Genomic DNA, 144,179 nt, shown 5'->3' on the forward strand with positions numbered 1-144,179 from the left:
AAGTGTCTAATGTCTCAGACCACCAGGGAAGTAAAAGAGTTGGTTAAACCAATAAATAAGAAAAACCCTATGCAAAAATCTTGTCCTGATTTTATGCTTTGCTTTGACTTCCTTTACTTGTAATTTTGCCCAAGGCCAAGGCATCCCCAATTCAGAGTGGGTTAGAGGAGTCTTAACAAAGCAGAGGCAGGGCAGCCTCTTATTTTTATTTATTTACTAGAGGACTGGTGCATGAAATGCCTGCACTGGGGGGGGGGGGGAGGGTCCCTCAGCCTAGCCTGTGCCCTCTCACAGTCCAGGACCCCTCGGGGCCTAAGCCAGCAGTCAGATATCCCTCTTGTAATCCGGGATCCCTTGCTCCTTACCACCTGCCTGCTCGTTCCTTACAGCTGCACTTGCCAGCTCTGAGCCCGGCTTCTGGCTGAGCGGCACCCCTCCGTTGAGCATCTGCCCCCTGGTGGTCAGTGCACCTCATAGTGACCGGTTGTTCTTGTCATTCCGCTGTAATGGTCGCTTAGGCTTTTATTATATAGATTTCATTTTATTTTTATTAATCCTCACCCAAGGATATTTCCCCATTGATTTTGTTGTTATTATTTTGTTAATCCTCACCCGAGGATATTTACTTCATTGACTTTTAGAGAGAGTGGCAGGGAGTGGGAGAGACACAGAGAGAGAAACTTTGATTGCCTCCCACACATGCCTCCCCACAGGGCTGGGGATCGAGGCTACAACCGAATCCATGTCATGGAATGGAATTGAGCCCTTTCAGTCCAAGGACCAATGCTCTAACCACAGAACCAAACCATCCAGACCAGGCCAGCCTTTCAAAAGCAAAATATCTGAGGGACTTAATTTTTATGCACATAAATGCCTCATGTTTACTGAGTCCCTAATCTGACCCAGAGCTAAGGTGGCCTCTTGACCTTTTCAAGATAAACAAGGTGGGGGCCTGTTTGCCTGGCTAGTGACTCCCCCTCACCTTCCCTTCCTGGTAACTCTTGAAATGAAAGATGGGTGTGTTGGACCCTTGCTTCTTAAGGAACATCTGTTATCAATTTTGTTTCCTATCTATAATATGGGGAGAATGATATTGGTATTGCTAATTATCAAGGCAATAGAAAATAAATTAATCCTTTTAAAGACTTTGGCTTTGACCGGAGAAAACCAATGCTTTCTAGGTAGATAATGTTGGCTATAATATTGACAGTGATAATGTTGAAAATGATATTGACAATAATAATGTTGACAAGTTCCTTGTGTCAGTCAGGGTTTGATCAGAGAAGCAGAAACACTAGGGAAAATAGATATATCTCCCTATCTTTCATCTATCTACAGAGTGATTCTGCCTACTTATAAATAACTGAAATGTCATTTCCTATGGTGGGTTGTCTAATAACTCATTTAGTATTGTTAGACTATAACTGGTTTGTATTAAGTTGCCAAAGGCAGTTGATGAAATGGCTCGGTGTCAAATTAATTTTGTTTCTGAGTAGAGTAATTCACAAGGATATGAGCCACAAACTTGTACTCCACGTATCCCCAAACTGAGTATTCTCACAGGATCACCTTAGCAACTGTAAATAATGATGTAATGGTGAAATGCCAGCAACAAGAAAGGTGAAGCATGCCACAAAAAGTTCCCCTAGCATCATGTTTGCCGATGACTTTATTCTTACTTTAAATCCATATTGGAAAAAACAGCTGTCAAGGTAGAACAATGTGATTTGAATTGAAAGCATGTGAAAAAGAATTCAGATTCTCCTCTGGGCAAATGCCATCATTAAAAGTAATAATGGTCCTAACCAGTTTGGCTCAGTGGATAGAACGTCGGCCTGTGGACTAAAGGGTCCCATGTTCGATTCCGGTCAAGGGCATGTACCTTGATTGCGGGCACATCCCCAGTGGGGGGTGAGCAGGAGGCAGATGATCGATGTTTCTCTCTCATTGATGCTTTTAACTCTCTATCCCTCTCCCTTCCTCTCTGTAAAAAATCAATTTAAAAAATTTAAAAAAATAAATAAAAGGAATCATGTAGGTTTATTAGCCTGTAGGAAGAAACATGCCCAGGTAACTTATGGACAATGGGAACCAAACATAAAGATGAATGACAGTGAGCACTCGACCACCAAAAATCGTGTGTACCAGGGAGAGTATGGAGAAGTGCAGTCATGCTGACCACCCACTTCTCGACACATGTCCTGCAGGGAATAAAGGAAATGATGTGCACTTTGACTGTCACCTCTCTCCTCACTCCACCCGCTCCTGCTGAGAAATAAAGAGGAGTGGGAAGTAGCCAGAGGAGAGAGAGTGATAATGCTGAGGCAGGGGTCTCCAGAGATTTTCCGGAAGAGCAGGAGTGCTGTTCAAAATATTTGGCAGTGAGTACTGTAATGTAAATTATCATGTGAAGTAGAATTAAATTAATTACCACCACCTGTTTTATAAGATCTTAGAAAGGAAGATTACTTAAGTAAATAAAGTGGTGTTGTTTTGTTACTAAGATACGTAGAAAAGATTGCCTTTCCTGTGCCAAACAGTGCAACTGATAGCCTAGAGCCAGAAAAATTGCCAAGCACCTGAAATAGACCAAGGCTGGTTGCCAAAGCCTCCTGAATAGCGGGCGGATGTGCGTGGACATCCATGCTTCTTTCATTCCACAGTTAAGAATGGTGTCTGCCCTACATAGATTTTTGATAGATACTACTCATCAATTTATGCAATCTTCTTTGTGTTTTTTGAGTGTCCTAAACATTTTTTTTAACATGAGGGGATAATAAATTTTATCTAATACTAGAGGCCCGGTGCACGACATTTGTGCACTGGGGGCGGGGGGTGGAGGGGTGGAGTCCCTCAGCCCGGCCTGCACCCTCTCGCAGTCCAGGAGCCCTTGGGGGATGTCTGATTGATGGCTTAGGCCCACTCCCCATGGGCCTAAGCCGTCAACCGGACATCCTTAATGCTGCCACAAAGGTGGGAGAGGCTCCTGCCACCGCTGCTGTGTGTGCTTGCCAGCTTTTGGCTGAGTGGTGCTCCCCCTGTGGGAGCGCAATGACCACCAGGGGGCAGCTCCTGTGTTGAGCATCTGCCCCCTGGTGGTCAGTGTGTGTCATAGCGACCCGTCGTTCCACCATCCGGTCGATTTGCATATTAGTCTTTTATTATATAGGATTTTTCTGAATCAAATGAGAAGACCATATGGCTTTTCTCCTCTCAGCTGTTAATGTGGTAAATTACACTTATTCTGATGTTAAATCTCCCGAATTCCTGGGAAAGAGAAAATTAGGGCAAGATATATTTTCTTTTTTATGCTTGTCTGGATTCAGTTTGTTAGTGTTGTTTAGGATTTTTGTATCAATGTTTTACCGCTTAGATTGTAATTATTTTTATCATGCCATTTTTATCTAGTGTTTGCATCAAGGCTATATTAATTTCATGAGATGCTGCCAGAGGAGTAATTCTGCATTTTCCATCTTTTAGAAAATTGGAACAATTTTTTGAAAGTTATTTAAGATTTGCTCATAAAATTGACTAGGCCTGCTATTTTCTTTATGGGAAAATTTTTTTAAATTCATTTTTTAAATGTATTGATTTTAGAGAGAGAGAGAAAGGGGAGGGGAGAGAGAGAGAGAGAGAGAGAGAGAGAGAGAGAGAGAGAGAGAAAACACATCGATTTGTTGTTCCACTTATTTATGGACTCATTGGTTGCTTTTCTATGCGCCCTGAACCAGGATTGAATCCAAAACCTTGGTGTATCAGGATGATGCTCTAACCAACTGAGCTACTGGCCTGGGCTATGGGAAGATTTTTAACTACTGATCAAATTTCTTTAATAATTGCAGGACCATTCAGGCATTCTTTTTCTTCTTGAGTCAAGCTAAATATGTCAAAAATTTCCAGGAATTTATTTCACGTAAGTTCTCAATTCATAATATTTTCTTTTCCTTTTATTTATTTTTTAAAAATATATTTTATTGATTTTTCACAGAGAGGAAGGGAGAGAGAGATAGAGAGCCAAAAACGTCAGTGAGAAACATTGATCAGCTGCCTCCTGCACATCTCCCTACTGGGGATGTGCCCACAACCCAGGTACATGCCCTTGACCAGAATCGAACCCGGGACCCTTCAGTCCGCAGGCCGACGCTCTATCCACTGAGCCAAACCGGCTTCGGCTTTCTTTTCCTTTTAATATCTGATGTTTGTGCAGTTGTGTCTGTCTTCTATTCCTGTTATTCTTTATTTGTGCCTTTTCCTCTTTTTTCTTGATAAATCTCACTAAAGATTTGGTTATTATATGTATTAAAAACCATTTTTTTTTTCAGGATTTGCTCTTGATTGTAACTTCGTGTTCCTTTTCTTTAACGTGTATTCATGTCTTTATTATGTCTGTCCTTTTTCTTTAATGAGTTTATTCTCTTGTTCTTGTCCTAACTGCTAATTGGACAGTCAGCTTGTTTTCAATGTTATAATTTTAAACACAAGTGTTTAGGCTATGTGTTTTTTTCATATGTAAGTAGGTAAAGGTATATATTTTTCACCTTTGCAACATCCTACAAGTTATGATATGAAGAGATTTATTATTGTTCAGTTCTGAGCATTTAAAAATTTCTGTTATGATTTTGTTAATCTTCAATTTCCAAAAATAGATTTTGAAATTTTATATTTTGATGTTGGTCTCTGATTTCATTGCACTGTGATAAGAGAACATAATCTGTATGGAACCTTTTCAGGGGCCCCCTCCTGCCTTCAGAGCAAATATAATCTCCCCAGCGCTGTTTCTATGCCCTTCTATTACCAGCTCCACCCGACCTTTAAACCGGCATCGCCTGCTCATCCCTTTCATGCATCCCCCAGTCCAGCCTGCGCTTCTCAAACCTCTCCCTCCCCTTCCTCTGTTGGTCCCTCTGATGAGCATGTCCATCATCTGTTCTGGATTATCCTTCCTTCAAAGTCTGGTTCAAATGCTGACCCGTCCGTTTGCCTCCTCAGCTAGACATGCTCTTTCTCCTGGCACTAAGCAGTGTGTGTATGCGCACACACACACACACACACACACAGGGCACAGACACTCACACAGACACACACACACAGACACAGCACAGACATACAGCACAGAGATAGCACAGACATACCCACAGACACCCCCCCCACACACACACATACAGACAGACACAGACACACAGACAGACACACACACAGACACACACAGCACAGGCATAGCCAGACACACAGCACAGACACACACACAGACACACACAGCAGAGACACACATAATACAGACACAGCACAGACACACATAATACAGACACAGCACAGACATACCCACAGATACCCCCCCACACACACACACATACAGACAGACACAGACACACAGACACAGACACACACACAGACACACACAGCACAGGCATAGCCAGACACACAGCACAGACACACACACAGACACACACAGCAGAGACACACATAATACAGACACAGCACAGACACACCCACAGACACCCCCCACACACACCCACACACTCACACACACACAGCACAGACACACACAGCACAGATACACCCACAGACATACATAAATATACAGACAGACACACACACAGCACACATACAGCACAGACTCACCCACAGTACAGACACACCCACAGTATAGACACACCCACAGCACACACACACCCACATGGATACAGACACACACACACACAGCCTCCCTCAGGTACTAATTGCTCTGTATTTGGTCTCTGAGCTCCTCTCCCCTTTCCCTGCTGCTCTCACACTGCTTGTCAGGCCAGGCTCCGTGGCATCTTTGCAGCCTATCCCCGTTCCCTCATCCGGCCCCACCTTGAATCTCTCCAGCTGCAGGTGGAATGTGCCGGAGGGTCCTGCGCGTGTTGAGGGGAGCAGGACGGAGCCGCCCTGGGAGACGAGTGGTCAGACCGCCCGGGCTCGGCCAGCAGCCCGCGGCCTTTCTGCGCGGAGGCTGGGGCTGACACGGGGATAGCCAGTGGGTGGCTTCCGTGGGCTTCATCCTTTCACATTTTTATTATTTCATTCCCCCCATTACATTTTATCCCCTCCATGCCCTCTTCCCAGCGGATTTAAGTCTAAGAGCTAAGAGGCTCCTAAAGGAGAGAATGCGTCCAGAACGGGGAAGAGGTGGGGCCGGGTGCTGCTGAGCGGTCACAGCGTCGCTGGTTACGCAGGGGCTGAAGCTGGGACGGAGAAACAAGGTCCCCCCAGGAGGGGACCCACAGAACTGCGCACGCACCCCTTCTTCCTGAGAGGCCACGGAAAACATGACAGACTCTCACGCGGGAGCTCTGTGAGCGAAGCGCGGGTGTGACGGGCCGGACTCCTGGGCCATTTCCTCCTGGAGGCCGGTGGTCACGCCGCCCGGAAAGGGAGGCGAGGGGAGGGCTTGCTGTGCTTCTCGGGTGTGGCTCCGGAGACTTGGTTTTAAGGCCGATGTGGACAAGGATGCTTTTTGTAAAGCCAGGACACCCAAGCGCAAATAGAGACCTTAGTCCCCAAAGCCTCCCCGCTGATGCCCTCGCTGCTCATTCTACCCCAGGGAGCTGGTCTGCCACTGGCCTGTGGTGCCCAGAGCACCCACCGAGTCTGCAAATAGAGCGTCCATCGGGCTCGCCCCTGGCCCGGCGCTTCCTGCTGCGTGCACAGGGGCTGGCACAGGCCCCGAGTACCCAGGACCGAAGCCCTATCAGTCACTCACATCTCAGCCGGCAGGAGGTGATCAGATCGTCCCTGGAAGGAATGTTGGCTGGGCGGGGGAGGCAGGATGCCAAGGGGACCGTGCCCGATGAGTGTGAGAGAGGACACCACCCAGGAGGAAAGGGGCGGGGGCGGGCGGGTGGAGCACCGACACGCTGTCCTGGGGCAGCCCGCGGAGTGCGGATGGCGACGCTGTCAGTGCGCGTGGTAGGAGACACGTGTGGCTGGCGGGACCTGCCCCGTGCACAGCAGCTCGGTGCCCACCTCCGGAGCACCCACCCATCAGCCGCAGGGCCCTGCTCTCCACAGAGGGTGGGCGGCCAGGCCTACGCAGGCTGGAGGGCAGCCAGACGTGTGTTTTCCCAGCACAATGCCTGGGCCAACTTCTAAATCTGCCAACTGCAACTTGAAGACTATACATTTTTGAGATCTTGTCCCACCCTGATTTATTAACGCCTCCTCCCACACTGGGCTCTTGCAGTCCACAGCGTTAGGGGAACGCACCCTGATGTTTGCCTACAGAAGTAGGTACGCTCACGGTTAAAAGCCCTCCTGGGAGAAGAAAGAAAATAAGAGAAGAGAGAGGCAACATTTAGAACCATTCCCATCAACTTCATGGTCTATCTTTGTAAAAAATAACTTTAAAAATATATGTTCTTATTGATCTCATAGAGGAAGAGAGAGAGAGAGAGAGAGAGAGGAGAGAGAGAGAGAGAGAGAGAGAGAGAGAGAGAGAGAGAAACATCAATGATGAGAGAGAATCATTGATTGGCTGCCTCTTGCACGCCCCACACTGGGATTGAGCCCTCCACCTGGGCCTGGGCCCTGACCAGGAATTGAACTGTGACCTCTTGGTTCATAGGTCGACGCTCAACCCCTGAGCCACACTGGCCAGGCCAGGGCCTAACTCCCGTGGCGATCTGGAGTGTAATTTTGTTTGTTTGTTTTTCTCTTACTTTGATCGTGAGCTCTTTGAGGCAAGAGCTGCCTGAGTCTCAGTGACCTGTGGATCCCCAGGTCCCAGCTAGCACTTTACCTGACACAAAAACAGGTGTTCTGTCAGGTCGCGTAAAGGAGGGATTAACCAGAGGTGTCTCTCGCTGAGGCTCCAGCCCCTGCCCGTGGACAAGTGGTGGGCGACAGACGGGAACAGGTAGCTGCGTCCACTGCAGTGTGTGCCTCGGGCCCGGGCCCTGGACAGAAAGCCCGCACGCAGGCCTGTGGCCTTTCACATCACGGCCACAGAAACACTCTCAGTTCGAGTCCTTAACCATTCACACGCTGGGCCGGGCATCTGACATCTTAATCCTTTGGGCTTCGCTGATTCCCAGTGTATTTGCACAAGAGGACTTGCCTCGGCACTGCCTCGCAGCGAAACAAGTTCGGACTTCTGTGCAGAGGAAGTTCGTTGCCGCAATGATGGATTTATGGCTTTTTTTTTTTTTTGAGGAGCATCATTTCTTTCCCACACCTTCCAAACCTTCCAAACCTTCCAAACCCTGAGAAGATGAGTGGTGTGATATGAGGTCTTGTGCAATTGTTTGCTAAGGATCGCTCACCATGTGGATGGTGAGGAGGTGCCTCAGATAAGTCTGTACTGGACACCGGGCCTGTGACACGTACGGGGGCTCTGTCATTGAACATCTGACGGGGGGAGGCTCAGAGGTGCCCCGGTGCCATGGAAATGGGCATGCACTTGGCGTCAGATGGTTCTCACTGGACTCGCACCCTCAGCAGCCCCTGCCGTGGGGGGCAGAGCCACACAACCGCTAGGAGCCTTGATTTTCCCTCTTTAAAATCAGATGAGTGCCTCGAAGGGCATTGTGGGAACCAGAGCAAAGTGCATAGGGTGCCAGAGAAGTCTGGCAAACACTATTTTATTTTATGGCTGGTGAGAAGCAATCTCGATCTTCCTTCTCCCATGTCAAGGTGAAGTCTACATGTCGACCTCTCTTTTCTTTTCCCTTCCCCACTGGTCAGGGAATCCTGGCGACCGTTTTCCTCCGGGTCTGAATTAACGATCACCCCCAGCCACCAAGCACGGTGGGTGCTCCCTCTCATTCCACTTGACTCGGTCTTTCAAAAGTTGAGTGCACATCACCGGGTGGGAGCCTTGTCTAAGGTCCTGTTGCTGCCCCAACATACGACGGACTCACATGCGGTGCTTCACACGGGCTTAAAGACACAGAACAAAAGGACCTCATGTCGGATGATGGCATGAGACATGCGCTTTCCAACTCTGCTGGAGTTTCTCCTGGTCATTCACGCTTGGTTGTCATTTATCCACACAAAACCCAGACTGGCATTCAAATCAGCCCCACCGTCCGGAACTGCCACGCCGACATGCATGGCGAGTGCCGGTCTCTGTGTGTGGTGACAAAGAAAACAACCAGAAACCAGAGATGCTGTGTGATCACAGACTGACGGCGAAGCTGGGAATGAGCCACAGGAATAACCGGGAGGCAGGCTGGTGAAGGATCACAACGAAAACGCTGACGACTTCCGCTCTGGTTTTGATAAACAAAATAGAAGCAACAACCTGGAGCTGAAGAAATCATGTGAGAACGGTCATGTCTGTCAGGACAATAGTGACGCTCAAGTGGACTAAGAATTGACTGGAAAGGAAGAGGACTTCGGAGAGCTTACGGGGATGTTTTTGAGATGGCCAGGCTCAGGACAGATGACTGACTTTTAGGTCAGGTTTTTGGAGTCTTTAAGCCTAAAAGTGGTGACACCTTTCATGTTTTTTATCAGACGAATGGAGAGCGGACCCTCCGTGGGAACCAGGAGGGAGATTTCTGGGACAGAAGGCTGTAGGGCTCTGCTCCGTGCGGACGCTCCGGGGCCGGCGCACAGCCGGGGGTGAGAGGCGCGGTGCTCCTCCGTCTCATCCGGCGGCAGTTCACTTAAGGACCTTCCCTCTCTGCAAACGGCACACATCTGCTCACGTTTTGGGTTGTCACGACGGAGGGCTGGCTCACCTTCAGGTTGTCAGCTTCAGCCGGAGCAGATGTGCGAGGAACCCCGGGGGGGGGGGGCGGGGGGGGGCCGGACAGCAGCGCGGGGCGCCAGAACGCGGCCCGCGGGGCGCAGGTGTCCTCGTGGCCTCCAGGGGCGCTGCGATCCACGCGGAGGCCCGAGGCGTCCAGGGGGAGCGGGTCACACACAGGTGGGATTCCGAGCAGGGAGACCCCAGGCGGGTCCCCATGGCGGGAACGGGGTCGGAATCGGGGGTGGGGGTGGTGGTGGTGGGGGGAAGCGAGGCCAGGCGTCGCGCACGGGGCTCCTCGCGCGCTCAGAGACCTGCCTTTCAGAGCAGCTGGCGCGGCAGCAGGAGCGCAGGCTCTAAGGCTGATAAAGGCCCTCCCGGGGCAGGGGGCGGGGAGGGCGGGGGCAGCCGGAGGAAAGACCACGACGTGCGGATGGAGGTGCAGGGGGCTGTCCCCTGTCCCCGACGCTGAAACCAGCGGCATTTATTTAAGGGGACAAGGGGCATTTGTGGGTGTGGCAGCAACTGGACGCAACGAACCATTTCCGAGCCAGAAAACGAGCGATTAGACAATGGAAGGGACTTCCGCGGCCACATCGACCGCGCGGCAATCGCCCCGCGGGATTGGGGCTATCGGGCACCTGGAGCCGGGGCTGCGCCACCGCCACCCCAGCAGCCCCGCCGCCCCGCCGCCGGCAGGGGGCGCCCGCGCGCGACTAAAAGGCGCGGTCGGTGGCGGGCGGCCTCAGTGCGGAGCTGGGCGGCCGGGACGCGGGCGGGGAGAGATCGGCGCGGGCAGGGGCGCGGCGGGCACAGCGCAGAGCGCACAAACCGGCACGAGCGGCGGGACCCGACGGTGGCGCCTCCTCAGCCGTGACTCCGGCCCAGCGCCCCCCGACCAGCCGCCGCCCCCCGCCCAGCCGCCGCCCCCCGCCCAGCCCGCCGCGCAGCCCGGGCTCCCCATGGCGCCCGAGGCCGGGGCGCCCCCGTGCGCGCGGCGCCTGCTGCCCTGGGCGGCGCTGCTGCTCCTGGCGGCGCTGGTGCCAGCGGTCTCCGCGGCGGGAGCTCCAGGTACGCGCAGCCGGGGCTGGGCTGCCCGGCTCTGTGCGCCTCCTCCCGCTTCTCTGTCCGCCTCCACACACCGCCCGCCCGCCTGTCGCGCTGGGGCCGCCGCCTCGCTCCGTGTTGGCTGCGTGTCGTGTCACTAACCTGTGCGTCCTCCTCGCTCACGGGCCAGGGCGCAAAGGGGCGGATGGGGACGCGGGATCTGGGCACTCGGAGTCCCGCGCGCAGGAGGAGGGAGCGGGGACGCCGTCGGCGCCAGGGGCCCTCGGTTTCATCCTTGACCTCGAAGTTTCCGCGCCCAGGAGTCGGGAGACTGGAGCTAACTTCCCGGGGAGACTCAGCAAGCGTGCAGTGGGGGGAGAAGGCCACTTCTTGGAGTTGCCGCGGGGGCATCCTCTCCCCTCCGTCCACCTGCCCCGAGGCGGGGTGCCTGTTGGTGGCGGAGAGGCGGCACTGACCGCCCCAGAAGCGCGCGGGGAAAGGCGCGCTGCCGCGGGCGGTGGGGACCCGGGCGCCGGAGGGAAGCCGCACGTCCCGGCGGGAACCAGGGAGCTGCGAGGGGACCCTGGTCTCGGGCGCAGGGAGCGGGCCGGGGACAGTCGGTTCCGGAGAAGCGCACCCTTCCCCGGAGGCTGAGGCTGGGGACGGGGTGGTGGCTGTTCTCTGTGGGACTGAAACGTGAGCGGCGCCGCTCCGAGAACGCCAGCGCGCTCTGTCCGCGCTCCTGCCCGTCTCCCTCGGAGAGACCCGTTTGCGGCGGGGGTTCGGGTTTTCTCCCTGCGCCTTTGGTGGCCCTGGTTCCCACCTCCTGGGCAGGCATTTTCACGCTTGAAGCCCTGCGGCGTTTATTCGTGCCATCGGTTTGCAGGAATCCAAGAAATCGACTTTTTTGTCGACACTGCTCCCTCCCAGCTGGGCTCTGAAAATTCAGATTCCAGCGCGGGCTCCTTGTTAAAGGATGCTACTTAGGGCCTCTGTTGCCCATGGCTACAGGGGAAAGGGAGACGGTGGGGGGTCACCGCCTTCTGGTTCTTCTCGGAGGGCGCATCCTGCACAATGCTCGCTGCCGGTTTGCGCCAGGGGCTGGGGCACCAAACGCCACTTTCCCCATAAAAGACAGTCCAGTTGTAGTTGCTCTTCTCCTCTCTGTTGGCCTCTCTGGGAAAGCAGTCGCTGAGTCTGTTGCTCAGTATCTACGAATAAAACTAAAGCCTTTCGACTTCTCCTACAACCCATGCTTTTCTCTCTGTCCTAAGCAAACCTTTTCTGAATGTTGAAAGAGTTTTTGTTCCAGAAGGCGGACTGCAATGGAGCCGATGCCAAACGGGCTTCGTGATGGCTCCAGCTTTGTCCCTGTTAGATTCCCCTGCCACCTGCCTAGGGCTCTGCCAGGGTGTGTCTGAGGTGGGGGCTGCCCCGGCATCTCCTCCCCTGGCCCTCCGCCCTGCATGGCTGAGCTGTGAAATGCTGGAGCTGGAACCCTTGCTGGCACTTCTCTCTCGCGTGTTGACGTGGAATTTGCAGTAAAATGATGACCAGACTAGAAATGGACAAAGGGGGACAGGCACGCTCTGAAATAGGTATTTACTGCACTTACTGAAAGGACTGAAGGAAGAAGCAGACGCACCCTGTGGTGAGCTCCCGGGCTGGGAAAGAGATCAGGGGGCACATAATTTGTTTCATCTGTTGCTCTGGAAGGCGTCCTGTCTGCATTCTGAGTCTGAAGGCAAGGCCATGGCCACGGTGCTCCCTCTCTGGCCGAATCAGTGCATCGCCCAGCAAGCTGCTGGAGCCGGGCGCCCCCCCTGCCCCCCAAATCCTTTGGGGCCAGAATCCCTCCAATGAAACCACGTTAGCAGTGGTAGACCCCACAGCTCCAAGGACTTTCCTTAAAATACAAGTGGTTTGCAGGGAGCACTGAGGATCTAAATAAGCCCTTCAACTTGGTGGTCAATTAAAACATAAAACAAGCAAGTGACACCCCCCCCCCCCACACACACACACACCACGCTGGTGCTTGCCAGGAGACCTTTTTCTGAAAACATATGGAGATACACACATTCACATACATGTATAGTGGTTTTCTTAGGGTAGCAGTGGGCGATTTTAATTTTTTCTTTAAAGCTTAAAAACCCTTTTAGGGAACCTGCAAGATCAAAACTATTTTCAAAGTGGTGTTAAGACACGTCTGCCTTCTCCCCTGCGCTGCTCTGCAGGGAAGGCGCACGGGCTTGGTGGGTAAAACCGCGGGTGCTTTAGTGCGAATCTAGGCATTGGCACCATAATGAACTAGTAGTCACTGCATTTTCTGCCTCTGACGTTAAGAAAAGATGTGCCAGTTCCGGTTAAGAATGTCCTTGGTGCCACAGTAAAAATTGTGAATTTGACCAAACCTCTATCCTTGACGTTCTGTGTGAAGAAGCAGGAAAGGCACACAGAGCACTTCCGCTGACACCCCCAGGACGAGCACTTGTGCGACGGTTTGAGCTGTGAACGGAACTGGCTGCTTTTCCCCAAGAACACCACACTCTCCAGAAAGAACGACTGCAGACAATCCAGCTATTCTGACCTGGGTATTCGGCAGACGGCCCCTTAAAAATGAACAAAGCGGGGCCGGCCACTGCTAGGAAAATCATTGCTGGGAGGTCCTGCCAGGGGCAGCATTTGAGCTTTCAAGTGAAAATTAGAATTTTGCCATCTCCAACATCATACATTTAGAAGCTTTTTAATACTTAAAACCCTTTCTCACAAGACCAGTGGCGGCATGAATGGGTGTGCTGTTTAAACACTGTGTTATAACACGTCAGCTTGTAGCTGGTCTGCATGACCGAGCGAACCTGTGAATCCGAGTGACCGGTGCAAGGTGTTACCAAGTCTTGCCTGTCTGAACAGTCCGTCCGAAATTCGAGCGAGCCCAATGGACTTTTAACGTGACAAAATGTCAACATTTTCTTTACATGGTTTCAGAGTCTACAATGCAGCTAACCTCGAGGAAACTTCTACTTGATGAGTTTTGGGGTGGTATCAAAGATTTTCCAGAATTACCCATAAGGCTGTTACAGAGTTTGATCTCTGTGAGGCTAGATTTTTTTCAGATACTTCCATGGAAACAGCATGCTGCCGAGACTGAGGGATAGTGGACAGGAGGTCCTGCCGTCTTCTATTAAAGAGATTTGCCAAAATACAAAGCAGTGCCACTCTTCTCACTATTTCTTTTTGTTTAAGAAAACAGTTATTTTTTTTTTTTCATAAAATAGTTGGGGTTTTTTTTTTTTCTGCAAAATGCTTTATTGTTTCCATTTGGTCCAATGCATGGGAGAGGGCTCCAGGGTGGTTAAAATAATGGCCAGTGGTTTTGGGAAGAGTTTCAAGCAAAAGCCAGACACCAGGGGAAGGCAGAGCGGCCCCTCAACGGCCTCTGGGCTCCACAGGCTCCTGGTCGTGCTTGAGGGGGAGCCTTTCAAAGAGATACTCGCCCAGCCCAGCCTGGGGGCCGGCAGCCTGTGGCGGTGAGTCAGGTGTCACCCATCTCCTTGATGAGTTTCACCTCCTCACCCCGGAAGTGGTTCTTCAGGAAGTCACAGAGATAAGGACCTGCAGCTCCCAAAGGGCCTGGGTCAGGTTCCTTTCCAAGGCCAAGGCCGTCTCCATGGTGCCCCGAGTTTTGCCCACTCATCGTGGGGAGGCGTCAGCGTGTCCTGGAAGACAGTGTGGCCACCGTGCTGGTTTTGCATCTTTAAGAGACCTGGGTGCCCTCGCTGGGAAGCAGTGGCCCCGCCACATCATCCTGGCGGGTGGAATTAGAAGCCCAGAGAGAGGTGGGTGTGGGAGGCCCGCGGATGCAGGCTGGCCAGGCGGTTGACGGCAGCCTCCACCTCGGAGGAAGAATTCTGACAAGTTTGGGAGCTCATGGTGGTTCAGCAATGAGAAGTTAAGGTAAAAAAACAAACAAAAAAACCAAAAACGGTGTTGGCTGGTCTCTGAGGCTGAAGATGGCTGCGATGGTTCCGAAGGTGGGAAAGACGGTGGAGGGTGGCCGGAGGCTGGAAGAAGGGGCCCGTCCCTGGGCCTGTCCGGTCCAAACACTGTTGAAGCAGGAGACAGAGCTGGGACCGCCGAGGGCACTCCTAACACAGTATTTTCAGGTCAACATGTCATGGTTTACTCTTGCTATTTTAAAAAGAAATCAACACAGAGTTTAACCTCTTCCTAGTTTTAATTTCTGGTCAGTAGTTATCGGTAGATAAAACCCACATGGACAACTTCTGTAAGATCCGCATTCGTTTGAGTAGAAGGGATCTGGAGAACGGAAAGTTGGATACCCACTGGTTTATAGGAGGGAAGTCGCCTCAGCATCAGACACAGGGCTGGAGCCTGGGCTGTCATTCACCCGCTGGTGGCCTCAGGCAGTGAGTCAGTCTCCACTGGCCCAAGAATGTCCCGGGCCAGCCTGCCTCCAGCTCTGTAGCGTGTCCCTCCTCCGGCTGTTCTTCTCTTCGAGAGCAGTGGTGAGCACACCCTTCCCTTGTACCTGTGCCCTGGAGCCCACACATGTGAAAGGCCTGTTTTACTCACCAGCTGAGCACACGGTTCATTACTGTGCAATTAGAGGTTGCAACAGGATTGGAGAGACACCATTCATGTCCCTGGAAAGACATCACCGGACAGTTCCAGAGCATTATCGATCTGTCCTACCAAGACCATTCATGTCTTTATTTAAGTCATAAAGGCCCATTCCCTGAACACAGGCAGGGGAGTGGCAGGTTGCATTAGTTTCTATTGCTGTTGTAACGAATTACCACAAACTTAGGGGCTTAACATCAAACAAATGTATTCTCTTAGAAGTTCGGAGTGTCTCATGGGCTAACATCAAAGGCTGTGCTCCTTCTGCAGGTTCCAAGGCAGAATCCAGCCCCTCTCCCAGCTTCTAGAGGTGCCCATGTGCCTCCACTCTGAGCCCCGTTGGCAATCACTCCCCTTATATCCATAGGGTTCCCACTTTCCTGTCTGCTCTTCCGCTTACAAAACCCTGGTGTTTGCATTGGACCCAGGGACAATCTCCCCACCTTCAGACCTTTCATTTAATCACATCTGCTAAGTCCCTTTGCCCCCGGGAGCTCACGTGTTCACAGGTTACAGAGATGAGGCCTTGCCATCTTTGGGGGCCATTGTGCTGTGGCAGGGTGAGGGTGGGTTTCAAGGGGAACCCCACCCTGTGCTGGTTGGGGAGCAGACTTCTTTTCACCGATCCTTGTGGAAATTGGGGATTTCTTGAGCTAAAATTAAACATCTCATCAGGAGCTTTTATTTTAGTTAGAAAATATAGAGAGGATATTTAAAGGTATACAAATATAGGCGATAAAATAATATATGTGTCTAAGTACTTACTTGTTAATAGAACACTTATGTTAGGACACACCAGAAACGGAGCGTGGGTGCCTTAGGGGAGGACGGGGTAGCTGGGGTGGGGCACGTGTTGCTTCCTTATTTCTTTTCCTAATTTAGTAGACATGCTAGAGCATTTGGAACAGGGAGGTATTGGTTATACATATGAGCAGACATTCTCTTTTCCTTTTAGGAAGTGATCCTTGTTTTAGTTACAGGAAATATGAATTAATTCAAATTTGGGGAGTTGTGTTATTACTAAGGAATATTCCCCAGTATGGGACAGAGGGTTAAAACTTAGAAGTTTTGAATGTGGTGTTTTTGTGCCACTGAGTGTTAGGTGACGTCACGTGGAAGACAGATTTTCTACCACATTTTCTCCTGCTTCCTTTCTTCTCAGCTCCGACCCGGCGGCGCTTGCGCCCCTCGGCCCTCAGAGGGCGCTCCTGGCCTTCCGGCGGCCTTCCCACTGCCCGCTGACCCCAGGAGCTGTGGCTTTCTGGATTTCAGAGAATTAGGTCAAACGTTCACTTATCTGCTTTGGTTTTCCCCTCGTGTCTGTCCTGTTTTCCAGTGTTGCTACTTATTATTCATTTCCTGCTGACCACTGGTGAGAAAGAATTCGAAGCCTAAACCTAGCGCTGGTCAGCAGCCCGTTAGCAGGTTCCTGCCAAAGCTGCAGCCACTGGACTGAGGAGGGACCAGGGCCACCCGAGGGGTGTAACTGCCTCTGGGCATGAATGACAGTTTTGAGCGAGTTTTGATTAATCGGTCTCATGACGTATCCCCCCTCCACCCTCCGTGGATTCTTTTGTATCTGGGAGAGTGACGCAGATTCTGAGGCAGGTTTATAACTAGCAAAACCCCCGAGAGCTGCACGGACCACCCACATTCCCTGCTGGGTCTCCTGGACGGAGCTGGGTCTTGACAGCGGCCGGGCATCAGTCAGAGCAGGAAGGCAAGGAAGGGCATTTCAGGGGGAGGAACCACCATGCTGCATGTGCAAAGGCACAGACGCCAGAAGCTGCGTGACATGTTTGAGGAAACAGGAGTGTTCGGGTGGCTCCTGCAAGGTGGCCCCGGGGTTACAGTGGCATTCAGGATTGGGGGGTCAGCAACCACCAGCCCAGGAAGGTCCTGGAGTTTGGCCATAATCCAAAGCGAGCGTGGCCATTGGGGGAGCGTCCGCCCCCGGGTGGGAGCGCATGGCAGCTGAGCGGAGGAGGGCGCTGGAGGCAGGCCAGAGGGGGCGGGTGGTGCCTCCGGCATGGCTGCGGGCTCTGCCCTATCTTCTTATTCATCTGGACTTTGGGGATTTCTTCATTACAATATAGACACGCTGACGGTCCTCACCTTCAGCCCTCTCTGAAATGGCTCATGGGTTCTAGAAAAGCCCATTTGGAGCGGGTTCCAGGGTGCTGGGAGTGCCATGCACTCGAGGTGGGCACATGGGCAGACTTTACAGTTAAAGAGAACTGAACAGTTGGTACCAGGGGGTCTGTGGACCGCATTCCACATGGTTTATAGGGGGAAGATCTGTGTAATTGTAGGAGTTGCTAGAACTCCACGCGCTGTCATTGGCTTAAAGAGGAAAGCAGTCGATACAACGGATGCAGATTTTTACAGCTAGAGAGTGATACTAGCTGTAGTGACGGTCAGCTAAGCACCGACTCCTTTCAGGGTTCAGAAGCCATTTCGTCGCGACAGGTGGCTGGGTAGAACCCACAGACCCAGACGGGGACGAGGCTGTGCTGTTCTCGGAAGGGTGGGCAGTGGGTCCCCTGGCGCCAGCGCTGCTGCTGGAACTAGTTAGCATCGTAGTGAACAGTGTGACCAGGGTGTGTATCTGTGGCTCCTAATTTGAGATGACGCCAAGCAGGGCTGGAGAAGAAATTCCATGGACAGTCAGTCAATTGTGGCCAGAACCCCTGGGGCTGGGCAGGGTGAGGGAGGCCAGGGGCCCGAATGGTCGGGTGTGGCCTCCCAGGAGCGTGAGAGAAGGGCCCTCCTCCGGGCCTGGCGTGGGCAGCGGGGCGGCGGGGCCCTGTGAGCCGCTGGCTTACTGCGTTTACTGTGGCTCAGTGTCAAGGAAGCCTGGCCTGGCCATTTATCAGGCGTCCACCGTGGTGCACGCCTTTCTCCCGGGCATGCGGCCAGTGCTTTTAACGTCCCCATAGCTATAGAAGACTACTAATATTTTAAAAAATGGTTTAAAAGTTTATGAGATAGTTGAAGATTCACATGTAATTGTAAGAAATCACGCAGCAGTCCCACGCGCCTCCCACCGGTTCTCCCCGTGTCTTCTGTAAGAGGGCTGGTCCTGGTGGATTAAGGGCAACCCTAATCAAGCATGACGTCATCTTAACTTGATGACACCTTAAAAAACCCCATTCCCAGGTCCCGGGAGCATATCCTTGTGGGGGGGGACACAGTTCACCCATCACAGGTGGAATGCCGGCCAGCATGCTCCCCGTGCGTGGGTGAAGGAATTCACACGGCTCCCGGCGCTGGGGCGAATCCCCGGGTGGGACTGCATGGGCTGCGCTGTCAGCCCCGAGTTCCAGAGTCCAGCGGGCCGCTCATCCAGCGGGCCGTCCGCAGCTCAGGCCTGGCGAGGGCCTTCATCCATAAAGTGAGCGATTGTCATCAACTCAGAGCTTCTGTGGGCGGCCCACTGCCCCGCTGGAGGCACGGGCCACACACACTTAACAAAGACACTGGGGCCAAAGTGGCCGGAAATAACCGCATCGCTGTGGCCAGTGTTCAGCCCTGAACGCTTCACACGATGGACGGACGTAGAATTCCAAGATCAGCGAGAGAACCCACACATTTGTCTGAGGACTTTGCCTGGAGGGCGCACTTTGATGTTGACTCAATCGACGCCTCTTTTTCTCCTTTTCAGTAAAATGTCTGCCTTTCTTTTACACAGAGTTCCTCCTCCAGCTGAGGCTTCTGGTGGTGTAATGGGCAGCCTTGTTCTCCCACAGAGGCCTGACTCTCTGACTTTCTGACACTGGGGAAGCCGCCATGCTGCCTCCGGCTGGCAGATGCCCTGGCCCTGCTGTTTTAAATGCCACTTTCTGCTCTGCCCCCCAATCCCTCCTGTTATTTTCTGATGGATGGGGAACTGAAGCATCTGCCGGCGGCTTCTGTTTCATACCTGCCCCACCGCGACACTTGTCTGGCCTGTTTTCTCAGGCTGTTTCTCAGGGAGCTTTCTGGGTAAGATGAGTGGCGAGTTTAACGACAGTAATGCCCAAGTGTTTAGCATAGTTAGACAATGACTTTCACATTTTGGGAAAAGGAATGCATTTTTAGGGAGTTGTTTTTGGCGGGCAGTTTATAAGTAGGCTGAGGTTAAGCCGGACCAGCAGGCCATGGTAGTTCTTTAAGAAACGATTTCTCAGCTGCGAGTTGAATTTGAAAAATGTGCAAAAGATCCCACAAAAACCTGGAAAGGACTGGCTTCCGTGTGCAGGTCTCTGGCGCTCAACAGCACGAGTCCTGCGTTCCCTGCCCATCGGAGGCATTTTCTCTGCAGGGCCCCTTGTTTTCTCATCGCTGTTACAATTAAATATATCGATGGAGTTCCTCCAACTTCATTTCCCTAGACCATTCGGGAAGCTCGTGACTTAGATGGGAAACATCCTTGTTTTTTCTCTGGAACAGTAGCTTTCGCTTACATTGGTTCCTGAATAAAATGGCCAAGAGCTTAAAAACCTTAAATCCTAATGATCAGGTTCCGCCAGCTCTGCTGGTGAAATTCACTCTAATTTCTGGCTGCATCCTTCTCTGGACAGATGTACTTACTCAAGTCCATGGCATAGCGACAAAGAAAGCACGGACATTGTCAAAACCAAATCCCTTACAAACAGCACACAGAAAGAAATTCAAGTTAAAACAAAGCAGCTTGCACTTAGAAATCAAGAAGAAAGGTGACTTGATTTTATGGATTCAAAGATGATGCCACCAGGTGGCAATGGACAGAGCTGCCGAGAACACACTGTCTGAGTAATGGTGGCTGAACAGGTCAGGGGATGGCTTATCTCACCTGCCAATAAGCCAGGGAGCAGAAGCTCTCAGGGACCCCGGACCTTCCCATTTCCCACTCCTGCATCCCAGGCCAGGTCATCCTTCTCAGACTCGTCAGTTCTTGTCCCAAGACGCTGCTGCACCTCCAGGTGTCATGCTGACATCCCAGAGTGGGGAAGAGAAGGAAGATACAAAAGGCCAAAAGCACATGACAGCAGATCCTGACCCCTTTATCATGCTTTCCTGGTAGTGGCGGCAGCAGTCACTTCCTCATAGGTGTCATTGGCTGGAATTGATCACATGACCACCCCTAGCTGCAAGGGATGCGGAGGGTACTTCTATTGTAGAAGAAGGGAAGGGGAGAAGTAGCAACTGGGGATAGCTCTGGGGTACCCAACCCACAGTGTCTGCCATGGCAGTGTCTGAGTTCAAAGCAAGCTGCCAAACTGTCATAAATCAGCTGGTGAACTTGACCAAAGAGGCTAATAGAAACTTTAATTGTCTTAGAAAACATCTTGAGGAGGAAGGCAGATTCCTTTTTAGAGTAACCTTTGGGCCTGAGAATTTGATTTTAGTTTTTCCACTGTTATTTTGAAACAGAATTTCTTACCGCTTCATTTTATTGCCCATTTTTGTGTTTCTCTGCTTTGCGGATCTTTCTCATGTTAGGGGGTAGGAGGAGATTGAAAAGATAATGAAGGGGAATCATGTGAGGCAAACTGTATTAACAAATATTTGGTCTTTCTCGCTTCACCTGTTTTCCCCGCATACAAATAACCTGGAATCTAGAACATTCTAGGCAAACTCTGTCCATAAGGAGCCATTACCCTTCAGGTAACAATATAGCATTTGAACCACAGCCTTTGTTTACCAGCATCCCAGGATGGTGGCTGCATCGAGGGCGCCTTGGGTGGGAGGTTGGGGCCAACGCCTGAGGAGAAGGGTAAAGGAGAGAAAGTGCTGCCGGGCAGCGTCAGGGCTCTGTCCTTGGGAGGTTCCCACGTGCCTACCGCAGTGCCTGGTGACCTGGGCAGGGCCGGCCGCGAGCAGCACCAGGCAGAGCCATACTGAAGCCAGTGCGAGGCCCACCTCTTTCTGTGACACGTGGCCACCTGAGACTCCCCAAGGTGGAGACACTCACAGAGACCGATGAGGGTGGTGGCGGCGCTGGCAGTCTGGCAAGAATAGACATGGATTCAGACACGCTCTACTTAACGACTGGGAGATTTTGATGGCTCTACCATTTGGCTTCTTTGAGCTGATGGGGAAAAACGTGATCACCATTGTATTCAGTGGCTATCTAGTGCCCTTATAAGCACATTGGCATGTATGCATGCTAATGTGGCCTTTTAGTGAGAATAAGTGATGCTTTGTTGTTGTTAAAATACTGGAAAAGGCCTGAGAGTGGGAAACAACCATGGAACTCAGGTTTTGAGGAGGCCACGGCAGAGGTGGGCAGGAGGACACGTCGAGCCCAGCTGGCATCGCTGTTCATTAGGAAGCGCTGAGGGCAGTGAGGGACTGGTACCCAGCCACACACAGCAGCCTGGGACATTTGGAATCTTCTAGGCTCTCACTGCACTGGCTTACCCCCTCACCAGGTCAACAGGACAGCACACTGGGCATGGGGGTAGAATCCAGTCAGTCACGTGACACGGGGCGATGGATTGGGTTTTGAGGACTGTGGACTAGGGTGAAGTCTGGAGAGCCCTGTGCCCCCCGGCTTCCCAAGGGACCGGGCCAGCTGGCCTTGGTGTTTCTCTCTGACAGGAGGACAGTGCTGTGGGGCCTCCCGTGGTGGGTCACTGGCCCTGTTTGCAAAGCTCTTTCAGCTCCCTGGAGTGGTTTTTAAGTGTAAAGACTCCAAAGACCTAGATTTTGGTTTCATTCTTTATACTGTTACCCCTAGAGAGCCACGCCAACTGTGGAAAACTCCCACTGAGCCCCGGGCATGCTGGGAAAGGCCAGCGGAAGGAGCCAAGCACTATCTCAGGACTCAGCGTGCCCCCCACAAAAGCCCTCCAGGTGGAAAAGCAGCCCACCCCTCACAGCTGTACATTTCACTGGGGCCAGGCTATTCCACCAGGTTGCAAAACAACCTCTACTTTCTGCTTCTTTCTTTCTTTCTTTCTTTCTTTCTTTCTTTCTTTCTTTCTTTCTTTCTTTCTTTTTCTTTCTTTCTTTCTCTCTCTCTCTCTCTCTCTCTCTCTCTCTCTCTCTCTCTCTCTCTTCCTTCCTTCCTTCCTTCCTTCCTTCCTTCCTTTCTTTCGAGGGGGGGCAGAATGGACATAATTATTTGGCAAATACAATCCCAACATCCATTTGAAAAATTATTTAAAATGCAGTCATTTCAGTGTTTTGCCCACACGCTGCCAACCTTCTGGCTGCTCCTACATTTTGGACTTATCCTGAGCTGTCTGGTGTCTTATGGACAATGGCTGGATTTTCCCACCTCTCCTCGGAATCCTTCTCAAAGTTGAAGGTCACGTTGATGCCTATCCCTGAGCTGTCCTGCAATGTTAGCACATCCCGACCTTTCCTGGCCGACTGACTGGATTTTTGGTCAAACACTCACGGTTTCACTGAGATTTGTGTTTTCTTCATTTCAGGGTCTGGGAAGTATTTGGCGGTTTCCAGTGGAAAGTAAAACTAGACTTTCAAACAAAGATGAAGCAGGGAGACTTACATAAACACGAGGGTTTGTTGCATTAAAGAGCAATCCTTGGAATACTTAAATGATTTTTGAATTTTTGGGGTTTTAAGGGTCTAGCTTATTTCAAAAGCCCTTAGCATTCCTTCGGGGTTTTCTTCTTAACCGAGGCTGACTTTTCCTGCTCCCGAGCGAGGGTCAGGCTGGGTGGGCTGCTCGGCGCTCGGCTGGGAATGGCAGCCGTCCCCGCTGGGCTGGCTCGTGCCTTTGGCTCTTCGGGTGTGTCTGCACTGGCAGCCTTTTGGGACCAAACGTATTGGCTGCTGGGGCTGCTTCAAAATGTTATTTTCGACTTTCATAGAAGATCTTGATTAATAGTCTCTTTGTCCGTTAGGGTATGACTTTGAGTGGCAAAAACCCAAGTGGAACTAATCTAAATCCCAGAATGTCTTGGCTTGGAGCTGGGTGTTGGGAAGCGCAGGGGTTGAGTGGGCCCGGGGATGCCTTGAACCAGGGCTTTGCTGGTAGATGAAGCTAGGATGTGCCCTGCACACAGCACAAACTGACTCTACTTCGCCTCAGCCAGAGAAGACCCATTGAACTGCCCAGATGGGGTCTGGGCTCCCTAAGCAAACTCAGTCTCCACCACCTTTCACTGGACTTGGTGCTGAATCTTCAGGATTCCCAGGAGTTAAATAACTGAATCCAAAGCCTCTCACTCGCCTAAATTCTTACAGCCCGAGATGCTAAAATCTCTGTGGACGTTAGCTTCTTTAGATTGAAATGAAGGCATAAGACTGAGTAGGCTTCACCCTCGGACTTTAAATATACCTGGGAATTTTGTCATGGGAGGGGCTTCTGTTGAAATTAGGACGTTGCTATGTGGCTGGGATTGTATTATTGGATTTCTCTGTGCTGTGATCTCAACTCCTTTGCTGAAACTCTGGTGGGCTGCTGTGGACGGCATGAGCTGGGCAAAATTTGGGATTGGAATGGGACAGGCCAGGAATGGATTTTCTGCCTAGATGTCAACTTGGCTTTGGAATTAGCTAAAGAATGAGTCTTCCTCATTTTTGAAACTGGGGGGCGGGGAGGGGAACCCCACCCATAACCTCAGGAAGATACTTGGCGGGTCAGTGCTTAAGACTGGGAGGCCCCAGAAGAAGAGGCAGGTGGTCCTGGTCCTCGCTCTGAAGGGAAGCCACGACATGACCTCAGGTTGATGGTCATGCCCAGTGGTGTCAGGGCACAGCCTGCTGGGATATTAGGAAACTTGCATCTGTCCTCATCCCTTAGTCTGTCCCCTCCATGAGGTATTTGTCAAAGGTGCCAAAAACCGAAATCATGCCTCTTGATGGAGTGCACATGCCTTGATATGTCTTCACTCATCTGCTTGATCTTTCTGGTCCTTGGAGGTATTTGGGTTGGAGACCCTCCATTGACCTCATTAGTCTAAATCCTCCTAACATTTTTTTTTCTTGAATCCATCGGCATTTTACGTGAGTACCGGATATGTGGGCATACTGGGTGCCAAGAGAGATGCCAGAATGTAAAGATGAGGGAGAGGCAGGTGATGTATGTGCCCCTGTCTACCATGATGCATGGACCATGAAGATATTGGTCAGGCCAGGCTGGCCCTGGGGACCTAGCTCTGGACTCAGGCTTCTGAGAGCGCTGTCAGCCTTGGAGGACCCCTTGAGGCCACTCTGCAGAAGCTGAGGACCCTCAGAGGACAGATGTTGCAGAGCCATTGGAATCTTGGTTTCAATCCTAGAGTAGACACAGACCCATACTTTGACCTTGAACCCAAGTGGCCTGCGTGGATAAGACCTGGAGTTTGGAGCTGGGTCAGAGGGAAAACTAGGCGCTGGCTGTGCCCTCATGTTCCGTTCTCCAGAAAACCAGCAGAGGCCTCATGGGAGCCATGGCATGCAGCTGTCTCGCTTGGCAGTTGCCAGGTATCTGAAAGGTCACCAGAATATCATCTTGCCACTCGGCACCTGGCAAAATATTGGTGAATGTGGATAAAGGTCACCTGTATGAAGCATAGCAATGCCTCTGTCATGGGATGAAATGGCCTGAGCCACAGCAGACCCAGTGGTTTCCTCCTTCTGTCTGGAGCACCTCGGCATCTGTCCCCATCAAAGACAGCCTTGGGAGGGGGGGAGGGGGAAGGACATGGACAGGAAATTCTTTTTACTTCACCCCAAATCCCTTTGCTGCAGCTGCAGCTCATTTCCTCACTTTCCATCCCGTGGAGGTGAAAACACCGCTTGCCAGGGCCCTAACCTGTCTTGTGGGCTGTGAGGGATCGCCAGTGATCTCTCTATTGGACCTTTAACTCCTGTGGCCCTGACTGGGTTTGTCCTCTTTATCTGTAGAGTGGCTGTTCATGGGAACAGAGCTTTGCAGAATGCTGAAAGATGAGAATGCCGAACACAGAAGGTCGTGGGCGTTGTTTGTCCAGCCGAGAGGGTGGCCTGTTGTAAGTTTCTGAGGACACTTGAGCATAGCAAGGAACCATGTTGTTCACCTTTAGCTCCCAGAGTGTGATCCCGTAACACAGAACCCAGCACGCATCCCACAGCCCCTGAAACCAACTTCATCTCCTTGTGCCTTCACTTCACATTTAAGGGATGAGGTCACGAGGCCTACACAGTATGACTGGGAGTAGAACATACTGTCATGTTTCTAGCCCCAAGAATAAGCTTTTGGATCCAAGTTCATGCACATTGGTCCTTCCTCTTCTCGTCCAGTCCTTTCTGAGTAAGGCAACGATGACAGTCACTAGGAAGCATCAATCATGATATCAACCTGAAATATCAAAGTCAGTGTGAATCCGGGGAATGAAAAACCTGCTGCACAAGTCACTGTGGTGTCTTTTTACTTGGCCCAGTTTGTGTGTGTTGGGGTTATGGCGAGAGGAGGTGTCGGGGTTTATTGGCCTAAGGACCTCAGAGAACCTCACATTCAGAACGGATCTTACAAGGAGACTGACCCCAAGCTTTCCCTGAAGGTACAATTTCAGGGTCCCCCAAAGGTCTCTGTGTTCAAAACCAGCCTTCACCGGGCCACCGTGTGAGGCCGCAAACGCTCCTGATGGGAAGTCATGCCTCGGGCTAAGGTTTCGCTGTAAAGATGCAGACATCCCTGAGAGGGCATGAGTCATGGACGCCATGTATTCCAGAGAGGGGGGGCGAGGGCACCAGCACGGGGAGGTGACTAGGGGTGGGGGCAGGAGTGCCCCCAAGAGAGGAGAGTGGCGTGGGGAGGTGGGGTAGATGGGGGAGGAAGTGGTTCACACAGCCATGGAGGGTTCCCAGTTGGTTCCAGGAGGGCAGTGGCTTCCTAGCTTAACTCACATTCAGGGAATGCAGTCACTGGTCCTTGATGAGCAGGGGCCGTCGGGAGGTGGGAGCCGTGGGAGCTGGGCAGGGCAGCAGTGGCTTGGCTCCTGTCTGGTGCCACGTGTGGCTCTGGGCCGTTCTCACCTCCCTGCTCAGGCCCTGCTCTCCTCACCTGCAGCACGAGGGAGTCAACAGCTCCTCGCAGGTCGCCCGTGTTGTGAGCACCTCCTGCCATGGAAGGCGGAGTGGGTGGCAAGTGGTAGGCATGCAGTAAGACCCCTTTTCCTGTCCATTTCACGTGCCCATTTTTAAATACTAGGTGTAGTTTTACACCATCCGGCTTTTTGAAAGTATGTTCGAATGCTGGTGCAGGCACATATTGAATTGAGATGCTGCTTGATGGTACTTGACCACTGGCCAGAGGAGAACAGCCTGGGCCGGTTGCTCAGTAGTTAGAGTGTCGGCGCAAGGACTGAAGGGTCTGGGGTTTGATTCCTGTCAAGGGCAAGTACCTCGGTTGTGAGCTTGATTCCTGGCCCAGTCGGGGTGCACGTGGGAGGCAACCAGTCGATGTGTCTCTCTCACATCGATGTTTCTCTATCTCTTCCCCCTCTCTCCCTCTCCTCCAGTCTCTCTAAAAAAAAATTAATGGAAAAAATATCCTCGGGTGAGGATTAAAAAACATAAAAAAATAAAAAGAGGAGAACAAACAAACTCATTGTGGACACACATGGAGATCTGGCGGGTAAGCAGGACGAACTGACAGTCATTAGGTTTTGGCGGCTGCTCCTTGCCCTCCGCCTATGTTCATGTTATTGCAGCTCTGAGATTCGGCATCTCTCCTGACGCCGGGCTGATGCAACCATTACAGCGTGCGTTCTCGTGTGAGTTAGAAATTCTATGTCATGTCCCAGGGTGGATGCAAAGCATTGCCGGGGAGACCCCTGCGTGCATGAATAGGGTGTTCTTCTGTCCGATGTCAGTGATAAGAGTGGATGGTTTTCAGGCCCAGGCCGCTGTGCGTGGATTGGATCACACTTGCCCAGTAGAGAACGTGGGGAGACGGGGGGGGGTCTCTCACTGCAGAGTGTGGGCCACAGTTTCTTAGGGAGATTGGAAACTGAACCGTAAAGGAAAGCGCTCTTCGCGCATTCATTCGTTTCCTTCCTTGGGAGAATCGCTTTGTGGTTTCTGAGACTTGCTTTGTCTCCACTGTCTTTGGGTGGGTGTGGAGCCCGGGATTCCTGGAGCGATTCCTGCTGTTCCGGGAAACAGGGATTGATGGCAACTAGAAAAGTTAGTCGGCAGGTGGCAGAGAAGGTGGAGTTTGTAGGGAAGCCTCAGGGGAGACACAGGGAACCGAGGAAGGGGAAGCCCTGTTCTCCAGCAGAAAACCCTGCAGGTCCTCATGGGCCAGGAAGGGTTCATGATAGCGAATGGCGAGTAGCCATGACTGCTCACCTTCCAAGCCCAGAAACCACTGCCCTGCTGTCCTCCTCGTCTCCCCTCACCGCCCAGAAACCACTGCCCTGCTGTCCTCCTCATCTCCCCTCACCACCCAGAAACCACTGCCCTGCTGTCCTCCTCGTCTCCCTAGCCGTGTCCTCGTCTGGCCTCTCCCATCACGGTCTGCAGGGGCCTCACCGCTGAGGCCGGGGCGGGACTGCTTACGGGTTGCACCCGCAGCCCGACATCGCGCTTTCGGCTCCAATGTGGCACTTTCTGTCCCTGATGCTTTGAAATCATTTTCATAACTTTTTTTTTTTATTCCTTGAGTTTCTCTGGCAGGGAGGCCACAGGAGTTCTCTCCTTTCCTAAATGTTTTTCTCTAGAGGCGGTCGGGCAGTTGTGGGAAGAGTACATGATGGGTATAGAATCAGCCATACTTACCCTGTGCAGGATTTCCATCCGGTATTAAAACCACATACTAACCACTCTGTGTGTCATCACCAAATGCTCTCCCTCCCCTTTCTCCTTCCATGAGTGTCCAAATTCATTTTTTCTTAAGTTTAAAGGGTTCTGGCTTTTTTTTCCTTTTTTTTTTTTACTCCCTCTCCACCCTCTGAGAATGCCTTGCATCCTTGAATAATCAGTTTCAGATCCCAGTTTGCTCCAAATTGGACTGTTGTGTGAATTGCTAGCATATATTTATGTTATGTGGCATTGCAACATCAGTTACATATTGTTTCATTTTGGCTAATTTTTAAAAATTAAGAAAAAAATTTTTTAGAACCTCACAACTGAAGATCAAAGTGTAATGTCCTTCTTAATAACTTGGTTTTCTTCTGTGACAAAACAGGAAACACTTAAATTCGCTGCCTGCAGATAAACCAGAGGCGCGCCTGCCTCTTCAGGTGGCGGCTCTTTTGTTGTGTTTGCAGAAGCCAGCGCCTCTGCTGCCTCGTTTCAGATACGGTGCACGTTCTTCCCGGTCGGGAGCGCTCCAGGTCATTCTCCTCAGAGGCGATGCACGGGCTGTGTAACGGCACCGTGCAGTGTACTTATTAACGATAAGAAGTCACTACATACATGAACGCCTCTGGGGAAGATGTCAAATGACCAATTCGTTATTCTAGCACCAGCGAGGCAACATCAGCAAGCGGAGAAGGCTTAGGGTTTCTTTCGGTTTGTTTCACTCTGGTTTAAACTTACCACCCACAGTCATCCAAAACGCTTCAGAGCTTGTGGGTTTGGTATGTTTGCGTTGCTGTCATACTGTAACGATGTCCAAACACGCCCGCGCTTAAAGTCTAAAGGATCAGAGTAAAAGCCACTCGCTGTCTTGCTAACAATGTCAGAGAACAGTGGAAAAGTGCCTTTCCCCCGCCTGCCATTCCCATCAGTTGATAGTTGCGCTGTCTGCATAGCTGACCACCCACTGAAACCACGGCACGTGAAACTGCTGTCCACTAAGATGGGCCTGAAAGTCACGTGGGACCCACCCAAAGATGCCACCAGTAGGCCCGTGGAGCATTACAACCTTGCCTACGGGAAGTCACTGAAAAGCCTTAAGTACATCAAGGTGAACGCGGAGACGCAGTCCTTCCTTATTGAGGATGTGGGTAAGTGGCCCTCCGCTCCTGTTCCCATCAGCACTGACTGCACCTCGCTCCCCGTTCCGCTCTAAGGTGACTGTGAGCCAGGGTGTGGCCAGGCTCACGTGGCTCCTTGGGAACGGGAAGCCAGGGGCGTGAATCTGTTGCGTCAAGGCCTTCATCCTGCCATGGGCCTTCCCGCCCCACACTTGAACTCTAGCGTTCCTGGGCCTCTCTCCCAATTGATGCCGGAAACAATTTTTAGTTTTCTGAATGTGTTGTTTTTTTTGTTTGTTTGTTTTTTGTTTTGTTTGTTTTTTGTCTCATGGACACTTGACTACTAGACAACTAATCTGGAGATTTCTCAGTTATGAACCATTTTATAATTAGGGATTTCTCAGGTGACACGTCCTATAAAGGTGTGTATGCTTAGCCACATCTGTTCAAAGGTGTTACATTTCTCCCCATGCAATTCATTCTGGAAGTTCGGAGCATTTTAAATTTTGCCCAAATGCATTGTGCGAGTGCAGGTGCAGACGGTCTTGAACGTGAGCTTTGGGTTGCCTCCTGTGGGTCCTCTGTCTTCTGCCCTTTTGATCCCAGGAGCCTGCAGCTCCATGTACGCTCCAGTCATCTCATGGCCCAACCCTAAGATGCAGCATGAGGAAGTCGGCATGTGTGACATCCAGGTGCCCCCGAGCCACAGGAGCGTTTTGCCGCCTTCCTTCAGAGGATCGGAATCCGCAGTGCTCCCAGTTTCCTGGCCACAGCCTGCCACACGTCCCTTCCCCGCTCTGAGTTACAGCATTAGGCTTTCTGGGCATCGGGGCAGAAGGTGCATAGAAGGGAGGCAGGGGGTCAGATTCCTCCCTCACGGTTCCATACATTTCTCTGAACCTCTCCCACATCCCGCCGGCCCCACAGAGTCCAGCTGTGGGTTAAGTGGAGGTTCTATTGGACCAAAGGCCAGTGCAGGCTCACATTTGCGTGCTCAGAGCTTGGGCTGTTCGCTGGCCGCAGAGAAGAAAAACATGCCAGCGGAGAGGAGTTCACTGAGAGGCAGTGTCTCTCAAGCAACTCCGATGAGTTAACTCAACGGAAGCAGAGACGTGGATCAAATGTCTTTGAAATCCAAATAAGCTCAGGACGAAGAGAGAGAAGTGCCTGGCAGAGCATAATTTTACATTCAGTCCGAACCTGAAGCATTTCCCAGTTAGTCTGGCAGGTTGTGCCAAACCCGAAATGCCACCAGACCCTGCCATGGTCAGAAAGAAGCCATACCAGTCCCGACAGCAGGTGTCCCCAACAGTACGGCCTTGTGGCTGTATGCTGGGGCTCTGGCTGGAGCACTGAAGCCGTTAGCGGAACGCTCCTCACTCTGAGGAATGCACATACCACGATGGCCTTTGATGGAACTAACTCTAACCTCTCCAATGTCCATCCCCTCCAATGCCTGCCGGCTTCCAGCTCTTCAAGGGCTGGCACCTCCACTTCCCTTTCTTAAGATAGTAATTCATCTTGAGGAAAAGCAGCAGCAATAGAGTTTTGCTTTCAAGGCGGCAAGTTCAAGGCACTCATGTCCTAACCTGGTGTCTGGGTTCCCTTCCGCATCCCAACAACTCCAGCAGCTCAGCCAAAGCCACCACTGCTGTTTGACCTTGACCCCTAGATCCAAGTCAGAAAGTGAAGCCCAATTATTTCAAGATTAGCATTTCCAAGATTCCAGGAAGTATTTTTTTCTAGGTATTTGTTGGAAGAGTCAAAGACCACATGCAGACACAGCAAGGGGACTGTTTAAATATATTTTTATTGATTTCAGAGAGGAAGGGAGAGGGAGAGAGAGATAGAAACATCAGTGATGAGAGCGAGCCATTGATCAGTTGCCTCCTGCACGCCCTCTACTGGAGATCGAACCTGCAACCCAAGCATGTGCCCTTGACCAGAATCGAACCTGGGACCCTACAGTCTGCAGGCCAACGCTCTATCCACTGAGCAAAACCAGCTAGGGCAGTCAGTGGTTGGCAAACTGCGGCTCGCGAGCCACATGCGGCTCTTTGGCCCCTTGAGTGTGGCTCTTCCACAAAATACCACGTGCGGGCGCACATGTACAGTGCGATTGAAACTTCATGGCCCATGCGCAGAAATCAGTATTTTGTGGAAGAGCCACACTCAAGGGCCCAAAGAGCCGCATGTGGCTCACAAGCCGCAGTTTGCCGACCACTGAGCTAGGGCAAGGGGACTGTTTAGTTATGAGAAGGAACATATTTCATGCAGCTTTCTTGACTGCAGTGAAGGTTCCCCAGGTGCTAAATTTTATGAGTTATGTTGACATTTCCTAATTATTTTTTGAAGCTTTCCATTTGGGGCTTTCATGAGGAAATACTGTTTGTAGTTACGGACACGGTAGGTTGAAACATGGATTTAGTGGACAGTGTGTTCCTACTTCCTACATTGATGTCACGTTAAAAGGCTTAAAAGCTTTCTTGTTGACTGCTCACAAATCCAGGTTTATTTCACATGCCATGTACTTTGTAATAAATTAATGTTGTGTTCTCTGGCCAGGTGTACTTCAGTTGCAGGGGAGGAATGTTAGTATTTTGATTAAAAATAGAGAAAGCTATAGGTAGACTTGTCACTAAACTCAAATATTTATATTTGGTTGTAACTGGTATAAGGAAGACAGCGAATCAAACTGTCGTTCTTGGAGATTTGAAACGGGGCTTGATACGAACCGTGTGTTTCAGAGCCGGGGGTAGTGTACTTTGTGCTGGTTACTGCAGAAAACCACAGTGGAGTGAGCCGGCCCGTGTACAGAGCGGAAAGCCTGCCTGGTAAGTCTCACCTAGAGCTGGAGGCTGTGTTTCTGTTACTGAGATCGGGAGAAACGTCCCTCCCTGCTTCTTCATGTCAATACAAGTTTAGAATTATTAAAGAGTTCCTGAATTTTTAGATTTGTAGAACAAGCTGACAGACTAAAAACTAAGAGAGATTTATCCCTCCTTTCATAGTCAGTTAATGTAGGTTGTTAGCGTTTTGTCCTAAACTTTTGAGTGCTCACTAGAATAAGCCATGTGCAAAAGACTAAAAGGATGTGTTGTCCGTAGAGCTTAGGTGCTGAGTCACTAAAATGGCCCGAGGCGATCCCTTTCACGCCGTTGAAAAGGCCACTTAGAGAACGTTAGGGATGCTCCGACCAGTTAGGGATGCTCCGGACAGTTAGGGATGCTCCGACCAGTTAGGGATGCTCCAGACAGTTTGGGATGCTCCGGACAGTTAGGGATGCTCCGGACAGTTAGGGATGCTCCGGACAGTTAGGGATGCTCCGAACAGTTGGGGATGCTCCTAACAGTTGGGGATGCTCCGAACAGTTGGGGATGCTCCGGACAGTTAGGGATGCTCCGGACAGTTAGGGATGCTCCGACCAGTTAGGGATGCTCCGAACAGTTGGGGATGCTCCTAACAGTTGGGGATGCTCCGAACAGTTGGGGATGCTCCGAACAGTTGGGGATGCTCCGAACAGTTGGGGATTCTCCGAACAGTTAGGGATGCTCCGGACAGTTAGGGATGCTCCGGACAGTTAGGGATGCTCCGGACAGTTAGGGATGCTCCGAACAGTTAGGGATGCTCTAAATGTGGAAGCTCCTCTGGTTCTCGTTTCTAACTATCAGGTTGCATTTTCCTAATTTAGGAGGTGAATGGATCCAGATTGATGGTTCCCCCATTAAGGGTCCAGGACCATTTAATGAAACCGTCACAGGTACTATTTGCTCATCTGGTTCATGTCTTCACTGAAGCACCGTCTCGCAAGAGGGTCGTGCTTCTGTCACACACATGTGCTCACAAACCTTCATCCAGTCCCCATCGCTGAACTAACGCACACGCCGCACAGTGTTGGTCGGTCTGCCGTGCACCCAGTGGACCGGCCGCAGCCAGTGTCGCTCATTCTCACTGTTCCCTCGTGTCCTGGTGTGGGGAGGTGTCTGTGTCTACAGCTGGGGGTACCCTGTGCTATTAACAGGCAAATGTGGTGGTGGAGATGGCAGTCCTGGCCTGATGGGGATGTTTGCAGCTCTGTGACCCGTGGGTGGCATGAGCAGACGGGACCCACCAAACAGTGGCTTTTATTGGCTAATATGCTGCATCAAGTATTCCTTTTCGTAAAACCATGGGCTGGTTGGTGACATGTTAGATGACCTGCCTTCCATCTCTGCTCCATGTTTGTATATGTATGTTTTGTCATCTGGATGTTGATGTTGTCTAATCATGTGGTTTTACTTGTTGAGAGAAGTGTTAACATTTCTGTGTATTCTTTGAATATATTTAATTAATGATGCAAAACGCATGCAGTTATTTTCAAGTATGTTGGCTACTGTCTTGAGGCCACAGGTTGTGTCTTATTTTCATAAACCATGTATTTAAATACATCAATCTTATGCTATTGAGAGGAAGGTGAGTATATTCAAACCAATGATTCTAATCTGCTTCTCAGTTAAGATTTGGCAGGTGTGGGCAGCATTCAGTCTTTTTACATGGAAAAGGAGGGCGGAATAAAACATTAGGAAAGGAAACAGGCTGTGGAGGAGAGGTGATACGTTCTTCAAATATGCCGGACGGAAGGTGAGCGTGGGGCGTTGTGCTGGGGATGCCTGTAGCGGCCGCAGAGGAGGGAATGAACGTTGGAAGAGAGAAGTCAGAGGCAGACATGGCTTTAGGAGGCACGCTGGAGTGAGTTGAAGGAGAGAGGGTACATGAGAGGGCGAGGGTTAGGAGAGATGAGCAGAAGGCGAGGAGCAGAGCTTGGAAGGCAGTGGTAGTGAGACAGTCAGAAGGTAGCACACCGCGGCTGTGTGTAAATGGGCCAGCCTATTTCAGAAGTTGTCTACCCTGAAGACACACAGGGAAACATTCGCACAGACGCACACAGCTCCCTTCGAGATGCACAGCCACCTCCCTTTGTTCTGTCCCCAGGGAAGAGGTGTCCAGGTCCTGTCACGTATTTGATCCCATTATTGACCCTCCTGCAGGCTTCTCTTCTGAAGTTGCTTTAGCTTTTTCCTGTCCCTGGATCTGAGCTAATCTGTTACGCACAGAGACAGGCAATGAGGTGCGGGGCCAGGAGGCCCCACTCTGCTTCCCACGGGCAAGGCCACGGGCTGCCAGTTCGCCTGTCTTCGCCCAGCTCTTCCCTGGGAAGTTGTAGCCTCATCGGGATCATATGCAGTTTTACTACCACTGCGTCAGGGCATCCTCAGCTAATCCTGGGGCCAGGCCATGGGGCTGCCGAGTGCCCAATTACCAATCAGATGGTGTCCTCTTTTCACAGAGTTTAATTAAGGCCTTCGGCCAATGGGGAATGAATATTGTCTGTGGCATTATTTCCTTGTGCAATTTTAAGTTTTATTAAGTATGCAATTTGCAGAGCCAAACTCAGTTTCCGGTCCATGGCCTGGATGGTGAGCCCCTCAAGGGCCGGTCTCTTGGATCCACTCTTCTCCGCCTCCCGGGCCTGGGACAGCTCATGCACGCGCTCAGTACGTGCTCAGCGGAAAGGCGTTGGAGGCTGCTTCTACCGAGGGTGCCCCACAGGGCAAGTGTGTGTGGGCCGGAGCCGGGTGCTGAGCGAGGCAGGGCCGGGTCAGAGGTCAGGGTCACCTGTCGGCCAGCTGCTGATGCTGGGGTGGTCCCGGGCAGGCCAGGTTGTCCGCCACTGAGCGGTGCTCTCCTTCATCTGGGCCCTAATTTTTGCCTCTGGTGAGGAATGGTGCTGACTGCAGCCGAGGACTGGAACGCCTCAAGGCTGGCTGGGCTGTGAAGATGACCCGTTTACACAGTCAGGTCTGCCGGCGCCAAGTCCTGGCCACGGGCTCTGTCTGCGGGTGCGGAAGTGGGTATGGTGGCAGTGGCAGCCCGGCCCATGCAGTGGGAGTCTGCAGGGCTTTACTGTGATCCTGGTATAGCCACACTCAAGCGCTGGATGGCTGAGCTCTGAGTGGGGGTGGGGGTTCCCTCACATCGGTGTCCAGATGGAGTCCTGATCCAAGTCTCCAGACCGGTGGTTTTGGTGTTCTGGGCCCTTCCTCAGGGCCCCATCTCATTATCTCAGTCTTGACACGGCACTTGACGTATCTGTCATGGCTACAGTGAGCCCATGCTGGACTGTCAAAGGCGTCCAGTAAGTCCGCTCTGCTCTTGCTCCCCACAGTCAGGCAGCCGGGCCATCACACGGCTGACCAGGCTCTTCCTCAGATGGTCTGGCCTTGGGACCCTGCAGCATGACCACCTGTCAGGGGACGAGCAATGTTGGATCTGAGGGGACACGTGAACGACCTCCCCTGAGGAGCTCCAGGCCCCGGGGAACTTAGCCGACATTTCCTGTAAGTGGGGACCCATGGCACGGAAGTCTTGGATGGTGACTCCAGGTGCCACAGACCAGATCCTTTGCCAGAGACATCCGTGAGGCACCGGGGGACCTCCTTCCAGAGCAGGCACATGCCATGCCACAGCACAGCGGGGGCTCTGCACAGGAGCGGCGCGGGGGGACTGCACACCCGGCTCCAGCCGAGGGCCCGCCTGTCCGGCTCCCAAGTTCTCCCTTAGCCTCACCTTCTCTGTCTATAAATGGGGTGTCATGATGTTACTGTGAAGGTGTTTGTCACCTGCCTGATGGCTGGTAGGGATCCAATAAGTTATGAAGGTGGGTGACATTCTGACGGACACTATTCCAAAGTAAAGAAATGAGATCCCCTTCCTTATTGGTAGATAGCTGGCCCGCTCAAATGTCACACAAGCACTCGGTAAACAGTGAAAGTGTCAGGGTGGCCTATTGGAGAGGAAAACGTGCTCAAGAGAGACGTCAGCGTGAGCATTACAGGTGCTGGGCGTGGGAGGGACTTCTGAGAGTCACAAAGGTCTCAAGAACTCGCCCGGGAAGGAGCCCTTGGCAGACAGAGGTGGGAGGCATTTGCTAACCCACCTTGGCAGCTGTCAGTCAGCTCTGGGCCTGGGCTCATGTCCGGGGCAGGGAATTCAGACTCTGAGTGGGGACAGCAAAGCACATGTCCTGTGTTCTGGCTGTGATCGATCACCTTCACCCTCTCCAACTCAGACCCCCTCCCGCTCCCCTCTTCCTCCTCTGTGATTCATGCCGAGCGCACTAAACTCTGGAATGGCGCCGGCCTGACAGGTGGGAGCCCAGGGCTTGGCTTCAAGCCGTCCAGGCGATCGCGATGCACGCTGCAGTGTGAGGACCGCCGCTCAGCCTCGGGGTGGCGCCCCCTGCCCTACAGCCAGTGTCCTGGTGGCCCTGAGCCTTGATGTTGGGGATGGTGGGGACACTGCCTGGGGCTGAGGATGGCGAGCAGAAGGCCAGTGAGCACGTGGGCCTACCTTTTCAGGGGGTGAGGATCCAGGCCCTCTTTGCACAGCTTGGAGGTCAGTGCAGTGGGTTGTCAAGGGCGTGAGAGGGTCAAACTGCTTACTCTTCAAAGCTGTGGACCGCATGACACCTCACACTCTGCTGGAGAACGAGAAGGCCCTGTCAGCCGAGACCGGGCCCAGGAGGTGGCCGAGTACTCATCTTCACGCCAACAAAGAGTAGGAAGGCACTCGCTAGAGCGACCGATCACTGCCGGGTGTTGATGAAGACAGTGCACAGTGCTCTCGGTGTACGGTGCACAGAAGCTGTCTGGGTTCAGACAAGCTCCTATTTGAGGTTTTACTGTAAGAACCTGTGACACTAAGTATCTCTTTCTCTCATGCTTGGTTCTTTGAAATACATGTATTTGGTGTCCCTTGTGTGCAAGGCATTGTGGTAGAATCTGTAATGGGACCCCGGGTTCCATTCTCGGGGGGCTGCCCACACATCCAGTGAATCTGATGAGGGGTTTCGTTCTCTATCACAATCGCAACCACAATTAGCAATGAATGTGTGCTTCACATATGCTTTATGCGACTTAAATTACAAACACAAAACGCCACACACCACTCTCCAAGGGAGGTAATGAGGGTCAGTGGGAGCCTCACAGTCCCGCAGGCAGGGGGCCACAGACTGGGACCCGACTTGAGAGCCTGTGGAAGCCCAAACCAGAAGCTGCCAAGTTTAACGGGCACCGAATTGTAAACCTAAATGGACAAAGCATCGTGTTGAAATTGGGATTTTTTTTCAATCAACAGGTTTTGATTCTGTACAGTTTGAGAGTACTTGCCAGTTTGTGTAGCTGATGACACAGCCTAGGAGACGTGGGTGTCTGGCTCTCTGAAGTCTAATCTCAACGGCCCTTGTTTCCTCTGCTGACCGTCCGAGTGGACGGCTGTAATTAACGGGATCACCCGGTTCTGAGTGAGGTCCACCTGGTGATGTGGCGAGCGCGGTGGAGGTCCCGTGTCCTGTCACGTCACATCCACTCGGCAGTCCACTCGGGAGAACGGGATTGCTCCCGGCAGTTCTGACTTTTGTTTTCAAGATAAAAGACTCACTGGGATTTATTAGAAAATTTCAGGAGCCTCTGCGAGGCTATTCCATTTGGCTTAGACAAACACTTAAAAAATCTCAGCACCAGTGAATTCGAACCATCTGCATAGTTTTTCTTAGTGTGCACATCTGCTTGACAGAGGGTTACCAGGTGCTGTAACAGATCCATGAAACAGGTCTGATGGTACGAATAGCCCAGGATGCGGAAGGGACTTTTTCTCTTGAACTATGTGAATGAGCACATGTGTCATTCCCAGAATCGCTTGGTGGTCCTTGGTTTTTATAGAAGTCACACCTTGGAAATGAGGGTCACCTCGGAACCTGAGCACAAAGCTGAGATCAGTTCACAGACCCCAGTGAAAGTGGCCACCCTCCCAGGTGGCCCATTGGCTACACGATTAGACTCAGAACCAAAAACCTTCCTAAGTCCTACTTGGTAGAGTGGGGAAATGTTTGCAGGACCACTCCATGGCACGCTCTGAGGAGCTTCAGGAACGGGAAGCCCAGGGACTGGCCAGGTAACCCCAGCTAATGTCCAAAGGGGTGTTCCCTTTGGCGGATGCGGAACACTGGAACAGGGTGTACCGCTTTCAGAAGAGCCATCTCCCATGGCTACTGATGTACTTATTGCGTCACTGGAATTCATACTGACCCGTGGCATTAGGTTGTGTTCTTACATCGTAGCCTCCTGGGAATTTTCCAGTCTAATAGAATTAGGCAGCACTGATGATGGGGTTAATATTTATGGTGGAGGAAGAATGCCGGGGAAGTCCCTGGCTTACATAACTAGAGATTCTCTCAGTGGCCTAATGGGATCCCCAAATACGATTAGGAGGTGGTCCACTGTCAGCCACGGACAATGTAGTCGTCACGTGGTCTGTGGTCCTTATTCCCAAACTTATCAGTTCTTCATCAATGTAAAAGCAAAGCTTTAAACACTAAGTACTGGCCCCCAGAGTGTGTTGCTTTGAGAAGGCTAACAATGAGTGTTTCTTGAGCTTGATCATTTTAGCAAGAGGATTTCTCAAAATTTAGAAGAAGGAACAGCGGAGACTGAGATGGCAGCAACGGCGGGGCAGGCCCCAGGTTTGTCTGGAGGGCAGATTAGACATGTCAGAAGAATTAAGATCAGAACCAGAAGCCAGTTACTATGTGGGCCGGAGTGATTCACCGCAAAGGCCAGGAAAGCCCTTCCCAGCTTTACAACGAGGCTTCCTGCAGGGCAGTCATAGCAGCACCTACTGTGTGCTCACTGTATTGTTATGCTGACCTCTAGCTCTCACCAGAGAATATATAGTTTTGGACTTAAAGGGGCAAAAGGAAGTAGATGAAAAAGAGCATTTGTAGAACACACAACACTTCTGGACGGCAGTCTCACGTATGGTATGTTTTCATTTGAAGTCCTCAGGCCTCTCGGCCCGAAATATGGAAGGAGCATGTGCACCCAGGGTCGGTGCCCTTGGGGGGACAATGTTCTTTCTGGAATTGGTTACCAAAATGGATGTTTTAAATCCAGCTATCCAGCTGCTTAACTGCTGTGGCTTAGTCTGTGGACAGACTTCACGTACCCGCTGGTGGACTCCGAGGGTATACTGTTTAATAGTTTCTGTGTCATGTCTTCTTTAAGAAAAGGAAGTGCCAAACAAGCCCTTGCGTGTCCGAGTCCGATCCTCAGACAACCGGCTGTCCGTTGCGTGGAAGGCGCCACGCCTGTCTGGAGCCAAGAGTCCACGCAGATCCCGGGGTTTCCTTTTGGGCTACGGGGAAAGTGGCCGGAAGATGAATTACGTTCCACTGGCACGAGATGAGCGAACGCATGAGATCAAAAAGCTGGGTGAGTTGAATGGTAACTGGTGCTCAGTATTTGATGCTCTTTCCCATCATTTCGTACTTAGCAGCTCATTCATGACCGACATCATAGTGCAGTTGTAATGTTTATTTTCCAGGTATTATAGTTATTCAGCATCATGTTCTCTGTCCTGCCTTCCACCTGTGCCTCCATCCCTTTAACCTGCAGTCAGCGCAGGACACGCCGCCTTTGCGTGCTCACCTGGCAGCTGCTTCCTGACCCTGCAGCACAAGCCCTGGAGTTGGGCCATTTTCCTGGACACGGGATGGGCGCTCATGCTTTCTGCCTTTTGGCTCTGCTTTCACCCATTTGCTCCTTAAGCTCTGCCTTAGATCCTAGGACCCTGGACCTGGGTCCCATGAGATGAAATGTGGGGCCGCTGATGAAGCCTGCAGACTGGCCTGCTGTCCTCCCTCCTCGCAAACTCTCACTGGGGGGAGGAAGCACTGGCCGTGGACGCTAAGGGGACAGTTGCTGTGACCAGGAGAGGTTCTGTGCATCATTCCAGGCTGGGTCAAGGCCTGGCCTTTGCTGGCCTTGGTGGTTGACAGGCCTGGACATCAATGTGAGAGACACGTCAATCGACTGCCTTCTGTACTCGCCCCGACTGGCGACTGACCCTGCAACCCAGGCATGTACTGAGCCTCTGGGTGCACAGTGCGATACTCAGCCAACCGAGCCACTCTGGTCGGACTCTGGTGGTTCCTGATCCATGCTGGGCCACCGCCCTCCAGGCTTAGCCATTTATCAGGAGATAAATGCAGCGTTCTTCCTTTGATGACTTGGTGGGTTCCACTGTCACTGGCACCAAGAAATTAAGGGATCTGAAGTGAGTCCTCCACCAGGGCATTGACCTGGCACTGTGGCTGCTCTTGTCTCCTCTCCCTTCTGTTTGATGACAGCTGAAGACAGAGTCACTCTTGTCTCTATTTAGAAAGAAAAGGAAATTGGGGGACTTAAGTGGGCATTATGCAATCCCATCCTTTTCAAAACCTTATTCATCTTTCTTTGATGCTGATGAGATAGAAACCCATTTTCCAGGAATTACAGGTGAAAATCACCTCCACGTATCCTACCATAATAGTGTTCTTCTTGAGTGTAGTTCCTACCATGCTCGGGCTCATATTTAATTGTCCGGAAGAGGAGGGGGAGGGGCCGAGGACAGAGAGATGTGTCTGGGAAACCAGCCGCAGACCCTCACTGCCTGTGCCTCATCCACAGCCTCCGAGTCGGTGTACGTGGTCTCCCTGCAGTCCCTGAACTCGCGGGGCCAGAGTCAGCCGGTCTACAGGGCCGCCCTCACGAAACGGAAGATTTCAGGTATGTTTCTAAGGACGCATCCAGTCAGCCACGGTCCAGTGTGAGTGCAGGGTTGTTTCCAAACGATGCTGGCCGGGCGACCAATTCCATGGGTTTTCTTGAGGGGAAAGGAAACAGCAGGGTGGCTTGGCCACATTTTAGATTCAAGTGTGTTTCTTTTCTACTCAGAGGGTAAGGTACTCTTGTGATGAAATATATTTCTCTGTGTATACTGAATGTCTTTACTGTGCCTTAGATTTGCCATAATAAGAGCAGCCAAACATTTATTCCATTTAAGGGCACAGTGTGACCCACATGGAAATATCCCCTGGTGATAGACTGTGAACAGAGAGAGAGGAGTGAATGGGGTAGCGTGCAAGAATGCAGTGAAACGTTATTTCCACTAAACCTGAGTAACAACGCAGTGACAGAAGGTGTAGCAATGGTGTGCTGCTAGCCCAGTGAGGGCGAACCTATGACACGGGTGTCAGAGGTGACACGCGAACTCATTTTTTTGGTTGATTTTTCTTTGTTAAATGGCATGTAAGTTTATAAAATAAATATCAAAAATGTAAGTCTTTGTTTTACTATGGTTGCAAAGATCAAAAAATTTCTATAGGTGACACGGCACCAGAGTTAAGTTAGGGTTTTTCAAAATGCTGACACGCCCAGCTCAAAAGGTTCGCCATCACTGTGCTAGCCTGATCTAAGATATTTTTTCCACATTTGTCCACAGATTTTTTTTTATAGTACTCTTGTGTTAACAAATTACATATACCTTTTCTGGTTCCTGGGTCTTACTTAAAGAGGTAACCTATAGCATAATTATTTTCATGAACTTACAATTTATTTGTTAATTATAATTTTATATTACACAATATGTTATTATATAACATAATGCTATATTATTATAATTTTTACATTGTATACAGAAGGCCCACATACAGGATGTTTCACCTTTATTAGTCATTAGTTGCTGCTCTCCAAGAAGTCACTATATCAGTTTCCTAACAGGCTAAATATTTCCACCTTTTCCTACTTGTAGTTAAAGCCACAAAAAACAGAACAAAAAAACCCCCAAACGCCTAAGAGACTCAAAAGCAAAACTGAAGACATCTTTTGAGTTTCACTTGGCTAGTGATTGAACAGAACTGTGAGCCTGTGTCTGTGATGTGTTCTATCGGAATCTCAGGCTGAAAGCCCTTTTGCACCGGAATCTACCTGTTCGTTTGCCTGGGCGCCCCATGCTCTGAAATGTGCGGACCCGGAGCCTCACAGCGTGTGAGATTCACGCTGTTGTTTGCACCCGGATTTTCGCTTCATGCCACGATCGCCGAGGCAATGCCTCCCCGAGCTTTTCTGCCCTTAAAGCTTTGCTTCCTGAAAGAGCTGTACTATTTCCCGGAAACTTAGTGTATGTTGAGGAAACCCTGAGTTACTGGGAGTGTCTCTGGCCATTCGCAGCCTCCCTCTTGTGCTTTCTGTCCACTGGGCTGGGCAGTTTGCAAGTGAACTGCCCGTATCTTAGACTGCACTTGAGAAGCAGTGCCGTGGAGAGCCAGGTTTCTCTGCAGTGACCAATCAAGTCACTGCTTAACTTCCTATTCACTTCATTTCATCTACATCACGCATAAGCGATTTATTCTCCCGGGTGAACATAAACTCGGGGGGCTCGAGGAACCAGGATGGAGCCTACTGTCGGGACAGCCTTCCCACGCGCCCACTGTCATTTCAGAGGAGGAGGAGCTGGACGTCCCTGAGGACATCAGTGTCCGGGTGATGTCATCCCAGTCTGTGCTTGTAGCCTGGGTGGACCCTGTCGTGGAGAAGCAGAAGAAAGTTGTTGCGTCCAGGTACTTTCCTGACTTTTGTCTTTCTCTTATGCATGAGAGATGTGGGTTTTGTGGCCCCACACAGACATGTATTTACTTGAGGGATTTTATTTTCTGACATATTGGCACGCTGGTGTTTTTTGTGACCGGACAATAGACTGTCCTGTGGCCATGTAGCTAATCCTGAGCGTGGCCACACATTCCCCACAGGCCACATGCTACCTGGGCCTCGTGTGTGATGCACTGGGCGGGACCTCACATCTCACCTTCTCCGCCTTATCCTGAGTCTGCAAATGTCCTAGACCAGTGGTGGCGAACCTATGACACACGTGTCAGAGGTGGCACGCGAACTCATTTTTTTGACTGATTTTTCTGTTAAATGGCATTTAAATATATGAAATAAATATCAAAAATACAAGTCTTTGTTTTACTATGGTTGCAAATATCAAAACATTTCTATGTGACACGGCAGCAGAGTTAAGGTTTTTCAAAATGCTGACATGCCGAGCTCAAAAGGTTCGCCATCACTGTCCTAGATCCTATTTCTCTCTTTGCCTCCATTTGCTTTGCCGTGCCTTACTAATTCTCTGTTTTATAAAATGTATGTTTTTATTGATTTCAGAGAGGAAGGGAGAAGGAGAGAGAAATACAAACATCATTGATGAGAGAAAATCATTGATTGGCTGTCTCCTACACACCTACTGGGGACTGAGTCCGCAACCAGGGCATGTGCCCTGGCTGGGAATTGAACCGTGACCTGGTTCATAGGTCGATACTCAACCACTGAGCCACACCGGCCAGGCATTAATGGTCTATTCATGTGCAGAAGCTACGGGCCCATCTGAGGAGGAGCCTGGCCCTCCTGTTACCCGTGAAGAGTGGCAGCAGGAAGGCTCTCATGAGAGTGGTGGGCATCGTCTAACCCTCGCGCCCAGCAGTTCCTCTTTAGACGTCCCCAAGCACCACCCTGCCTCATGTGTAGCACTGTGCATAGCAGGTGAATGTATTTTTTCTCCAGTCACAACGTGGCGCTATTCTGATTTTGATATCAGTTTGCAACAGCAATAGAAGAAAAACAACCACAGAGTTAAATGAACGTTTGTGTTAAGAGGGCCACTGGGGAACACCAGTTCCAGTTAGTGGTAGATTAACAGAGTCACCAAAAGCTGCTGTGTCAAGCGACTTAATAGTTTATACAGCCAAGAGACGGCCACAGAGTTGGTGGCTTGTCGTTATGTATTAATCTTTGAACCTGTCTGCAACCAGGAAAAGTGAATGTACTGTAAAAAACGAGTGAGGCATAATGCTGAGAAATACATGCACCATATCCACTGTCTTTTGATTTAGCTGAGTTTCTGCCTCTGACTGACAGTGAAATAAGACACCTGCTTCCTGGAAAGGCCTCCGAGGTTCATGGGACTCTCACGGTTCATAGTGACGCTCCCCCTGCCCTTGGCCTCCTCAACATGAACGGCTCCTGGCTCCCGGGGGCTCTGATGTCCGGCATCATGATGAGAATAGAGAGGGCAGAGCATGTCTTCTGTCTGGGACTGGGGAATGCTCGCTCACACCTGTTTCTCTCCCTGACAGCCTCACACTTGAGGTCTTTTTATCAGCTCCTCCTCCATCCTGCTCTGCCTGTCACACACTGTTGCTCCTTCTCATGGTAATAAGTTTACTCAAGACCCCATGCTGCCTCCCCCTGCACCTCAGGGAAACATGCCTGATTTGGCAGGAAGCGAGTCTTTTTGTCTTTCTTTTCTGGAAAGCCAAGCTACCGTGGGCCAGTTCTGGTTATTCCCTGGCCCTCTCCACACTGCACACAGGCACAAACACGCGCGCACACCCCTGATAAGGCACGTGCCTCATCAAAGCCACCTCCTTCTCCCCCGCCTTCTGAATCTCTGCTTCAGCTTTCGAGCAGTACGAGTTTCCAGTCTTGAAAAGTCATCTTCCCTGTCTGCTTTAGAATCTTCTCACATTTGAGCCCCAAACGTAGTCCGAAGTGTAGGTCTTTGTGCTCTGATTTCCCTGTTTCCCTCCCAAAGTCATTGTTTCTGGGGCAGGAGTCCGTGTTCTGCGGCAGAGAACCGGCCCGTACATGCTGCCTGTGTCTCCTTACAGGCAGTACACGGTGCGCTACCGAGAAAAGGGGGAACTGGCCCGCTGGGATTACAGGCAGGGCTCCAACCGGCGCGTGCTGATCGAGGGCCTGCTCCCCGACACCATGTATGAATTCGCGGTCCGCATTTCACAGGGGGACAGAGACGGCAAGTGGAGTACCTCCGTCTTCCAGAGGACTCCGGAATCCGGTCTGTATCGAAATGGCTTTTGGACTGTCAGTTTGGGAATTCCCCTAAAGTAAGACTCAAAGACGCTTTCAGCCAGCAGTGGTGAAGGCCAGCACAGGCAATGCAAAAAGCGAAGTCAACCGTAAATCTCGGTGGTGTGTCTACATCTGAACACCGAGAAGCTCAGGAGCTATTTCCTGGGGTCCCTGTCCCATCCTCCGCGGGCTGTTCCCATGAGCTTGTTATCCTGACACGCAGCACCTCACATCCCAGCCTGGAGCACTGACCCACCGCTGTCCGCGTGGACGCGGGAGCCGTCTGTGGCCCTGCCGTGTAGGGAGATGTCTTTCCTGAGGCTGAGGTTGTATTTGAGTCTGGGGCCAGAGGAACTAGGGATCATTTTGTTCTGGATCCAAAGTTATAATTATGTCTTTTTAAACTGTGTCTTTATTTTATAAAAGCCTTGATTTTAATCTTCTTGGAATATTTTAATATTGAGCAAGGAGAGAAATTCCGAATTCCGGAAAGCAGTTCGCCTGCTCTGTCTGCGCTCACTCTCGGTTGGTGGAACGGATAGAAATCACCGGGTCACACGAGAGCGAATGCAGAATCTCCTCTCATTACGATAAAAGTTACCAGGTGGCTCTGCAATAAACTGCACGCGAGGGCCCCGTGCCGTTTACTTTAGAAGATGCACTAGTGCGTTTTCAAACCCTGGACCCTTGGCCTTCCTTTTGCAGCTCCTACGACGGCTCCGGAGAACTTAAAAGTCTGGCCAGTCAATGGCAAAACCACAGCCGTCACGGTAGCTTGGGACGCGCTGCCTGAGACTGAGGGCAGAGTGAAAGGTAGGAACCTGGCGACTGAGGGCACGAGGTGCACATGGGAGTGAAATCCCCCAGACACTGTGTTGACTCTGAGCAGCCCCGGTTCCGATCACAGGCCTGGTGGCTGCGCTAGGAATAGGGACGCAACACACGTCTATGCGGTGCTAACCCAACGGACGAGGAGATTTCACCAGGGGTTCTTCATTGTCGGTGAGATCCAGGGAGTCACGAAGGTGACTTCCACCTTCTGTATGCGCAAGGGTCTGGGTACTGCTATCAGGAGGGGGTTTTCTGTGTTTGATTGGATGGGAGTGACATCCTAACCTTTACCCACACAAATGACCCTGGTTTTTCATGTTTCGGGTCTTTTCATTGTGCCAGTAAAATCCCGGAAAGCGGGAGTGAGCAGGAACCCCATGGGACCATGAGTGTCTTGAATGGGACCAAATATCTTTTTAATGGGATTGAGAACTCAAGTATTAAAATCAAATGGAAATTTTTTCCCCTATTTGTCAGCTTTTAAAATTAATTACTTTGGGGGAGTTGAGGAAAATATGTCCTTAAAATAATAATACTGTAGATTTAAAAATAGGGTAAAATATTAACAAATAGTTAAATTCAAAAGTGTCTGTAGAGAATACTAAATAGAAGCACAAATCTTTCCTTTTCAATGTAAAAACATCCAAGAACCTTCCAAAAGTCTGTAGGAGATATTGTGAAGGGGCGTACTGAACTTCTCCCTTGACATCACTTATACAAATGTACCCTAAGGGCACTTTTTATTGTTACACAATCTTGGAAGACAAATTTAAGTCTTCAGAAACTATGAATCATCGTGTCCAGAAACTATGAAAAGTTTGTGTAAGCTTAAAGAAATCCAGCAAATTACCACCAATCTTCCTTGAGAATCTCTTAACATTTGAAATAACTTGTTCTCTTTTGTCTACAACTGTACATTATCTTTGTAGATCTGTAAGGACCTTTTCATGGGACAATAGAAGGAAGGTAGACATGAGATAGTCTTTTCTAAACTTAAGGTTTTCCCACTTTCTAGTTTTTTTAAGAAGAAAATATTGTACTATTCTTACTCATTTTTTCTCTAGTGGAATAAATTAGAAACAAATGAAGAGAAGAAATATTTAGTTGGCCCTTTTAAATAATTCTTTTTATAAAAGTTTGAACATTGGCTCCTTCTGGACTAAGTATTGTTGTAATGCTGGGAAGTGAATAAGGACAGTTTTTGGCAGACTGCTCTTTTTAGTTATAAAAACATCAATCATTGCTCCTTTCGTGACATTATTACCATGCTACTTTTATTTTCTTTCCCTCTTCCACGTCTTGGTTTATACTCCTCTCTCTGGTGAAAGAAGCTCCCTGGTAGTCAATTCAATATTACCAGAAATAATAATAGCTACTGAGTTATGTCCAAAAGAACTCACAGATTTTCATAAAGGTGTGGTAGTGGGATTGAAAATTCAAAATTATACCAGGACATTTTTTATGTATGAGAAATATAAAACACAATAGAATATAATTTGACATGGTTAACTTTTTTTCCAAAGGAAGTGAATCCATAAAAATATCTGAATTAAAAAGGAGACATATGTAATACTCTTAGTAATACTTTAAGCAATAAAACAAAATTTAAAAAATAATAAAAAATAAAATCAATAAAAACAAACAAACAAAAATATCTGAATTACCAAATTTCATAGACAGGCATTCTTTTAATTTTGACTTTTAACCACCACAAATGACCAGTTTACTCATTTTCAACAAGAACACTTCTTTTTGTCCTACAAATGCTTTAAAAGATACTTTTTAAAGATTAGGTCCTCGGTAAAAGAAAAGCTCTTACCTGCCTCCATGGGAAGTTTGACAATTGCTTGGTTTTTCTGTAATTCAGTTTTTTCTTAGCTCCCAGTCATATTAATTTGATAAGTTTTGTGAATCTTGAGTTCACTGGGAGGAAATAGGCATGGCAGTTTTTAGTTGAGGGTGAAAATTGTGCTTTAAAACATGGTTTCCTTATGGGACAGTATTTCCATATAAGCATAGAGATATATGAGATCCTTGGACTGAATTTGCGACGATGTCCAATAAAGGGCATTAAATGCTTATAGATGTAGCCAATTGAAGATAGAAACATTAGATAATGCATAAATCTGTTACTTAGCACCTTTTCCTTACAGTTTTAAATACTGTGAAATATTCTTATCTGCATATATTCAGTTTTTATAATCCATACAAAGGTAAAATTATATTCCAAATATGAAATTTAATTGGCTTAAACTAAACCAGAATTGCCCAGATGAATTCATTGGAACCCTTGGAGATGTCAGTAGCCATTCAGAATCAGTTCCTAGAAGCTGTCATTTCTTTTCCCACAGCTTCTTCCACTCAGGAGATAATTCTGTCATAATAAATTAGCATAGAACTACGATGCATAGAAAACCCAAACACGGCATAAATGTCTTTTGTAAACTGTATGAAGACTGGCCTCTTGGGTTCCCTACGCTGAATGTCCTGAGAATGGGCAACGCCAGCTCATTAATTGGTAGTCTGTCCCGCAGCCGGGCGAACAGTACCCCTTGCCCGCGCCTTTATGCTCCGACTTGTCCTGGCGTGTTTGTCGGTCCATTCACCTAGTGACGCGCGCTCCAGTCCATCCCACCCCTACAGCCCATTCACCTAGTGACGCGCGCTCCAGTCCATCCTGCCCTACAGTCCATTCCCCTAGTGATGCCCGCTCCAGCCCATCCTGACCTACAGTCCATTCTCCTAGTGACGCGCGCTCCAGTCCATCCTGCCCTACTGTCCATTCACCTAGTGACGCGCGCTCCAGTCCATCCTGCCCTACAGTCCATTCCCCTAGTGACGCGCGCTCCAGTCCATCCTGCCCTACAGTCCATTCCCCTAGTGACGTGCGCTCCAGTCCATCCTGCCCCTGTAGTCCATTCACCTAGTGACGCGTGCTCCAGTCCATCCTGCCCCTGTAGTCCATTCACCTAGTGACACGCGCTCCAGTCCATCCTGCCCTACTGTCCATTCACCTAGTGACGCGCGCTCCAGTCCATCCTGCCCCTGTAGTCCATTCACCTAGTGATGCGCACTCCAGTCCATCCTGCCCCTACTGTCCATTCCCCTAGTGACGCGCGCTCCAGTCCATCCCACCCCTACAGCCCATTCACCTAGTGACGCGCGCTCCAGTCCATCCCACCCCTACAGCCCATTCACCTAGTGACGCGCGCTCCAGTCCATCCCACCCCTACTGTCCATTCTCCTAGTGATGCGCGCTCCAGTCCATCCTGCCCTACAGCCCATTCACCTAGTGACGCGCGCTCCAGTCCATCCTGCCCCTACTGTCCATTCACCTAGTGACGCGCGCTCTAGTCCATCCTGCCCCTACTGTCCATTCACCTAGTGACGCGCGCTCCAGTCCATCCTGCCCTACAGTCCATTCCCCTAGGGATGCACGCTCCAGTCCATCCTGACCTACAGTCCATTCACCTAGTGACGCGCGCTCCAGTCCATCCTGCCCCTCCAGTCCATTCCCCTAGTGACGCGCGCTCCAGTCCATCCTGCCCCTCCAGTCCATTCCCCTAGTGACGCGCGCTCCAGTCCATCCTGCCCCTCCAGTCCATTCCCCTAGTGACGCGCGCTCCAGTCCATCCTGCCCCTCCAGTCCATTCCCCTAGTGACGCGCGCTCCAGTCCATCCTGCCCCTACAGTCCATTCCCCTAGTGACGCGCGCTCCAGTCCATCCTGCCCCTCCGGTCCATTCCCCTAGTGACGCGCGCTCCAGTCCATCCCGCCCCTCCGGTCCATTCACCTAGTGACGCGCGCTCCAGTCCATCCTGCCCTACTGTCCATTCACCTAGTGACGCGCGCTCCAGTCCATCCTGCCCTACTGTCCATTCACCTAGTGACGTGCGCTCCAGTCCATCCTGCCCCTACTGTCCATTCACCTAGTGACGCGCGCTCCAGTCCATCCTGCCCTACTGTCCATTCACCTAGTGACGCGCGCTCCAGTCCATCCTGCCCCTACTGTCCATTCACCTAGTGACGCGCGCTCCAGTCCATCCTGCCCTACTGTCCATTCACCTAGTGACGCGCGCTCCAGTCCATCCTGCCCCTACTGTCCATTCACCTAGTGACGCGCGCTCCAGTCCATCCTGCCCTACTGTCCATTCACCTAGTGACGCGCGCTCCAGTCCATCCTGCCCCTACTGTCCATTCCCCTAGTGACGCGCGCTCCAGTCCATCCTGCCCCTACTGTCCATTCACCTAGTGACGCGCGCTCCAGTCCATCCTGCCCCTACTGTCCATTCACCTAGTGACACGCGCTCCAGTCCATCCTGCCCTACTGTCCATTCACCTGGTGACGCGCGCTCCAGTCCATCCTGCCCCTGTAGTCCATTCACCTAGTGACGCGCGCTCCAGTCCATCCTGCCCTACTGTCCATTCACCTAGTGACGCGCGCTCCAGTCCATCCTGCCCCTCCAGTCCATTCACCTAGTGATGCGCACTCCAGTCCATCCTGCCCCTACTGTCCATTCACCTAGTGACGCGCGCTCCAGTCCATCCTGCCCCTACTGTCCATTCCCCTAGTGACGCGCGCTCCAGTCCATCCTGCCCCTACTGTCCATTCACCTAGTGACGCGCGCTCCAGTCCATCCTGCCCCTACTGTCCATTCACCTAGTGACACGCGCTCCAGTCCATCCTGCCCTACTGTCCATTCACCTGGTGACGCGCGCTCCAGTCCATCCTGCCCCTGTAGTCCATTCACCTAGTGACGCGCGCTCCAGTCCATCCTGCCCTACTGTCCATTCACCTAGTGACGCGCGCTCCAGTCCATCCTGCCCCTACTGTCCATTCACCTAGTGACGCGCGCTCCAGTCCATCCTGCCCCTGTAGTCCATTCACCTAGTGATGCGCGCTCCAGTCCATCCTGCCCCTACAGTCCATTCCCCTAGTGACGCGCACTCCAGTCCATCCTGCCCCTGTAGTCCATTCACCTAGTGACGCGCGCTCCAGTCCATCCTGCCCCTACTGTCCATTCACCTAGTGACGCGCGCTCCAGTCCATCCTGCCCCTACTGTCCATTCACCTAGTGACACGCGCTCCAGTCCATCCTGCCCCTGTAGTCCATTCACCTAGTGATGCGCGCTCCAGTCCATCCTGCCCCTGTAGTCCATTCTCCTAGTGATGCGCGCTCCAGTCCATCCCGCCCCTCCGGTCCGTATTTGGGACACAGCACTGTTTTCACTGTCCTTCCAACCGTCTGCCAATCGTTGCAGAGTACATTCTCTCCTACGCCCCCGCGCTCAAGCCCTTCGGAGCAAAGTCCCTCACCTTCCCCGGAGAGACCACTTCTGCCCTCGTGGATGGTCTGCAGCCTGGGGAGCGCTATCTGTTCAAAATCCGGGCGGCCAACAGGAGAGGATCGGGGCCTCACTCCAAAGCCTTCATCGTCGCTATGCCAACAAGTAAGCATTGCGTGTCTTCCCTCTCTTTTTGCTTCATGCATTGCATTCCTTATGAATCATGGCTCTTGCTTGGGTTTTTTAGGCTAAGTTTGCACTGTGATTTATAGAACGTTTGATAGTCCCTTTAGAAAGTAGTCATCCCAAAGACTAAAATGTTATTGATTGCTAATAACATCAATCACTATTACGATATTACACAAACATGAAAGTATGAGCTTTGTGATTAATCTTATATCACTGTGTAACCGGGGGTTATGATGACAGGGAAAGAGCATTTTTACAAGTGTAATGTGGCGTTGTTGTCAGCTCTCTTCAATTTCCAAATAGCATTTGAAATGCGTAGTTTGTATTGCATTACTCGGGAGTGCAGCTTGACTCAGAAGAACTTCAGTACCTTTGTTTATCTGATCGGGATCAGAACCAAGCAAGTTAATGAAACCCAGAAATGGAGTGGACTGATTCTGGATGGTGACTCCTGTCTGCCTCCCCCATTCTCACCATATTGGTGGCTCTCTCCTCCATGATGTAATGTGAGGATCCCCAGGGCACCCCAAAGTCACACAGTCTGTCTTGGAAGGAAATGAAATAGATGTTTGCTCCCGGCTGGGCTCCCCTTTGCTATACAGATTCCCAGCCCTGACAGCACCCCTTTCCTCCTTCAGTTCTGCTCTCAAGAAAGGGGAAAGCATAGGGCGCACTTAATGTGTTGCCTACCTCGGGAGTCTTTATTTTTGGCTCTATTTTGGAATTACAAATGTATTTATTACTAAAGAGATTTTAATAGAGGAGAAAGCAAGTAAGGACATGTTAGGGGGGACAGGCACTCTTGGTAATGCTCAAAAATTACAAATCTGTTCCTCGCCTGTCACTTCCCAGGCATGCAACACATCCCTATGCCTCTGCGTGTAGAGGTCATTTAACGTTTCAGACCCGGTTCCTATAAATTTCTCGCCTACATTGTCAAGAAGGGCTATGGCGCATTTGTAACATACCAAGAATTCGTTTTATTACAAAAGTCCTATGTAAGATCTTGCTTTTGCAAAACCAAGGGATGATGTCAAAGTACTCATTTGAGAATTCCTTCAAATACTAAGCTGTGACTAACCTAACTGCATTCATAGAAATTCTCACCCATATTGTTTAGAGCTGTATCTATGGCTTAAAGCAAAAGAGGACTTTCAACGCGATGGCTGTAATTGAGAAAAGTGTCCAATGTTCTGAAGAATGAGAACTTGTCCGTTACAATTTCCTCTGAAACGCCTCCACTGCCACCTTTAACACTCACTTTGTGTTGCAAAGCTTTTGAATTTCGTCTCTGATGGCAAATTCTTTCCCATCTATTCCAGGCAGGACCAGTGAGCCCAATGCCCGGCAGAAAGCTGGCGCGATGGAGAACTGGAAGCAAGAAACCTCGCAGCCTCCCTCGCCTCCCAGGGCCGCAGCTCCCTCGAAGCACGCCCACCTGCCCGTTGCTCCCCAAGGCAGACATGCCAAGCACCCTCCTGACTTGAAGAACAAAATACCGGCCAACGGCGGGGTGCCCAGGAAACCCCAGGCGGCAGAGCTCACGGGTGCGGAGGAACTGGACCCCCAAGGGGACCCCCCGACCTTGCCCTCCGAGACCCAGGACCAGCAGCGCCAGCGCAGGCCGCCGGGCAGACCCGTCCACCCTGGCCTTGCTGGACGGACTCCGGGGAGAGTCCGAGCGCCAGTGCTGCCCCGACAGGAAGGCGTGGACAAGCCCGGCTCCTCGCCGCCCTCCCACCCGCGAGGGGCATCCCTGTGGGTCCCCCACGCGCCCACCGCGGGCAGCTCTCGCCGCCCGGCCCACCTGCCGTCCAGCTCTGCGGACAACGACTCGCTGGACTGGGAGGAGGGAGAGCCGGCCACAGGCTCCCTGGACCCCAAAGACGCCTCCTCGGAGCGCCTGCACCCCGAGAGCGCGCCCGCCCGGCCAGCCCTGGGGCCCGGCCGCCACCCCGCCGCCAGCGCGCGCCCCCGCGGCCCCGCGCTCCAGGGCTCCAGGCCGGCCCTGCCCGCGCGGAGGGCGCCCTACTCGGAGGCCGCACCCCACGGGGCCGCATCCCGGCTGCAGCCCACCGAGCCCCAGCCCGGGCCCCCGCTCCCCCGGGGCGGGAAGGACGGCCACGACGGCCCCGCCGCCAAGTCCCACGCGCCCTCGCGCCCCACCAAGTCCTCACCGGTCTCCTCGCGTGTCGCTCCCAGGCCGCAGGCGCCGCGGAGGGTGGATGGCGACAGTGACGCGGCCGATGCGCTCCCGGGCCATGTCGGTCCGCACAGAAACAAGCCCTTTGCCGCCCACGGCAGGTACCCGAGCCGCTCTGGCCACGGCCGAGGCCCCCGCCTCCAGGCCTCCGGCCCCCCGGCGCCCACCGGGACCCCCCGGGCGCACGCGCGGGGCGCGGAGAGCGAAGCGGAAGACGAGAAGCCACTTCCGGCCACGGCGGTGCAGGGCCACGTGCCTTCCTCCTCCAGGCAGCCCGCCTCCCGGGGCGGGGACCACCCGAGAAGAGGCCCCCAGCGCGGGACGAGCCTGGCGCCGAGGGACCCCCTGGCAGGGAACCCCGAGTCCGCCGGGACCCGGGCCGCCGCGCACCTGCCGGACAAACCTCTGCCCTCGAAGGCGCAGGACGTGCCACGGAGCGCGGACTCGGGGGCGGCGCAGTCCCCGCACCACCCCGGGCCCAGCGCCCCCAGGAGGAAGCCCGCATCCCCCCTGGCGGGGCGCCCCCACCTGGACCCTTACGCTTACGGGTCCAGGGGCAGCCAGTCGTCCCTCCCCGAGGGTTCCGAGCGCCACTCTGGCGGGCGCCACGCGGACAGCAAAGACGCAGAGACCCTGGGCATCAGGGCACACGCGGCCCGGGCCAAGGATGCCGCCCCGGCCCTGCCCAAGCACCGCCAGGCGGAGGCCCCCACGGGGAGCGCGGGCGACGGTCACCCCCGCAGGCCCGCGGGCGCCCCCGCGAGGCCCGGCCACCCCCATGCCCACGCCCGCGCCAGGGTCCCCGGGCGCGCGGCGCCCCAGGAGGCGGGGAAGAAGGACGGGGCGTCCAAGAAGGAGGCCCTGACCGCTAAGTCTCCGCAGTCCGTTTCGGCCGAGGAGGAGGCGGAAGAGGGGGAGGAAGACACGTGGTTTCTGAAAGGAGGGAAGGACGAGGACCCGCTGTCCGCCTCTGTTTCTAAGTGGCCCCCCTCCTCCGTCCCCAGGGGCAGCAAATACACAGACAGGAGCAGCGCGGAGACGGACTCTGCCAGCGCGCCTGCTGCCCCCCGAAGGGGCTCCCCCCGGGAGGAGCGCCCCACTCCCCCGCAGCGGCCTCCTTCTGCAGGCAGCGCCCCCAGAGCCTCACACCTCCCGCCCAGACACCCCCCTCGCAGCCCCAGCACGGCCAGCGCCCCGGTGGGCACCCCGGCGCGGCCCCGGTACACGACGCGCGCCCCTCCCGCCTACGCCTCCACCACGCCCATGCTGTCGCTGCGGCAGCGCATGATGCACTCGCGGTTCCGGAACCCCTTCTCCCGCGCGCCCGCCAGGCCCTCTTTCAGACAAGGTACTGGTTTTGTCTCATCCTCACTGTGCTTTTCAGTGCTGTGCGCAGCGATTCCTGGAGAGCGTCCGTGTTTTCCAGCGTCTGCGATGCTCAGGCACCGGTACGCAGCTTTGCAGATGTGACGGGATTCCATCCCCTTGACCTTCTGGTGGGGTTTTCAGGGTTTCTCCTGGTTTCCAGCTGAGGCGGCTAGGGCTGCGGGGTCTGTGCGGCTGGCCCAGGTCAGACAGCCAGGAGGGCTGAGCGGCAGTCCTAACCCAGCACTGAGTCCCCCAGCCCTGGCCGCTGCACTACCCCACTCGCCCCTGACCACTCGCCCTGCTCTTCACCGTGAAAAGCCATGATCCCAAAGCAGGTTCCTGTACTGGGGCTACTTTGAGCTGTTCCCGTGCCCGGCACATGGGAGGAGTCAGTAAGAAATGTGCTCCTGTGTGCCTGGGCCGTGTTCTTGTTGATTCTGCATACAAAGCCCTCAACTGAACACTCGGGACAAACTCCATGTCTTGCCATGAACTGCTTAGACGTTGCACTCAGTGATGTTGTTTAAAACTGGTGGGAAATACACGTTCAAGACAATTGTCACCGAGAGTTGGAACAGGCGGGTGTGTGATTACATTGAGGAGGGAGGTAGACAGCTGTGAGCCGGAGTCTACATGGACCCCAGGGCAGGACCTAAGTAAAGTATTTACGTGGCACTTTGCACTCACCCTGCATGGAGCCAGGGCTTGACAGCCTCTCTGAGCGAACATAGTGGTGTTCGTTCATCTGTACAAGGTATTGTCCGATTAGCTCAGTGGAAAGACGGAACACGTGCCTCACACTGACGTCAGGGTCCATTAAAATGGACTGTCTTAAGCCTAAGACCCTGGTGACAAACAGCTCACATGCCCTTGTACAAAGTACTCAGTACATGTTTAATTTTCATTAACCATCTGAGCAAGAGAAATAAGTCTGACCTGCAGGTCCTTGTCAGGGAGCCCAAGCCCTTGATCCCATGAAGGGGCGGGACCGCAGAGTGCTCCCAGCAGAGCCGAGGGGACCTGCGGCTGAGAAATGGCAGGAGATGGAGAGGAAGGGCAGGAGACAGGAACAGGCGGACACAGCAACCGAGAGGGCCGCCAGCGGGGCCTTGTACTTCCTCTCCAAGCAGGTGCAAGCCGAGTCAGCCCCGCGCATTTGTCCTTGGCGGTTGACGGTGGGGACCGGAGTCGTCCAGGGCTAGTTGTGCTGAGTAACCCTGCTGAGGAGAGCAGGACAGCAGCTAGCACGTTTCAGAGACAATTTTCTCCAACCCCCCCTCCCTCCAACTTCCAACTTGTTAAAATAAAGCTACGCGACTAAGGCCTTTAATCTTCATCTGGATAATTTACTTATGCTGAACACTCCCGTTCCTCCAATACGGCCAGAAAACCGTGACTTTACTGTGCTCTTGACATTCGTATTTGTCATGTAGAAATCACAGTTTAGACTATCATCATCTCATGGACATGAGCTGTTGCTTTAAAGTTCTGTTCGTGTTTCTGTTTGAAATGATGTTAACGCTTATGGATTGGCATGAAGCCAACTCTGAAGGCACGTGGCATTGACCAGGTTCTGTTACTTGTTTCCTGTGCAGGTTATAACGGCAGGCCAAGTGTAGAGGGGCAGGGACTGCCCGGCACTAACGGAAACCCGAGCGGACAAAGAATTATCAATGGCCCTCAAGGAACAAAGTGGGTAGGGTGAACTTCTTTATACATCTCAGTTCTCATGCTGTTGGGAAGAGAAAATGGTGGGCGCTGTGTACCACTAACGAAGCAGGCTTTCCCCTCTTTTTCTCAGTATGCTGTACTATATGCATTCTTCTAGCGACCGCAGAGATCTTTGATTCTCCTGAGTAACTAGGTTTTTTCTCATAGCTAATAAGATGAGGCCAGGGCACTCAGACAAAGGTATGGCTCACCACGGCTGTGACACAGAACTTGAGGCACAGCCTCTCAAATGAACTTCTATTTTCCCAGTTTATTTTTTGTTTATTGGTTAGTTAAGTACACATATTTTCAGCAAATTGTCTCAAACCCTTTGTCAAAAGGAATTAGAGTGAAAATAAATGAACAAGCAAGAAAACCCTGAATCAAACAGGCAATTTTAATCAGATCACCGTTTGAATCTTCCAATAATTATTGTCTAAAATAACAAATAGGTATCAGTATTTGATGTACGTTTAAGTTAAATGACTAACTTCTTGGGTTTAAGATAAATGTTTAGGGATTTTAGGTGGCTTGAGGGTAATGAGAAGAACACTTTATAATATTCAGAGATTTGAAATATTTTTTCAAAGAGTCAGAAAAGTATTCATGGTGGAATTCCCAGTCAGCACTTCCCATTTATAACAATAAGGTTTAGGAAAACGTATTGGATTTCATGAAATGTTCAGTACAGCTTATTTAAAGATAGTTCTTCTCGTTTCTCAAAGGAACTGATATTTATTCCAGGAAGAAATGCATAGTAAAGCAAATGTCATGTAAACAATTTTGAATTGAACTGTATGGGTAGATTTCAAAAGTAGGGTTTATATCAATGAGCCTTACTTTCATTACTGAGTCAGGACCCAACAAAGTGGCCTGCTGGCAGGGGCTCCTTCGCTGGTCTGAGCATGCACAGTCATGGTTCTCAACGTTAGTGTCAGAATCCCTGGGGATTTGCCAAATATGGTCTCAGATATGGCCAGGTAATTCGCATATCTGACAAGTTCCCAGGTGACACTGAGTATGCTGGCCTGGGACCATACTTTGAGAACCACTAGGGTGGAGCATGAGTTTGTTCCTTAATAGGGATAGCAATACCTTTTTTTCAAGTTTTATAATTTCTTAGGGTATTCCTTTTTGCATACATACTATATTGGGCAATTTAATTCCAAATTAAGTTGTTTTTGTTATATTAACCTTGATTTTTCACATTAACAGTAAAATAGAAGCATATCATGTTTTTAATATATTAGCAATACATGTTCATTGCAAGAGGTTGAAACAATTCAGAAATATGTGAAAAATATAATAAGCATTCCAAATCACTTTTTTTAAAAATATATATTTTATTGATTTTTTACAGAGAGGAAGTGAGAGAGATAGAGAGCTAGAAACATCGATGAGAGAGAAACATCGATCAGCCGCCTCCTGCACATCTCCTACTGGAGATGTGCCCGCAACCCAGGTACATGCCCTTGACCGGAATCGAACCTGGGACCCCTCAGTCCGCAGGCCGACGCTCTATCCACTGAGCCAAACTGGTTTCGGCCCAAATCACTTTTTAAGGATCATTGTGAGCGGTTTGGGATGTAGCCTTTAGATTATTTTCTCTGCACTTTTAAGCTTATAGACACCAATGAATATATTTTTATTTTTGAAAAATAATCATCCCTGTAATCTGAATTTATATCAGTATATGCCACTATCTGTAGAAATTTTCAATCCTTTTCACTGGCTACATAGTACCCTACTCTATGGATGTGCCACAGTGTCTGTATCTCTGCCCTCCATCGGTGGACACTTAGGTTGTTTCCTATTTTTCAGCAGTACATCATCGTAATAAATGGTAGTCTGTACATATTTTGTATATTCTAGAAACAAAATAATTTACATGCTATATGGGTAAGCAATTATAATAGGAAATACAATTGTTTTACACTTTATTCTCACTCAACCTTATGAAGGATGCTGACAAAAATAATGTTTCCTGCTCACTTTAGTATTTCCTTCTGTGGAAGCTTCATGCATGTATTCCTGTAGTTGGATGAATGTGACCATTTTGAATGTCCAATATAGTCTTTCATCTGTGTCGTGGATTTAGGTGGTGGATCTTGATCGTGGGTTAGTATTGAATGCAGAAGGAAGGTACCTCCAAGATTCACATGGCAATCCTCTTCGGGTTAAACTAGGAGGAGACGGTCGAACCATTGTGGGTAAGTGAGAATGGTTCTTACGGAACAAAAGTGTCCTGACTTCGCCCTGATTTTTAATGGGTGCCCTTGGTCTAGTTACTTTTGACCACGTGCTTTTCCTTGGATATAACTGTCAGCAGTATTTCCAATGGAATCCACCCTCTTAGGAAAGGTGGCACTCAACTTTGTTCTGGAAATTGGCATCCTTGAGCAGGAGTCAGCCAACTCCGACCCACTGGCCAAACCCTGCCTGCTGCCTGTTTTTGTATGGCCTGTGAGCTCAGAAGAGTTTTCACATGTTTAAATGATTGTAAAAATAATCAGAGAATGATAATCTTTGTGACATGTGGAAATGACATGAAATTCACACTTCCGTGTTCACGCACAGGGGCTCGTGGGACATAGGAACACTCGCCTGTGCACTGCCTGTGGCCTTTGTCCCCCGCAGGGCAGAGCTGAGCGGCCACAACAGGCAGCGTCTGGCCGTAAAACTCCAAGTGCTTCCTCGAGAAAGCATTTGCCACCCCGGGCCCCAAGGAGCACTTTTCCTCCTCGGGTGTAGGGATGAGAGGGGAGAGAGTCACTCTCCTTACTAAAGACTAAGCGTTGTATCGGGTGATGGGGCAAGGGGATGCATGTTATTCATTTAGACGAAGTAGCACAGAGCAATGGGCAAGCTGGTGAGCCCAGGGATGTCTGGGTAGCAGCAGGTATGTCTGCCTCAGCGAATAGCCTTTCAAATGCCCTTTCGTTGCCTTTTTCCTGATTAAAATACAAGAATAACAAGCTTTCAGGAGACATTTCCACTTGCTTTTTACTTCCTCTGATTGTGTCCCCTCGTTGCACAGACTGTATTTGATCTTGTTTCAGATCTGGGAGGGACCCCCGTGGTGAGCCCTGACGGGCTCCCCCTCTTCGGGCAGGGGCGACATGGCAAACCCCTGGCCAGTGCCCAGGATAAGCCCATTTTGAGTCTTGGAGGGAAGCCTCTGGTGGGCTTGGAGGTCGTCAAAACAACCACCCGTGCCGCCACCACCACCACCACCACCACCACCACCACCACCGAGAGACCCACCACTACCCCTCGGCCCACCACGGCAACCCTGCGGCCCAGGACCACCACCCGCCGCACCACCACCACCCGCCCAACCACCACCACCCTGCGCCCAACCACCACCATCCGAACCACCACCCCGACAACCACCACCACCCCCGAGCCCACCACAGCCGTCCCCACCTGTCCCCCCGGGACCCTGGAGCGGCATGACGAAGACGGCAACCTGGTTATGGGCTCCAGTGGGGCCCCGGAGTGCATCCCTGAGGAAGGTAACTGTCTTCATCTAACGGTGGCCCACGTCACTGCCTCGCTGCCTGTCAGCGGGGTGTCTCACAAGCTGCAGGGACGGGGGGCAGGGGGACAGAAACTAGGGATGTTTCTAATCCTACAAGGTTTGTTCAACAGCACTGTGCCACAGCCAGGGTTGTCAGAGTTAGCAAATAAAGATATTGCACAGGACATGCTTACAATATAAATTACGTGTCATTTACCTAAAATGGTAAGTGGGCATGCTATGTTTTATCTGGCAGCCCTTTCCACAGCCCAAGCCAAAAAATTAGCTAAAACATGGAACATGATTAGTTTGGACTAGCATTTCCGAAGTGTGTCCCTGGGTATCAGTAGGTTAGTATTTGTTAGATAGAAAGATGGATGGATGGATGGAGAGATAGAGATATGTAACCTATATGTCTATTGCTCTCTGAGTAGCTATGTGATTTAAACAAGGTTAAATGACTGTCTTCCTGTTGGGCCATTCGGGCTATTTTTCAGTCTCATGGTGAGTTTCCGGGGAAAGTTGTTCCCCGGCACGTTGGGCAGGGAGACACTTTTTGATCAGCAGGAGGGGCTTCCACTGGGGGAGGGGACTGCACCAGCTCCCAGCTCTGGGACACCCACTCAGCCGTGCTCTGGCCCTGCGTGTCTTCCTCCTGACAGCGGAGCTGGGACCCTCAGGGTCAGGGCGCGTGGAGCTGAGACGCGTCATCTCTGCGGCTGCATCAGGCGTGGAGGAGGCGAAGTCCTTTTCTCCCGCAGGGAGAGGTGGATTGCGTGTGGGCTGCAAAGCTTATGTCTTTCTAAGCTACTGCAGCGTGAGGACCTTCCTTTCAGCCATCATTCGCAGGCCTGGGATTCTCTCACAGCACCGCTGACTGTGCCAGGCTCCAGTCAGTGTCGACTTGAATGCCGTCCCCGAGGGGGGCATTGTGTTTGAAGTCCGTCTTTGCACGAACAAGTTCCAAATCACCCGACTGCTTCCCACCTAAAAGCCCACCCCAAGAACAGGAAACATCCGAGGAAGAGCATCCGGAGACGGCCTCCCTGTCCATTTGCCCAGTGCATGCGAGCTAGGCTCACCTTCGGGTTTCTGGTACCAGCACCTTCCATATGTTCCTTGACCTCGTCTGCATGCGTTAGCGTCTTATCTTTAAAAACTGAGCTATAATTAGAGTGTTTACTTAACAATTAGCTGTAAGCAGAAGAGTGGCTACTTTGGATTTTGCTTTCATTGCCATTATCAATATTTTGAATTTTCTTTTGTTGCTTTTATAGGCTTTATTGCTGTTCCTTCATTTATTTTGTATTTTTGGCCTCTTATTTGGCATGAAAGTGGATATTTTTCTTGGCATGTTATTTCTCCTTTTCTTTGCAAATCCTCATATATACGCAGGTGGGCAAAAGTAGGTTTTCAATTGTGAGTACACAAAACACAGTTTATCCTTATATTATTAACTTTTGTATTATTTATTTGTATTACAATTGTAGACGTACTTTTGCCCACCCCTGTACGTATATTCTTTTCTGCATCCATGTCCCTTCTTCTGATTCCCTGATATTCAAGTGTCAATAATGACTTGCCTCTAGGCAGCATTTTCAAAATAAGTACAAATAAACACAAAGTTCTGGGGAAAAAATTAAATGTAAGGGAAAAAGTGCATCATCTTTAGATAAGATTATAATGTATTACAATTCATTACTTAAAAAAACAGTTGACCCTTACCACGGGTTTGAAAGCACAGGTCCACTTATATATGCAGATTTTTTTTTCAATAAAAACTATAAATGTATTTTCCTTATGATTTTCTTAACATTTTTTCTCTAGCTTACTTTATCATAAGAACACAATATGCAACAGATATAACATACAAAATATGTGTTAACCGACCATTTGTGTAATTGATAAGGCTCCCATCAGCAGTAGGCTCTCAGTAGTTACGTTTTGGGGGAGTCAGAATATACTCAGATTTTGACTGCATGGGTGGTCGGTGCCCCACCCCCCGCATTGTTCAAGCATCAACTGCAATTTGAAAATCAGTCAAAATTACTCTAGGAAATCCTGTGCATTGTCTACAACATGCAATCGTTTTCCCTTTCTTGGCTGGACACCTTGCAGTGGCCTGGATGTGCCAACACACCCTGCACGCTGTGCTGACTCAGCGGAGACGCTTCCAGAGAGGGGCTCTGATGGCAGCAGAGCCATGTCCTAGGTCTCCCCGACCGAACTGCAGGACCCCCCGCCCCGGCTCCTCCGCTTCCTCTGCTCCGAGTCTGTGTGTTCTCACACCCTCTCTCTTGTACTGAGCATACAGTGCGCACTTCCAAGGCCTGGGGTCCATGTGGGCACAATTAGTATTTACCAAGCACTTCGTTTATTGTTGTGATAATTATGATTTAGAACCAGCATTAGTGATCAGGGAATGCATATCTGCTGATCCAAGCCCCACCCCCCGACCCTCATCTGGTGGACAGTTGTCATACGCCATTGGCAAAGTCCTCAAGTTTTGTTTCTAGGCCTCCAACTTTAAAATCTTCTTCTCAGTCTCAGGCGTGGCTCCCCTGGTTAAAGCATGCCCCCTTTTCCTTGGAAACACGCGTTCAAGTGACGTTCTGGAATAACCGGTATCGTGCAGCCATCCCAGCAATGCAAGTGTTTATGTCCTTTTGTGTTTGTCACGGATGCCGTCCTTGCGTGTGTCTTCCTGTGGTCATGGATGCAGATTACATGCTTGTTTCCAGCGAATTGCTGCTTCCACTTTTCTGTTTCTTTCTCTCCACATGCGCACACACACATCCTTTTTACTTGCTCTGACTGCAGTAGAGAGGGTGCTTTCCTCCCGGTACCTGATCCTTCCTCTTCGGTATCTAAACACCACCTTGAGCGAGAGGCAGTCCCCATTTCTACCTGCGGAGTAAGAGCCTTGTGCTTCAGGTTCCCTCTCTGCAGCGGGTCTGATGAGGTCATGTGTTTGGAAATGGGAGGCGCCAGCTGAGCATCTTTGACCATTTGTGGGGCCTGTTTCAGTAACACAGTCATGCTGGAATGGCCCCCCTGGCCACGCTTGCTCCCAAGACAGAGAAGACGAAGAGGATGATAAAAAAGTCACTGAGGCTGGACCAACCGTACACTTTGCAAATGTCCTTGGTTTCAAATGACCGTCATTCACCTCCTCTCTGAACTATTGAGAATTGTTCTTATAGTTTTCAAAAATATCTCTGGAGCTAAGGCCTCATTTTTGGAGATATTTTGCACTTGTTTTTTTTAATGGCCATTTGAATAAGTCACTCAAGAGGATAAACCAGGGGTCCTCAAACTGCGGCCCGCGGGCCACATGCGGCCGCCGAAAACATTTCTCCGGCCCGCCGGGTGTTTTTGCTGCCGCTGTGTGCATAGGAATTTGTTCATAGTTTTTTTTTAAACTATAGTTTGCCCCTCCAACGGTCTGAGGGACCGTGAACTGGCCCCCTGTTTAAAAAGTTTGAGGACCCCTGGAATAAACCATCCACCAGGGTTGGTGGCTGGCAGTTACTTGTACATGAAGAAGTGGAAGCTTTTGACATTGGAGCAGGGTTGACTCATACAACATCCACTTTTACGTAGTTCCAAGTGGTTGAAAGTCATCAGGAGGGGCAAATTCTATGGTCAGCTTAAAAATGTAAATACACTGATTCCACCTTGGAAGTAACTTTTACTTGGAATCAAGATGGTGCTATTTTGGAAAAATCTGCCTGCCTTTGTTTGTTTGTTTTTTAAAGAAGGAGCACTGCATTACTCAGTATGATGATTACTTTTGCCAGAAGACGGAACTGTTGCTCACCCGAATAGGGGACCCTGCCTTGCGGGTACCAGGCACCATTTCTGTGCCCTGCTGCTGGGCTGGGGTACTTCAGCGCCTCCAGGAATTGTACTTCACCCTGGGCATCCACGAAGGAAACCCTACACTTTCCCTTCCCTTGTTCAGTCTGAGATTCAAAAATTATATGACTTACTCATTTGTGACTTGGCCAAAAATAACAGTGAAAAGAAATGGGTCTGAACTGATAATGAGGAAAAACAAGACTCTGTTCTTAACAGTTCAATGGACGAGGGAAAGAAAGAGGCGTTTCTGGAAACAATGGCAGGATGACCTCCAACGCTAGGTGCCCTGAACTTGAAAACTGCTCGACTTGACCCAGCCCAGGAGTAATTCCTCTTGGATCCAGGCGTATTGACATTGGAATGACCGAAGGGAAATCATGTCTAATGGTTTTTCGTGAAACGACCATTGTGAGCCCTGAGGGTGGATCATTTGCTTCTCTCTTGCGGACACCCATGGGCCCCATCAGAGCATGCCCGGCGTTAGCGCCGAGAGGGTGAAGTGGGTGCTGGGCGTCCCCCAGGACCCGGTGGCTTCGGGCTTTGCCCTGTGTTCCTCGGAAGGGCCGGTGGCCAAGGTCCTCCGCTGGCGGGGTTTGTTTTGGCGCCGTTGCATTCATGATGTTATCCAAACCAGCCTCAAAGGAGGCCAGTGGGCTGAATCCTGGGGAATGATCAATGAGTGTCTCACAATGAAAAGTTCAAATTGGTGCCTGTAATTTTTTAGGGGAGGGGTTTATACACCTTCCACGTCACCTGCTCCTTTATTAAGCTGTGGAATGGTGATTCTAGTAGCGCAGCTTCAGGTTTACAAGCGACTTCATGGCTTAGTTGAACATTTAAAAAGTGGAGACAGTTTATGAAGGATAAAGTACACAGTCTTTGGAGCCAGAGGGTTTGAAGTTCGAGGGCAGTGTTAGCTCTGCCTTCGCCAGCTGTGGGGCCCCAGGCACATGTAAGTCCTTGGTGTCCGTGGCTGCCAAGCGGGTATGAGTCCTTGCAGGTATCTTCTGAGCAAGTGCAGGAGGCCCTGACTCTGAGGACTTATGCCCATGAACCGGCCACAGGGGGAGAACCATTGTGCCCTGGACACGGTTCTGAGCCGCCTGGGAAGAAAGCTGGAGCCCCGGTGACCTTCTCTCCCTTCCTCTTCCCTAGATGATTTCTCAGGATTGGAGACAGACACGGCCACACCCACGGAAGAGGCCTACGTTGTCTATGATGCAGGTACTAACTGGTTTTAAGCACATTATTTGGGTAATTTCTTTCCTGGTGGGAGGACCTTATTTTAATCCCTAAGTGGATGTTCTGAATTGCAGTTTCCTTCAGAACCCTGGGGTGGGAGCCGGGCTTAGGGAAGGTGGCTGTACCCCACACTTCCAAGTTACCCCCAGTGCATATCTGAGTCAAAGAAAGCGTGTGCGTGATTGAAAATACAGCTTCCAAACAGGTTCCCTCTGCTCCCCACCCCTCCCTTCCAGCCTCTCCTTCCTCCAGAAATTCTCAGCTGCCCTGTCTGAGCCTCCCCCTCCTCCGCTCTTCGTAAAACTGACCAAGATCTCAGCTTCCTCTCTGGGCTCTTCACATTCTTCCCTGTTCTCTCTTTTTCTAATTCCATGGCAAATGCAATGCTACGGATGTGTTGATTTTTTAAATCATAGAATCTTTTCAAGTAAGGGTAAGCGTATAAAATTAAGAGTACAAAACGCCTTGGGTAGCATCTGGAACTGTTTCTCAATGAATGGTCACAGTGGTGTTATACTTACGACCCTGCGACTCGTTGGAGAAATTCATGTCGGCATCCTGTCCCCACCCGGGCGGCGGCCTTTGACACTCAGAGGTCCTCACTTTTGCCCTTCGCCTTGCCTGCTATTAGCCATCGCTCCAATGGTCTGAAATCACAAATGTGGGAGCAGTGTCTCCTCTGCTGCAGTCACAATACAGTTTGATGCAGTGGTTGAATCTTGCAAACAAAAATGAACTTAAAAGAAAACATCAATGTCAGAAAGCAGAGGAAGGTTTCTTAGCACCTTTGCAAACACTGTGCAGCTTCCCTTTACCTTTGAGCAGCTGAAAGGGGAGCAGTTTTATTTTCTTTTTTAAATATTAAAAGATTATTTCTCTCAGTGGAATTAATCCCACCTCCTCCTCAGAAAAAAAGCCAAAGATGATAAGTAGAAAACAATCAAGTTTATTTTCTGATGGGAATCTGTTATGCTCTAGAAGGGGAACTGATTTAGGTAGAGACTGGCCTTGGACAAGGACCAGGACCGTGCTAAACTGGATGAATTCTAAGGCTCTCTCAGTTTTGATTTAAAAACTTCATTTTTTTCTGGTCAGATGTGGTTCTTTTTTCCCGTCCTCTCTTTTCTCTGCAGCTGCTTTTCTGAGGGGACTGAAATGGGGAAAATACTGTTTTATTAGAAATAAATTATGTTTGGGCATGGCATTTATCGTGGGGTGTGTGCGTGCACGCTTTAATCTAGAGTGTGGTCTTAGAAAGTCTCTTTTGGCTGCAAACAGCGCTCCTTTGCAGGGAGTGCCCAGTTACAGAACCTTCATCCTGTTTCAGATTATGAACTTGAGACCTCCAGGCCACCGGCCTCCACCAGGCCCCCCACCACGGCTGCCACGCCCGCCGTCATCCCAGCAGAAGGCACCATTAGCTCCTTCCCCGAGGAAGAGTTCGACCTGGCTGGGAAGAAGAGATTTGTTGGTAAATAGACCTTTCTTAACCAGAGGAACGGGGCTTTAGCTTGGGCCCTTTGAAGACGCGCATAGCCGGTCCCCTGGCCTGGCCGAGGAGGTCCATGTGGAGCAGAAACTTTCCCAGAGTGAAGTTTCCACTTGGGGCGACCAGCGAGTCACTCCTGTTGCGACCACAGGGACTCTCTGCAGACAGCAGGAGAGGGGCGCATGCGGGGACTTGGAATTGGACAGAGTAGAGATGGGCTGATCTGTGCGGCCTGAGAGTAAGGGACACGTAGGGAGTATCAGGTCGGGAACATGAGTATTTTTGTCGCGGCCAGTGTCCGAGACGGGACTTCCTCGGGGCTCGCAGAGATGAGCACTGACCGACTGATGGTAGCCCAGAGCCAGGTCTTTCCTCTGAGTCACTGCCTCTCTCTCTCATTAGCCTTGAGGCCTTGGGACCCATGAATTTATCCTCCTCCTTTTTGGCAGCTACGGAGACAGTTTTGAGAGGAAACTGTTTTGCTAAACTGTGTTCCACTCCCTTTGGGAGTCTTCTTTTCCCATGTCCTTAATGAACTTCACTAACGAGGCACTTAGATTAATATCTTAGTAGAAAAAAATAATATATGACTAAGTAGACTGGCAACAGCTTAAACTAATATCACACTCTTTTGTTTCCAAAACAAATGCTCTGCTATAAGCAGAGAAGAGCTCTTGCCAGCCAAGATGTAGTTCTGAGTGTCTCAACGACACGCACTTGAAGAGTGAGGGTAATTAATGTGAGGCGGCATTCCTGCGGGAGGTGCCGATGCTGGCCCGTGGCATGCAGCAGCCGGCTGAATTCACCAGATCCGACTCTCTAGTTGCACGCCGGACTCGGAACTCCTGCCAGCGCTGTTATCAGCTGTCCCAGAGAACTACGCTGAAGACGGAGAGGCTGCCGTTGTCTGGCTGTTTCTGTGTGTCCGTAATCTATACAGCATAGATTGCTCTCCAAAACTTCCAGATGAGATCCATGGACAAGCCCTGAAGGCCCAATTTTATACAAACTATTGGAAATAGAGGAGCTAAAAACTGCCTTTGGTCGGAATGGCCACTGAGAATGAGCAGCCGCACCAAAAGATGCAATGGAACACTTAGAAAGTACTAGAGCCCTGGCCCATTTGGCTCAGTGGATAGAGGACTGGCCCTTGGACTAAAGGGTGCCGGGTTTGATGCTGGTCAAGGGTCCATACCTCTGATGCAGGCTTGATCCCTGGCCCTGGTCGGGTGCATGCGAGAGGCAACCAATCGATGTGGCTCTCTCACGTAGATGCCTCTCTCTGTCTCTCCCCCTCCCTCCCACTCTCTTTAAAAATCAATGGGAAAATGTACTCAGGTGGGGATGAACAAAAGAAGAAGTGCTAGAATGAGAGCACTCTGGAGCCTTATGTGTATAACGCTCGGCCCGGTGTCCCTGGCGTTTCCAACTTCTCACAGAGCGCGCATCTCAAACAGCTGTGGGCTGGAGGGAGAGCCTCCTGTTGGGGCCCTTCTTTCCCGGGCCCCCCTCAGTGTCAACAGACTCAGCAGGGCATGGGACATCAGTCCAAGTCCTGCCTTATTCCTGGTGCCCTTGTGCCCACTGAGGTTAGTGTAGAAAAACCTTGAACCTGTTCATAAATGTGGGTAGCTATTATTGTGCTGAGCAGAGTGTTGTAGAAGGCTGTTCAGGCCTGGCCTTTGCAGACATTCCAGATGGGGATGGGGGTCACAGAAGCCCTAGAGAAGGCCTCCCAGGACTGATGCCAGAGGCTGTATATCTTGAACAGTGTATATTCCTTTCTGGTCCCAAGACTGTCTAGGGCAGCCGTGGGCAAACTACGGCCCGCGGGCCGGATCTGGCCCGTTTGAAATGAATAAAACTGAAAAAAAAAAAAAAAAAAAAGACCGTACCCTTTTATGTAATGACTAGGGGCCCGGTGCACGAAATTCGTGCACTGGGTAGGTGGGGGGGGGGGAGTGTCCCTCAGCCCAGCCTGCCCCCTCTCACATACTGGGAGCCCTCAGGCGTTGACCCCCATCACCCTCCGATCGCCTGATCGGCCCCTTGCCCAGGCCTGACGCCTCCACCAGAGGTGTCAGGCTTGGACAAGGGACCCCCATCTCCCCCCGATCACTGGGCCCCACCCAGGCCTGAGGCCTCTGGCCCAGGAATCATGCCCGGGCAGGGGACTCCCATCTCCCTCTGATCGCTTGCTCCACCCCCCGCCCAAGCCTGACGCCTCTGACCCAGGCTTCAGGCCTGGGCAAGGGGACCATCATATCCCCCCAATCCCCGGCTGCGCCCCCCCACCCAGGCCTGATGCCTCAGCCAGAGGAGTTGACCCTCATCACCCTCCGATCACCAATCACCGGATCGGCCCCTTGACCAGGCCTGAGGCCTCCGGCAGAGGTGTCAGGCCTGGGCAGGGGACCCCCAGCTCCCCGCGGTTGCAGGCTCCACCCCTGCCCAGGCCTAACGCCTCTGGCCTAGGCGTCCGGCCCAGGCAGCAGGGACCTGCAGTGGCAGCGGGGGGCGCCGCGATCGTGGGCTTCGCTTTAGGCCCAGGCAAGGGACCCCTAGCTCCTGGGACTGCCAGCTTCGACCGTGCCCAGCTCCCATCGCTGGCTCCACCCCTACTTCCTGCTATCACTGGCCAGGGTGGCAAAGGCGCCTGATTCTCCGATCATGGCTGGGGGGGCAGGGAAAAGGCGGCCCCAGGGCCGCCTTTGCCCTGCCCCCCAGCTCTTAGCTCCCCCCCTGGGTTTCCGATCACTGTCAGTGGCAGGGGGCTTCTTCCTGCTTTCCCTTTCGCCTCCCTGCATTGTGCCTACATATGCAAATTAGCCGCCATCTTGTTGGCAGTTAACTGCCAATCTTAGTTGGCAGTTAACTGCCAATCTTAGTTGGCAGTTAATTTGCATATAGCCCTGATTAGCCAATGAAAAAGGTATCGCCGTACGCCAATTACCATTTTTCTCTTTTATTAATGTAGATGTTTACTTTGAATTTATATTAGTTCACACAAACACTCCATCCATGCTTTTGTTCTGGCCCTCCGGTCCAGTTTAAGAACCCATTGTGGCCCTCGAGTCAAAAAGTTTGCCCACCCCTGGTCTAGGGAATGAATTTTGTTCTGGGCCTGATTCACACTTTTCCAAATGTTTGGGCATAGGAATGGTAAAATGCTGCAGATCTAACTTATGTTAAATGAATTGCAGTTGGGGATCTTTCATAGTCATCAATGTTCATGGGGCAATAGCATCTTTTGAAACCACGAGATTAACAGATATAAATGGGTGGGTCCATTAAGGAGAGCTAGGGATGTGCTTCTGGGTTTGCTATGAGGGCCGATGACCTTGGAACCTCTGTCTAGCATGGAGAGACTGAACGATTGGTCTGCTCCATGGAGCAGACCTTATGTTTCTGCCTCCAGAGAAAGCCTTCAGCAACCTGACTGGGTGTCTGTTCTTTTACAGCTCCTTATGTGACGTATCTAAGTAAAGACCCATCCGCCCCTTGCTCTCTGACCGATGCTCTGGATCACTTCCAAGTGGAGAGCCTGGATGAAATTATTCCGACTGACATGAGGAAGAATGACCTGCCTCCGCAGCACGTGCCCCGCAATATCACCATTGTTGCTATGGAAGGCTGCCACTCATTTGTCATTGTGGACTGGGACAAAGCCACTCCGGGAGATGTGGTAACAGGTGTGTCCAAGGCAGATGTTCAGAGTTCCCATCAACATGTAGGTGGGACATACAGATAATAACGGATGGACAGATGAGGATGAGTATATGGAAGGATGGATGGATGGATACATGGATACATGCATGGATGGACTGGATAGATGGATGAGATGGATGTATGGATACATGAGTGGATTGGATGAATGGATGAGTAGGTGCATGGGTGGACTGAATGGATAAATGCAGATGTCTTCTTTCAAAAGGATGAAATATACGCAGGTAGGGAAGTCCTGTGGGGCAGTATGAAGAGCACTAGATGGAAGTCAGAAGTCCAGAATCCTAGTCCAAGCTAGATTTGCATGACCTTGAGCTACCTACTTCATCTCCCTGGACATTTGTTTCCTCTTATGCAAAATATTGTTACATCTTTTGCATTCTGTAATCCTGCAAAATGGCCAGGGAGTCCAGGTAGCCACTTGTAAGATTAGATCCTACAGTATGATGGATGATGAAGAGCTCCTACTGTGTGCGACCTTGTGACTCTGCCTCTTCCACTTTCCATGCCTGCTGGGTGCTTCCAGATCAGTCTTAGTGCTTCTGAATTGCTCATGTGGGAACTGGATGTGATGGAAAAAGGCCCAGGCATCTTGAGCCTCCTAGATACTTGGCTTATGAGAGGATCATAAGTTCATCTGACTCTGCCAAGGATATATTTGAGGAGAAATATATTGAAATAAGTTTTTACCGAAGATAATTGATATTTTCTTTGAAGAGACCCTTCCTTTGTGAATGATTTCTTCTGAGCCTGCAAGTTGTGTAAGAGGAAGGGATATGTATGTGTGTGTGTCTTGGGCTAGATGGGTGATGGTGGTATAGTTTGACATTATCTGTCACTATTATGCTAATGTAGTTCATCAAAGTCATAGTACTTTTGCTTTATGTCCCTAATATTATCTCTTAAAATGAGAAAAAAAGTATTCAAGAACATCCAAAAAGCAACTTTTCTTATGGAGTTTGCACAGTAGCGCAAAAGCCAGGATAAGGGACACAGGAAGGAACGGCCCCGGTATTGTGCCAGGTGAGGTTGCAGGGCCCAGAGGAGCCATGATGGTGCAGGAGCAAGGAGTTTGAGCCTTAGGTGTAACTAACAGTGCTGGTTACTCCAGTGTGCATGCTGCGTGGGCTGCTGCAGCCAGTATCTGTGAAGTCCAACATGCTTCTGATAGGAAGCAATAAATCAATGGAAGAAGGAAAGCTTGCAGTCAAAACATCCAGAAAATTCTTTTCTTCATTGAATATGGTTTTATGAAGGGCAATTTTGAAAAGCAAGCAAGCAAGCATACAGAAGAATCATTGAAAACCTTACCTTATACTGTTTAGCTTTTGATCTCTTGCACAACAGAGGTACTTAACATAAGTATGCCACTGCTCCCTGAGCCCCGGGGCATTTGAGAAACACAGCTGAAGGATGAGAGTTATCAGTTATCCTTCAGTGATCGCCCCATTTGAGGACCCCAGGGAAGCTCTCCATGTCCACCATGACTAGGTCTCCCTTCACACCCCTGAGAGCACGTGGACAGATCCTTCATAGTTCCAGTCACAGCTGTGTTATTTGGTCTGTCTGTCTGCTCTACTGCTCCCTGAGTCCTCAGCACTTAGTATAGTGTCTGAGAATAGTGGACATGCAATAAATATCTGTTAAATGAATTAATGAATGAACTTGAACAAGATACTTAGCCCTCCTCCACGGGTTACACCTTTTGCGGGGCGTGGTTCCTTCACGCTCACTGGGTTCTTCCTTCTTCCCACATGCAGGCTACTTGGTTTACAGCGCATCCTACGAAGACTTCATCAGGAACAAGTGGTCCACCCAGGCTTCGACGGTCACTCATTTGCCCATTGAGAACCTGAAGCCAAACACAAGGTAGGGCATGGCAGTCACTGCAAAACCAAACAATGAGACCCGTGGACACAGTGACAGGTATCCTTGGGCTGCAAAGGAAAAAACCCAACCAAAATGTTTTTATGATTTCCTTTGCATCCTCTTTAGTTCCCATAGCATATCCATGGACACTTAGATAGGACAGGTAGTTTCCTTGGAAGAAGTTACTGTGGTTACTGGAATTGTTAGTCTGTTGTGTGGACATTTTGTTCCTTGGTTTCCAGAGACTCAACACTGCCTACCACTGGGTAAGCAAAGATGTTCTGTATTGAAAAGGAAGTGATCCTTTTATCATCACCCGTGTGGCGGCGTTAGACGGCACACCCTCCACATGTGACATCAATGGAGCAGCCATTGCTAAACGTTTTAATTCACTGGTACTCAAACTCTATGATGTAGAAGTTTAGATCATTCCAGGAATTAAAATAGGTTACAACCACGTCTTTCTACACCGGGCAAGTGCTGGCTGGGCAGAGGGCCATCTGGGAGCCAGAGTTTACAGCCTCAATGTGAAAAATGCAAGATGTATTCCCAGGGTACAAAGCGGGGGAGTATGCATTTCTGCTTCTATACGATCTGGTTTTGAAGGTGATGACCGTCAGGAAAGCTTCCCTGGTGGGTGAACATGGTGAAGCACGAGCACGGATGGCCGAGCAGTGGTGTGCCTGCAAACCAGCTCTCTGGGGAGAGACAGCGCTCCCTGGTGCGTGGTGTTGGCCAGTGCTCCCACCAGGGCCAGTGGTTTTCATGCCTAAAAATCGGTTTAAGACGCCATTAACCAGGAGAAGGAGGGTGGGGCAAGGCCAGGTTGTTCCAGGCAGAAAGTTTGCTCAAAAAGACGATGCGTTCTAGGTAGGAAAGGAGGCCAATAAGGCAGGAGGGGTGAGAAGGCTGGAGGCTAGACGCTGGTCCCAGAGGGCCTGCGGAGCCCCTGGAGGCCTCTGTCCTACTGTCCACCCACGGTCAGCTGCCTGGTGGACAGACCGGAACAGCAGCTGCTATTGTGGCCTCCCCAGGGTGCCTTCCCAGCCATTCATTCTGATGGGGAGTGCTGCCCAGGATGCGAGCACCGTGCCTTCTCCCACACGGGTTTCTGAACAGCTGCCAGACTCTCCGGGCCAGGGAAATGCTGTGATGGGAGGATGCTTTTCCCCTGCATGACCCTAAGGAGGAGGAAGAGAAGTGGGGGACTAGCAACTCTGGGGGTCTCCCTTTAGGAGACCAATGCTTCCCCCATGGAGTCCGGGTTTTCCCACCTCATCGCTGTCCCCAGGCTTCCCAGACGCCACCCTCAGGGTCCCCCAAATCGGAGACACAAGAAGCCATGGATGCAGAGGAGCCAGAGTGTAAACGCAGCTGTGGCTCTTCATCGCCGAGTCTTGGGTTTGACTTCGCGTGGGCATATCACCCAGCTCTGCCAGCTCACTTTCCGGAGCGCGCGTTTTAATCCACAAAGTCCGATGATTTGTCACTGTGGAGTCGATTCAAAAGCAGGGCCAAAGCCTATGTAAGGCGGCAAGGCGGGGATCGCACCTGCTACTTGGGCAAGGCAGACACTCTTCAGAGTATGAATGTATATTTCAGCTCATAGCAAAAGCTTCATGTGTTTTTTGAAAATAGGAGCTTCACTTTCTTCATAATTCCAGGTTGCTTTTCAGCGCAGTGTATTTAATTTACGTGGACACAGTAGGTGAAGTTCAAGTGGAAGCATGTCTTTGGTGTTGGGCCACATGGCTTTGCAGAGGATGGAATGATGATGCGCCGGAACGGTGGGTCTGGAGATGCTGATGTGTCAGAGGGAGACCCGTTGATGCAACAGAATCACTAAACTAGCTCCCCTTCAGGGACTGGCGTCTCCTCTGTGCACAGCTGAGCGCGGAGCTTGGGGGAGGGGCATCAGGCGGCTCCGGTGGTGGCTCGAGAAACAGTAAGGAGGAATGTCCCCTGTAGCCTCAGAATGTGCCATCCCTTGGGTGACATCCTGTAGTTCCCTTGGGCTTTCATTTCCTTTTTCTTGAGGAAAAATGAAAGTATCTGTAAAGTTTGACCAGAATCACAACAGCCAGACCCACCACTTGGCCAGCTGCAGTTTCGCCTTAGATTCCTCCGCAGCCACCCACGGAAGCGCACGCCGCTGGGAAAGCGTGAACTGCTGAGCAGCGTGACATCTGGAGACGTGTGTTCTCAATTGTGCATCTTTTTCTCAAATGAGACTTAGAAAGGATTCTCCCCTTAATGAGACGTGAATGACTTTCTTAAAAGGCTTCAAAGAAGACTAATTTTACTGGGTGGCTTCATCAGCTCAGCCATTTCGACCAGCTCTGTTTCATCAGACACAAAATCACGTCCTGTCTGTAACTGTGAGGCCGAGGGCTCCTTGGTGATCACAGATGCTCGGAAGCGTGGCGCCAGGACAGCCTTTGCTCTCCGCATGTCAGTAACTCACCTTTAAAACCCAGTGCCTTTTCATCAGCGCATGTAATCTGTGCACCTGACGAAGAATTCTGGAACGAAGTGTGACTCCTCTGGTCAGAGCCACAGGGAAAGGCTCGCCATGAACTCTCCAAAGCGGTGCAGAGCCACACTCGCAGGATGTACCCCTTCCTCGCCTGCAGTAGCCCAGGAGGGCACGGGGGAGGGACACACAGAGCTTCACAGAGACGGAGTGAGGACTAGGTGGTGCTGGGCCCCAGTCTCTCCAGCTACCGCTTTCATCCTGTAGCTCCCAAGAGAGCAAAGCAAGATGTCCCGGGACTCTCACCCCCGGGGGCCTAGCAGCCTCCCTCCAGGTGGACGAGCCGATGTGCTTGCTGCCCATTCTCTGTTCCAAGACCGAGGAGAATCCTCGAGAAGTTCTCCAGGCCTGCTTCCCATCCCTTCCTGGACTCGCTCCTCTCTCCTGGAGGCGCAGAAGCTCGAAACTCTTCTAAGGCTTCCGAGCCAACCACAGCGCTTGTCATGCAACCAGAACACGTTGGCTGCCTCTGGACTCCGCCTCTGGACCAATTCTCCCTCTCTGCCCGCGGTCATGGCGGGCCACACAGCCTGCTCTTCCACGCGGAGCCCAGCGGCGCCCTCCAGGGCCCGGCCCTCCGGCTGGGCCCGAGCAGGACAAGAGGAGGTTCCTCCCAGGGCCCAGTTTCACGGCAGAACCACCGGGTGCCCTAAGGGACACACTCTCTCAGCGACACCCCGTCTGCTCCCAGTGGCCACAGGTCTATGCTGTTCATTGTATTATTTTGAAAAGTTATTAGAAAATGAGAAAGTTCAGAGAACAATGAAGAAATAGCAGGGATGTGTGCATTAGTAAAAACAAAAAAAAATAGGACTCAAAGTCTGCCACAGAGTAAGGAGTTGGGAAGTCTGTCTTATTACAGAAGTTAAACAAGGGTCTCTCTCAGCAAGCGTTTTCTTCCCATTTCAGGTATTATTTTAAAGTTCAAGCCAAGAACCCTCAGGGCTATGGACCCATCAGCCCATCGGTCTCATTTGTCACGGAGTCAGGTACGGCTGCCTTCACTTCTCATTTCTCCCTTTTCTCAAAAACAAATAATTTGGAATAATGACTGCAATAGAATAAAAACTGGAAAATTAGAATCCTAACTTTTCTATTTACTGGATTCATATTGGCTATTGCTTTATTAAATAAACATCACTTTCTGCTAGGTTAAAACTTGGACAATAATATTCAAAGTAGTCTTTTTTGGAACTGCCTGGAAAATGGAAAGGTCAGATTCCAGTGAAAGGGGGGATCTAGTTCTCAGCCATGCAGGAAAGGTAGTCTGAATCTCTCAGCAAAAGATTTCGTGGCAGAGGTGATTTTTTCATTGCAAACAGCTGAAGAGCATAACTAGCCTGCGGCCTGAGAGGCAGCTGCTTCTAACAATGAGTTACATCTCTAAGATGCTTATTTAATTGTTTAAGATTTTTCTTTTCTTTTTTAAAAATATATTTGTATTGATTTCAGAGAGGAAGAGAGAGAAATAGAGAGAAACATGAATGATGAGAGGGAATCATTGATCCGCTGCCTCCTGCTTACTGCATCAAAACATGGAGAAGAAAATGAAATCTTTCTGAGAATATGCTCTATACTGGAAATGTAGGCAAAGGACCGCAACAGCATTTTCACCTATTTCATCTAAGAAGTGTGTTTCTCATTAGTAATCAAGAAGAAGCCATTATCAGTAGTTAATGTGCTAACGTAGGGAATGTGTCTATATTTATGGCTACATTTCCTAAAAAGAAAATGGACTTTTGGCAACTTTCAGGATCAACATGATAAAAATCTATAAGAAGAAAACCAAATTATTCACATTTAAGCATCTATCAAGAGCCTGATGTCTGAAATCTGAGGGTAGGAAGGCACATGTGTAGCTCACTCTCGTTTATTACTCAGCAGCATTCCTTGCACGGCGGCTGCACCGCAGTGAGCTTCTCCACTCACCTGCTGGCAGACATTGGGCTGTTTCTGCTTTTTGACTATGAAACATAAAGCTGCTGTGAGCATTCATATATAAAAGTGTTTTCCGGGACATGTTTTAATTTCTCTTGGGTAAGATCTCAAGGCCACAAAGGGTGGATTGTACAGTAGGTGCATGTTTACCTTTTTAAGAAACCACCAACCTGTTTTCCCAAGATGGACACGTTTTAAAACATAATGAGTATTTCATTTCATTATTTTGTGGTGCCCAGTGTCAAAGTATTCAGAGACCCACAACTTCTATAAAAATAATGAAGTATTTCTCAAAAGGAAGTGCTCAGAAAATAAAAACTAACAAAAATGTTGGCCTTTGACAAAGAAACCGTATATTTTTTCTTTGCTACTCCAGTTGGGTTAGCCCTCTCGGTTATAATACACATGTAAGTCCTGGCATGGTTGTGAAATGTGATAATGGAGTCATTTTTTTTTTTCATTCTACAGACAACCCTCTGCTTGTTGTGAGGCCACCAGGTAAGTCTGTCTTCTTGATAAACTCCATATTTGAGCAATCATGTTGAACACTGACTATGAGATTGTTACAATTACAAGTGCTGGACCATTTTTGCATTTTTATAATATTAGGACAACATTGGTGGTTTCTTTACTCCCTTCATCCTAATCCAGGGAAAAGTGATCTGGGAATTTTTTAATAGCAGCCAACATCGATAAAAAACCATTATGGGTGGCCAAGCTCTCTGAGAATAGATAAGTTTATTTTCATTCAAACCCCTTTGAATATTTTAAATATTTGAAAAGGTAGCAAAATGCATTAAGTGTATAACAAAATTTTACTTTGTTTTTAAATAACCTGAGAAAGCTCTATTGCTCAAGTTCAGGATGGGTCTTCTGAGTGACGAGAACAGTAGGAGTCTAGGCAGAGGGACCTGGTGGGGGGTAGGATGGCATGCCTTGCAAGATCAACTTGGCCTCTATAGCTTATTTCCCATAATGCCTTTTTCTTGCTCTGAGAATCTCTACACTATGTTTGAGTAAAAGGAACTCCACAGCTGTGTTTCAGTCCTAAGAAGGCAAAGGAAAGAGAAAGAGGATGCCCACTGGGAGGTGGGAAAGCTTTGCTCAGGGAAGCCTTGAGAAAGAAGGCCCAGCAAATAAGTCAGATCTCTGGTACTTGTGCGAGAATAAACACTGGAGCGCCATGCCCTGGTGTGTTTTTGTTGTCAAGGCGGTGAGCCCATCTGGATCCCATTTGCTTTCAAACACAACCCTGACTACACGGACTGCCACGGCCGGCAGTATGTGAAGCGCACGTGGTACAGAAAGTTTGTGGGCGTCATTCTCTGTAACTCACTGCGGTACAAGATCTACCTCAGTGACAACCTGAAAGGTAGGTCTTTGAGGCTGGTTGGCTGTGGGAAGGTAGGAAGAATTTTTATTTTATGAGCTACTCACTTGACATAGCAGGTGTGTGAGGATATATTTAGGTTTAGCTCAAATACAAACCAGCTTGGCAGGCTCTGTTTTAGGGTGATTCGTTCCTACACTGGCACCCAGAAAGATACATGTTTTAAATCTACCTTTTAGGAATTCTGACAAAATTCTGTCATAAATTTAAAGGCCAGTTTTTGCTGTTAACGCAATAACACGTATGAGTATAAGCTGGAAGTATTGAGGAAAACACTCCCTTCGTTTCCTGCTACTTTACAGAGAAAAAGACACAGATGGTAAAACATGCATTATCAGTACCATCTTTTCCAAATAAAAATTACATCGTCTTCATCATGGGTAGGGAGTAAAACAAAGGATAACACGCACTTTGACCTACTAACATTCCAAAATGCCATTTGACCCAGCTGGCTTTGCCTCATTCACCTACGCAAATTTTTTTAAATTTATTTTTTGTTTTTGTTTTTGAGTTTTTCCCTTTATTTTTATTGTTGACACTATTACAGATGTCCCCTTTCCCACCCTTTGCCTGCCTCCACCCAGACCCCAAATTTTTTTTATTTCAAAATTTGCACAATTTTTAGTAAATACATTTTTCAATTTTTCCCCAGCTGCTCTATATTTTATTATGGGTTTTTTTGTTGTTGTTTGTTTTTTCTTGCTAGTGGCATCATGTCAAGATAATGTCAAAACAAAATCTCCCTTACAGTCCTCCACGCTGGCAGTTTCTCAGTGTGTATGCCTCTCCTGACACTCACTGTCTGTGTCTGTCTGCCCTTCTCCTCCTGTGATTCGGAATTCCTAGGAGAGGTGCACAGACTGCAGCATCCCAGGGTTGAGAAAAACAACTTTGTCCTACTGTGCAGCAGTGTTTCAGCACCATGGACAGTGCCTCATGCCACTGACACACACTCTACTTGTTATAAATGAAAATGGGTTCTATTTTTATAGGTCTTTGTACCTTTCACAATGCAGCCTCTAGACTAGATTAGTTTCATCTGTTCTTTTTTTTAAAAAAAACCAACGATTAAAAAAGTATACCATTTATAGTCTGAAACTGCCTGTAATGGTTTCCAGTTAGTGAACACTTGTTAAGTATTTAGCATATATGATCTCTGACACCTTAAACACTTATGGGTTGGCACCATTATCACCAAGTTTCAAACATGGAAAGTATGACACTCAGAGCTGAGTAATGTACCCACTTCAAATAGTCTCCAAAGCCCAGGCAGACTCCTAAACCATCTGTGGCACTTTTTGAACAGTCACTGACTTATCTTATTCCTCCATGAAGACACATTCTACAGCATCGGAGACAGCTGGGGAAGAGGTGAAGACCATTGCCAATTTGTGGATTCACACCTGGATGGGAGAACGGGGCCTCACTCCTACATAGAGGCCCTCCCTAGCATTCAAGGTAATGAGAACACAGACCCGGCATATTCCACTGGGGGTGAGAGAGGAGGACTGATATGGAGAGAAAGTTCACCGTGGCCCTGGCTTTGGTGTACCGCTTGATGACAGGTTGTTGGTAGCATTATAGCTCATGACAATCAAACATTAACAAAATACACCTACTGTGTGCTGGAGTTGGGTAAGCCTAGGGAAAGAAGAGCTCAATGGAATATAAGACCTCATCCCTACTCTCAGGAAGATGGTCCATGACCAGAAAGAGAAGCTAAGTATCTGAAAGGCAACTAACAGGTACAACTTAAACTGTAGATAGTGACAGAGTTATGTCACATGGTCGTCCTGTTGTCAGGCGATTGAGCAGATTACAGCCACTGTCTGAGTATGAGGGAGGCCGGCCATCGGACACTGTTGGGGAAGGTTTTCGGAAGAGACAGAGTCAAAAAGAGGCCTAGACACACACAGAGTGGAGGGCCTTTGTGGGGAGAATGGCAGGAACAGTAAGGAAGAGAAAAATAAACAAGTGCAAACCAACCGTGACCTGCTTCAGGAGACAGTGTATCAGCTATTTGATGATGGCTGTTGTAAGGTGGGAACTAGTGTATTCACCTCAAGTGTGAACACCCTGCAATATGTTACTTACTCCCCCAACAAACAAACAATCAGAACTGAACGAAGTCCAGCTCTTTTCCCCATTATGCACTCAGTTCTCAACAATCTGGCATTTTCAAGACATGAGATGTTTTCTGATCCATCGACATTTTTAGCTCGGGGAAGAAAATGGTACAAAATTATTCATTTTCAAAGAAGTAAAATACAATAAAATACATAAAACAATAAAATAAGTGTATTAGGGTTCTCCAGAAAAACAAAACCAGTGCAGGGTGGGGGGATGGGGGGAGGGAGAGAAAAAGGGAGAGAGGTGCTTATTTCAAGGAATTGCCTCATATGATGGTAGAGGCTGGCAAGCCCGGAATCTGCGGGGGCCAGCAGGCTGGAGACCCGGGAGAGTCTGTTTCCGTGTGAGTCGCTGGCAGAACACTGTCCTCTTTACGGGAAGAAAGTTTCTTTAGGGCCTTTAACTGATTGGATGTGGCCCACTCACCATATGAAGGGTAACCTATTTTACTCAAAGTCTTGCGATTTAAATGTTAATCTCATCTAAAACACACATTCACAGAAAGACCTGAATAATAGTTGACCAAATATCTGGGTCCCATAGCCTAGCCAAATTGAATACAGAAAATTAACCATCAAAATAAATATTAAATATAGGGTGTCCCAACAAATGTATACGCACACTTTGAATAATTATAAAGGCAGTGTTTATTAAAATACATCCCATTTTCAAAATTGAGCTATCCGCTGTTAAAACATGTACACATTTTGGGGAGACACCCTATATACAGGTATAAGTGCTTTTCCAAAGTCACCTTACTAACATTGACAAGTGTGGTTGAAAGAGGTTTGTTACCAATATCAGGACTCCTTTATTGCTCTTATCACTTAGGAAACCTCATGGATTTTAGGAACGCTGTGCCGGGAACAGGGATAAAGACCAAATACATATTTATTACTATAAATGGCAGCATCACAGACACATTTCTCTCCTCTTTTTCCTTTTCCCGTTCCAGGCTACTATCGCCAGTATCGCCAGGAGCCTGTCCGCTTTGGCAACATTGGCTTTGGGACCCCCTATTACTATGTGGGCTGGTATGAGTGTGGCGTCTCCATCCCAGGGAAGTGGTAACCACAGGACGAGCTGCGGAAAGCTCGCCCTGCCCGGCCCCCGGGACTAACTCGCACTGAGGGCTGAGCAGGAAAAGGAAGATGGCGCCTGTCCCAAGACCCTCTGCCCCGTGTCAGCAAGGCCACAAGGTGGACACTGGATATTTGGGGCATCTTCAGTCTGGACTCAGCCCCACTTCCTGGCCTGGACCACACACGGGATTCAATGTTGTTGTTAAGTTTGCTTCTCCACACGTTTTGCTTATAACAGCACATCCCAGAGACAACCAAAGCACACAGCTACCAGGGATGCCCACTGATTCAGGGTGATTTTCACACTTCTTAGGCACAATATCCAGACCATCGGTATCTCCGGAGAACAGCAGAAGCTGGCTTCATGGGATGCTACACGCTCTCTTTTTTCACCGGACTCCTCCCAAACTAGCTGACGTTATGCCCCTGGCCTCTTTCTCTGCAGGAGAACTGAATTACTCAAATCCTCACCCCAGGAAATATATCCTGCTTAAGATTTATCCATGGACTCACCCACTGCTAGACCAAATGTATCAAATCTTGGTCAATCTCATTTTGATATATATATGTATATATGCATATACATATCCACACTTGTCTGCAAGAACGTTGATTAAAATCGCTAAATTTGTACCTATTTGCTAGAGAAACGTGTGTGGGACTTTTGGGAGCAAAGGTGCCGTTTTCGAACATCTTACTGAAGTGTCCAGAGCATGCGTTCTCAGCAGAGGAAAGCCACTCCTCCTTCCTGTGCGTGCTGCTGAGCTGTGGGTGGCGCGGGTACTGCCGCAGGGTGGCAGACTCATTGCAGACGGAGTGCCTTCGGTCTCCCACGCCCATGTGGAAACTCGCGGCTGTCTCTATGGGGACAGACCTAGCATGTTTGCAGATTAAGAGTTTAGGTCCGGAATGATTCGAAAATCCAGTCTTAAAGAAACCCCTTTCCCTCTCCTGCCCATCTCAGTGTCTACTTCTTGAAATAAAGCACCGTACCCCTCTTCGCCGCAGCACACGTGAGTTTATTTAAAACACCGTGTCCGGTCCACGGGCCTGGCTCCTTTGTGTCCTCCGGCAGCTCTGCGCAGTGGTTTGTCTCAGACAGGTTTACACGTACGAAAAGCAGGGCTGGAGGTGGATCCGTTTCTGGGCCCACTGGCGTTTCCCTCATATGAACGATGTGACGTGGGATGCAGTCCAGGCTCCTGGAGCCAACCAGTGCAGGCCGGCGCTGTGTTGAGGGGACACCTGGTGTATTGTGTAGGTGTGAAGGTAGAACTTACAAGCAAACAAGTAACTTTGCAGGCCGCTGCATTGGGGCTGTGATAAAGGACACTTCCCTCAGCTCCCACCATCCCCTTTGCACAGTAAACAACAGTAGAGACAGTGTGAGCAGGCAGACAGCTGGGAGAATAGAGAATTCCTTAGGAGGGCAGATCAGACGCCCCGCTCACGTGCTACTCGCATGTTCATTTGCAAAATAGCATAATGCTCTCCAGGTCCATCCATGCTGTTGCAAATGGTAGGAGTTCCTTTTTACAGCAGCGTAGTATTCCATGGTGTAGATGTACCATAGTGTTTTAATCCACTCTTCTGCTGATGGGCACTTAGGCTGTTTCCAAATCTTAGCTACTGTAAATTGTGCTGCTGTGAACATAGGAATGCATATATCCTTTCTGTTTGGTGTTTCTAGTTTCTTGGGATATATTCCTAGAAGTGGGATCACTGGGTCAAATGGGAGTTCCACTTTTAGTTTTTTGAGGAAACTCCATACTGTTCTCCACAGTGGCTGCACCAGTCTGCATTCCTACCAGCAGTGCACGAGGGTTCCTTTTTCTCCGCATCCTCTCCAGCACTTGTCGTTTGTTGATTTGTTGATGATAGCCATTCTGACAGGTGTGAGATGGTACCTCATTGTCATTTTGATTTTCACCTCTTGGATGATTAGTGACTTTGAGCATGTTTTCATATGTCTCTTGGCCTTCTGTATGTCCTGTTTTGAAAAGTGTCTATTTAGGTCCTTTGCCCATTTTTTGATTGGGTTGTTTATCTTCCTTTTGTTAAGTTGTATGAGTTCCCTGTAAATGTTGGAGGTTAAACCCTTATTGGAGATAACATTAGCAAATATGTTCTCCAGTGCAGTGACAGAAATCTTTAAGTAGCTTTTGGGGCTCTTGTACATGAAAGGGGGATTTTTTAAAAAGAAGGATGTCTAAAATCACCTTATATTTTACTCTTATTAACACTTAAACAAACTTCTTTCAATAAAGATAAGGTCTTTCAGTATAAGTGAATTTTTCTAATAAGCAGGTAGCTGGCTTTGGCACCCACCAGCTGGCCATCACCATTGCTGTCGGAGGGAGAGAGGCTCCAGGCTGAGGCCCCTGGGAGAGCCTGCAGTTTGCAATTTCCTGAGTGTTCCCTTGGGTATGAATCATTCATTAGCCATCATTAGAATCATTCATTAGCGCTCAAGCAGGCGTGCTGGGCTGTCCCACAGCCGCCTGGTCGCGGCCTCCTCTGGGAGAGATGGGGATCCGGTCAGCAGAGGAGCAGGTGCCTCTTCCCTTCGCGATCCACACTCTTCATAACCACACGGCATGTGCCCTGCTCCTTTCACACACTAAGGGCTTCCTGCTCACTCCTCAGAAGCACATGGAATCCCCTGGCGTTCACTCAACAATGAACACCAAGCCCCGTGATACTGGAGGCTGTATTTCATTATAGAAACCTGCACTTTTATTAGAAAGAAGTGTTTGTGCCCTGGCCGGTGTGCTCAGTGGTCAGAGCATCAGCCTGCGCACTAAAGGGTTGTGGGTTTGATTCCTGTCAAGGGCACGTTCCTGGGTTGCAGATTTCTGGTCCCCGATGGGGGTACGTGTGGGAGGTAACCAATAGATGTGTCTCTCTCACATCGATGTGTTTTTTCTCTCTCTTCTCCCCACTCTCCCTCCCTTCCACTCTCAAAAAAAGAAAAGAAAGAAATGGAAAAAATATCCTCAGTTGAGGATTAACAACAACAAAAAAGTGTTTGCAAGTTTTGATGGAAATTACTACAAACCCCAGATGATAGAGCAGCCAAAACAAAAACACCGGCTCTGAGCCAAGGTGGTACGATTACCAAAATTCTGTCCAAACGTGGTTACGTCACAGTTCACATGAGTGCTCTTGGCCACATCCAGCTCCGGGTCCACTCAGGAGGCCACGTTTCAGAACACCATGGGCCTGAAAACCACTTCGTGTCAGGTCAGGAGGACATTAACGGGGCCGTTTTCCTAAAGCCTTTGTCTATTTCAAAGGCTCAAAGAAGCAGCGAGTTTGCCAGCTCTAGAGGCAGAAGTAGCATAGGTGGGGATTCAAGAAAAAGAACACGTGACTCGCACAGCGAGGAGCGAGCCTCCTCGGGAAGCAGGGAGAAGTCCGTCCCTGAGAAGCCTGAGAAGCCTGAAATAGCACGGGAAAGGTCTAAACTGTGTTCACGTGGCCTGCGAGCCCAGAATGGCTTTTCGGAGGGCTGTAAACCAAACAAACAGACAAGCAAAAACTCAGTATTAGTCAACAGAAACCATATGTGGTTCACAGGCCTGAAATATTTACCATCTCACCCTGTAAGAAAAAGTTTGCACAGCCTTAGGTTAGAGTTTCCCTGGGTTTAAAGACGGTTTAAGCAAAGTCCTAGTTAAAAGCTATCACATCACATAGGACTTCATAGATGTTTGTTTTCCTCGTACTTGAGTTATGTTTGGAAATTGATGGATATGCTCAGGATAAAAAAGTCGAGGAATTCAGTGTGTGTGTGTGGGGGGGGGGGGGCGCGCAGGGGAGGATTCAAAGGTGGGTCTGAAAGCTCTGTATGGGAACTAGTCCTGCTCTAGAAAACGTTCGAGATTCATGCGGGGGGGCGGGGGGAATGCTCAGAGCTCCCTGGCACCACGTGTCCAGTCTAGCTCAGCACCTGTGGGCTCCGACGCAGACTGAGGGGATGTGGGGGGCGTGGACACAGCACGTGGGCATGTTTGGAAGCAACGGCAGGCTCTCTTCGTGGCCCAGCATTTCTCCACCCTTCCTCGACTTCCACAGCTGTCAGTGGCCTCCGTGCCAGGCAGTGTGCGGACATGTGCACCTCAGCGTACACAGTCTACACTAAAACAGCACTGGAGAAGCTGGGCTGGTTTGAAAGCTTGGGGGATGATACCTACGTGATGGGCTTTTTGTGTGTGTTTGTTGCTCTGGGTGCTGACATCTCTGCTGTTCTAGCTTCATCGAAGCCCAGCTGCTCGGAGACTTGGTAAATTCCGTTCACAGCATTTCTGGGTTGCCTCGCTGTATCGGAAATATTTGTTTGGTGACCACAGCTTCGTTCTGTTTTTGATGCTGAATTGGAAAATGCTGTTTGTCCTTTGGGAATGTTCTAGTTAATGAGGAACAGATGGTGGTCTGAGTGGTACAGAACTTGTTGACTAGTCAGAAGATCTTCTTGGTGTACATTTAGGGCTTTCTCTGTAGTAGGGATATTTCTGAAGTAATGTGTAATTAGTGAGTGGAAAATAACTTGTATCCTAGTTCATGGTTCAAATACAAGGTCAATATTATCAATGCATCCATGTATATACTAGTACATCTGTAACAGACAACTTTATTAAGTCCTTCCTAAGTGTCAGGGACCCTTCTGAGTACTGATTTATTCTTTGGTGTTTTTTAAAAAAAAATTTAAAAAAACACACACCAACCATTTTAGTGAGGCATGGTTGGCATACAAAAGGCTGTATATAATTAATGTGTACAATGTGATAAGTATATATACCTGTGAAACCATCACCACCATCTGTACCAGAAACACACCCATTACCTTCAAAAGTTTCTTCCCACCCTCTCAATTTATTATTGTGTGTGTGTGTGTGTGTGTGTGTGTGTGTGTGTGTGTGTGATAAGAACACTTAACATAGGACCTCCCCTCTGAGCAGTATTGTTAGCTACCGGCCCTGTGCTGTACAGGAGACCTCTAGGCCTTACTCGTCTTGCATGGCCAAAACTAACACCTCTGCATTTCCCCTCCCCAACCCCTGGCAACCACCATTCTCCTCGCTGCTTCAAGAGTTTTTTTTAGATTCCACAGGTAAGTGGAATCATGTGATATGTGTCCTTCTGTGACTGGCTCATTCTACTCAGTCCTCTGGGTTCATTCATGTTGTCACAGTTGGCAGGGTTTTTCTTATTATTAAAGGCTGAATATTCCATTGTGTGTGTGTGTACCACAAGACTTATAGTGCACACTCCTGAATTTTGACAAATATATAGTCATGTAAGCACCACTATAATTAAAACAGATAACAGTTCCATTACCCCCCCCCCCCACACACACACACAAATTCCTACCCCGCCCCCACCCCCTCTCCCCCTGTCATCAACTGATCTGCTTTCTGTCTCTGTTCTTGCCTTGTCTAGATGGTCATGTAAAAGGACGGTTCTATTTCTTCCTTTCCGATCCATTTGCATCTTATTTCTTTTTCTTGCCTATCACTCTGGCAAAGACCTCTCTATACTGATGAAAGAAGACATCTTTGCCTTGTTCCTGATTCCAGAAGGAAAGCTTTTGGTGTTTCAATGCCAAGTATGATGTTAGCCAAAAGCCAAGTCAAGTTGACACGTGAAACACCGTCATGAACTGGAACGCCGAGAGGTCGGGGATGTGGCGTGCTGAGCACCTGGACCATGTGCAGCTCACAGGTCAGGGAATGCCAGACTCCGTGCTGGGCCATGTGCATGCTCTAAACCCAACGCAGGAGAGACCCACTCCCAGATTACACAGCAGGCAGGGGTGCAACTGAGATAATTACTCAGACGACCATTGTGAGGACTGAGCAAGATAATTTGTTTAAGGCACTTAGTGCCTTGCATGTAGTCAATATTCAATAAATTGCAGCTATTATCTGATGAACGACAGTGTACCTCAGTTCTCTGGTCTCGAAAACCCGACCGCATGCTCCTAAATGCATGTGATCTCCTTCACCTGCCATGTTACGGTGGATGAACTGCTTAGACTGTTATGGGCTCATTAATCGTGCAGAAAGCATTGTTCATATGCTCTGGGTTTGATTAAAATTCAAGTGCATTTACACATCCTCTTTCTGCAGTTTCAATGCCATCCACCTGGTAATAGAAACTGGATCCCTACACTGATGATCCACCTATCTCTCATTGACTAGAATTCTATTCAGTTGGAGCCAAGAAGACGGCCTTTTCTTTGTGATAAAAGCAAACGCCACATTTTTGCAACGGAGGAGTAACAAAAATCTGAATTCAGTCTGAAGTTCTAAACTCACTAATTTTCAGTGGCTTCTAACCTGGTCCTAAAGGGATAGCCCTCAGTTTATAAAATATTCATACTTCCTCAGTTTCTGCTATGCTAACTGGTGCAAAACAGACATCTCTAGATTCATTCCCCCCCAAAAGCCACCAAGATGCTCTAAGACCTTTCCAATGTCTCATCACATATGGCTGATGGAACCTCCTTAAAGAAAACCCCTGAATTTTGAAACCATCATAAAATGAGTTCTTACATTTCTTCCATGTGGGAATAAAGTATGTATATAAGAGAGGGGTTATAACGTTATATATGCCTATTTCTACAGGAAAACCAACTTCACTATACATGTCTTTTGGAAAAAACCCTGAGTGAAGACTGCCTGTATACCCTTTTTCAACATTGTCAACCCGCATTCAGCAGGGCCTGAGCACCAGGAGAATTTTCTAGGCACTTACATTTAATGATTCACATTTACAGTCACGCAGGTCAATACCAAGCTTTTGTGCATGCATCAAGTTGAGGTGGGTTTTGAGACTTGAAACAGAACCCTGACGGATACGCTTAGGAAAACCAGGAACAGGGGGAGGAGTAACAGACTTGCCCATCCCTTGGGCTCCCCCAACACAATTCTTAGGTGCAAAGTAAGAGAGGTAACCAGATGGCAACAGTGTGTGCTGAGTGACATGGGAATGGATGGCCCCGATGTCTTATGGGCTGAATTAGTGAGCGAAGGCGCTGGAGCAGCCGAGAGACAAGAGGGACTTTTGTGAATGACTCTCAGCTCTGCGACCTCACCTCCGCTCCTTTGCTGATGTCCCTTCTTTGCCGGGAGCCGGTCCATGCTTGCTGTTTCAAGGGACCTGGCGTATATAGCATACTGTTCTTAATATGTTTGCTCCCCTTAGCACTGTGTGTTTTAACCAAGGTCACCTCTCCGAGAAAGGTTGTTTCCCCAGGTAGAGATTTTTCCCTGAAGTCAGGGAGGGGATAAAACTCCTTAACTAAGTGCCAGGTGGGTAGTTAGTCACTTTAACTACAAACAATCATGCTTAAGCTACATAATCTTTACTCCCTGGAATGGAGATAAGAAACGCCCTAACCTTTGGAATAGAGATTGATAGGATTGGAATCAACTGGTATAAATACAGATGTAACAAGACAGAACTTAGAACACAGAACTTAGAACACAGAACTTAGAACACAGAACTAAGAAGACAGAACTAAGAAGACAGAACCTAGAGACAGAAGAACTTCGCTGGAGAGAACATGGCAAAAGATCCTGGACAGAAACTGGCCTCAGAACCTAGAGACAGAACCTAGCGAGAGAACATGGCAAAAGATCCTGGACTGAACCTGACTACAGAAATTGGCAAGAGAACCTGACTAGAACCTGGTGACTGAACCTGGCTGGAGAACCTAACGAGGGAACTTGGCTACAGAACCTGGCTGGAGAACCTAGCAAGACAACATGGACACAGAACCTGGCTGGAGATCCAAAGCAGAACCTCTCTGGAAATCCAGACCAGAACTTGGCTGGAGATCCTGGCTGGAGATCCTGGCTAGGCTGCTGATCAACTGAACACTGTCTCCGTGTCCTTCCTTCTTCGCCGACTCCGTCTACGCCTTTGGGGACCCCTGGACCCGCTGGGGTTGGACCCCGGCACTTCTTCCAAAGGGTCAGGAACGCTAGACTGCCTCTCTTCCCACACTCGGCCATGGGCTGACTGTGGGTGTGCCTCCAGGATTCACATGTTGAACCCCTAATCCCAATGTGAAGGTGTCAGGAGACAGGGCCTTTGGAGGGTGATTAGTTCGTGAGGGTGGAGCCCTCAGAAGACAAGACACCAGAGGGCTTGCTCCCTTCTTCCCCTGCCCTGGGAGGACGCAGCCAGAAGGCGGCTGAACCGGGAAAAGGACCCGACCATGTGGGCACCCTGACTTGTGGGCACCCTGACTTCCAGCCCCCAGACGGTGAGAAATACTAGCAAAGGTCTGATGTTCAAGCCCCAGGTCCATGGGATTCTGCTTGAGCCGCCAGAGCAGACTCCAAAACATCTCCTCTCTGCTTTGTGTGGAGAGTTGGAAGCTATTGAGGAGAGCTGGGAGCAAAGGCCTCTGGGAAGAGACAGTTAACTCAGAAATGACATTTGGAAAGAGAAACCCCACCCTCATGATGCTGGCAGATCTGTGGTGCCAGCTCCTTTCTGTGAGCTAATCCGTTCCTGTTTCTAACCATCCATTTCCAAGTGTCTGAGGATCAGTTTCTCATGATCTTTCCCAGCTTTTCATGATGCTGATAACTCGGCAGCCAAGGACAGCACGACCACAGAATACATTTCATTTTGCTTAGGTTTCATTTTGCTCCAAGACCCTACACTTTGACACCCTACAGGCAGAAATGTTTTGGAAACCCTGTGCCAATTTAAACTAACTTGTTGGGAGATCGTCTCGAATAAATCTAGAATGTTTTTATTTTTGCTACAAATATTGTTGGCCTCTGAGTGGATGTGTGTTCCCTGTTGAGTGTTTACTTTGATGTTTCATTGGAGATAAACCATTTAATTCAATTTGATTTGATTTAGTTCAACTCAGCTAAATTCCATCACACTTATTATTTATTAATACCTACATTTACATATAGCAATTTGCTAGGCATTTCAGTCCCAGTCCCCAAATTTGAAAACTCAGAGTCTAATTGGAAGAAGGGGAAATTCTAAGATAATTTTTAAGCCAAAGCATGGTGCTTAGGAGAGGACAGGGCTGACAAAGACGAGCAACCTCACCTCACTCTCGTTCCACGTCCGTGGCAGACACTGCTGGTCATCGCTGCATCAGCTCTGTGCCAGTGGAGTCCCAGCATCTTTCTCAGTCAGTCACTACCCAGCGTTCAGCAGCGGTATGGTACCCAAGGCCCTTATCCATCCCTGGAAAAAATGACACAAATGCAAAGGTGGATTCCAAAATGGGAGAACTTCGCTTGGGCCTGTGTCTGTAGGCTCTGTGCTTAAGACAACAGAGCAGCTTGGTAATTTCAAGGATCTGATGGTTGAGAATGAATTAGAAGAAAATGAATCTTCACTGAATTTTTTCCAGTCGACTCACAAGCATGAATTTATATACACGACTACAAAAAAGCATTTGGGAGATTAATGAGAGAGTTCTGAAATCTGAAATGGAGACTGTAATTTCCAAATCTGCAAAGTGTATTGAGACTCAGATGAGCAAGCTCCTATTGTACTTTTCCAGTAATTAATCATGTGATCTTGGGCAATTCTCAACCCTTCTGTGCACTTGAGCTTCACCATTAGGGAGTGTAATGTTTTTACAGCATTTTTAAATAAATGATCTGAATTCGGCACCTTAATATAAATAACAGATAAAAGTGCAAAGTGTCTGGCTGAAGATGAGGCTTGGAGCCTGGCCCTGACCCCCATTACCTTCCCCTCAGCCTCCACCCCAATCTTATGGAATCCTCTGGAATTTCTGCAAGGAATGTTAGCAATTAAGGAACACATTTTGATAACTAAACAAGAGATTCTTTAAGTACTGTTCCAACTCTGTACCTGTTAATGAACATAAATCAGCTAGATCCGACTCAATACAGTGTGCCGGGCACGGGTGGCAGTAAGCTCCGGAACTCCTGGATCTGGGGGCAGGTGAGCAGATGGAGCACATGGTCAGGCCCCTGCTTTGCTGCGGGCCCTGCACCTCTATACACTCACTCATGAGGTCCCCATGTGGGACCTTCTGTGCAGCCATCTGATTGTTTTCATGTTCCTCTGCTCCCACTGCGTGTGACAGGTGGCGGTCAACTCTGTGTATTTAAATCAGAGGAATGAATAATCTTCTAATGGACTTGGAGGCCAGATTGTTAACTTCACTCTGTCTTTAGTATCTTGACATTTTCTTCTTGACGCCAGTTCAAAAACAAATTAAAAGACCTTCCAGGGGCTGTATTTATAATGCCACAAACAGGCTCATTGGATCCTGTGCTTCACTGGGCTCTCAAAGAGTCAGGGCCTCTGAAACGTACTGTGTGGCTACCTTCTTTAAATCATATGTAATTATGTACGTGATTATAAAGGTTTGTGCTCTAATGGTAGCACAGTAGGTGTTTGGTGATTTGGTCCTTGCATTCAAGGTCTCCAGTTGCTCAGGCCTTGACCAGCTAGGGGAGTGCTGGAGAGTGTTTACAGGTTCCTAACACCATCCCATTTATGAATTCAGTCTTGCTGGATTTGAAACTGAACTCACACAAGGTAAAAAAGACAAGTTAAGTCAGTTCACAAAATCCTGCTCTTTGATCACTCACTCATAAATAGCTAACGAGGCCTCTCTAGAACACCCCTTCTGGTATAAACTCACAGTTTTGCAAGCTCTATGTTTCTGAAGAAAGTGGATTGTTCACAGGGGACCCAGGGCCTCACACAGATCCTAGTAAGTAGCAAAAAGAACAGGAGGATAAAGAAGCTTAGCCAACATCCAGCCGGACTGGGACCCAGTGTCAGGGGCACTCACTTGAGCTAGAGGTGAGGAGCATTAGAACTTATTTTAAATGAGAAGTCTCTTTAAAAGGAGAGGAGTCCAAGAGAATCGTAATATGTCGGGCTCCCAGCTCAGAAGAGGGTTTTGGAACTGGAGAACAGGTCAGACTTCCTCTAACTTGCATTTCCTTGTCTGGTCTCCACCCTGATATGCTGACAATTCTGCAGCCCCATGGACTGCTGTCTCGATGGACAGAGCCTTAGGAAACCCCCTCCCAAGCCCGCCTCAGGCCTCCTGAACTAGTTTCTGCAGGCAGCTCCTAGAAAGAAGGAAGTGATTAAGCTGCCTGTGTGTGCCAACACTTGCTTAGTGAACTCCTACTTGTCCTTAAGATGTAGCTTAAGCCTTGCCTCCTCAGGTATCCTTCCCTGACTTTGCTATAGAGTTGGCGGCTGATTATAGATTTGCATGATTATTTGTTATTATCTGTCTTCCCCACTCGACCAAAACTCAACAAGAACAGAGTTTAATAGAATAGTTAACATTTACTGAATATTAACACCATATGGACATGGATTGGTTCACTTGATTCTCAGAGCAGGGGTTCTGCTAGGTGCCAGGAAGTTAAAGGTAAGTATAACCTTGTCACCACCCTCTGACCTTAGAGTCTAGAACCGTGGTCGGCAAACTGCGGCTCGCGAGCCACATGCGGCTCTTTGGTCCCTTGAGTGTGGCTCTTCCTAAGCCTTAGGAGTACCCTAATTAAGTTAATAACAATGTACATGCCTATATAGTTTAAGTTTAAAAAATTTGGCTCTCAAAAGAAATTTCAATCGCTGTACTGTTGATATTTGGCTCTGTTGACTAATGAGTTTGCCGACCACTGGTCCAGAACAATGGCTCTCATTGTCATTTAGCCTCCCAAGGGACATCTATCTGACGGTTTTGGTTGTCACCCCCGGAGGAAGGAGTGTGCTGGTGGCGTCCAGTGGGTAGAGGCCAGGGATAATGTTAAATATCCCACAACACACAGGACGCCCCCACAGCAAAGAGCTATCTGGCCCACCATGTCCATAGTGCAGAGATGGAGAAACACTGGTTGGAAAAGTGAAATCACGTGGAAGACTCTACGTGCAATCGTGTTAGTGTGTGATGGAACCAGGATCGTGGGGACGCAATGGAGAGGGTGACCAAATCTATGAGGAAGGAGGGAAGGAGGAAGGGAGGGAGGAAGGGAGGAAGGGAGGAAGGAAGGAAGGAAGGAAGGAAGGGAGGGAGGGAGGGAGGGAGGGAGGGAGGGAGGGAGGGAGGGAGTCTGAATCTGAGAACACAGGAGAAAATGTGCTAAGCAGGTCCCTGAACAGGAAGTAAGTCACATAAAGCTCTGGCTGATGCAGCCGACAGACTCTGCTGAAAGCCTGGCAGGTATTCCACCCTCTTCCCGGGGCACAGGGTAGGGTTACAGGAACATGTGCTGGGTAACTGATCAAATCATAAAAACAACAGCATAGAAGCTGAGAGCTTTGACAGGTGTGATCCCTTCAGAAGCCTGGCTGCAGAGGAGCTGCTGCCTCTCTGTGACACTGGTGGGAAGGGGAATGGGTACGGGAAGCCCTCCACTCGGCAGCGGAATTCCCACTGCCCGCTCACAGGACGGCCTAGCAAGCTGCTGGCTGCACGCACCGTGGGGGCAGGGAAGCCCAGAGCTCGTGTTCAAATGCAGGAGGCTGCACCCCGGCCCACTGCTGGGCAACGGACCATAGGAGGAGCCTGGCCAGGGAGGGCGAAGGCACGTGTGAGGCTGTGAGGCGGGAGGGAAGGGAGGGAGCAGTTTCTGAAGGAGAGAAGGGCCTGTGTCACGGGTTGAGTTCTCAGCGGCAGGGGCCACAGATGGCCTGTGGGCAGGAGCTTCTCCTGCTGGGTCAGACTGTGGCGAGAAGGGCAGCCCACAGGGGCAGGAGCCCCCGCGTCCTGTACAGCAGGGCTGCTCGGTCCCCTCTCCAGGGAGCACCGCCCTGTGTGGCCCACTGAGCCGAGCCGGCACCACGTGCCTGTCGCAACCACCAGCTCAGGGGACGCTTGTGTGAGCGGGGTGGAAAGTGTATCCCGTGATTTGGAAAACTTGAGTTGTAATTTAAAACCATCGCCTCCTGTCTCATTTCCCTGGATTCTCCCTTCACCCATCAATCTTTTCTTCTCCTGCCCCATCTCCTGGGGCGGGAGGAAGGGACTGTCACTGAAGGGTCCGCATGCTCTGGGCAGACTCCACCAGGAACGAGTGTGCCCGGAACAGAGGCCCTGTGGGCTGAGGCCCCACCAACGCCAGCTCCCCCTCCCTCATCCCAGGCACGGAGCCGTGGCCTTTTCCTCACTCATCCCGCAGGCCGGTCCACCCACCTGGAGGGGCACCTTCTCATCCACCAGGGCGCTGCGCCTGCTCTGCTCCTCCCGTGGGGACTCAGCTCGCAGGCAGGAAAGCAATGCCCCTGCCTCCCCGCTCTCTGGGGACAGTGCGGTTGTGTTCGGCTTCGGGACCCCCAGCACCGCCATTCGGGTGGGCTTCCTGGCACAGCTGTTGGGGCCCGGGATCCCCACGTGGGGAGTGGCTTGGTGAGGGCCAGTGGGGACCAAGAAGCGCTGTGGGCACAGCACCCTGTCTGTCTGGTCTGGCCCTGCCTCAGGCCGGTCCACGTGCCGCCCCATCACGCCCAGGTTCCCCCCTCCCGCCCCGGCAGAGCTTAGGTGGACTCAGGTGGCCTCCTCTTCCCACGGGAGGTGGTGCGCACGAGCGATCACGAGTGGGCGGGCCTCCCCTCCTCGCCCCTCCCCCTCCTCTCTGCCTCGCTTGCTTTGATTCCACTCTCAGCTCCCTCCGCTCTAGATCTGTCCGTTCTCACCCTCGGCCATCTATGCCCGACTCCTCCCGATGACTGAGGGAAGACACGCGGACATGTTTCTCCCCAGTGGCCTTCTTCGCTGGGCTTCCCAGGGATCCTGTCTACATGGGGCCACTTAACCCGCCGAGAGGCCCCACTTCCTGCCAACGCGGCTGCTGGAGCCAGACCCCTCCCCGAGGCCGGCCAGTGGCTGTGCCGGGAGAGGGTTCCACGCGAGCTTCGTGGCCTCTCTGACCTCAGCGGCAGTGGCGGGGCAGTGTGGGGGCTCTCCTGGCCGACGTGGGCAGGTAGGCCGGGCTCCTGTTCCGGGCCCTGCAGGAAGGTTTCTTATCTGCCCCCAGAGCCCAGGGCAGCTACTGCAAGTGGCCATTTATATTCGGCTTATTATGGCCCATAAAGCAAACCAACACCAAAGTGTGCTGTGACTTCTTCATAAATACGGATGTTCGGGCATTTGAATAATGGTGCTCGATGGGAAATTAAAATATGAGGTATTAAAATTTAAAAAGTGAAACAAATGTCTTAACTTTTAAAAAACACTTAAATAATTGGCAAAGCCTATTTCGTAAGAGCAATTCACATGCAAAAATATTGATGGCGGTGCTAGCAAAAGGGCCTAGCGCTGTCTAGACAGAGATAAACTTGGAGCGGCTCAGACTTGGAAGAAGGGGAGCCCTCTGTCAGCCTCGGTTCAGCAACCTCAGTTCTTGAGTTCTGGCTGAGAGAGAATTCAGAGCCAAGACTCAAATTATAGGAGAAAGTTTATTTAGAAAGTCACAGAGGAAGAAGTGAGCTGGAGAAATAAGCTCAGGAACAAGTTACAGCAGAAGACGGACGCTGGGAGCTTAGGAGAGAGATGCATCTTGAGAGATGAAAGAGGGAGGAGAGGGTCGGGGAGTCGCAGGGGCGGGGAGGGGGGAGCACCCCTGGGGAAAGGAGGTGGAAAAGGTGCTGGCATGTTCCATAGAGAGAGCTGGGTCCTCCATCCTGAGGCCTTATTTTTGGTAAATTTTTTAAAAATTGATTTCAGAGAGAGGAAGAGAGAGGGAAAGCGCGACAGAAACATCAACAATGAGAGAGAATCGTCGATCGGCTGCAGCCCCCAAGCGGGACATGTGCCCTGACGGGAATCGAACGGTTGACCCCCTGAGCCACAGGGCTGGGCATCCTGAGGCTTTTATAGAACATTCACAAGCTCTCCTGGTGTGTCCCTCGGGGTCATGGTCTCCACTGATTGGTCGGCACGAGGGTCGTTAGTCAGGGCAGCTGGTCCTAATGGCAGCCATAGCGTCGCCCGCCTGGTCTTGCTGCTTTGCTGGGCCTGGAGCTGACACACAGCTGACGCCTGCATCTCATCTCCAGGGGCTCGTGCTTCAGGGAGTGGTTGTGCACGGGCTTGTAGTTTTGTCCTTGTTAGGCACCTGGGCTCTCCCTGCTGGACCTCTACCCTGGCCCATCGTCCCTGAACTGCTAAGTTATTAAATGAGCTACGTTATTACACTGGTGAGCATGCCTCTGGCCCAAAGTCCAGCAGGAGTTACTGGAGCGCTGCTTCTGAGAGCAGCTGGTGGTGCCATCGCTGTGGTGTTGATAGGGTGGTTTCCTGTGGATTAAAACACTTCTGCAGACAAACATTTAGGAGCAAAAGCAGGTGGAGGAGATAAGGTGTGAGCTGAGCCATAACAAGGTGTATCTGGAAGCTTTTCTGAAGGTACTGTAGCCGGAACCAAGGTCATCCTGGTTTTTCTGTTGGAGGTCAGCAGATCTCCTGGAACAGGGATGACTGAAAGTCAGAGCCTGCATCTTCTGAAGTTCGTTCCTAGGACTCTTACGTTTATCTGCAAGCTACATTTTAGTCAGAGTCCGCATTTACAGAAATAGGTTAAAAGAATGGTAGGGCCTGGAAGGCATGCCTCAGTGGTTGAGGGTTAACCTATGAACCAGGAGGTTACGGTTCAATTCCCAGTCAGGGCACATCCCCGGGTTGTGGTCTCAACCCCCAGTGTGGGGCGTGCAGGAGGCAGCTGATCAATGATTCTCTCTTATTGATGTTTCTATCTCTCTGTCCTTCTCCCTTCCTTCCTAAAATCAATAATAAAAATATATTTTTCAAAGAAGAATGGTAGGGTAGGTTACAAATCCCCACTGTTAACAGTACCAGCATAGAGCAGCTCAAGGTAACACACACTGCTACTGCCAGGAAGACAAAGAGACTTTTCCAGGAGTTTAATGCAATCGAAAATCTACCCCCAAACAGATTCTTTTTAATTCCCTGTAATTATTTTAATGTTCCAGCCACTCATGGTTTTTGTTTTTGTTTTTAAGATTTAAAGGTAAAGCACCCCTCCAAAACAGCTTCATATCTATTTAGAACTGGCCTCTACAAATGCTGAGTTCTGGATGCACTGTATTTTGTGTGTCAGGGAAGGAAGTTTGTCTTGGATGTTGATAAACAACATATAACAGGAAGTATTTTCCTGCTGGAATCATGTCGCCTCCCTGTCAGATAAGATCTCCCTGAGGTCCCACATACTCTTTTATCTTTTCTTTGGTCTGGACCTGAAATGAGTGAACCAGATCCGTGGTATGAACATCATCCTCTGTGGAAGGCTGAGTTGGAAGATGTCTGGGTTCCGGTGCCTCATTAAATCAAACACATGTTCTGAGCAATTAAAACAGCCTTAGAGACACTATGTTTGCATGTCTTTCTTCTAACAACAAAGGAAACTGAGTGAGTGGGACTGGACGTCTGGGCCGCATTGCCATCAGCAAGCTCGGGAGTCCTCTGAGAGTTCAGTCTTTGCTTTTCGGGTTTCCTGTCACTTCTTCCAATAAAGACTCTCCTCATGTCCAATTTCTCGGACTCCTCCTTCCTGCGCTCCGAATTCTCTCCCTGGAATATCTGTCTGGCCTCTCAAGAAGTTTGTGGAGCGTCTGTAACTGAAGCTCCCTGGTCTGAGAGGTCCTGCTACCTTGTCAGTGGCAGGCTGATAAAATCATGAAACTTATCATTCTCCTTCAAGAACGAAACCCGCAGCAAATCTAGTTTCTATTATTCCTGCAGAAAGATTTAACTTTGTATGTTTTCTACTTGGAGGGAGTCCTTATACATAAAGAAAATTGACAACAGAGTTATGTCCCCTCACTTCAGAGTTAGATGAGGTGGTTCGTTCTGTTGTGAGGTGTGACAGCAGTTCTGCAAGTAGTGACTTTGATTCATGATTAGAAGGTGAAAACAGACACCCAGAGTTGGCCCAAGTGTTTGCCCAATGCCCTTGAGGTCTTATGTGTTAGTTAGTTAGTTTGTTTGTTGGGAATTGTATACAAGAATAATTTATTTTCCCATGATTTTATATCTTTAAGTTCCACAGAAAAGGAAATCACAGAGTGTGAAAAGTCTAAGAAAAGATGGAAATAGCGAATAACTAAGTGGCCTAATTCAATTTATAAATCTGTTGGATTTGCTTAAAAAATGAGAGCATACTGTTCTTCATAGCTGAATAGTGGGAGACTCATCAAACTCCTCCCAGGCTCACCATCTGCCTCTGCGCTCAGCCTCTGCTCACTACAGGGGGAGGGACCCCCCTGTCTTGGGATGCCCACTTCCCACAGGGACAGACTTACCCACCCGCCTCAAACAACTAATAAAACAGAAACAACGGATCTGTTGAGAAATGTTTCCCAAGACTCTGGGCTTCGGGCAGTGACAGACAGGGATCCTTGAGAAATGGGAAACAAAGGAAGAAAGGCTTATAATTGCCCCAGCTTACTGCCTGAGTCTCCAGGATGCAGGTCAGGGAGGGGAACCTGGATGGGGCTGGGAGCCAGCCCGAGTGAAGAGGCTGGAGCTAAAGTCCAGGGAGACCAAAACAGGGAGAGCTCACAGTGAAAATGCGAGAGAGAGAGAGAGAGAGAGAGAGAGAGAGAGAGAGGAGAGGAGAGGAGAGGAGAGGAGAGGAGAGGAGAGGAGAGGAGAGGAGAGGAGAGGAGAGGAGAGGAGAGGAGAGGAGAGGAGAGGAGAGGAGAGGAGAGGAGAGGAGAGGAGAGGAGAGGAGAGGAGAGGAGAGGAGAGGAGAGGAGAGGAGAGGAGAGGAGAGGAGAGGAGAGGAGAGGAGAGGAGAGGAGAGGAGAGGAGAGGAGAGGAGAGGAGAGGAGAGGAGAGGAGAGGAGAGGAGAGGAGAGGAGAGGAGAGGAAAGGACTTCACACGAAGAGACAGGCCTAGTAGGTCTGCAGAGTACGCCTGAGTATTCAGCAAAGAACGGATCAACTCATGCACGTGAAAAAATACCGGAGGCAAGGAAAAGAAACATCCAAAAAGATGCGAGGAGAGAGCGCCCGGAATTAACACGGGATGTGTAAGAAAACCCTTTCACTAGCCCCACTGGACACGTTCACCCCTCTGGGCACTGGGTCGAGTACTCAGAAGGGACTCGCCTCACCGCAAGGCGGAGGCTGTCGGGCCAAACTACATGCTGTCTACAAGAAACACACTTTAATAATAAAGACACGACTAAGTCATAAGTAAAAGTCTAGACGAAGGCATACCAGGCTCACACTAATCAGAAAAAAAAAAACCGAAGGTGGCTCTACGAATATTAAACAAAGTACATTACAGAGGGAAAAATGTGAGGCAAGCAAAAGGGTAATTTCATGCTGTAAAGGGTCAGATGATCAGGACTGCTTTCCACAGCCCAGTCCGGCCGGTGGCCAACGTGAGGTTTGTTTTTCTTGGTTCGCTGCAGAGATGGTGGTGAGGATCTAAGGCGGCCGGTCCTCCGCCTAATGGAGAACAGGACACGACCACGTTGCCACAGGAACGCAGGGGGAAGGACCAGAGCAGGGAGGAGGCGGGATCCCCAAGAGAAGGGGGCGGTGTGCACGTGTTTGTGCAAGGAGGCCTGACCGGGGTTGACGATCAGAGCTGACCCCAGGGCCCCAGGAGCTGCGTGGTTCCTGACCAGCTTCAGATGAGACCGAGCCTCTCAACCCTCGGTCCAGAGAGGCAGGGCCACCGTCTCCCCGCTGGGCCCACCTCAGGCGACAAGGAGAAATGAAAGCTTTATAAACCTATTGCACTCAGCTGCGTCAGAGTCTCTGCTGGGTATAAAATACAGAGTGTGCGTGGGGATGCCTCACTCCGTGGCGTCAGTATGATCTTGAAGTAAATTTTATCAAACTGTATCTCGACCAGTATGGATACGGTCCCTGAATAATTAAAAGTAAACTTCTAAGCATGTAACAACTTTAAAATGTTTTACATTTTAAAAATTATCTTTTCTTGGAAAAATCTGAACAAAACTTCAAAATTCTAAATAGCAGGGCTGCACAGCAGCCACGGTTCTTTTCTGGTTTGGTGGAATATGTAAAGGTCAAGTCACTGGCAGAGACCTCGTCCTGACTCCTGCCTCCATGTGGGTCCCGCACACTGGGGGACCTGGCTGCATGCGGGCGTGGGGCCTGAGCTTTTAGACCTAGCCAGGCAGGCGCTGGAAAGGGAGAGGAGAGAGGAGGCCTCCGCTCAGGGACCCCCAGCAGCGGGGCGGAGGGTGTGGTCGGCGTCTTCATCAGCCAGCCTCCCCCTCAACAGCTTTCTAATAGTGAAGGGACCAGGCCGGCTCCTCCCTGACCCCTGGCTCCCGGCAGAGAGACGCATGGAGGCCGAAAGCCCAAACTGGTGCCGGAGGGCCACGGACAGAACGCCACTCACCACTCACTGGCTGTGCGACTCTGGGCAGGTTTCCCCACCCCTTGAGCCTCAGTTTCCCCGCTGGTGACAGCGCCCTTGCCGCAGAAGTTGGTGGCGAGGCTGAGTGAGTGAGTGCAGGCACAGCGCTGGCATGGAAGAGCATCACGCGGGCCTGCCTGTGGCTACTCAGGAGCCTGTCTCCTGAGCTGGGAGCTGGGGAATGACCCATGAGGAGGCGGTTCTGCGTCACCACCCACAGCCTCCGACGCGGCCCGGGTGATGCAGGCAGCACTAGCTGCCTGGTCCCTTCACTCCCTCTTTACAGGTCAGCACCGTTGTTGCTTCAGTTATCATTTGCTCAATGACAAACCACCTGAAACTCAGGGGCTCAAAACCACGGCCGCCTCACTGCCCGCGATCCTGTGCTGGGGAGTTTGGGCAGGACTTTAAGAGAAGCTTAAATCTTCCCTCACCTGGGGTCAGTGGGGTGGCTCCATTCTCATCCACGGGGCCTCTCTCTTTCCCTGTGACCTGTGACCGCTCACCATTCACGGTCTGGCCTGAGTTTCTAAGCTGGCAGCTGGCTTTGGAGAGGGTGCAGATGAAAGCTGGGGGCCCCCTGAGGGCCAGGCTCAGAGGTAGCACGTCATCACTTCCGCCACATCCTGTGGGTCAAGCCAGTCCCCAGCAGCCCTGCGTCAGGGAGGAAATTGATTCCACTCTTGACGGAGGGCGGCACACGGACACGGGTGGGCGCTGTTGGGAGCCTCAGCATCTGCCCGTCCTGCAGACAGTGTCCCGCGGGCTCTTCGTCATGCCTTTCCTCTACGTGCCTGCATATGTGCTCCCCTCTCCATGCCAGCACCGGGCGTGTATCCATGTGTCCTCGAGGCAGAGCACAGGCTGACATGCTGAATACATGCTGTTGAATAAGGAAACACTTGAATCTTGGTTTTTACCTTAATTGGACAATAACAGAATAGAATATTCATTTTTGGAAAAAACAACAACACTCAAAAGCCTTAAAGACTGAAAATGTCCCACTTTTTTTGTTAATTTTCATGTATGTATTTCTCTCTCTTTCCTTGTGTTTAGTCTTTGGGCACCACAAGCAGGAAATCACAGTTGTGAAAGGATTCGGTAAGAAAACGCGTGCTTCACTGAACCCGAGGAAATGGCTTGACTGGACGCGGGAGGAGGGGGGACAGGGCCCTGGAGCACCACCCGCAAGCACCACCGCAAGATGAGGTGGGCTTTGTATGACACACATGTTAAACACTGCAATCTCACAAACGTACACGAGTCTTAGGACAAAGTAAAATTTGAGCAATAAAAGCGAATCCTGGCCTCACCTCCTAGGGAATCTGCACTTCAGCCTCCAGCACATTCTTGCCTGAAACCTCAGTGACCAGCTTCCCTCCTCACAGGATGCTAGAAGGCAGGCCCCAGTCCTAACTAAGCTTTGTTTTTATCTTCGCCTCCAATTGCATCTTCGCGTCCAAGCTTGACAGCGGGCAGGCCTTGAGTGTAGGCGGAACCCCGCAGGAAAGAGCGAGGCTCTGAAGGGCGCAGAAGCCAGCAAAGCCGCTGGGCTCGCCACCGTCCCCGCGGCTCTCAGACAGCCCGGGGCCGCTCCCCACGCTTGCTCTGGTGGCTGTGACTGGGAAAAACAGGGGAGGTAATGGGGATGGGGCAAGGCAGGGGGCTCAGGGGGAGGGTCCCACAAACTTTCCATTTCACAGTGCACTTGGAACAAGACAGATCCCTAAATGGTCACTGCAGTTGAAGGAACCTTAGCCATGTGGAAACTGGGGAGAGGCCTGAAGCCAGGACCATTTGTCAAGCGGATTGGGTTTCAAACAGGAATCTTAATAGTCACTGTTAAAGCTCCTCGAGCAGCTGTTCTTCCCTTTAACGCTCTTGCTCCCTGGCTTGGGTTATTCCGTGAGGAGTGCCCTGGCACTGGCAAACTCCAGGTTGGCCACGTTACCCCCATCCATGTGGCACCACGACACTGCGGGCTGGGAGGTTGGGGCTGTTCCTTGCTTACTTGTGGGGAGTGCTGGCTTCACCCGGCAAGGGGAGGGGTAGGACACAAGCTTTGGGGTCTGGCACTGACTAGGAACCAAACCCCGTGACTGCCACTGAGCAGCTACCCAACCCCCAAGGTTCTCTGTACCTGCTCGGAGCCTTAGTTGCTGTCTGCAGAGCAGAGGAAACAGGACCCCTCCCAGAGCGGCGGGGGGACGGGTGGAGGGAGGACTTGCATCGGCACCAGGCTAGGGCTTTATAAATACAAACTCTTATGAGTTACCAAAGCCATTTCTATATCCCTACTGGTCACGGAATTTCCCCACAATTAGAAGTTCATTAGCACAGTCTTCATTTCATAACAAAACAGAACAGAGAGACCATGTGAGGTAAGAGGACATTTGAGCTCAAGGGTTCAGACCTCGTGAGAACCAGACTAGCAATTATCAAATGCCTTTTCCCCTCACTCACTAAATGGAAACGTGTTGGAAGAAACCTCTTCACTCCATGGGTGGCTGTATTCGTGTGGACAACCTCAAGGTAGGTTAGCATTAAAGACATGAACATCCCTGCACAGTGTTTCCTGGGGAACAAGCTCTCAGGGCAGCAGGTGACTGAAGAGAAGCCGCGGAGAGGGACCTACTGAATCCGTCCCCTTTGGTGTGTCTTCACCCAGTGGTGCTCAGGAGTGTGAATGATGTAGAACTTCTCCCTTACAGGACAATAAACAAGAACTTCTTTGCAATGTGAAAATATGTGTTTTAAGTTAACTGATAGCGAAACCATTGTCCACATCCTGAGTGTGATCCTATAGATGAATTTTTAGCTCTTCCTTTTGGTTGGTTCAACACCTTGTCAGTCAAGGGTGGACCCACAGCTACTCAGAAACTGTTAGGTTGAAAGTATCCAAAAGAGTTGATCAGACCAGTGGCGAGGCCGCCCTGGGTGAGCCGGCCCACGGCGGGCATTGTGTCCCTGCGAGGCTGTAGACCGGGGCAGAGCCGCCAGCCGGCCGACCAGCAGGGCAGGACCAGGGAGGACAGCAAACCTTCCACAGAGGAGAGGACCCGCGAGAAGAGCTGCCTTAAGAGAGACTCCTGAGGGGGGTCAGCTTTATTCGGGAGCCTTTTAGCCAAGGTTCAGAGCAGGCTATTCCGTCGTCCCTGCACAGTGACTCTGAAGGACTGAAGCCAGGCGAGGCAATGCTAGGTCTCTCAAGAGAAGTAGCACTCTTTATCAGACCGTCGACTTGCATGCATCCAGAGAGAACCCTGAACCCCACCGAGAACCTGCCCGGATCCCTGGGCTTCCTCCTCCTTGGAGAGCTTGGGCGCCAGGCCCGGAGAAAGCCAGGGCATTACCGTCCTCAGCTCTGCACACAGGAATCCTCGTGCGGACGCATCTACCTGAGGCTACGGCAGGAGTCCTCTCCCTCGGGGACTTGGCTTGATGCTTCCAGCAGTAGAATCGGGCAGTTAACCCAAGCTTTCTCTGTGGGCCCTGGGCCTTTCTACCTCCTGGTGCAATCAGAGCCTAGACTCCAGCGTGAAGCTGACCTCAGGCTCTTCACTCGGGCCTGCCTCATTTGGGAATGAGCATGCTGATGGAGGATACATATCAGGGACAACTTCTCAAAGGTTTTAGAGGAGAAGTGAAATACTGGATGATCCACAGAAAGTGAATTAACAGAGAAACAGACTAATTCTCTGCAGAACCACATGAATCCCAACTCTTCTACCATTATAGGAAACTGGGGTCAAACCAGCTCTATTAGACTTGTCTTCAATGGCTTCTCCAAACGTGACAGCTGTTAAGAATATCCCGTGTGCAAGGGCTCTTACTGCCCTGGAGGAGGGTTTCACGGGTGCAAGTCCCCGGCTTCGGGAAGAACCGACACACCTAAGAGCCAGGCCAAGTGGGTGTCGTCCTCCTATTGAAGAATATGCTCCTCCCCCCCCCGCCCCAGGCCAATGCATTTCTGCATACACCATTATCTCAGGGTCAACATGCTGCCCGCGAGGCAGAACCACCGTAAGTTTGACAGAGTTAGACTATTGTAGCAAACCTCAAATTGCTGCAAATACTTGTATATTTATCTATGCACATCTATGTTACTTTACCAAAAACAATGAGCACGAAAGATGACCCAATTTATTTTCTTAAGTCCCCAGGAAAAGTGGATAAATTATTGTCATCATTATAGTCCTATAAACATGTATATTCTGTATGTTTATATACCTAGAATATGCTTTTCAAGTTCAGGCGTGGAATTATTTGCCTTTGTTACTTGGCCTGCCCCATTTATTATGGTCTACATGGTGTCAGGGTTATATCAACAGGCTTTCAACTAGCCCTTCCCCTGGGATGTATAGATTGCGTGTAGTCAGCCCACGGAGACGCTGCTCCCACTCCCGCTGGCTGCACTAGGAACCCCTCCCGGCGCCGCTGAGAGCCCCACCTGCTAGCATTTGGGTTGGTCGACCTTCCAAGCACATCTCTGGGTCCGGGAAGCCTCAGAACCTTGAAGATTGCCCCCTATTCCAGCCACAGCAATAGGCAACCTAACCCCAAATTCCTTACACGCCTCTAACCCTGTAACTAAACCCACAGGTCAGCACCACACCACTGTTGCCCTCCAGGTTTACTGAGATGTAATGACATTGTGTAAGGTTAAGGTGTACAATGTGGTGATCTGATACTCATCTATATTACGAAGTAATTACCACAGTAAGTTTGTTATCATCTCACACAATCACTGTTACTTTATTGTGGTGACAGTGGTGAAAACATTTAAAATTTAGTCTCTTCACAACTTTCAAGTATATAATGTACTATTGTTAACTATAGCCGCCATGTTGTATATCATCCCACGACTTGCTTATCTTATGAAACGGGAAGTTTGTATCCTTTGACCAACATCCCATTTCCCCCACCACCCGGCACCTGGCAATGGCACTTACTGTTTCTATGAGTTTGGTTATTTAATATTTCGCATGTGAGATATGCCTTCAAGGTCCATCCCCTGGTCACAAACGGCAGGATCTTTTCCTTCTTGTGGCTGAATAATATTCTGTTGTGTGTGTATCTCACATTTTCCTTATTCACTTTTCCGTCAGTGAACACTGGGCTGCTTCCACATCTTGGCTGATATGAATGATGCTGCAATGAATATGTGGGTGCAGGTAGCTCTTCGAGACACTGATTTTGTTTCCTTCATACGTCATACCCAGAGTGGGATGGCTCAATCATATGGCAGTTCTATTAATTGGTTTATTATTTTTTAAGAACCTCCACGCTGTTGTCACTGATTGCACCAATTTACATTCCCACCAACAGTGCACGAGGGCTCCCTTTTCTCCATATCCTCGCAGCATTTGCTATCTGGTGTTTCTGATGCCGTTCCAGCAGGTGAGGTGTGACATCTCGCTGTGGTTTCACTAGCATTTCCCTGGTGACTAGTCATGTGGACGGCCTTTTCCTGTGCGTGTTGACCACTGGTATGTCTGCTTTGGAAACATGTGTAGTCAGGTTCTTTGCCCATTTTAAATTAGATTATTTGATTTTTTTTTTTAGTTGTATGAGCTTCTTATATGTTTTGGATATTAATTCCTTATCAGATGTATGGTTTGCAAATATTTTCTCCCATTCTGTGGGTTGCCTTTCACTTTGATTATTTAGCTGTGAAGAGCTGCTTAGCTTGACGAAGTCCCACTTGCTGATTTTCACCTTTGTTGCCTGTGCTTTTGGTGTCATATCTAGAAAATCATTGTCAAGATCAATGTCAGGGAGCTTTTTCCTTGTGTTGTCTTCCAGGAGTTTTACTATTTTGGGTCTTATGTTCAAGTCCTTAATTCATTTCAAGTTAATTTTTGTGAGTGGTGTAAGATATGGCTCCAATTTCACTCTTTCGCATGTGAATATCCAGTTTTCCTAACACCATTCACTGAAAGACTATCCTTGGCTCCCTTAACAAATACTACTTGACCATATATGCTTGGATTTATCCCCGGGTTTTTGATTCTGTTCTATTGGTCTATATGCCCATTTATATGCCAGTACCATTTGATATTGTTACTCTAGCTTTGTAATACGGGCAGTCACTGACTTATAATGGGTTGACTTAATGATTTTTCGACTTGGCAACTGTAGGCAAGTGATAGGCATTTGTAGAAGCTTTACTTCTCAGTATTAAACTCTCCTTAATCATCCCCATTTACTGTGCCGTCTTTTCCTGCTGGGATGCTTGGAGTTGGGTTTGCCCTGGGACTGCTCCTTGCAGGGCTCATTTCTAAGGAATGTGAAAGGTGGATATTCAAGTACCAAAGTTTGCAAATGATTTATTTCTATGTCCGTTAGAACTGATTTAGATATATGCCTACAATGGCACCATCCTGCCCTGCATTCTTCTCTGGGTTCTTCACAAGAGCGAAGGCGGGAAGGCATGGAGTCAGAGCCATCCAGCTGGACTTGCTGTGGGTGTGATGGGTGTGACCAGCCGTGTTCTCCCATTTTTCTCCCTAGAATGGATTTCCTGACCTCAGATCCCCTTTCTGGAGGATGCCCTGTGTGCACACCCCTGGATGAATGAGTCCATTCCAGGGAATGAATGACAGAATGTCTGAACACCACGTGGGGGCACAGCCCGTGTCCCACCCAGAGTCCCCAAGCATGCCTTCCCCACCCAGCCTCGTTCCATTAGCCATTGTTACGTCACAGACACAACTGGCTCCCCTTTGGCCTTTGTAGAAAAGCATGAGGAGCCCTTGCATGTTTGGCTCAGTGAATAGAGCGTCAGCTCATGCACTAAAGGCTCCCAGGTTCGATTCTGGTCAAGGGCACATACCTCAGTTGCAGGCCCCTCGATACCCAGCCTGGTTGGGGCGCATAGGGGAGGCAACCAATTGCGTCCCTCTCACATCGATGTTTCTTTCACTCTGTCTTTCCCCCTCCCTTCCACTCTCTCTAAAAATCAATGGAAAAATATCCTCGGGTGACAATTAACAAAGGAAAAAAAAAGAAGAGTGTGACGGATACTAAGGAAGTTAACTGAACACACCCTGGGAATTCCTTAGCAAATACTTCTGGGTTCAGTTGGGTTTCTGTCCCGGCTTTGCCTGGACACATCAGATTCATAGTGAAAAAAAATTGTTAAAAGAAACCACCTGGTCCTATAAAGCTGTGTTTGCAAACCTCATAAAATGTTCCAGTTGGGTGACAGGTGAGAAATGATCAATGACTAACGAAAATGAAAAGCAGCGTGTGAGGAGCGGAGGAAGGAGAAGGGCGGCCACAGCTCAGCAGTGTAGGCAGGTGAACCCCAGTCTGTCCGCAGCAGCCCCGGAGGCCGCCCCCGAGGTCCACCCTCTCGCCACAGAGCACAGCCAACAGTCGGAGATGGTCACAGTCTGAGGCGAAGCCAGGGAAATGGAAAGAGATCGACTTACAGAGGGGTCTGGGAGGGACAGGGGGAGCTTGGTCAGTTTGGTTAGAAGGTTCAGGAGCCAGTCCTTTCTTCACAGTCCATTTCCTCCTCTAGCAAATCCGTTTCTACAAAAGACTACTGTCCAGGTTTATTTAACAAAAAATGGAACTGAATGGTTATTTTAAAGCTTGTAATTGTAAGTCAGATCCATAGTTTCTCATTAGTATGAGATTTGTGAAGATCCTTGGTAACTAAATGGCCCCTTTAGGTTTTAAGGCATTGTATATGACTGTATTTTAAGCACAATATGACCATAATGTGGTCTCTTTTAGCATAATATGACCACACTTGGTACCCAATTTGTATTGGGCCACCCAGAATAAAGGGTCCACAAAAGACATATGAAGGGAATGGAAACACACCATGAACTTAGCCAACATGGAAGAAGCTATTTTATATGTTTTGGAGATTTATATCATAAAAGAGTGTTTTTCAAACAGTAAAAAACTAACGAAACCAGTAGAGCTCTTTCTATAAATGAAATCTCGCCCCCGCCCTCTCCCTGACACACACACAAATACACACACACACACACACACACACGTAAAGCTGATGGAGGTCTGCGGGGTGGGGACCAGGCCCGGCACTGCCCCACCCCCACCTTCCCAGCTCAGAGGTTGGGGACCTGGCCCACTTCAGTTTTTATAGACACTGGAAATCCGGGTTGTAAATGTGTAGGAAGTGAGCATTCTTGAGTGTGCATAAATTTTTTCCAAATATTTAAACATTGGCAACTATTTCCTAATTTAGAAAATGAACGTAGCACAACACTGTTCAAGCAAAACAAAACACGTGGGAGCCAGAGCTGGCCCGGGACTGCCAGTGTGTGCGACCCCCTTGCTTCGCCCCATCATCAGGGACTCCAGCCGCTTCCGCCCCTGGCTGTGCTGGCCGCCCTGACAGGCTGTCTCATGTCTGCCCACCCCAGCACCGCAGCTATCAATGCCCGGTGGATGGTTGCTGCATGACTGCCTGACTGAATGCATGCATGAAGGGGTTCTGGAATCTTCTTGTTTGGAGGCTCTGAAATGGGAAATGTTTTCCTTCTCCCCGGGGTCTGAGTTGTGGTCCTGCTGAAGGGAGAACGAGGAACCAGCTACTTTCGCTCATCCTCATTGGAACAAATGTTTCTGCAAAACATTCATTTCCTGCTGGCAAAGGGAGATACGGAGGGTTCCCTTCAGCGTTGATGCTAAAAGTTAAACCAAAACAAAAGAAAAATACAGTGAGCCCTGGCCGGTGGCTCAGTTGGTGGGAGCATCATCCCATAAACCAAAAAGTTGCTAATTCAGTTCCCCGTCAGGGCATACACCTAGGTTGTGGGCTCAAGCCCTAATTTCGGTTGGGACGTGTACGTGAGGCAACCGATCAATGTTTCTCTCTCATATCAATGTTTCTCTCTCTCTCTCTCTCTCTCTCTCTCTCTCTCTCTCTCTCAACAAAAACTATTACTGTAGGAGGAGGTCACCCCAGTATGCAGTCAAAAATGTAGGAAAAAGGATATTATAGTCAGGTAGCTAATTAGTGTGATATTTCTCTAGACCTGTGTTGTTTTACATTGGACAGCTTTTTTAAAGTTGTAATATATTGTGGCTTCTTTTCTCATTCCAAATGAATATCATCACTTTTGTACCTAATTTTATGTTCAAAATTTTGTATTCTTTTTCTTAAAGAGGACCCTCCCAACCTGTTAAGCTTTGGGCCCCACAAAACCAGATCCACCCCTGCCCTTGGGGGAAAAAGAAGACATTCAAGAAAAATGTGAAACACACATTTTCCTACTGGCGAAGGAGAAAAAAATAAGGTAAAAAAAATGCTAACAGCAAAATAACCCAAAGCAGGAAAATCTGAAAATGCCCAATCCAGCGAAGGACAATGAATGCACTCGCCGACAGGTTTGCAGCCTCCGCCTCAGCCATCTTTCTTACAGCATCAGCAGCATCCCCCAGGTCCAGCCTGGATCACAGAAACCAAACAGGCTTCTCCCAGAAAATGTTCACTGTCTGTCGGGAGCCCGAGCCTGCCTTCTCCCCCTCAAGACCTCAGCTGGCCCTGCAGCTCAGGCAGGAGGATGAAACCCCGCCTCTGCCTTGCGGTCCTCAAAGAGGCTCCTTCCCCCCAGGCAGGTACTGCCCCTCGAACAACTGGGAGCAACAGACCCAGGTCTGAAGACCTTATGGTGCATTTCTTTCCCACCAGGGGAGTGAAATTATCCTGAGCCCTTGATGCTCGCTGAGTGATGGCTGTCCATTTAAGCACCCAGCATCCTTTCCGGCCTGGTCCTCTCAATATCCCACCTGACCCCCCCAGAGGTCATGCGTTGACTGAGTAGTAATGCAAGCAGAGGCCAAACACGTTTCCTGGGCAAGGCAAAGCTTTCCCGCCACCCTGCACATCCCCTCGCTATGGGTCCTTATTTGAACTTGGTCTTGTCTTGCTAACTCTAGATCACGACTCTGACACCAGCTCCTGGCCTCCCTTCTCTCCTGGCAATGCTCTAAGCTCCATTCCTGGCTTGGGAAACTGGATTTGCTGGGTTGGGTCGGCCTTCCTCTGCCCTCTCCACCAGAGATGAGATCAGTGGGCCCTGCCGAGGTCCCTGCGCCTCACAGGATCTCCTGGGTCCCCGCCTCCTTGTCCTGCTCCGTGAGCCCTCCTCCTCGCTCATGCTGCTGTCCTTGCATGCAGGGCTTTTCCTCCTTTCTGCCCAGCCCCTTCCTATTCCTCCTGCTCTGCCTGTTCGATTCCCGAAGTTGTTTTTTTGCTCTAGGTCTGCAGCCCCATCCCTCCTGCATGCAAGGCCAGCCCCTAGGTCAAGGCCAGATCCCTGGAGACCAAGGGAAGAAATACATCTGGATACCTCAGTTCAGCTTTGCTTTTTCCCTTGGTCTGAACTTACATGTTGCCTGGATGAGCATACCCACACTCTAGCCTCCACTCTAAGGAATTCCTCCAGCTCACCTGCCCCCATGGTGGGAGGACAGAGTTTGGCAAATAAGTTTATGAGGATAGAAGAGTTGGGAGTGACCTGGTCCAATACTCAGCCTGCGGCTGCAGCTCCCCAGCATCCTGTGGTACCCAGCTTTGTCAGCCCTGGGTTCCGCCAGCTCGCCTCCTTCCTGGTCTAGAAACCAACCAGTGTCCCAAGACCAAGAATGCTTCACACAAAGGCCTACAGGAGATTCTCACTCTGCAGGGCCCATGCCTGATTTAACCTTCGTCCCAGGACATCTGAGGGAAGGGAAGGCTGAGAAAATGGTCACACATAGGAACCCCTTTATCTTTCTTCACATCTAGGTAGTGATGTATTGGGGGGCGGGGGGGTGGATTCTTTCATAATAAGGAGATATAAATGGCTGGTGTATTCAAGAAAACCTCCCAAACAGTTAATGCTTAAAATAAACTTAGTCCAAATGCTTTGATATAAAGCAAATTAAGAGGAAAAACCCATTTTTGACAACAATGTGGCCAATTTCCTAAACACTGCATTTTGTTCATTGCAGAAATCTTCTCTAGCATTTCCTCAAACTTTGAGGTGTGTCAGCAGAACTCAGCATCACAAAGGCGGCTTAAAAGTGAGTGCCCGCCAGCACTGTATCTGAGAAATAAAGTTGAAAGCCTGCGGAGAAATTAAGAATACTCCAAATCCAACTGTAGACTTTGAAATACACAAATTCTCCACTTCAACTGGATTTCAACCAAGAGAAAACACGGAGGAATGAGGTCTTGATGTTAATCAGAGTAAAGCCGAGACACCTATGGAGACTGGCAGGGTGGTGGGAGGAGGCAGGGGGAGGGGAGGGCCAGGAATGTAGCAACTTCCTGAAAGCCCTTCTTCCTGGGCTTTCTCCAGGCCCCTGTGGTGGGGAGCCTTGCTTGGAATCGCCACTGTCAGGAACGGATACCAAAGATCACATGTGGTGAGAGGACCACAGGCCAAAGGGACGCTGCCAGCATGGGTTGGCCCGTGTTCTAGCCCACGTTCTATCCTGAATTCCCTTTGCAACAGTGATCCCAACCAGCAGGCTGGGGGGGGCGGGGGGAGGGGGGGTGGCTGGCCTCCAAGGCTTCAGAGTTTAAAGTGGCTGATATTCCCTTAAATGTCGCCCCCATATGAACTCATTTTGGATGGATTGTGTCCCGATTGCTCCAAGTCTTTCTTGAATAGATGTGTTCCGTGTCTAAAACCCCTCTCTGCACAGATAGGGCTCAGAGGTTCTGGTTCCTCTTGGGAAATGAAGTCCCCAAACCCAGGCCTAAGCATGGGCTGGGGTGGGGGGTGGGGAGCTGCACTTGATCATTAGACGCCATGAAAGAAGCCAATGGGATCAACTCCTTTCGAATAAACTAAAATCAGAGACATACACATGGTCCAACTGAGTCACTGGCACAACAAGGCAGGCAGGAAAGCAGTGTCCAGGTGGGCAATCAGACAACAACGAGAGAAGAGAGAGAGGTGCTGAGCAAAGGGTGAGACACATTGTTTTGAGAAATAAATAATTCACAAGCAACTTCTCAAATAACCAGGCTCTTCTAGCCTCATCAACCTGTGACTACAAAATTAAGTGCTCTTCTTTTTAATATATTTTTATAGCAAAAGTTCTCTAGTGCCCAAATTGTCAATAGTAATGCCTCCCAATCATGTATCCCCAGATATTTTAGCATGTTTTTAAGGTACTACATTTATCAGTTATTGCATAACAAATAATCACAAATTAAAGGTTTACAACAACATTTATTCTTGCACAGTTTCTGTGAGCCAGGACCCCCGGCACGGCTCAGCTGAGCCCTCTGTTTTAGTGCCTCGAAGGCTGCAATGGAATTGTCAGCCAGGGCTGGGGTCTCATTTGAAGGCTCCCCTGGGGAAAAAGCCACACCCAAGTTCAAGTGGCTGCACGCAGGATTCAGTTCCCTACTGGCTGTGGGCCCGAGGTCACCCTCAAGTCCTTGCCGCATGGCTTCCAACATGGCTTCTTGGGGTCTAGTCAAGAAATCAATAGATCCCAGACAAAAAAAGCTAAAGAAGTTCATTACCACCAAGCCAGTATTACAAGAAATGTTAAAGGGGCTTCTTTAAGGAGAAGAAAAAAAAGACCAAAACAAGGAATAATATAATGGCAGTAACTACAGAACTATGAACAATGACTTTAAATGCAAATAGATTAAATGCTCCAATCAAAAGACATATGGAGACTGAATGAATAAGAAAACAAGAACCTTACATATGCTGTCTACAAGAGAATTGCTTCAGGTTGAAAGACACACACAGACTGAAAGTAAAGGGATGGAAAAATATATTTTATTCAAATAGAAACAAAATAAACCCCACTGGGGTAGCAAAATACTTGTATCTAACAAAATAGACTCTAAAATAAAGGCTGCATAACAAGAGATAAGAAGGACCCAGCAGCTCCACTTCTGGGTGTTTATCTGAAGAAACCCTAAACACTAAATCGAAAGGACATTTGTATCCACACGTTCCCTGCAGCATGATTCACAACAGACAAGATATGGAAGCAACCCCGGTGTCCATCACAGAGGAACAGATAAAGAAGATGTAGCACACAAATGGAATGTTTGTGTCATAATAAGGATGAAATCTTGCCATTTGCAACATGGATGGACCTACAGGGTAATGTGCTAAGAAAAATACTAGGTGTACCAGTTAATAATGGCGGATTTTGTAATCAAAGAAAACACGATAATTTCAAGAGAAACATCTAAAGTGCTTTATTCAAAGTAATGTCCATCACTAGCTACACATTTCCCCATCTTTCAGGTAATTGGTGGATACCGTCCCAATAGAACTTTTCTTGTTTTGAGGCAAACCATTCAGAGAACCAATTTTCCACTTCTTCGTACGTTTTGAAGTGCTGCTCAGAAAGCGCGTGTGCCATCGATCGGAACAAGTGGTCATCTGAAGGAGCAAGGTCTGGTGAATACGGCGGGTGGGTGAATACTTCCCAGGCAAGATCTTTTAATGTGTCTTTAACTGGTTTTGAAGTGTGTGATGGTGCGTTATCATGAAACAAAATTACTTTTCCGTGTCTTCTGGCACATTCTGGTCATTTCACGATCAAAGTGTGGTTCAAATTGATCATTTGTTGTCAGTAGCGATCAGTATTAATGTTTTCACCTGGTTTTAGAAGCTCATAATACACCACACCTTCCTGATCCCACCAAACGCAGAGCATTGTCTTCTTTCCGAAGCGATTTGGCCTTGCAGTCGATGTTGATGGTTGACCTGGATCAACCCATGATTTTGTGCTTTTGGGATTCTTAAAATAAATCCACTTTTCATCGCCAGTCACAATTTGATGCAAAAAAGACTTTCTTTCGTGCCATTGAAGCAACATTTTTCTGATGACTTTTCGGTTTTCCATTTGTCTTTCATTCAGTTGATGTGGCACCCATTTTCCTTCCTTTAAAATCTTTCCCATTGCTTGTAAACAATCGGAAATTGTTTGCTGAGCAACATTTAATCTTTCTGCAAGTTGTTTTTGAGTTTGACATGCATCTTCATTTAATAATATTTGTAATTGTTGGTCTTCAAACTTTTTCAGTTGACCTGCATGTTCTTTGTCTTCCACATCAAAATCATCACTTTTAAAGCATTTAAACCAGTGTTCGCAAGTATCTTGAGATGGAGCATGTTCACCATAAGCTTCCTGAAGTATAACTTTTTCTTCAAAATAATGAATTAAAACTTCCCGCAAGTGCTCTTTTTTTGGCATGAAATTTGACATTTTTAAGCATAAAAATATCTATGATGTTAACACCTTCAGCAAATTTGACATATGAAGTTTTGAAGCTTGCTGTCAATACAGCAAAATAGCATACATATCAAGTTGCATATATATCAACATATGTGTAACTCCATCTATTGAAAAAGTAATCCACATTATTAACTGGTACACCTAGTAAATCAGACAGAGAAAGAATAATGCCATATAATTTCACTTCTATGTGAAATCTAACAAACAAACTAATGGTTGCCAGAGGGGAGGGGGTGAGGGAATGGGAGAAAAAGAGGAAGGGATTAAGAAGTACAAATTGCCAGTTACAAAGACAATCCTGGGGATGTAAAGTACAGCACAGGGAATATAGTCAATATTGTTGTAATAACTGGGCACCAGGCTTATCAGGCTGGTCATTTCCTAAGTTATAGAAATGTCTCATCACTAGGCTGCACACCTGAAACTAATATGATATTGTATTGTATGATATTGTCACACAGCTCGAGCTCCATGCATGAGCCGCCAGGGAGAGGGGACACTGCGTAACGACGCTGCCCCAGCGTCCAGCCTCCCACACTCCAGAAGGCATTTCGCCGGCTGCCTGGTGGGGGAGCCGCGTTTGTGTGTGTCACTTTGGGTGGGGAGCGGATGGTTAGGAAGATGGAGAGGGGACAGTTGGGGGGACTCCTGTCTGTGGGGGCCCAGTGATGGGGGCCACATCCCCTTCTTGTCGTGTGTGAAAGGGCTGGCGGGGAGAGCCTCGGTGTGGAAGGTGGAGGGTTGATGTCCCTGCGTCAGCTTGGTCTGTGAAAAATGAGCCGATGTCAGGCGCAGGCCTTGCCAAGCACAGATTCATACACTTCAAAGGCTTTTATTTTTTCTATCAGGAGAGACATGAAATTCCAGACTCTAGACTCGCTTTTTCAGTTCCAAATTGTCAAATTGCTGATGTTGCATCTCTCTGCGAATTTGTTTGGAGAAAGTAGCAAATGCATGAAAAGGGAAAACCGTATTTTACCCAAATGGGCTCCCTGAGTGTGTAGAGCATATTATTAAGCAAAGCTGTGTTGGGACCAGAAGCGTTTTTGCATTCCTAAGGGGTGATACTCTGATTCTGGTTCTCAGGGCTGGCCGAGCTCTGGAGAAACGGCAGGGGAGGAGAATTCAAACCAACAGAGACTCTAGATTTCAGTGTGGGGAGGCGGGAAGGCACACTTTTTAAGTGCTTGCCTTTGTTAGCCATAAGTCTTTTGATTGGAGCATTTAATCCATTTGCATTTAAAGTAATTGTTGATTGGTCTGTAGTTACTGCCATTTTATTATTCCTATTCTTGGTCTTTTTTTTCTTCTCCTTAAAGAAGCCCCTTTAACATTTCTTGAAAGACTGGTTTGATGGTGACAGCCTTTAGCTTTTTCTTGTCTGGGATCTATTGCTTTCTTGACTTGCCCCCAAGAAGCCCCTGCCTCCGGGCGCAGGGCTGGAGGACCTGGCCTGGGTCTGGAGCCCCCATCACCCCAGTCTTAGGCGCCCAGTGTAGGAAACAAACTCAAAACTCTCCCATCATTCAACGCCCCATTCATGGCACGTGGCCACCTAAGTGGGAAAGTCATTCCCTCCCCGAGCAGGAAATGAGCACCTCTGGTGTAACACTCAGAGGCCCCGGGAAACGGGGGGAAGACAGATGTGTGAACACCTCTAAGTCCCTGGCTCACTGGGCTCTGGGGGAGGGCGTGCCAGGCAGAGGGCAAGGCCCCCAGGGTGACCTGCCTCAGGTAACCCAACACAGGTCCTTTATGTTTAGGATGGTCCTTGGCATGTAGGCCTCTTTGTGGTTTTATCTCCAAGTTGCCTTTATTGGAAAAGAAAAGAGAAGGGGAGGGGAGGGGAGGGGAGGGGAGGGGAGGGGAGGGGAGGGGAGGGGAGACGAGACAAGACTATAGTGACCCACAATGGCTGCAGCGGCAACGTGAAATCAAGTCACCAGCCAATGAGTCATTTCATGGGTCAGTGGCTGCATGTCTAACATCGTCCTGGGCACCAAGGACACCAAAAAGAACAACAAAACCTAGAGAAATAAAGACACAGCTGGCCCTCAGGGCACGTGCTCTCTGGTGAAGAGGTGCCCTGAGAACACAAGTGATGGGAGGGGGGGGGACGGGGGAATGGGACTCTAGCAGGAGGCTGGGTGAGAGGGTGCCAGGTGGGGTCAGCAGAGGGGAAGCTTGAAATGTCTCCTAGAGAAAGTGTAGAGCGAGTCCTGCATAAAAAGGGGGAGATTCAGACAGGGGCCAGTTGGTGCAGGGCTATGGCAGGTCCAGGACAGCTGGGTCAGGCCGTGTGCGGGTTCTGGGAGTGGAGTGCAGGTGTGGGGATTGGGGTGAAGATGCAGGGAGTAGGGTGCAGGGGTGGCTCTTCCACATGAAGAGCATGACCTAGTGTGCAGTGTTAGCTCATAAATGCAGAACTCTTGTGAAATATTGTCAGCAACCAGGAGCTGTTCCTCCCCTTGTCCTCGGCTCCTTTTCCCGATGTCTACGGTCAGCCTAGGAAGGGAGGAGAGAACTTAGAGGCCAGAAGCCTATGGGTGATATGAACATTCTGACAGGCCTCGAGGGATGTGCTGACTTCTGGTCCAAGAAAAGGGAAATTCTAATCTCTCCCTGTCTGTCTCAAGTGATCGTGGTATTTTCAGTTATGACATGCGGTGACCCCCAGAATTCTCTTTTCACTGTGGGAAGGCTCGGTCTTTGAAGTGATCCAGAGCAAACTCCTCCCCTGCTTATGAGAAAACTAAAATCCCGAGACACAGGGAGACATGCCCAGGGTCACTGACCTGCTGGAGGAGAGAGGGGCCGGACCTTCTCCCTGCTTCCAGGCTCATCTCTTATCGCTCTGACAACTTCTCCAGCCCCGTCTCCTTCTGATGCTTCATAAACATATTCCCTATAGGCAGAAACTATTCAGATTATTTCAGCATCAATGACATGAAAGGTGGAGTTAATCCTGCAAATCACTTCAATATGCTGATGTTTGGCTTCAGAAACCCAGGGTGCAGGAACAGTTATATGTTCATTTTGCACAAGTTAATTGTGCAAAAAAAAAAAAGTGGTTAGAATTAAGTGTTCTCATTTTAAGAGGAGAAAGCAAGAGCCACTGCCAGAAGGGCAACTATGTATTTACTCACTTCTTCTTTAGTTGAGGACTTTTCAAGCATACAGCAAGAGAGAGAGAGAACAGTGTAATGGGCCCCCATGCACCCTTCATTCACCTCCAACATTTTGCCAATCCTGATGTCAGAGAGCTTTTAAAATGCAACCTAACCCACAAAAACTGTATTTACATTCAGCTTCTCGTGACCAAATCTACTAAGAAAGAAGTTTTCTTTCTTAGTAGAAAGAAGAAAGAAGTTTTAACTCATTTTCTGATCTGAATGGATGGGGAAGATTGTACTTCTCAGTGGGTTCCTCGTTGACTTAGTTCTCAAAGGGCCTCTGAGCACACAGTCCAGGCCCCAGATGGACAGAGCTCCTGGCCCAGCCTCCATCCCCGGCTGACCTGAGGCCTGGACGGGTCACCACAGCCTGGGGCCGTGCAGCCTGGGGCCCTGCAGCCCAGGGAAAGCCTGCAGCCAGGAATCGAGAATCCTCACCTTGGCTGTGCTGAGCACCTGTGGGACTTCTCCTGGGCATTAGTGTCACAGGCCCGGGGTCTCCCTAGCGACTATAGCTCCTCCAGCCACAGAATGGGCCTGGCTAACACATACCCAGGAGCCCCGCAGAGGCGTTGATCCAGCACTCTGAACAGCCACTGTGCTGTATGGCACTGTGCGCACGTTTCCAAAATGCCCGACACTAGCTCCGCTTTCTGATCCATGTGCCTCTTTGTCTGTTCTGTTCTGTGTATTGTCCATCTCCTCCCTAGAACGTAGAATCCTTGGACAGAGAGTGGCCTTGTCACCACGGACCTCTGTGGAAGACCGTCACTCCTGGATCGGCTTGCTGCTGGTGAGTCTGATGGGACTGCGCACAGAGAAACACCAGGCTCAGCATCTGCAGGTGGGGCTGCATTCGCTGTGCTCTCCAGACATTTCTCCAGAGCCTAGCAGGCAGGAGAGCCCAGCACTCAGCTCACTTCTCTTCCAATTGGCCGGTCTTTCTGGGCTTTCGCTGAACTGCTGAACCACACTGTACCCCACAGGAGACGGGAGTCACCTGGGTCTCGCGGAGTTCCGTCGGCATTTATTCAAGAGGGCCTGTGCCATTTAAGCCCGATAATGAATGCACGTCCACAGGAACTCCAGGGCACACGGAGGGTGCCCACAGCAGACTATACTATTCAGAGGTGGCTGAACCAATATCTGCCCCCCCCCCACCAGCCCCCTACGCTCTCACAGTGCAATGAGAGGGGGAGTCCCTGCGCCCTACCCTTGAACCAAGGCCTCTGTGACCCCTTGGCCAGTAGAGCACGGCAGAAGTGACTGCACACCTGTCAAGGTCACAGAAGGTATACAGTTCTGCCTGGCTCTCTCTGGGTCCCAAGACGGCCACTCTTAGAAGCCAGTCAGGACGTTGTCAGGAGCCTAGGCCACACAGAGATGTCACATGTGGGTGTCTGGCCCACAGCCCCAGCTGGACCCCCAGCTAACAGCCAGCATCAGCTACCAGATATGACTGTGATGGACTTTCATATGACTTCAACCCCCAGCCTGTGAGACTCCCTTCTGAGGCCCCAGAGGTCACGTGGCAGAGACAGGCCACCCCTGCTGTGCCCTAACTGAAATCCTGACCCACAGAAACTGTGAGAAATGACAAAGGGGGATTGTTGTCTCAGTCACTCAGTTCTGGGGTCATTTGTTATGCAGCAACAGATACCTAATACACAGACTTCTAGAGACCACTCAGCTTTCACTCCCAGCATATATAAATATCAATATAAGAAATAATGGGGTCTAGGGCTGGCCATCCGGTTAGAAGAAGGGCCTAGACCAGCGGTTCTCAACCTGTGGGTCGCGACCCCTTTGGAGGTTGAACGACCCTTTCACAGGGGTCGCCTAAGACCATCCTGCATATCAGATATTTACATTACGATTAATAACAGTAGCAACATTACAGTTATGAAGTAGCAAAGAAATAATTTTATGGTTGGGTCACAACATGAGGAACTGTATTTAAAGGGCCAGAAGGTTGAGAACCACTGGCCTAGAGGCTCTGTACTGGAGCTACACTCTCATCCCAAGCTCACTAGTTTCACTTGGGTGTCTGGAGGTAGGGCATGATCGAGATGCTGCTCCTTGGTGTCACTGTGCCTGTGCAAACATCTCTGCAACTGGATCATCCTGTACGTGTACTTACTAGCCCTTCCATAACGTGGTGAAGACGATCTAAAGCTCTTTAGACTTACCCATAATAATAAGCTACTGCCTTGAGAACGGCATATTCTTGGGTCTGTAATATTACGGGGGTTCCCAATGAATAGAAGTGGACCTACCCCATCACTATGCCCACCCGCACACTGAACTTCCCACTGAGCAAATGCTAGGAATGGTGCCAACTCCAGTTCAGAAGGCCACGCCGTTTGAGCCACTGGCTACGAAAAGGCAAGCCCTGAGTTTTTGGAGCCCAACACCATCGTGACCGCCTGCGTTTTGTGTGGATGTTATGCATCTGGAATAAAAACAGGGGAGCGTGAATGACATCATAATAGTCAAAAAGCCCAGAGAAGAAATGGCTTCCAAAAAGTGTGCTCCTTAGACGCCTGCAAGTCTCAATGCTGGCTGAGTAGCCGCGGGGGCACAGGGCCCGGTGCAGATCAATCGGCAGGTTTACCGATGTCTGCAAACCAAGGGCCTTCCGCGTGCTGGCCTGGCACCGCCAGCAGGAGCCTGGGAGGCTTGCCCCCTGCAGACTTCTCTTAGGAGCGTAGTTTTCAAAGGAGTCAAACTGTAGGAAAAAGGACTAGAAACCAAGCAGCTTTGGAGACGGGGTAGAATATAACCAAGTTCTCTCCCCTGCGGACCTTGCCTCCTCCAGGCTCTCACAGTTCCCTCGCCATCGCCCTGAAGGGGAGTTATCTCTGCTTCACCTCTGGACGCACTGAGGCTAAAGCATAAAAAGCTGGGCTTGCAAGTGTCACTGATGTGCGGGTGGGGGAGAATGCGAAATGCAGGGCTACACCCTTTCTAGGGAATGTTTGAAAACTGGCCATTGTTCCTGGAAATCTGCTCTCAAAGTTTGAGGAGGAAGAGGAAAAGTTTAGAGCTCTAACAAGGGAGAGGGGGTAAGTTCATTCTCTGCATCGATAGGTTACCTTACTGTTGACAAATCCGTGGATGAACTGGGAATGACTTTTTCTGCTTATTAGGTCAATGTCAGTATGACAGACTTGGCCAGTTCAACTGTGCCCTGCCTCAGAAGTGGCACTGCATGAAGAAAAATTACTGCTAGTAAAAATATAAATGAAAACCAAAATCATATACTAAAATTAAAAATGAAAACGACAGAACCCTAGTGATCTCTGTATGATGTAGAGCTGGTTGCAGAAATAATTGAGAAGAAAACTGACAAGCAGAGGGCTTGCCTGCCCTTGTCATTCATCTGTCTTGGGGTTCTAGCCTCTGAAGGGTAGGATGTTTGTTTGTTTGATGCAAAATGGATCCAGAAACAAATATCAAATGTCACATGGATTTTAGTATCTTGGGCAGACAGAAAATCAAGAATGCTCCATGAAGTATAGAAGGTGATTCTAAATAAACCCTAGAACTACAGTCAGTCTCTGTGTAGTGTTGATACTGTATGTAGGGTAAGAAAATTATTTCCGCCCTCCTCCCCCCCCCCCCCCCCATATTACACACTAAGCAATCTAACCAGAAGGACTCGGATGACTTTGAGATTTGGCCTAAGCTCATGTAACTTCCAAACGATACCTGGGCCAAACCATGGAGGTGTCACAGTGATGGGGAGGTTCCCCGCTTCCCTCCCCTTCCTACACTCACTGTGCACAGTGGTGTGGCTTGGTAGGTGCAAATAAGCATAAACCCCAATCCCACCATTGTGAGCTGTGTGACTTCAACCAAATGAGTTAACCACTCTGAGTCACAACGGGCCATTTAAAAAACCTGCATGTGAATTCTTTCTTTGCAGGGCTGTTGCGAGATTTAAGACAACAGACACCTAAAGTGTCTTGAGTAGTCTTTGGCACATAGTAATTGCTCAACGAATGCAATTTTAAGTTAGAAAACTACATGAACTAACTCTGAGGATAAACTTTTCTGTAAAAATTGTCATAATTGTCATTATTATATGTCAAATGATCATAAGCTAGTCTGTGAAGCATCATCAGCATCACTCACAGGTATTTAGTAAACCTCTCCTCTGGGCTGTGTGTGTGTGTGTGTGTGTGTGTGTGCGCGCGCGCGCACATGCCTAGGTGGGTATGGATTGTGTGGATGTGGGCAGTGTTTGCGGGAGGCAGCGTAGGGCAGGTTTTAAATAAATGTGACCTTTGGGCTAAGCTTTCAGGGAGTTTCCAACCTTGATAAAGAGATAAAATCCCGACATAAAAGTTACCAACAGCTGGATAAGATGTTTTTAAGTGAGCGATAGAAAGAATAAGCCCCCGGGAGCCGATAGAGGGGAGCTCTGCCTGGCTGGAGGCCCCGGAGAGCTTAGCTGAGGAGGGGCTGTGCTTGCCTAGAAGGAAGAGGAAGATTGCACAGGCAGAGGGGCAGAGCCACAGGCACGCTGGTCCAAACAAAGAGAAAAAAAGGGAAAGCCTCTCTCCTCCTGAACTTGGCACTCGACAATCCACAAGTCAAGAAGGAATGAATGTCCCTGTCAGAGAGCATGGATGGGACGAGGGTGGGGGCCCTGCAGGTGGAGGCAGCAGGTTGGGCCTCTGGACCAGTGACCCCTCTCTTGATGACTGACAGGCACTTTGTGAAACACGGAGTCCTGGGTATCCTTCAACAGCCCCACTTCTGCAAGCAGATAGCTGCATCACAGGCAGGCCCGGCTCCAGGGCCAAGGGCTTAGCAGGAGAGCATGGAATTTCCCAGGCTGCCCTCCGCCTGGTCTGCTGCCTCTCTGTGTATGCGGTATGTCTGAGGGAGGGAGCAAAGGAGAGGTGCACACTTCTGCACTCTGGCTTCACAGTGGTAGCCACCTGTTGCCGAATTGTAAATAATATTTATTCTCCTTTTAGCCCTCAATAATCCTTATTGTATCTTTTCAGTGTTCTAGAATTTGGAGATGTTATTAACTGTTGAGCACAGCCAAATGATATTGATTCCACCTCTGAAAACACTATTCATAATATTATCCCACACATTCACCCGCCCAGGCCCCACTGACCCCACACAGAGCTCAGCCACGGGGGCTGTGGGGAGCGACTCCTCTGGTAGTTCCAGAGCTCTGGAATGTTTCTGAAACAGACATGACGTGTGATGGGTACTTTTATGTGTCAACTTGGCTGGTTTGTGGTGCCCAGTTGTTTGGTCAAATACTAGTCTAGATGCTGCTGTGCAGGTATTTTGTGGATGTGATCAACATGTTTGATTGGTTGGCTTTAAATCAAGATTACCCTCCATACTGTAGGTGGGCTTCATTTAATCAGCTGATGGCGTATGGGGCCAAAACGAAGATTTCCTAAAACGAAAAAATTTACCATAAAGACTACAACATAAACCCTCTGCCCGAATTTCCAGCCTGCTGGTCTACCCTGCATATTCTGGGCTTGGCAGCCCCATAATCATGTGTCCATTCCTTAACATTTCTTTCTCATATATATATATGGCTCTCCTTTTGGTTCTGTTTCTCCAGAGAACCCTGACTTGTGGCTCCCTGAATAATCTCACAGCACCAAGGAAAAGGGTAAATGGAAAGATAAGGAGTCTAAGGTGGGGAAGGAGTGGCTGAGTCAGCTGAGAGACACGCAGGACACACAGGACATGCAGGCCTGGTGACGTCCGTGTGCACAGAGCAAGACAGGCATGGCCACTTCTACAAATGCTACACATTTGTGCTCTTTGTGAAAAGGGTCACCGATTTCCCAATTAAGTAAATATTCTCCTCTAAGATATGACCACATGTCTATGTATTGCAACAACCAGTATTAGGTAATGATAAAGCTTCTTAGCTTCCATAATGCTAAACTGGATGCTCAAAAACAGCGTGCAAATGGATTCCTTCCAAAATTCTTGCCGCTGATTCTTCCTCTGTGACAGAAATGAGGTTGCTAATCGGCCCCAGCTTTTCAGGCTGCCTCTCAATTTGAATCCAGTCTCCTAAATCCAACTCAGGGCCAACTTTCTCCCCCTTCCTCCAATCCCCTCTCTGATGAATACATGCAGTCCTGTCTTCATAGTTCTAACTAATGGCACATTTCTCATTTCTGTAGCATTAGCCAAAAGCAGCCACTATTCGGGTCGACCGTGAGGACATGCACAGCTGGCCAGTTCCCTTCTATCTGAAACGCCTTCATTCTTGCCATGCTTTCGTGGGGGCACAGCGGCCGGACATGTCCTAGTTTGTGCAGAGCATTGCAGCTGTGGAAAAATCTCTACTATAGGCCCTGCAGCGTAGTTTAATGCAGATGTCTGGACCTGGTGGTTAGCACAAAAATTCACCAGCGGCAGTAATTATTTTTTATTATTGAAATATACAGGAAGAAGATCCTGGCTTCCAAGTTGGAAAGTCCCCCAGTGAGTCAATCAGTAAACTTTCCACCTCTGGTCCCCTCAGAGGCTGGAGCGGGAGCCTGTGGTTGGGGCCTGGGTGGAGGGCTCAGAGTCTCGCTGAGGTCAAGGCCCTGAGGCCCCGTGACTGGCGCTGGGAGTGGGGAGTGGAGCTGAGGTCACTGTTGGCCTCTGGCTCCTGCGTGTGAACCAGGGCTGACAACGAGCCCTGCACACAGCCCGAGTGCGGATGGCTGTGCTATCTCATTTGTCGTTCTGGCCCCAACAAAACTCCTTTTCATTGAGACACTTCAGAGAGCTCCTTCACTTTGGAAATTTGAAACATCACAGAGAACATTTATGGCTTGTCCTCTTAAAAAATTTATAATGGCCAGGCCGGTGTGGCTCAGTGGTTGAGCATCTACCTATGAACCAGGAGGTCATGGCTCAATTCCCGATTAGGGCACGTGACCGGGTTGTAGGCTTAATCCCCAGTAGGGGGTGTGCAGGAAGCAGCTAATCAATAAGTCTCTCTCAGCATTAATGTCTCTCTCTCTCTCTCTCTCTCTCTCTCTCTCTCCCTCTCCCTTCCTCTCTGAAATCAATAAAAATATATTTTTAAAAATTAAAATTTGCCAGGCTGTTTGCACTAAGCCGCCCTGGTTCAGGGACTCAATGCCACCGAGGTGAACAGGGAGGGGAAGTCAGGCTCGGCTCTGTTTTCCCTCCAATCTCAGCATCAGAGGTTTTCAACAAGTGGACAGGCTTTCATCTCAGCCTGACGAGTGCCTTTCACTCCAAGACACCGTTGTTTGAACCTGTCAACTGAGCTGTCATCACCAGGTGTTGTTGCTGCCTCCAGGCTCACCTTGCCCCAGATGCCCAGGTGCATGGGGAGGAGTAGAAAAGGTAGTCTTGACATTTCCTTTCCTCTAGTCTCTAAAGTACTCTATCAAGGGCACAATTCTGTCCATATGACACTATATGGTTTAAGATCTTCTCACCTTGCAGGCAAGGTTCAGGGGGGAAATGGAGACAGATAAAGAATGTCAAGCAGAGTGAGGACACAGAGGACAGCCAGAGAGTCTCGGTGTACACCTGGTTCACCCATGCAAACAAATTATAAATGTTAAAATCCGCCTTTGCCAGCATCCCACCCCCCCAGAAAACATCCTTTGGGCCAGTGGTTGGCAAACTCATTAGTCAACAGAGCCAAATATCAACAGTACGACGATTGAAATTTCTTTTGAGAGCCAAATTTTTAGAACTTAAACTATATAGGTAGGTACATTGTTATTAACTTAATTAGGGTACTCCTAAGGCTTAGGAAGAGCCACACTCAAGGAGCCAAAGAGCCGCATGTGGCTCGCGAGCCGCAGTTTGCTGACCATGGCTTTGGGCAGTTGTCCATGGAAACAACAGACCAGGGAGGAGGTTTTCTCACTGAAAGCTCCTGCCTCCCTGGGGCTTCCCAGTAGAAGAGACACCTCCTTCCAGCCTAACAAAGCTTGGCCCGCCCAGTACAAACTCCAGGATGGATTAACTGTGCTCCCCTTCATCCTGAACAGTGTGCCTCAAGTCTGCTTAATGTCACAACACAAGCGTTGGGAAATGACATTGACAGATCTACCTAACCAACCACTGGATGAGCCTGAGGCTGCCCAGGTGCTGCACAGAGTAGCAATCTTCTGAAGGCATGGGAAGGGATGAGGGTGGGGGAGAGAGGGAGGGAGAGAGACACTTGTTCATACCTAACCTATGACCCACAGGCATCTTAACACTGCAATGCTTTGGCTTTATTTTATTTGTAATGTGCAAACTTACAGAGAAGTCATGGGACATGCATGTTTCATAATAGCATCTTCCATTGACTGAGCATTATTATCTTCAAGATCTGTCTCGGGACCTTATAAACAAAATCTCACTGAAGCATCACGTGGATTCGGAGAAGCCAATTCAATTATGATCAACATTCTGCAGATGTGGAAACTGCTTTTTGAGAGGCCAAGTTAATCTGCCCAGTCAGAGCCAGGACTGTAATCTGCATGGGTCAGATTCCAAGCCTGAGTCTTAACCACCATCTCACACCTTTAATGACCTTTGTAGGTCACACACTCTCTCACCTAACCCCGGCCTCAGACCAACCCTAATAAGTCTCCAGGCCCAGGAAGGGGTCTGCCTTGGCCTAGTTACCAAATACTTGTCAGGGCCAGGTGCTCTAACACATCCTGCCTGAACCAAAAGTCTTAGCCGATTTTAAAAGCAAACAGTAATTTACTGGACACTAAAAAACAAACTGCCATTGAGCTGACCACAGAGAGCTGACATTTCCTTTCCTTTATAACAGGGATGCAGACTTTCTTACTTGCACTTGGCGGCATTAGCACATCTTTTTTATGAGATCTTTTTTATGAGTCCTTTAAACCTGAACTCATTTAAAATGTTTAAATGACATTAAACCTAATGTCATTGCATTAATTAGGTTTCAGCTTGAAATGTTACTGGCTCATTAGGCTGTCCCTGGACAGTCCAGGTTTAACCACTGAAGCAAAGAAAACATTCAATAAAGAACTTCCCGGAAGGCTGATGTGTGGCCCACGGTAGCTGAGTGATGGTTGCATGGTATTCCAGGATGCCAATCATACTCTCACTCCCGCAGTTCAAGCAACTAAAATAAACATCTGTCTCCTCTTTGAGTCACACTTTCTTTAGTATCTGAAACGTAACAGCAATTTCATTCTCTGGCTGCACCTTAAACTCTCATTCTATTTAAATAATTTCTCCTAAAGTCATTACTTTTATAATAGTCCAAGCTTCTCGGGTCTGGCCAATCTATGATCTAGTGTTAGGACCAAAGGAAATATTCATCCTTGGGATCTATATCAATGGGAATATACGTTCCTACAACTTATGCTAAGATCTTCAAGAACTAGTAGCAACGCTTAAGTGCAAAAACCATAATAGGCACATCTTATATTTAGATAATTTTTCAAATCATAACATTTACATATCATCTATATTTACATGCAAAATGTTTTTGAGTCAAAATGATTTTGAGATAACAGAATTGACTTAAGATAATTATCTCTTAATTTTCCTGTTTATCACATGAATTTTAAATGAACACATAGAGGAACTTCTTTTTCTGGACAGTGTGGAGTGCCTGGTGCCACCATAAACAATTATAAAGCTGGACAAGTAAACGGGGGCATTGTTTTCAGACACTGAGCAACAGGCACTGCAGGACTGGGATCCCGAGAGAAGAAAAGTACATGATGTGAGCCCCACATCACCCTGGCTCTCTGGCTGAGAACAATTTGACTTCAATATCAGGAGGTAACACTCAAACAGAGTAGTGCAGTTCTGCTTAGCTGAGAAAGCAGAATTTAAAGTTCAGAACTCAGAAGAGAAGGTAGTTGCACTGGGAGTGGGGAGAGATAGACGCATGAAGGATCTGAAAACTGTGCAAAGCTTCTCTGTGGATCCTTGGTCAAGGGCTGGCTGCGCATTGTTCCAACAGGCCTGGCAGAAAACAGTGGAATTCTAGCCCAGCCAGCATGATAGCCCTCATTAACATCCCAATTACTCAGCTGGGACATTAGGAAGGCCAACTCCTAAGTACAACTCTAGAAATTAAAGGTCACTTATGCTGTACCACACAAAATATCTAGATTATTAACAAAAAACTTTAGACATGTGAGAAGCAGAAAATTTTAACCCATAACCAAGGACAAAAACAGTAAATAGATATAGACCCTGACGTGACCCAGATGTTAGAATTAGTATACAAGGACTTTAAAACAGATACCATAAATATGTTCAAAGTCTTAAAGGAAAATATGGTCTTAATGAGCAAGCAGATAGGGAATCTCAATAGAGAAATTGAAGCTATAAAAAATGGAAATTTTAGAAATAAAAGGATTGAAAACTTAATTGGATGATCAGATTAGATATGACAGAATAAATGGTCAGTGAACTCAAAGATAATTTATCCATATAAAGTATCCAATCTGAAGAACAGAGAGAAATAAAATCTAAACAAATAGAGCCTCAGTGACCTATGGGATATCTAGTGAACTAACATGCATGTAATAAAGTCTCAGAAAAAGAGAAGAATAAGAATGGGAGCAGAAAAACATATTTAAAGAAAGTATGGTAGCCCAGCCGGCATGGTTCAGTGGTTGAGTGTTGACCTATGATCCAGGAGGTCACAGTTCAATTTCTGGTCAGAGCACATGCTCAGGTTGCAGGCTCAATCCCCAGTAGAGGATGTGCAGGAGGCAGCTGATCAATGATTTTCTCTCATCATTGAGGTTTCTATCTTTCTCCCTTCCTCCCGGAAATCAATAAAAATATTTTTTTTAAAAAAAAGAAGAAGCCCAGAAAGATGAAGGAATTCTTCTAAAGTCAGCTTCTGCTGGAACCCAGGGAGACGTGCCCAGCCAGCCCGGCCTATGCTCCCAACCATGTCACCCAACATGCAAAGGCCACTAGTGGGACCAAGATGGAGCCAGACTATAGCGTGAGAAGCAGAGAGGACGATCCAGCACCAGCCCTGGGAGGCACTATACCTAGGCTGCTCTTCTCTGTCAATACTTCTGGCCTGGACTTGGCCATGGCCCCTTGCCGGCCCCCTGGTTCCATCTGTATCATGGCCACCCACACTGTCCTCTCAGTGCATTGAACTCAACTATCCCCACTCAAGTTTTTTCTTGACTCTTTGGACAGAAATAGTGCTTTTAATTAAATCATGCTCCGAACTCCTCGTTCCCATAGACTCAGTCACGGTCTTGGCGTTTGCCATTGCAGAGGGACTCAGTTGAAAGCTGGCCTGCATGCATGCACAACAGAGCCTTGGAAGGAGCTCGGGTCCCACTCGCTCTGTCTGTGAGGTGCACACCAGTTTTCACGCTGCCCCGGCCAACAGGTCGGAAAGATGCCCATGCTAGTTCAGCAAGTAACTGATGAATCATGGCCCCAGCTCCCCAGGAGGCAGGTGCCAAACTGACCTAATCCCCAGGTGGGGGTTGGGCTGGGGCTGACAGCGAAATCTTCCACGTGCCTCTGTGCACATTTCTGTTTACGTTTCCAAAAGGTTTTATTAACTATGAATCTCCATGGCTCCACAGAGTCTGCTAATATGATCACAACACATTTAAGGAAAGAAAAGTGAAGACAGAGAGAAAGTCAGCAAGTCCACAGAGCTCCCCAGAGGCAGAGGTGAGGGGACAGCAGGCCCCACACACACCTGCCTGGTCAGGGCTTTGAACTCAACTTCCCCGAGTCAAGTTTTTTCATGGCTCTTTGGAAGAAGATGCTTTTAATTAAATCACATTTATAAATCACTGGTCCCATGAACTAGTCAAGTCTTGAGAGGCCCACTCCCCTGTAAAAGGGCTTCCAGGATGGCTCCAAGCCCTGAGCCTTGAGACAGTCAGGCAATCTGCTGGTGGGGAGGGGTGATGCCATGGGTTCACACCTCTCTCTCTCTCTCTCTCTCTCTCTCTCTCTCTCTCTCTCTCTTCCTCTTTCTCTTTCTCTCTCTTTTAGTATTTTTCAAAATATATTTTTATTGATTTCAGAGAGGAAGGGAAAGGGACTGAGAGATAGAGACATCAAGGATGAGAGAGAATCATTGATTAGCTGGCTACCTCCTGCACGCCCCCACTGGGGATCGAGCCTACAACCTGGGCATGTGCCCTGACCGGGAATTGAACCATGACCTTCTGGTTCATAGGTAGACACTCAACCACTGAGCCATGCTGGCCGGGGATGACATGTCTCTTAATAAGAGGTCTGCTGGGAAAATCTTCCTCACACAGTCAGCTGGAGCTTTGGGTCTTTGATTCGTAGGAAGCTGGGCAGAGAAAAGGGCATGTGACTGAAAGGAAGGAGAGGCTATTTTTCAGGCAACAGAGTTCACAATGTCACTCTGGCCTGGCTCATGATGCTGAGAAGTCCCATAGGAAATAAGAATTAAGTGGAAAAATAAAGTCCAACACTTGCAATATGACCAGCAAGTCACTGGATGCTTTGGCTTATGCCAAAAATATTGAATGTAATACTTCATTAATAGAAAATATTCTTAGTGTCTTCATCGGTTGTGAAACATAATTATACAAGGAACATCTGAGAATCATCGCTCAATGGAAGAAGGAGACCAATACCTTTCAAGTGGCCCAGATGTCTCCTCCTGATTGGCTGGCCTGGGAAAGCAAAATCCTGAAACTTGGGTTTCTCGTTGCTGCTTTTCAAAATGGTTCACATCTGTACCTTTAAGCAATATGCTGTTTAGTTTTCCTTGTTTTTGAGCTTCATAAAAATGATGGTACCATAATGGATATTAACCCTCTTCAACTTGCTTTTTACACTCAAAATTTTTCCAAGATTCGTCCATTTGCTACAGTTTGTTCCTTCATAACATTTTTATAATATAAACTAGAGGCCCGATGCATGAAATTTGTGCAAGGGGCTTGGCCCTTGCAGCTGCGGCAGCTTGCCTCAGTCCTCGCAGCCTCAGCTTCGTCCAGAAGGTCGTCCAAAGGATGTCCAGAAGGTCGTTTGGCTGTCTGGTCTAATTAGCATATTACACTTTTATTATTATAGATGCCATGGATTTTTATATTGATCTTAAATCCAAACATCTTGCTAAAACACTTAATTTTTGAGGTGTTTAATGTAGATTGAACTGTATCACCTGACTGTGATGACAGTTGTTTTTTTTCCTTTCCTATCCTCATTACTTGTACTTTTATTTTCTCACTGCGATAGCTAGGATTTTCATTATCATAGAAATGGTTATTGTGGTATCTCCATGTTCCTGAATTTAAAATTTATTTCTTTAGCATTTCACCATTGTGGTTGACATTGGCTCTCATTCTGCTAAACACCATCTATCAATCATTAGGGACGTCCCCTTCCATTCCTACTTTACTATCCAGGGGTGGACAAAAGTAGGTTTACAGTTGTGGGTACGTGAAACACAGTTTATTCTTATATTATTATTTATTAATGATTGTATTATTTAATTGTATTACAACTCTAAACCTACTTTTGCCAACCCCTGTATATATGGCAAAAAAAAAATGCCATGTGACAAATTGTGTTGTACTTTTTTTCGGTTACTTAATCCCTACAGCAACCCTATCAATACTTCCTGTCAAACAGAAAGTATTGATCAAGTTTAAAGTTAATATCTTAACTCTCTCTAAATAATAATCAGGACCTAAAACACATTAACTGCACTCATTCTCTTTCCAAATTCTAGACTATTGTTCGTGTACTTCAGTTATCATTTTTCATTCTGTGCTCACTTTCTTCCTGAATTACCTCTTTTAGTCATTCTTTTAGGGAAAGACTATCATACTCTGTTTTTTGTGTGGAATTGTTCCATTTTTCTTTTTACTATGAAAATTTCTAAACATGGCAAAGTTGACAGAATTTTATGTTGAACACATGTGGACTCACCTTCTGGATTCTACCGTTAACATTTTATTAAACGCACTTGTTGTATCAAGATATATCAAGCTATTGAGCCCTTTATCCATTTATCAATCCATCTTACTTTTTGATACACTTCAAAGTAAATTGCACACATCTGTACTCTGCCCCTAATACTGCAGCACGTCTGTCATTTATGCCATCGGTTCTGGGATAACAAAGAACCCTTAGGAGCACCTCCTCGTTGTCAAGCCCTTTCATCTGATTATCAGAGCCCTACACGGACACGTTCCCAAAGAGAGCCCAGCTCGGCAAGCTGCCCTCAGTGAAGAGCCGGGATCTACAGAGAAGACATGTGAGTCCCCACTCTGTCGTTCCCTCGCTGCTTGAATGTCCGCTGAGAGAACTCAATCCTTCATTAAATGCATGCTTTGCAGCATAACATTCCTCGGGAGACATCGGGTGTCCAGCTTCTTGTTATTCGCACCTTTGGTTTTGATTAACTTTGTCTCCTTGTCAGTACGCTAAGCTGGACACGAAGGGAATGAGCATCCTGACACGACCCAGGGAAGACAGAGAAGCACAAAGTGTGGTCCATGTCTAGGGAAGCCAAGCCTGATGGGAGGCCCAGGAAGCCTCCACACGAGGGGTAACTACTGCCCCTTCCTGGTGCTATTCTTAGCACTGCATTTCCTCCTTGAATCCTCACAACTTCTGCTCATGGACTCCAGCGCTCCCTCTATTACAGATGAAGGACAGGCGTCCCGAGTGAATCACAAAGGGCAGAGCAGAACGTAAGCTCCTGTCCTTGGAACTCCAAAGCCAAGGGCTCAGCCGCTACACTCGCCTGGGGGAGGGGTCTCACACCAAGCACCCGGAGACCACCTGAGTCACAGGCTGGCTGCAGCCAGGGCTGGGGCTGTGGAGGTGATGCTTGGCCGTCTCTGAGTCCAGAGTCTCCTATCAGTTCACTGTAAAGCCTCTATTGCCCCCATTGTGTTGGACTTAAACCCATGTTAACCCGAGACTGAACTGGGCAGGGTTGGGGGAGTATGGAAGGGGTGCCAGTGTTGCTTCAGGTCAGGAAAAATAGATTTTAGAATTCCATTCCAATAGCTAAAAAAACAACCACCAACCCTCCAGGGATCCCAGCACAGCAGAGCTTGTGACACGAGGCTTGATGATTCTTTCCTGTTCAACAAACGGGGGCATCTAATTGCTCAAAAGTGAAGACTTGGGAAATTATAAACTGTGGTGTTTGATAAAGGGACCAGCAGTTTTCTGAATGCTGAACAAACAGTGCACAAGGGAAAGAGGCAAGAAGCCAAAAGAGATTAGGGAAAGATTTGTAATGCTCTGCTTAAGCCAAAGTAGACATGCCCTGAGATGCTGGCTCTGAGGTTTTGGGAGCTGGGGATGGAAGGAATGGCAGGAGCCACAAGCCACTGTTTGAAGGGCTCATCGAGGCTGGAGAAGCACTGCAGGCTCTAAAGGAGCTTTGAGAGAGAGGGAGCGATGACCTGGGAAACTGCACTTGAGCCTCCGGGTGCTGTTTAAGGGGCTGCAAACACCAGAGCATGGCTGTCCCTCGCCCCTGCCTCGCTGTCATCTCCCTGCCCTGTCAGAGTTTTGCTGCCTGGGCAACGGTAGATTCCAACAACAAAAGGAAAGACCATTTCCACTCCTACCTCACTTTACTCTGTCCTCTGCATGCTGAGGCCCTGCTTTCTCCATCTGGGGCAGGAGGGACACGCGGGGTCCCTGGAATGAGACACTGGCCTCCTGAGATGCTATTCATTTTGTAACTGAAAAAAGTCAGAAAGGACAGAGACATGAGTTAATGCTCCCTTGATCTCTGGGTCAAGTGTCTTAGACACTGAGAACATAATCACCATTTCAATGTTGATGCTGTACATATAAACACAGACATTCTCTCTTTTTTAAAATATTTTTTAATTACAGTTTGCATTCAGTGTTATTTTGTATTAGTTTCAGGTGTACAGCATCGTGGTTACAGTCATATACTCCACAATGTCTCCCCCCGCCCACCCCCCTTTTGTACTGGGATATTTCCAGTACCCACCTGCCACCATACATAGTTATTACAATATTATTCACTGTATTCCCTATTTTGTACTTTACATCCCCATGGCTATTTTGTAACTACCAATCTGTACTTCTTAATCCCCTTACCTTTTTTACCCAGCCACCAACTCCCGCCCCTCTAGCAACCATGAGTCTGTTCTCTGAATCTAGGAGTCTGTTTCTCTTTTGTTTGTTTATATTCCACATATAAGTGAAATCATATGGTACCTATCTTTATTCTGACTGGCTTATTTCACTTAGAATAAGACCCTCAGGTCCACCCATGCTGTTGCAAACGGTATGATTTCATTTTTTATGGCTGAGTAATATTCCATTGTATATGTGTTTTTATATCCACAGCTTTTTTTATCCACTTGTTTGTTGATGGGCACGTGGGGTGCCTCCGTAGCTTGGCTATTGTAAGTAATGCTGCAATGAACAACACATACATTTTCTCTAAATGGCTTTCTCTAAATGTGGCTCTTTAGCAAGCTTTAGTGTAAAGGTTGTTACATATGGAATTTCATACATTTCTTAGGATGTTAAAATTCATTACATTAAACTTTGTAAGGGAAGAAACTGGCAATCATTAAGCAAAGTTAAAACAGTCATAGAAATGGCCACCGAACCAAAGGAGGGGAAAGAGGCTTTTGCTTGGCTAACGCTTTGGATGGTTGCACGGCGCCGAGGCCATGGCAGCATCTCTGTACACAGCTTGGTGCGTGGCGTGGCCGGTGCACCCCAGGGAGGGGCAGGGTGCATGTGGAAAGGCGGTGACATGTGGGGCTGGAACAGTGTTCCCTTCTCAGGGGCTGTAACCCACATTGGACTATGTCGTACATCAAGGTGTGCTCACTGAAGTGTTTTGAGCAAACATGCGATGTAGTAGGCAGGCTCCAAGATGGCCCCAGTGACCCTCACTTCCCATGAGATTTACCCCCTGGGTGATCCCCTCCAGCCGAGTGTGGCTGGGTTTAGTGAGTTACTCCTGGTGAACAGAGCACAGCAGAAGTGACAGGATGTCATTTCTGAGATTAGGTCGTAAAAAGACTGTCTTTCATCGTGGTATTGGGAGAAGTCAGCTGGCATGCTATGGAGAACCCCACCTGGCAAGGGACCAATGTCCTCAGCCCACAGCCACATGTGTGAGCTGGGAGCCGACCTTCCCTTGAGCAAGTCCTGATGGTGGCAGCCCAAGACAGACCTGACCCGGAACCACCCAGCAACTGCCCCCAGATTCCTGACCCTCAGAAGCTGTGAGGTAATGGATGCTGGTTGTTTTCTGAGGCTCGGTTTTGGATATAACTTCTTGCACATCAATAGATAACAAATACAGATGGTCTATTTGTGTGCTGTAATGGTCCTGGCACACTGTGGAGAATGGAGATGTGGAGATGGGGGCCTGGAGTAGGCCTTCTAGGGATAGGCAGGAGGAAGGACAAGCCGAGGATGAATGGTTTGCATGTGAGGGGGGCGGTGGGGGAGGAGGCCGAGGTGGTGCCCTGGTTTCTGGCCTGAGCATCCCAGTTGGCAGAGAAACCACTCCCTGCCGAGCAGCAGGAGTGGAGGAGAGATGGGGCACTCAGGCTGGGAGAGGTCGCTTTGGGGACACCTTTGGACACTCAGGTGGAGGCACCTCAGAGCCATCGGAGATACAAGTCGGGAATTCGGGAGGGAGAATCAGTAGCTGGCGCTCTGAATTTTCAATCCGTGGCATTTAGGCAAGAAGGGACCAAGGGCAGCAGGGCAGGAGGGCAAGCTCCAGCGAGGCAGCTCCACAAAAGCTATTTACCTGCCTCAGTTGCCCAGTCTGAAAACAACAGATTTGCAGTATGTAAATTAGCTTTCGTGTATGGTACCTAGACTAGGACCGGCATGTAGTAAATATTCAAGAATGGCTATTATTAACATCTTTGGAGAAGAGAGGTGAGTTTCCAATGGCAAGGTGGGCCAGGAATTAACCATGAATCGGTTTGCAGTGTTTTGGGACAAATACAACATAGCTGTCCCTCTGTCAACAGAAAGCTGCTGTGTCAAAAACTCTGAGATCAGTTTATGAAAGAACAATGTAAAGAAAGCATGCTGCCCTAGCCAGTTTGGCTCAATGGATAGAGCATCGGCCTGCAGACTGAAGGGTTCCAGGTTCAATTCCAGCTAAGGGCACATGCCTGGGTTGTGGGCTCAATCCCTAGTAGGGGGTGTGCAGGAGGCAGCCAATCAATGATTCTCTCTCATCATTGATGTTTCTACCTCTCTATCCCTCTCCCTTCCCCTCTGAAGTCAATTTAAAAATTTTTTTTTTTAAAAAAGAAAGTGTGCTATGTGCTACAAGACACAACCAAAAGGAAAATAATCTCACAATCCTTTATCAGAATGAAAGGCTATTTCTTTAAGAAGTTGTGGATGAAGAGCAGGTGTTTGCTGCTTGTAAAATATTCATCATATCTAAGAAACACCTTCCCAGCAACATCCAGACAGTATTCGACCGTCACCTGGCACGTGGCCCTGCCGGGCTGGCACGCACAGTTAACCTCCACTGCCAGGGAAGCCTTCTCAGAGGAGGCACTTGCTTATCTTGGGGGGTCGGCTTATTGCAGAGGGGATCCCCGGGAGCACAACTGAGGGGGGAGAAAAGTCATTCAGGGCATGTGTCCATGAGCAGGTGTCACTGTGGCAACTCGGAGGCAGTCCTGCCATAGCCCCTCTGTGGCCTTTGGGGCTGTGAATTCCAGCAAACACAGTGGCCTCATCTTGAGCCTGAGCCCAGAGACAGGCCTGGCTGGTATTCATGTTGAAGAACCTGTCATTGGACTCCATACGTGGGGGTGATTAACCCCTGTGGTCCCGCCTGAGCATGTAATCCAGCCTGGTGGCATCCCCAGGTGGTGGGTCCTCGACTAACTGTCCCCATCTGGCTGAAATGCCCCGAGTGTAGGCTGAGCAGGCCCCTGGGGACTGGAGAGAGGCTCCCAGGCATAAAAGCAGGCAGACTCGGGCAAGAGGTGGAAAAGTCAGCATTCTCGGGGCGCACCCAGCACCCACCCAAAAGTCGGCCAAGAAGTCAGGACAAGGCGTTGGCATCCTCTGCCAGCCGCACCCCCTTCCCATTTGCTGTGTGACGCTGGCAAACAATCTACCTCTCTGAGTTTACTTTCCTTATCTCTCAGTGGATTTAAACATCAATAAGATAATGCACTTAAAGTGCTTAGAATAAGCCTGCGCATTTCCTGCATTTCCTTTCTGCTCTCATCGCCAAGCCAAGCCCAGCAGCCTGGACTTACTCCACGTGGGAGACAGGGAAGCTCTGCTCTCTTCAGGCGTCAGCAAGCTTTGAACATTCTGGCCAAGGAAGGGGTCTGCACCAGGGTCGCAGTGACACAGCTGTCGGCCGCCAGGGTTGCCTCTTGCTCATGAGTCACGTTCTCAAAAACAGACAAGCAGAAGATGACAGCTCTCTGGACTCAAGTTCGTTTTTGATGTAAATGTTTCCTGAGTCATTTCCCACATGATCACCCCCGCACACACAGTCTTATCTTCCAGGGACCAGCAGCCAGGATGACAATAACTTCTCATGACCTTCCTATCACGCCTGTTCTCTGGACAGCACAGCTGCCTTGTGGGTGGGAGGCGATCTCTCCATCTACATGTCTTTCTCGGTAACATCCTGCACTGTCCGCTTCCTTTCTTCTTGACCACGGCTTGCAGACCACTCGTGGGAGCGCCACGTCCCCATATGCTTCGCAAAGCTGCCCAGTCCTTGGGCCTTTGTAGTTGCTGTCCTTGGCCAGCTGCCCAGTGCTTAAGCCATTAACACCCTTTTTCCTGGAACTGCCTCCCTCCTTGATCCAGATGGTGACAGGGTCTCCTAAGAGTTTTCATAACAATTCTGGCTGACACTTCTTGAGCACTTCCTGTGCCCAGGCACAGTGCTCAGGGGCTCATCACTCCTCACAGAAACCCTATGAGGTAGGTGCTATTCTTTGCCCCATCTGGCAGATGAAGAAACTGAGGCAGCAGGGTTTTTAAACGTGGCTAATATGCCCAGCCGGCGTGGCTCAGTGGTTGAGCATCGACCTATGAACTAGGAGGTCACAATTCGATTCCCGATCAGGGCACAAGCCTGGGTTGTAGGCTTGATTCCCAGTGTGGGGTGTGCAGGAAGCAGCCGGTCAATGATTCTTTCTCATCACTGTTGTTTCTATCTCTCCCTCTCTCTTCTCTAAAATTAATAAAAATATATTTAAAAATATAAAATGTGGCTAATACGTCATCAGGGTGTGGTGGACTCAGGATGGGAAACCATTAGTCCCACTCCTGAATCTGTACCCTTCTTGGCCGTGTTGCCTGTCCCACTCCAGACAGGACTGCAAGCCTGCCGTCCCTGGCTGGGCTTCAGTGAACCGGTGGGGCCCGGCCCGGCAGGGACATATATATAGAACTGAGAGTGAGAGTGTGTGTGAGAGGGAGAGCCACGTGCAGAGCCGTGCTGTGTGAACAGGATGACCTGCCTGGAGCAGCCAGGTCACCGGCTACCGGGACAGCTGTGCAGACTCCACACCCGAGGCAGAAGCGCCCTCCTCAGAGGCCTCTGTGTCAGTGCCAGCCGGGCCCGGTTGCAGTGCCAGCCTGGATCCCACAGGGCATCCCAGAATCTGGGCCACATTAACACCTGAGAGGCCTCAAACAAACCAGAGAAGGTTGAACATTCCCTACCCCTACAAAAGTCACTAAAAGTAAAAATCCTGCTCAACTATACGTAACAAGTCCTGCACAGGTGTGGTTTGCACCTGCTACCTACTTTACTCTTTAAACATCACCTATCAGATGGTTAAAAATTCTTTGCCGGTGCTGTAAGTGAAACTGTTGTAATTAGCTACTTATTAATAATAGGAAGAAAGCAAAGGGAGGCCAGACTTTAGGAGCATGACCATCTAGGCAGCTTCACCCGGTAGATGCAACTTTGCACTCCCCAGGGAAAGTCTCTGCAGATCACAGGCGGGAAGGGACTGGACAAGGGTGGGATGGGTGCATGTGCAGTAAAGTTGGGTGGCGTAGGGAAGGTGTCTGTCGGCCTAACCTGGAACAGAGATCATTGGCCATGGCGGGTGGGGCCACTGCAAGTGTGCAAAATCCTGAAAGGTTAAATCCTGAGACAAAGGAATTCTCACCCCTTTTCTTTTGTCCCCGTTTCCCTCCTGCCTCCTTGCTCTCGCCGTGTTCCCCCCACAGCCATGTGGCAACAGACCGCAGCTGCGAACACAAGCTGAGCCAGGCTGATGCTGACTGGACTGTGTACACATGGAACAGCAGCTTTAATCCTAGCTTTGCTAAAAGCAAAATGGGGCTTTCTCCTTGGCAGGAGGAAGAGAAATGGGGCCTTGGAAACTCAAGGGGTTGATTCCACAGAAATAAAGCTTTCCGCAACACCTCATTCTCCCATGCGAGTCTCAGGAAATTCTTTCTCTCATGACATCGCAAGAAGCCCACTTCCCGCAGCGGCAGGTAGGGACAAGGAGTGCTCTCACTGACAACATAGCACCCTCGTGGTCTGCCCTGTGGGCAGCCTCGCACCGCTTGTGTACATGCTGGTAATAAACTTCCCCTTTCACTTGAGGAGCCGTATCGGTTTCTGCTCCTTGTCTTAAACTTCACACGTTTGCTCAGCCAAGCTGGCTTCACAGCCAGTTGGGAACTTAGCCCCCCTCTCCCCACGCTGAGCTCCTTGCAAACACGGCAATCGTTTCTGATGCATTCGTAGGGTGTGTCAGGCTGTTTGACCCATCACGGTGAGCCCCGCTGTTTTCCGTTGAAGGTGAGTTGTTAGTTATATCTTCTTAGAAGCTGGAATCTCACAGGGCTGTCAGCTGCAGGACAAGACCGGGGCCACCCCGAGACTAATCTTGCTCTGTCACTTCTCTGGGAGGAAAGTGCTGGCCACCCAGTGCCTAGGTGAGTCGTATCTTTCTTGGTGACCCGGAACTATGGAGGGTGTTGACACTGGGAGGACTGCTCCTGTGGAGGGGACTCCTCCCTTGGAGATGAAAACAGTTGTCACTAGCTCGACTATTTGGTCTCTCATCTGCCTCTGACACTTGACGTACATAAGGGTACAAAGCGCTCTGCAAACTCACAAAAGGTGCACCAGGATATGTGTCGTTCTGAAGTATTTATAGAATAAGCAAAGGTACCGTTCTCTCTCTGTGACATGTCAGTAGTCTGATTGGATGCTGTCACTGAACTGACCAAACTATTTGAGCATTTAGAGCCAATGGTTCTAAACTTCCGTCTGCAAAAGGACTTCCTCAGGGTGTTCATTAAACTTCAGATTTCTGGGTCCCACTTCAGAGATTCTGGTGCAGTACAGAGGGGGAGCCTAGGAAATTGCCTTTCAACAAGACCCTCCCCTAGGTGACTGATGTGGGGTCTCCCAGATGCTCCAAGAGGCAACGATGTCAGCACAGCCTTGGATAAGGGTGAGTGTATTTTGAATTTATGACTTTACACACACACACACACACACACACACAAAACACACACACACACACACACACACGCACGCACGCACGCACGCACCTCTTCAATTGGTTTTACCCAAGTTGATTGGCCACTTTTACTTTTAAAATGTTGTGGCACATGTCAGGATAATTGGTTATTTCGGTCCTTCTGTCCAAACAGATGTGCTGGCATGCGTGGTTCCCAGCACAGGGTTTTGGCATTCATGTCATCAACACTGTTCTAATCCTGGAGGCTTGGCCTTCAGACCACAGGGAACTCAGTTGCTTGGAATAGTAGTGAGGAGATTACACCAGGACACAGAGGAAGTGGAGCTGGAGAGGATGACCCCCTGGAGATGTGTCCCCAGGGAGAGCCCAGCCTTCCACACATGGAATCCTGAGGCAGATGAGGACACCAGCCGGATGTGACTGCTCGACACCCAAAGGTGGATGAGAGGAAAGCGCCATACAGCCCACCATGCCGCAGGACCCAGGGGGCCGCCGGGCCCACAACTACAGCAGGCACAGGTCTGGCCACAGGCCATTTGATTGGCACCCGGGGCAAGGCATCTACTGTCCACTGAAGACCCACATGCTCCCTGATTCCCTAGTTTGCTCCTACGACCAGGCCCCGGGACTGGCTCTACTCAGGGAGCTCTGCTTGGCGTGTGTCACTTTGCAGTAAACAGTATTCAAGAACCTTCCCTCCTACCTGCAGTGAGTCCTGAACATGAGTGATTTGGGGGGATGGGCAAGTGGGAGGAGCAGCACCAGGTATATAAACACGGCCTGCACTCTCTTTCAGTTCCCATAGCATGTCTGTGGGTTCCAACTTCCATGTGGGGAACAATTAGAAAAAATAGATCTAAAATATTTCCTTGGGTGAGACACAGGGGCGAGAATGAAAATAAGGTTGAAAATTCTGAGTTTATGAATCCAGTTGACTCTCACGCCATCGCCATCACTGTGAAGACCTTCATTTGATAACTGAGAAAACATCACCACAAAGGACTCAAGAAACTCACCCACGGTCCTGCCGATTCTAACCGGCTAGTCTGGTGCCCAGCCTCCGGGCCTCTGCTCTCGGTGGGTGCGGTGGGCAGCGTGCAGAGCACAGCAAAGGCAGTGAGGTTCTGGAATGTTCCTGCAGCTCACCCTCCTGTTTTGCCTTTTCAGTTTTATTCTTTCTCCACTCCTCCACTTAGAAGATGTGTCTACGTAGTAGAAAAAGTGGAAGGAAAACAGAGAGAGCTGTGAGCAGGACTGTACACAGGACAATGGTCACTGTTGTTAATAATGTCATTTCCTCAGAACTGAAGACACAGAGCAGCTATTAACACACAGAGAGAAACGGGAGTCATTTATCAGCATGAGAACAATGTCTTTCGGTTTCTGCTCAGCACACCCACGTCCTCTATTTGAGCGTCAGTGAACCGTTCGTTTTCCAACGGCTGTCTTCCTTCTTGTTCCTAGTATGGGGGGGAGGGGGCCCTATTAAAACTTGAATTGCTTTTAAACTGTTTCTTTTTCCCTTCTGGGAAGATTCCCTGCATAAATGATCTCTCTCAAAGTTCATTTCCAGGGGCTTGTTTTTCTTTAAAAAAAAAGTCTACAGATTTTTCTTTGCAGACTTAATGTCTGAAACACACCCAGATCCCTCTCGAATAGTTTCCTCTGTACGTTTCTCCATGTGGGTTTTATTCCAAGTGGAGCCAGTGTTGCCACAGGCAGGCTGGGCCCACCCGAGATGCCGGGCCTATTTCTACAGGTTACACGCACAGAGAAAGCACGCTCCCCACCCGAACCTGTGCCAGAGCGCCCTCCGCTTCTAGACAAATGATGTTTTTGCAGGTTCCCCTTCATGAGAGAGACCGTCTTGGATTCTCTGCTTCAGGTCTGGAAAGCTCTGCACATACCATGCATTATCATCAGATATGGCCTCGGCCCCATGGACCATGGCCACTGCATAGCAGCTGCCGGCCACTGACTCCTCTTGCCCGAGGTTCTTGCCCAGAGAACTGGGAACACTCGTGCTGGCGAGAAGGTAAACTGGGAGTATGGCATGCATTAAGCTGAAGATGGGGGACTGGAAGGAATGAGCACTTTCTTTGCTTCAGGCAGCTTAGCTGCACCTGATATTAATAAATGAAATGAAGGCTGAACAGTATTTAAAGCAACCACACAAATTGAAACATGCTCATCTAGTCAATAACACGCAATGAAAATCTGGAAGTCAGCAATAAATAGACTGAAAAAACTCCCTTGGTCATTCTGTTATCTCTTTGTAAAATATCGATGGGAACTTTCTGATAGCTACATAACCCCTTTGTCTTACATCAAGTCCTTTGGACAAGTATATGTCTAAATCCATATGCGTTACTCCGAACTCAGTCATGTGTTTTTTTAATATACTTTTGTTGATTTCAGAGAGGAAGGATGAGGGAGAATTAGAAACATCAATGATGAGAGAAAATCATTGATTGGCTGCCTTCGGCACGCCCCACACTGGGGATTCATCTCACAATCTGGGCATGTACCCTGACCAGGAATCGAACCCTGACCTGGTTCATAGGTCAATGCTCAAGCAATGAGCCACACCAGCCTGGCCAAACTCAGTCATTTTTCATTTCTCTCATACTTATACAGTGATTCTGAGAAGACTAGAGGGCAGAATGTTAAGTGTTTCTCTTTTAAATTTTATCTTAGAGTCAGCAGTTCTTTAGCATATCAATATATTTTAGGATGTAACAGTTGTCCCTCCCAGCTTCATGTTACTCACAGCATAACCTCAGTGACCTGTCCAAGCCACTGGTTTCAATACTGACAAGGACAGGGAGACCAAGGAAAGCAGCTCCTACCTGACGCTGATTTAGGTTGATCGATGAATCAATGCTCTTTAGCTAGAAAGTGATCAACCAGTGGTCAAACTAGCTGATTATTACAGCACCCACCTCACATTTCTCCATCTTGGCAGTTTGAATATCATAAAATTGTTTCTTATGGGCCTTGCTGAAACTTAGATACTCTTCTTATATAGAGTGATGGGGAAAATGAGACATTTGGGGGGGGCTAGCAATCTGAATCTGTGCCAGTAACCTAATGCACATTCTTGTTAGCCTATAGCAGTGGTCAGCAAACTCATTAGTCAACAGAGCCAAATATCAACAGTACAACGATGGAAATTTCTTTTGAGAGTCAAATTTTTAACACTTAAACTACTTGTTATTAACTTAATTAGAGTACTCCTAAGGCTTAAGAAGAGCCACACTCAAGGGGCCAAAGAACCGCATGTGGCTCGCGAGCCGCAGTTTGCTGACCACGGGCCTATAGCCTAGTCACTGCCCCTTCCTTAATTATCTGGGCCCGCAAGACCTGTTTACCTAAGTACTACTCCCATTTTAGAAAGGCCATGAACCATGAACAATACACAACCCCAGACAGAGTTCTCAGCACTGGCAGCAGGCCCGGCCTGTAGGTGTGGTCTCACGGTCCCC

At 49.3% G+C, this 144,179-nt stretch overlaps 1 protein-coding gene across 1 annotated transcript; it reads left to right on the forward strand.

The window, feature by feature from the left end:
- Positions 1-10,677: 10,677 nt before the first annotated feature.
- FNDC1 (fibronectin type III domain containing 1) lies at positions 10,678-82,378 on the forward strand (the record flags this gene model as incomplete). The annotated part of the gene is made up of 23 exons (XM_081094456.1): positions 10,678-10,786; positions 29,038-29,256; positions 31,974-32,060; positions 32,918-32,986; positions 39,327-39,533; positions 40,770-40,868; positions 42,583-42,700; positions 44,804-44,991; positions 45,711-45,818; positions 51,099-51,287; positions 52,634-54,862; positions 56,478-56,578; positions 58,691-58,802; positions 59,652-60,107; positions 65,129-65,197; positions 66,543-66,686; positions 70,166-70,396; positions 72,191-72,299; positions 75,742-75,821; positions 77,239-77,268; positions 77,981-78,142; positions 79,496-79,618; positions 81,246-82,378. The coding sequence occupies 23 exons, from the start codon at positions 10,678-10,680 to the stop codon at positions 81,359-81,361; spliced, it is 5,355 nt and encodes a 1,784-aa protein (XP_080950582.1). The 3' UTR covers positions 81,362-82,378.
- Between the last annotated feature and the right edge of the window lie 61,801 nt (positions 82,379-144,179).

Source organism: Myotis nattereri, assembly GCF_964212035.1.
Source record: "Myotis nattereri genome assembly, chromosome: 6".
Classification (NCBI taxonomy): Eukaryota; Metazoa; Chordata; class Mammalia; order Chiroptera; family Vespertilionidae; genus Myotis; species Myotis nattereri.